General features: G+C 36.6%; 1 non-coding gene and 1 pseudogene across 1 annotated transcript; both read left to right on the top strand.

The window, feature by feature from the left end:
- Nucleotides 1–34,354: 34,354 nt before the first annotated feature.
- On the top strand, nucleotides 34,355–97,707 carry LOC114098707 (peptidyl-prolyl cis-trans isomerase D-like; annotated as a pseudogene).
- A 20,727-nt stretch (nucleotides 97,708–118,434) lies between these two features.
- Nucleotides 118,435–118,540, top strand: LOC114098742 (U6 spliceosomal RNA). Its single transcript, XR_003583778.2, has one exon. It is a non-coding gene; the product is annotated as a U6 spliceosomal RNA (small nuclear RNA).
- Nucleotides 118,541–144,179: the final 25,639 nt, after the last annotated feature.

Raw genomic sequence — 144,179 nt, 5'->3', positions numbered from 1 at the left:
GTGCTTGTGATTTTTTTTACTCTTAAATTGTAAAATTGAAAAATATTTTAACAAAGACGCATAGAATATTAAAAAGATGGTGGAATGAGATGGACATCATTACCCTAGGTACACATATGATGCACATATGGTGCAATGCTACACCATGTACAACCAGAGAAATGAAAATTGTGCTGCAATTGTGTACAATGAATCAAAATGCATTCTGCTGTCATATGTACCTAGTTAAAATAAATTAATAAAAAAGAATATTAACAAGCTGAAATGGTTAAAATACATAAGTTAGAATGATTCTGTTAAGTGGCACCTTGAGTGAATAGATCTGTTACACATGAAAGAATTCAGGATTTAAAAAGCTAAAGTAGAGATTGTTACGTGCATCACAAAAATTGATAATTGCCTCATTTTCTGGCATATTAAAAAACAAAAAACCAAAGTGTTTGTTCTAGGCCTTCCTTTAAGTGTGACTTAGTGAGTAAGCTATACCTTGCATAGTATGTGCAGAATGATGTATTTGACTCTGAGGGTTGCCCCATTAAATACATCCTATGTAGGCTCCTGTATTATTTAAAAAATATATTTTTAAAAATGTTTCCCCTTTCCCTTCAGAATACTGGAATCTAAACAAATTCCAAAGTTTCCTGGACATTGCTTTTTAAAGACAACAAATTCTCTGCATGAATCCATGAATGACCACTCATGAGATATGTATCATTAACCTAATATTATTTGAGGAAGAAAGAATATGATTTTATAGCTAAATCACGACACAGATATGGTTCATTTTGTTAATATAGACAGAATAAACTTAAACAATATAGAAATTACTGGTATTAAGAAGAAAAATTTAATTTCATGAATTTTGAAATTCAATTAAATCCTAATAGAAAACTGAAAATTAAAACATTTCCTAAAATTGAAACAAACAGGATATTGTTGCCAATAATAAAGTCACAGAAATATTTCTTAATATTTGTATATGAAAATTATAGATCGAAGTGATGCTTATAATGTTCATAAAATTTTACAATATTTTTGTGAATTTTTTTATATTTCATGGAAGATGATCATTATACCACCAGGTTTATAGTTAGTATTCATTAAATAGTAGCTTAATAAGAATGTGAATCATTTTTTACAGTCCTTTCAAGGAAGTGTTGATAATAATTTGTTATAACTAATAAAAAAGAATATATAAAATGTTTTGTTAATTTAACAAAGATGCATAATGATACTATGTTACACTACCTTAAATCATAATGTCTTACAGAAAAGAATAAATGATTATTTAACAGCATATCTGAGAATAGAAGAAAATAGGAGAAAGGTCTAGAGACATATTATTCAACATTTGTATTTACCCAGAGGTAATACTTCTTTAAAGTAGTAAAGGATGACTGGGATTTAACTCTCAGATAATGTAAATTTGGGCGTTATCTCTGAATCCTAACTACTCATATCAAATCATCAGATATAATTGCGAATTTACTGAATTACAGGATAAAATATCATGACTTTCCTCACCTAAAACAAAGCATTACATTCATCTTCAAGCTGAACTTAACCATCATCTCTTCCAGCCTACACCTGTGTATTTACTCCCTGTCTCTGTTTATGTTCATCTTATGATATGGTTGTATTTAGTTGTAAATTGTTTTGCTGGGAATAAATATTGCAAAAGAAAAAGATCAGTTGATTTAAGAATATGATGCTGACTTTGAGCTGTAGTTTCTTATAAAAAAAGCTCTGGTAGCAGTCTAGCATTCCCTGTAGAATTCTGTAATGGCTAAGTGTCATGCAAAACATTTTGCCATTTATCATCATAATGTAATAGAGAGGTACCTTATGGGGATGAGGCTAGAAAAGGCTTTTATATGATTATATCATATGGTGATAGATGTTAACAATTTGTGCTTATTATGAGAACAGTTTTCTGAAGAGAATTCTTGATAAATTTTTGCAATTGCTCTTTTCTAGATGTATATAAATATAGCTAATATTATATCATAAATATAAATAACAAAGTTAGAAATAGGCAAGAGGGATTTAAAATTTGTCTGGATAGAACAAATTGGAATTTGTGCATATTTGCTCAGGTCTCATTTTGATTAAAGGATGACTGGGAAGAATGAAGAAATAAAAGAACGATTCTAAGAAAATATTTACTAGAATCACAATCATTGCCTTTGTGACCTTTGGACTAAATTATTAAAGGGCACACAAACAGAGATCAGGAAGAATAGTCCTCAGATATTTGAATTGGCATAATTTATAAATAACCTGAGATACACTGAAAACTATTAGGTATCTAGAGCTTACCACATCTGTATTCTTAAAGCTCAGGTTATAAGATAAATAATAAGTCCAATACTACCCATAGGAATTGATTTTTGGAGTTGATGATTTGTGAACATTAGAAATGAAGGCATTAAAGTTAACTTCTTTCTCTAGTAATTTTGGGGATTAATTTTACCCAGGAAGATCTCTAAGCCTGTGCTAGAAATTGCTTGTTTCAATATAGCTGGAGGGAGGCAAATAAAGTGTGTGTGTGTGTGTGTGTGTGTGTGTGTGTGTGCAAGCGCACATGTGCTTGCATGTGCCTGTACACATGTATATTTTTCTTGACTGTCTAGTAAGTCAATATCAGTAAACAAAAATTTAATGTATGCTTATGTGCACATTCTGAACAATGCCACAGGAGGTCAATGAGGCATAATACATGGCTCCTACTCACTAATTGCCACTACTCACTAATTGTGTGCATGTTGTATCTCAAGATTCAAAAAAAAAGTTCATCTAAAAGGTGAAAAAAAGTAGCAACAGCAGTCTTTTCAAAGAAACATCAGGTTTTCCGTCGTTAATCAGGTTTTCTGTCAGTCTACCACACTCCAAATCCTATACAGTGTATACACTGTAGCACTGGGGAGAGATTTTTTCTTATATTATTTTATTTAATATTTACCTTAAGTGTGCACAGAAGTTATTAATTATAATTAATGGCTAGTTTCTGGCTGGTCCAGAAACCTCAGCCATTTCAGCAGAAGGAACCACATTAGCAACGTAAGAAATGGAAAAGAATTTTACAAAATCAGAGGAACAAAACCATTAGTACTTTCTCTGGAAATTAACTATTCAGTCATCAAAATATTATCATTCTCATTTTACATATTAGGAAACAGAGGTCCAGAGGAGGTGGATAAGCTTCCTAAGTCTGTACTGCATCTGCAGAGCTGAACTCAGGCTACAGGTTGTTTTGGTGTCTCATTCTGTTCTCCTCTGGACTGAGGGTCTGAACCTGGCCTTAGCAGACAAGGTTTCTATGGGCACTCCCAGCTCTTGAGTTGTGATTGGAGAGATGCCCACCCTGACTCTAAACAAGGTCCACCTTACTTGGAGGACTTTGCTTATGTTAGGCACTTAATATAAATTATTTTTGTAGAATGAATGAGTAGTATCTGAATGACATCCTAATGCATGTTCTTAAATGATCTAATAATGCACATTATTAAATGCACATTCTTAAAAGTTCCTTAAGAGACTTTTGCATGAAACCCAAACATTTGATTTTTCAAAGGGAATACACTGATAATAAATGCATTATTATCCCAGTACTCTCCCTGCCCCCTACCCCAGCACTGGGGATCAAACCCAGGCTTCACACATGCTAGTTATGCACACTACCACTGAGCCATATTCCCAGCTCCAGTGTTCTTTTGACAAGAGGTTGGTGATCACTAATTTTAAAACTGTTAGAGATAAAGAAGAAAATCTCCATTTTCACTCTTCAGGTGGGCTAGGTACCTCATGCCATCTGCTTCTAGAGGATGTGGAAGCCATTGGCCAACAGTGAGCATCTTCATGTTGCATCCCCTTCATCATTTAGAAGGCCCATTCGTTCTTACCAGATGGTCTTTTATGAGCCAGAGTGGAGCTGTTTCTCTTTTTTGATAGCTTGCCTACATCCTTTTTAATTGTGATTCAACTCTGGAAGTACCAGGAAAATGAACTGCTTGCCATAATCATTAGTTTGAAAAGTTTAAATATCACCCATTGTGTGCATGTTGTATCTCAAGATTCAAAAAAAAAAAAAAGTTCATCTAAAAGGTGAAAAAAAGTAGCAACAGCAGTCTTTTCAAAGAAACATCAGGTTTTCCGTCGTTAATTAGTTAATACAGTACTTGTAAAGCACTTAGAAAATGAAAAGCACCATGTAATTAAGTGTCACCTTGCTGATCAGCACCAATAGACTTAATCACATTATAAGGTCATAGAAGATCCATTTTGCTACATTAGAGAAAGTTTTTTTCCTTTATATTTTAAGTATGTCTTTAGAGAAAATATAAAAAGAAATTATTTTCTCTGTTTCTTTCCGTGTTTCCTGCCTATAAACCCAATGAGGGTTTTGCAGTTTCTGTAGGCTTTGAAATCTATAGTCATGGGTACACAGTGCTAGGGGACTGTCCTGTCTGGCATGACACTGAAATATAAGCACACCTTCTAATCCAGATCTCATCATCTTCCAAGGACTCTACTTCTTGCTGTCTATAGCTGTTCTCATATATCTATTGATCCCCCCAAAACAAAACCTCTTCAGCCCTGCCTTTGTTCCTAACTCAGGACTGTAAATTAGTAGTTACATTTTCCCTGTCTTCTCATCTCTGTAGTCCAGCCAAACTTACTTGATTTTTCTCCTTCCTTCCAAGACTCCACCCATAGCTTTGGTTTAGGTCCTTCGGCCACTTGTCACATTTTTGTTTTATTTACATAAGCACATTCTTAACATCTAAAAGGGCCCTTAAAGCAACCCAGAAGATAGTATTTTTCTTTCAACTAGGAATAACATGTTTAAAATTATAAATATCCGATTGTATTACTTGTACAAATTAATGGGTTCCACTGTGACATTTCCATACATGCATATAATCATGTTTTAATTGTATTCATACTCCTCACCTTCTCTTTCCCTCCTCTTCCCCCATGCCCCCCTAACTCCCCACCTCCTCATCCCCCACATAGTTTTCCACTTCCCTAATAGTTCCTGTGTCTGGATTTTTTTTTTAACCTGATAACCTCCAGTTCTATCCATTTTCCTGCAAATGACATGAATTCATTTTTTTCTTTATGGTTGAATAACCATTGTGTATATGTACATTTTTTAATCCATTCATTGGTTGACAGACATCCAGGCTGATTCCATAACTCATTTAATTATTCAACTCATTTTGTTGTATGCTAACTTCCTTTGGATAAATACTCAGGACTGATGCTGGATCACATGATAATTCTATTTTTAGATTTTTGAGGAATCTCCATGCTAATTTCTCCATGCTAAATGGATGGTTGCCTTTAGGATGATATTTCTATTTTCAATGATTTTATTCTTAAAAGTTCTGAACTTTGTAAGATTTTTATCAGTAAAATTCAAACAGATAGACTTTAGCCACAGACATACCCACTTAATTCAGAGATAAACTTAATTTTTACTCTATTATTTTATAAAAGACAATATTAGAAATAGAGTTTTTAATAATAATAGTAGTTTAGGTACATTAAATAACAGTATAATATGTATTCATGTAGTAAATGCTGTTCCAGACAAGTGGAATAAACCAGATACAAAAGGACAAATAATACATAATTCCATTTATATGAATTTCCTACATTAGTCAAATTCATAGAGATAGAAAGTAGAATAGTGGTTTTCAGGGACTATGATCCCATATTTTCTTATTGTGGTAAAAACACACGAAATAAAATTTACTATATTAATCATTTCATGTTTTGTGGCATTAAATACACTCACCTAATATGTGCAAACATCATTATCCTCCATCTCCAGAATTTTCCATCTTCCCCACCTGAAATCTATGCCCATCAGACACTAACTCTCCATCACCATCTTCCCATAGTTCCTGGCAGCCACCATTCTACCATCAACGGATGCTTGAATTGTTTCCACTTTTTGGCTACTGTGGAACATTCTTCTGTGAACACCAGTATACAGATATCTATTTGAGAACCTGCTTTCAATACTTTTGTGTGTATATCCAGAAGTGGAATGCTAGATAATATTCTATGGGAATTCTGTTTTTTTTTCTTGATGAATTGCCATATTGTTTTCCATGGCAGCTGTACCATTTTGTATTCCCACCAGCAATGTGCAAGGATTCCCGTTTCTTCCTGTATGACAGTCTTATGGCACAGAAATCCTTCCTCTAGTGGATATTTACTCATTATTCATCACTGTGGATACTTTGTGCACATCAACCAGATATGAATCCACGCAGCTCTCTTCTCATGCAGCCCAAATTTCAGCATTTTAGCTACATGCTCATTTTGGTGAAGAAGATGTCTGAAGTGAAGATATATAAATCAGACAGCATCCTTTCAGCATAAGACTGCATTCTTAAGTATTATATTTTGCCCTCATTTTCTCTTTATTTTTATGTTTAATTAAGATATTTTTCATTTATTTTCCCCCAAACTTCTTCTTTATTTATTCTTATTGCTTTGCTCTGTTATGACTTTGAGACATTCTGAATGGAACACATAATTGCAGATATGCTGAAACATAGATACATACCCAAAGGATATGATTACTTATTAATCATCTGGATGTGAACCATGCAAGCTTAATGCTAAAGAGGCAGGGCTCTTAGCAATTAAATGTTAGCTTTTCAGAGAAACTAAAACCAAGTATTATTTTTATTTTCAAACTATTGATCTATAGAAGTGGAGAAATGGTTTGATTTAATTTTCTCCTATTGAGATATAACTTGTGGGATTTTAGCCTATGGGTGAAATAATAAGAAATGATCAGAGGCAAAGAGATGGCAGGATGTTAGAAATTCTAAATGGGTTTTAACAAAATCTTATGATCTATCATATCAAGTGCTGTGAAACAGTTGCAGACAGAAAAATAAAAAAAGATGAATAAAGACAAACAGAGGAGTATTGCTTAATAATGAAAGATGAGTTTGGCAAATGGCAGCTTCCACCCTGCTCCCAAGCAGGGAGAGGATAAAGTAGACTTTCTTTTGTAGAGAAAATAGCATTTTCCCCTCTTTGTTATAGACCTGCAGATCTGAGTATATCCTCAAACTTTGATAGATATCACAGTCCTGAAATGGAGACTGTTAGAGATGTATTGGCAGAGGCTCCTTCTTCATACTTTGAATAATCATCCTGATAAATCAATTCTGAATTGCCACCCTAGAATTCTGACAAGATCACTTGCAATGAGTTGTCAATATCAAAGAAATTAAGGGGATGTATAAGGAGGTCATGCCAGTTAGACTACAGAGTTGTAATTCTTTTAGGTGATAAGGGGGCAATTATTTAACATTTCGGAGGTGGAAATGAACTTCATGTTATTTAGTTGAACCCCCTTATTTTTGGAATGAAATTGTATATTGCCTTGGAATAGGATTTTTAACTTAGAAGATAACTTGGATAATAATAAAGCTTTATGTGCCAAGGTAAAACATTTAGTAAATAGCATTTACAAATTCCATTAAGATAATAATAATAAAAGTGACCTTTATTGAGTGCCATAACCATCCTAAACACTTTTTACATATATTAACTGATTTATATGTAAATGTAATTTTCACTTCTCATTTTACATATGGAGAAACAGAAGCATAAGGAAGGTAGAGTAATTTGCTTAAGAACTAAAATATAATAGAGCACTGGGTCTGAATCCTAGAAATTTAACTGTGGAGCTAATGTCACTGAGACACAATGCTGTCCTGCCTCTTGGGATTGTAGAGAGATACAGAAACACAAATATGAAATGTAAACTGTTTGCTGAAAGTTGCTGAATTAGTGGGATAGGTAATCAAGGATGCTATGTTGGTGGAAGTTGATAAATTGATAGCATAAAAATGCTGAAGCTGTCGAACATAAGTATTTTCTCCTATAGAGTTGTATTTGTTGTGTATTAAAAATGTTTCTGGTTTTGGTCCTAGGCTACTAGCACAGACCCTCTAAAGTCTTCGAAACTTTCCAAGTGATAAAAGTATCTCAGCTATTCCTGAGTCCCTTGAATCACATCTGAGTTTATCTTAATGAGGTAACTCATGGCGGGCTCCTAGATAGCTTCAGGATGGGTGCTGGTCACCAGGAATACCACCCATCTGATTAGAGGCTTGGATCACTGAGGCAGCTCAACCTCTGAGGAGGGATGTGTTGTAAAGTTTGAGTTCCATCACATGGCCAATTACTTAATCAATTATCGTTATGTAATGAAATTCCAAGAAAAACTGAATATCGAAACTCAGTGTTGCTTTGTGGCTGATGGACACATTGATGTGATGAGGAGGGTGATATGCCTTCAATCCATGAAGACAGGGCATAGAAGCTCTGTATCGAAGACCCTGCCAGACTTCACCTTGTGTCTCTTCATTTGGTTATTCCTGAGTAGCATCCTTCATTTAAAAAATCCTATTACAGATGTAATGCTATCCTGAGTTTCCCATCTTGAGTTTTGTGAGTCATTCTAGTAAATTATCATTCATTAGTGGGATTGTGAGAACCTTTCGGATTTGTAGCCAGGTGGTATGAATTGAGGACTGTCTTGTTGTGGATCATGTCCTTCAACTTGTGGGCTCTGTACCCTATGCCAGAATTGGGTTGCAATACACTGGTTGGGGTTTAAAACAGAATAAGGGTGAATAAAGGTAAGCATAAATGGTTACCTCCTCAAATTTAGTAACAAAGCTAGGACTTCAGGTTATTAAAATACTTTAATCACATTTAATGTGTTAAAATGATTTTATGTCCTTAAAGTACTTTAATAACATTGAAATACTACATAAGGATGTGGAGGAGTATAGAAGATGACCTTGGTCTTGATTTCCTCCAGAAGGACGTTTAATTATGTATAAGTACATGTTATGAGTATGTTTATAAAGTTGAGACGTTTTGAACTATGGAAGTGATAATAAGCTTTGATTAGAGAGGGAAAACTATTCTGAAGGAAGCAGAAACTTGAAGAATTTTATTGACTTAGAAAATTCCTTTTCATGGTAAATTTATAAACACAAAGGAAGGAGCTGATAATATCACTGAATTTAATCTCTTTATTTTACCAAATGAGACATGGAAGTCCATAGATTCGGATTTGATAATCCATCAAGTGACATGTTTGGTTAGGGTAGGGGTAGGACTGGTTTCCAGATAGCTCTACATCCTGCCTGCAATCTAGCCTCTGTGATTTCCAGCCTTCTGCTCCAGATTCCACTCAAGAAGTGGTTGTGCATACATATTTATCCATTTATTTACTTGTTCTTCTTATGTAAGTTGGCAAGTAATATAGAAATGTGTTTGAAAATTTTAACAACCCAGAATTACCCAGAATAAACATCAAACTTCCACCCCCTCACCCCAATCATAATTTTCTCCTAGAGGAAGCCATTTTTACAGTTGGGTGTAAAACATTCTTCCAAATGTTTCCCTGGGCATTTATAAATACATATTAATATATCAGTTTTGTTAAAAGTGTTTTTTTTGGTAAGAGAATTCATGAATACATATTGTTCTTCAGCTTCTTCTTCACATTTAATGATTTCTATTTCATCATTATAACTCTAGTCCATTCTTCTAACTATTGCATATTCAACTGTATCTTAAAAAAAAAAAGACAACATTCATATCATTTGAGAGAAAACCAAAGGAGTTTTGTTTTTATTTTGTGGATTTCCAGAGCTTTCCTTTTATTGTCATTTGCTTCTTTTGCTCTACTTGTAAAATTAATGCTTGTTTTTTCAAAACATCTTTCATCTCTTTTTCTTTGCTAAAAGAAATACATGGACAACAGTTGCCTTTGTAGCATATTCCCATTTCAGCTTACTTAAATACTTCATCATGTGATTAACTGTAAATCTAAGTCTGTAGCTACTCTTATTAGAAGGGGATTTATCATCATTAGAATCAGAAATTATTCATGAGTTGCAAATAGAAGAAACAGAAGTAAATGCTGATTACTTCACTGATGTGCATTCAATCGAAATGTTTTTCCATGTCCTTGAGCTGACATAGAGCATCAGACCATCAATGTAATATTTATTAACTGTTCTTAGAACACACTTAAAATATTAAGTGGTTGCTCTACCTACAAAGATTAGAAACTAAGCATGGGCTCAGTAGCTGAAATGTGTTTACACCATTTCTTCCTGTTTTAATCCTACTTAAATTTTTTTTTGACTGAATGAATCCTCTAATTCTTGTTTTCCATGCTTGTGCAATTCTGATGAACAATTGCAGAGAGCCCAAAAAGGTTAAAAAATGAAAGCTTTCTTTTCTTATCAATTATAATAGATATTGTATGAAAGCTCATATAATAGAATGCATTAGTTTTTTTTGGTTTGGAGTTAAAATACATTTCAGATGGTTTATGAATAGGTTCACATGGAAGCAGCATTTTCAATATATACAAAATAAGAATACAAAATAGGAATAATAAGATACAAAACAAGAATAATTAGAGTAGAAAAGCAAATATATGTACACAGAGATGATCTAATTAGAATAATTTTATTGTGATTGTTTTTGCTAGGTAGGTCCTTTAGTTTACCAATGACTAAAAAAAGGAGATGTGTATTACTGAAGAAAAGTTTTTTTTATTTTTTAAATTTTTAATTTTTTTATTTGTTCTAATCAGTTATACATGACAGCAGAAAGCTCTTCAATTCATTGTACACAAATGGAGCACAATTTTTCACATCTCTGGTTGTACATGAAGTAGGGCCACACCATTTATGCAATCAAACATGTACCTAGGGTAATGAGTCCATCTCATTCTACCATCTTTCTTACCCCCATTCCCCCTCCCTCCCTCACCTTTGCCCCATCCGAAATTTCTCCACTCATCCCATGCCCCATCCCCCATTATGGATTAGCATCCATTTACAGAGAAAACATTGGGCCCCTGGTTTTTTGGGATTGGCTTATTTCACTTAGCATGATATTCTCCAACTCCATCCATTTATCTGCAAATGCCATAATTTTATTCTCTTTTAATGCCGAATAATACTCCATTGTGTATATATACCACAATTTCTTTATCCATTCATCTATTGAAGGGCATCTAGGTTTGTTCCACAGTTTAGCTATTGTGAATTGTGCTGCTATAAACATTGATGTGCTTGCCTCACTGTAGTATGCTGATTTTAAGTACTTTGGGTATAGACTAAGGAATGGGATAGTTGGGCCAAATGGTGGTTCCATTCCAAGTTTTCTAAGGGATCCCCATACTGCTTTCCAGATTGATTGCACCAATTTGCAGTCCCACCAGCAATGTATGATTGCCTTTCCCCTACATCTTCGCTAATACTTGTTGCTTGTATTGTTGGTTACTGCCATTCTGACTGATGTGAGATGAAATCTTAGAGTATTTTTGTTGTTGTTGTTTATATTCTTTTATTTATTTATTTATATATATATGACAACAGAATGCATTGCAATTCTTATTAGATATATAGAACACAATTTTTCATATCTCTGATTGTATACATAGTATATTCACACCAATTTGTGTCTTCTTACCTGCACTTTGGATAATAATTATCACCACATTCCACCATCATTAATTACCACATGCCCCCTTCCTTCCCCTACAACCCCTCTGCCCTATCTAGAGTTTGTTCCTCCCACACTTCCTCTCCCTATTCCACTATGAATCAGCCTCCTTATATCAAAGAAAACATTTGGCATTTGGGTTTTTGGGATAGGCTAACTTCACTTAGTATTATCTTCGCTAACTCCATCCATTTACCTGCAAATGCCATGATTTTATTCTCTTTTACTGCTGAGTAAAATTCCATTGTGTATATATGCCACATTAAAAAAAAAATCCATTTATCTATTGAAGGGCATCTAGATTGGCTCCACAGTTTAGCTATTGTGAATTGTGCTGCTATAAACATTGATGTGGCTGTGTCCCTATAGTATGCTGTTTTTAGGTCCTTTGGGTATAGACCAAGAAGAGGGATAGCTGGGTCAAATAGTGGTTCCATTCCCAATTTTTCAAGAAATCTCCATACTGCTTTCCATATTGGCTACACCAATTTGCAGTCCCACCAGCAGTGTATGAGTGTACCTTTTTCCCAGCATCCTCGCCAACACTTATCGTTGTTTGTATGCATAATAGCTGCCATTCTGACTGGAGTGAGATTAAATCTTAGAGTGGTTTTGATTTGCATTTCTCTAATTACTAGAGATGTTGAACATTTTTCATATATTTGTTAATGATTTGTATATCTTCTTTTGAGAAGTGTCTGTACAGTTCTTTAGTCCATTTATTGATTGTTTTTTGGTTGTTAAGTTTTTTAAGTTCTTTATATATCCTGGAGATTAATGTTCCATCTGATGTGCGTGTGGTAAAAATTTGCTCCCAATACATCATAGGCTATCTCTTCACCTCATTGATTGTTTCTTTTCCTGAGAAGAAGCTTTTTAGTTTGAATCCATTTTATTTATTGATCCTTGATTTCATTTCTTGTGCTTTAGGAGTCGTTAAGGAAGTCAGGTCCTAATCCAACATGATAAAGATTTGGGCCTACTTTTTCTTCTATTAGGCTTAGAGTCTCTGGTCCAATTCCTAGACCCTTGATCAACTTTGAATTCAGTTTGGTGCATGATGAGAGGAGTTTAATTTCATTTTGCTGAATATGGATTTCCAGTTTCCCCAGCACTATTGTTGGAGAGGCTATCTGAAGAACATTTTTGTTTTAAAAATTTCGGTTGGACACAATACCTTTATTTTATTTATTTATTTTTATTTGGTGCTGAAGATCAAACTCAGCATCTTGATGTGCTAGGTGAATGCTCTACCGCTGAGCCACAACCCTAACCACTAAAGAAAAGTTTTTGATGTATACAAATCTTGACCATATTTATTCCTTTCTTCTTCTTGGTCTATTTCAATACATTAAAATAATGTTGTTTTTACCACAGCCCAAGTGTGAAATGGGTCTGTCGTGCCTGGTAATACAAAAGTATAATAAAAAAATTAATCAAATTAACTAATGAGGAAATACAAATTTCTCCCTCTAAAAATCTCAAGTTTCCTCTGAAATCAGTAACTTATGGCAGAAAATAATGAAAAAGAATATGGTTTATGTGGAATATTAGTAGATTTGTGACACAGATGAGAAATAAAAAAAAATGAGTTCTTTATAAAGAATACTAACATTGAAAAGGCTTGTATTTTTTTGGCTTTATGATCACTTTATATAACATGATTTTGTTTTATGTGTGACACAGTGATGCAGTCCAGCTATATTCAAATTCTGATTTTGGTATAGAATCATGCCATCTCTGAGACTTTATGCTATTTAGTAAAACTCTCTAAGCTTTAATTTCCTCATTTATAAGATTGGATAATGACAACTACAGGATTGTTTTGAAGATTCAATTAGCATGTACAATGTGCTTAGCACTATAATATCTATATTCTTGTACGTGGTAGTCACTGTGTTTTGGGGGGTTTAAGTGGGGCATTACCTAGGAAATCTCATGATTCTGTGTAAGTGTGGAATCTATCTTTAGGTCTGATTTCAACTAGAAAACTGAAACTTCTACACATGCATTTACCAAATATTTATTTGTTAGTATATTTATTTGTTATTTAAAATATTTGTTGTTTAAAATATTTATTTGTTATTAACAAATATACTAAACTATGCACTGTTTCAATTAGGATAGCAAATGAAGCATTAAAAATGGTGCTAGGCAATTCACAATAGCCAAACTATGAAAGCAGCCTAGGTGTCCATCAACAGATGAATGAATAAAGAAAATGTGGTATACAAAGACAATGGAGTTTTATTCGCTCATAAAGAAAAATGAGCCAGACTTGGGGCACATAACTGTAATCTCAGGAGCTTGGGAGGCGGAGATAGGAAGATCGCAAGTTCAAAGTCAGCCTTAGCAACTTAGTGAGGCCCTAAAGCAACTTAGTGAGATCCTGTCTCTAAATAAAACACTAGATAGGTCTGGGGATGGTCTCAGTGGTAAAGCATCCTTGGGTTTAATCCCTGGTTAAAAAAAAAAAAAAGATGTCATCTGCAGGAAAATGGATAGAACTAAAGATTATTATGTTAAGTGAAATAAGTGAAACTGAGAAGGGCAAGGTGTCAAATGTTTTCTCATATGTAAAAGTTATTTAGAGGAGGAAATAGGAAACAAAGATCAGAGGGCCAGGGATTTCATAAAAATTAAAGGGAGATCAGAGTAGTGAAAAAGGGACTAGGGGGTGGGAGGAGGAGAGGGAAAGGGGAAATACTGAGGAATGATATTGAACAAATTATATTGTTTATTATGTGCATGTAAGAATCTGTAGCAACAAATCATACCATTATTTACCAATAAAAAGTAATGTACCAATAAAAAATATGGAAAAAATGGTGCTAGGGTTAGGATTGTTGCTTAGTTGTGTTTGCCTAGCGCGACCTAGGGTTCAATCCCCAATGCCTTGGGTTCAATCCTCACTTCACACACAATCACAAAAGTACTTTCACAAGATACATGAATAATATCTACATTAGGGTAGATGGTGATGAACACTAAAGAGGAAGTAAGAGAAGGAGACAGACAATGTTTGGGGGAAATTGAAATTTTAGATAGTGTAGCCAGAGAAATCTTCACTAGGAAGGTAATTTATGAGCAAAGATGGAAAAGAAATAATAGACCCATAAGGACATTTGAGGGAGAAATTCCTGCAAGACTTTAGGTGACAGTAAAGCTGGTGTGTTTGGGGAACAAGAAGGCACTGGTGGGTTAAATAAGATGGGGTTGAGATCAGAGAGAGAGAGATGGGACCAGATTGCGTAGAGCCTTGAAATGATTGTAAGGACTTTGGCTTTGATTTGGGATGGGGTGGGAAGCTGTGGAGGATTTCAGGCAGAGCAACGTGATGTGAGTTAAAATTGATGGCGTTAGTGTGGTTAGCAGAGTCAAGGGGTGAGGCAGGGAGGCCAGTTAGGAGGCCCTTCTAATAATAATATGGGAAAGAGGATGATTTCTTAAACTAGAGTGATGGAGGCAGAGAAGGTAAGAAGTGGTTGAGTCTGGATATAGATTGAAGGTAGCGTAGACTGGATTTGCTAATGGAGCAAATTCAGAGTGTAAGATAAAGAGAAGAATCGAGATAATCCTTAAAGCAAGGATGACTCTTAAATCAAGGAATTTGATTTAAGCAACTGAAGTGTAGAATTGCTATTTACTATGGTTGGGAAGCTTTTAGGAAGAGCAATTTGAAAAAAAAATCAAGAACTCATTCTTGGATATGTTAAGTTTGCCTGTTAGATATCAAAATAGAGCCAGTTTTGGGGCTGGGGATGTGGCTCAAGCGGTAGCCCGCTCGCCTGGCATGCGTGCGGCTCGGGTTCCATCCTCAGCACCACATACAAACAAAGATGTTGTGTCTGCCGAAAAACTAAAAAATAAATATTAAAATTCTCTCTCACTCTCTCTTAAAAAAAAAAATAGAGCCAGTTTAAGGAAGAGTGTAGGCTGGAGTTGTACCTTTTGGAATCATTACAGCCTAGGTGCTTTTTTTTAAAGCCAGGAGACTGGGTAAGATTACTATCTTTGTCTATTTTGTGCTGTTATGACAGACTGATAATTTACAATCAACAGAAATTAATTCACACATGGTTTTGGAGGCTGGGAAGTTCAAGGTTGCCAGGATCCTATTATTTTTTGTTCCCCTTTTCTGCCTTTTAGAAATAAATCAATTGTTTACTTATTTTTTTTGCCTTGTTGGCTTTTTATATATACCTGTTTGTTGAATCAGTTGTTACTCTCAGAATTGCAGAATGCATCTTTAATGTCTCACAATCTATTTTAATATTGAAACATTTTACAAACAATGCAGGAAGTTTATACAAGTATACACCATTGAGCTCACTCTCATCATTTGTGCTCTGAATATCATATATATTCTTCTATGTTGTTAGAAGTTGTACAATACATTGTTGACTTTTTTTGCCTTAGTCAATTTTCCATAAAGATGTTAAATACAGAGGCTGGGGATGTAGCTCAATAGTAGAGAACCTGCCCAGCACTCAGGAGGCCCTTGTGTTCTGTCCCCAGCACCACACATGCCCACAAAAAAGTGTTCAACAGGAACTTAAAAAAAGTTACATGTAGTCTTTTATAATTATCCACATAGAAACCACTTCTGCAAATCTGTTTTCATCTAGAATCATTATTTTGCAGTTTGAAGAATTTCTTTTAGTAATTTTTTTTCTGTATGTGGGATTGAACCTAGGGGGCACTTAAACACAAGCCACATCCTTAGCCCTTTTATATATTTTATTTTGAGACAGGATCTTACTAAATTTGTCCCTTGCTAAACTGTTGAGGCTGGCTTTGAACTTGAGATCCTCCTGCCTCAGCCTCTGGAGCTCCTGGGATTAGAAACATGCGCCATTGCACCTGGCTCCTTTAGTAATTTTTGAGGTGAGGAACTGATGATGATGATGATTCTTTTTTTTTTTTTTTGTCTGAAAAATATCTTTCTTTCTTCTTTATTTCTGTAGGATATAAGATTATAGGTTGATTTTTTTTTTTCTTTCAGTCTTTTGAACATGTTATTCTGGCTTCCATTGTTTCTGGTGAGAAGTTTCTGCTATTCTCATATTGCTGTTGATTTTCTCTATGTATGTCTCTCTTTATCTGGCTGCCTTTAGGCTTTTCAATTTATATTTTCAAATTTTATATACATATAATTATAAATATATATTATAAATAATAAATATAAATTATATATAAAATTTAAATATAAATTATAAATGTATTTTTATATATTTGAAAGCAAATTATATATAGAATTATATATATTTCTACTTTGTAAACAATTTATATATATTGTTTCCATAGCTTAATTATAAGTCCTTGGTGTAGTATTATTTATATTTGTTCGGACTGATATTTGTTAAGCCTATGAATCTTTGGGTTGATGATTTTCATAAATTAAAAAATTTTCTATAATCTTTTCATATTTCTTCTCTCATATTCTGTTTTCTTCCAATTCTGCATGTGTTTTCTTTCGTAAGTCTCTGGTACCTTGGTATTATTTGTTTCTAATTATTTTATCTCCTTGTTCTTCAGACCTGGTGTTTTTCATGGTGATTGAACTTGTCTACAAGTTCGCTGATCCATTATTCTACTATGTCCTCTCTGTTTTTAAGCCCATATGATGAATTCTTTATTTCAGTTTTTTAATTTCTATAATTTCCAGTTTGTTTTCTTCAGAGCTTCCATCTCTTCACTAAAATCTTTATCTGATTATTCATTTTGTTCATGTTTTTTTTCTATTTTTAAAAAAACTTGTAATAGCTATTTCAAAGTCCAAGTCTGGGAAAAAAATGATTTAAGTCAACATCTTAGCCAACTGCAGGTCTGCACCTATTGCCTTTTGCCTACATTTGTGTGGGCGTGTATGTGGTACCAAGGATTGAACCCACGGGTGTTCCACCACTGAGCATCATCCCTGGCACTTTTTAATTGTTTATTTTGAGATAGGGTCTCACTAAGTGGCTGAGGCTGGCTTTGAACTTGTGATCCTTCTGCCTCAGCCTCCTGAGCAGCTAGGATTATGGGCTTGCACCACCATGCCTAGTTTTCCCCTACATTTTTGAGCCTTAGCCTATGTCTCAACTTTTTTGATTACATACTTATTATTACTTTAAAAAAGAATAAAGCCTGAATTAGACTTTTTTAAAAAAATATTTTTGTTAGTTGTTGATGGATATTTATTTATTTATATGTGTTGCTGCGAATCGAACCCAGTGCCCCTCCTACCCCCACCCCCTATCCTAGGCAAGCACTCTACCACTGAGGCACAACCCCAGCCCTTGAACTAGACTTTAAAAACAAAAAACCCAACTTTCTTAGTTGTACATAGACATAATACTTTTATTTTATTTATTTATTTTTATGTGGTGCTGAGAATCAAACCCAGTGCCTCACATGTGCTAGGAAAGTGCTCTACCACTGAGCCACAACCCCAGCACCTAGACTTTTTTTTTTCTCCATAGTAGAGATGTCTTTTCCTTGGTCAGGAAAGTAGGTAAAGGGTTGGTATTTTTTATTTTATTAGAGTTGAGTTGGGTTAGTAATTCCAGATCACTTCTGCTTTTAAATTTCTTAAGGATAAGCTCACTTCCACCCTTAAGCAGGAATATGTGACTCAGGAACTAGAAGCTATGATCTCAGTTCAAATTATTTACTCAGCAAGAATTGGGAACAACTGTGGGATCAGTAAGACTGGTATTTTATTTGGGGTCCCTCTAGATTTTATATCACTTCTCCAGTCCATACAATCATACACTTTTGTTGGTTTTCTTCTTGTCTCAACAAAGAACTGCTTATAGCAGATCAGCTCCTCTCCTATCTCCTCTAATATCCACAGGTAAGACCCCGGGTGGGAAAGCTATCATTAGGCTGTTGCTAATCTTTACTTACCTGGAAAAGAAACACTCCCTTTTGCTTGTGTCCATGATGCTTTGATGACTTTAAAGCAAAGCATGCTTTTTAGCTTATTTTCTGTTTTCTTCTTAAGGCAGGGACAATATTCTTTTCTTTTTTTGCATTGGGGATTGAAGCCAGGGGTGCTCCTCCACTGTGCTACATGCTCAGACTTTTAAATTTTTGAGGCAGGATCTCATTAAGTCTTTTAGGCTTATGAAGGCTTGAGTCTCTAAGTCTCTTGAACTTGCGATTCTCCTGCCTCAGCCTTCTGAATCGAGGAGAATCGACCGGTGAAGGCCATCATGCTCAGCCAGAGCAATATTCTTTTACATTTTTCTACATGCTAACTAGAAGGTTGATAAGCATCTTTCACTAAAGGTACTTTGACAATATTTATGCCCAAGATAATATTTGAAATATTTAACATTCAGTGTAGTAGAAGACCCATTAAAACAGACATTGGGCAGTACAGCTTCTAGTAAGAAGATTGAATGTTTAAAACTAGTACCATTATGACAAAGAACATCAGTATATAAATAGGTGGATTATAAACGATTATAGTTTCATGAACGAGTGAATGAGATGAACATTTTAAACTTGGCATTTCAAATGCAAGTTTAACCAAACACAACTGTTTTTTTCTGAATGGCATTTGTGATATCAGGTTCAAAGTAACAATGTCTTTTTTTCCCCTGTACCTATTATTTGTCTAAGATCTCCTACCATGAACCTGTATTTCTTGTTGTTCTTATCTTTTAAATAGTAATAATCCAAAGCTGTTTGAGAAACCTTCTTGTTTTACCCACTGAAGTGCTGCTCTTGAAAATTTTGTAAGTTGACACTGTACAATGAGTGCCCTGGTGGGAAAATAGGGGCTTAGCTTCCTTTATAGATCTCCTTCCCAGTGGGAGGCAGGGGCTGTGAGCCCTGTCCTGCTGGCAGTGCACTGATATAAATCAGGCTCTTTCACTCAGTCAGCCTCACCTCCAGTGAGCGAATCCTGGTCCTTAAATAACAAGAGGCTGGGCTGTGATTTTATTGCTCTGATAGAACGTGATCTAAGCTGTCGGTTCCTAATTCAAGGAAAGATCCAAAAAGCATGGACAAAACAACAGTGAAGCATTTTATTTATTTTGGGAAGAAGGTAGGATGTAAAAACCCCAGTAAATAGATGAATGAATAAAATAACTATATTCAGGGGTTGATTTTAGAGTCCTTGCGAATCTGGCCCTATTTAGAATCCTTGCGGTCCCATAGATTTTAATGCCTTTACCCTAAGTTTCAAAACATTCATCAGGAGACTCCAGTGCCTTTAAAAATATGCTTTATATTCATAGTGTAGGACACAACTTGGATCCTAACCTCATGCATATCCTAATTCACTCACATTTAAGAGTGCTTTTCTGAATCCCTGCCTTGAAAAAAAATGCTGTATTAAAAAAAAATAATAAAAGCAATGACCACCTCTTACCATTTTCCCCAGTGTTACTTGTGTATTTTGTTGCTGTAGTGCTCTGTATTTAACATGTAAAGTGGTTCTAGAAAATGCTAGATGGAAATCTAATCCCTTTGGATTTATGGTGACAAATGGACCTATAAGACAAGAAAAAAATTTTGTATTGTTGGTAAGTAGTGGAAAGAGCAAAAAAAATGATACTTTTCAGATTGAAATAGTACTTTTTGTGGAAATGTCTAGTTAATTAGATAAAAAGAGCTGATGAGCCGGTGCGGTGGAGCTCGCCTTTAATCCCAGCACCTCAGGAGGCTGAGATAGGAGGATCATGAGTTAGTTCAAAGTAAGCCTCAGCAAAAAGGGAGGTGCTAAGCAACTCAGTGAGACCCTGTCTCTAAATAAAATACAAAATAGGGCTGAGGATGTGGCTCAGTGGTCGAGTGCCCCTAAGTTCAATCCCTGGTACCCTCTTCCCCCCAAAAAAGGGGCTGATGAAGTCCAAGTCCACAGATAGATTTTAAATCTCCAAAAGAAGATGAAAACCAAAGGTCCTCATGTGTGCTTGCATGACTGTGTATGTCATACAAATCATAAAACCAACCCTGAATCCTAAATAATTTCTAAGAAATTCTAAATATTTTCTGGTATAATTCTTAAAATATTCATTTACTATTTCCCAGGACATTTCACTTTGCACTTTCTGTGGCTTGCTACTCCAGTGTTCTCTTAGATTATCTGCTGACATGTTGACATGGGACCTGGGGCTGGTGGATAGCTGCATACCTAGAAATTTAATGTATACTTAGGAAAAAATTCTCCTCCACAAGAAGGAGGAGTTGAAAACCATTTTAGACACTAAATAGATGAAAGTAGTCTTTTCTGGATAGAGAAACTCAGATGAGTAACTGTAAGCTGGTATCTTCTGCTCCAGACCCACGGTCCACCTTTTCCCACTGTTTCTGCCTGGGGCGGCTGACCTGCACGTCCTACAACAATGGGCTTCCTTCCATGCCTTCTGTCTTCAGATGGGTTTGACCAATAGAAAGCCCTGGTAAGAGACCAGAGGGAAGGAGGAAGTGTTGACTCTTTGCCTGTTTTTATTTTTAGTTATGGTGGAGTTGACTCCGTCATTAACAGAAGGCCTCTTGTCACCTCAAGGGACCTTTCTTTACTTAACTGTCTCTCCAGATTCTGGAAATCACTGCCTTCCTTCCTTCATTCTGGGATATGGATGGTGGCAATCAGGCAACCAGCCCTGGGTGACTCTTCTATGTCTTGTGAGTTCCCCAAGCAATGCCTTTATCATTAATCTCCACAAATAAACTTTGTTCAAGTTAGCCTGTTGTGAGTTGACCATCTGTTACCTATTGGGACCTTGACTGATAAAAACTCTATTAATCTGTAAGAAAACAAAGTTATTAAGGATTCGTATATTAAGTACTATTACATTTACGTGGGATCAAATCTGATATTACCTTTACACTTAACCTCACAAAAAAACAAGAGAATGATATTATTTCCTATTACCAAGAAGAATCTTAAGACTGATGGCATTTCACAGACCTTGTGGTCATCATGCCTTATGAACTTGTTCTAAAGGAAAATAAAGCTTTCTGTCTGTAGGTAACAGCTTGGTACTTGAAAACAAGCTTTGACTTTTTCTTCGTGGGAGATAGGTCTGATTTCCAATTTTTATTTGATTCCTGTGAAGGCACAACTTAAAAAACTAACATTTAGTGCTGGGGTTGTGGCTAAGTAGGAGAGTGCTTGTCTAACACGTGCAAAGTCCTGGGTTTGATCCTCAGCAACACATAAAAATAAATAAACAAAACAAAAGTTAAGAAAAATCCTATCATTTATTTTATGAAATGCAATTTTGGTTTATTCATTTTTCTTTTTTACATGTGTATTTTATTACAGAAATTTTTATTACAGTAAACTTTATTTAATATGTATGTGTATACATAAAATGGATCTAGCAGTATATAGGCCTATATACTATAAGTAGCTACTATGTTCTTGAGCATGTGCCTAGTATTAGAGGTGGGATAAACACCACAGTTTATCCAGGACCTCTTGCAGATTATAAGGTAAAGACAAATAAAATTCGAGGAGATGGAAATACTAGTTACCCTGATTTGATCATTACATGTTATATACATGTATTCATTTATAATGCTGTACCTCATAAATAAGTACAAATATTGTATTTCAATTTAAAACTCACAAAACTCCTCAATATGGCATTTTCAGTGTATATGTTAATCACCTGAGAGTTGTCCTTGAATTGTTAGTTTTTTCCTACCTTCTTTCCAAGGTAGGAAAAAGTAGTCTCTACTTTTGTATCTTTTGCCTGTTCTCAGTTCCTCATCCTTAGGACTGTTTCCCTAAGTGAAGTTCCTATCATTTTTTCTCCTGGTGTCTTGTGTCTATCCCTACTTCTAGTCTTGCCCCTCAAATCCATCTTTTGCATTGTCCTCCGAGAGTTTTAGCTATGAAACAAAATTGCCCATTTTATACCCTGCAAAAAAAAATTACTCAATGCCTTTCCAATCCACAAAAGATAAACTCCTACTCCTCATCATGATGTATAAGGGTCCTAGTGACCTGTTCTTAGCTGTACTTTCAGTTGTGTTCCTTCCCTCAAAGGGCAGACACTAGTATTGAATGGATGAACTTAAACCATTTAAAGTTGTCTCATTTACCAGAGATGAACACAGAAAATATTTTATAGCCACACATAAACATAGTGAGGGATTCTGTGTTACTTAAGATTTTTTTCCTTTTTCTTTTCTCAGGAAGTAACTTACTCATTCAGTATTGATTTAATAATGCATTTGTTAGGCTCCGAAGGGATATCCTAGAGACCTCCCTTGATATGAAAGTTTACAGTTTTTCTGAGCCGATGTCATTCAATTAGGTATCAGTGCAAGACTGATTTAAATAAAGACCAACATTAGCAATTTGAAAGCCCCTGCTGTAGAAACTCCTAGAAGGAGAAAGTCTCTTGTGGGTCAGAAGGTTGAGCTGAACTAGGTGTGTAAGTGAGTTCTGTCCTGAGGGTAGCTCTGCTTTTTGGAGAATTTGCCCTGTTATTCTTGGAAGCTAGGGACTTTTCTAGCAGAACATTAACACCCTCACTGTGTAGTGTTCAGACTTCTCACTGCAGAAGTCTGCAGTGAGAGGTTAAGGAAAATTTTTGAACACTTGGGGACAGAACTAAGTCTGCATTGTGGTCTGGCACTTGAAAATGTTGTGAATCAAAATCTTCCCTCTGCTTCAACTCTGGAATTGTGCTATAAGACGTTCTTCTTGTGCAAAGAAAAAGCTACCCAGTGGCTTTTCTTTGTCTCCTACTTCTGTGAAAGGGATCTGCAACGTCTCTGAAAGTGTCTTTTCCCTTGGTCCCTTCTCTGCATTTGTGATGCATTCTTAAAGCATGGAGGAAAGCATCAATCCATATAAAGTTTTGTGTTGTTAAATCCAAATCCAAATGCAGGTATGTTTATTATATAAAAAGACTATTGTTGGAATCTTTGTGTCATTGACATTCATCGTTTGGCCAAAATATTATTGTTAATAACTGCATACTTTATTGCTACTTTTTAAAAAAAATCAAAATATGCTTTTAACAGGGTGATATAAAAAGGTATGCATTTGGGGGCTGGAGTTGTGGCTCAGTGGTAGGGCACTTGCCTAGAATGTGTGAGGCACTGGGTTTGATTCTCAGCACCGCATATAAATAAATGAATAAAATAAAGGTCCATCAATATCTAAAAAAATAATTTTTAAAAAAGGTATGCTTCTGGCTCTGAATAGAATAACCTACTTGGAAAATAGTGAAAACTCACTTTCTCTTACTCTTAATTTCTGGTCTGAAAGGACGGGACCTTTGTACAATTTCTTTGTGATTTCAACAAAATTAAAATTCCTAGGTGGCTGAAAGATTGCCATTAATGAATTAAAATCAGGATTTCATAAGAAACACACCACTGAGAACCCAACTTTTCTAAACTGTCTCATTAAGCCTCTTTCATAAGCCTTTTAAAGTGTCACAAATCTTTGATGAGAGTGATAAATGGAATGTGGTTGCTTTTTAAACCTTTCCTTCATCCTAGACCCTATGTCTTAGTTCTAATTTTTAATTATTTTCCCATTGGGATTATAAATGTTCCAACTATCTGATTTGCTTTATATCTTCATTGAAGAAGAAGGCTATGGATTTTTACAATATCTATCTATCTATCTATCTATCTATCTATCTATCTATCTATCTATCTATCTATCATCATAGTTTGGATGTGAGGTATCCCCCCAAATGCTCATGTGTGAGACAATGCAAGATGGTTTGGAGGAGAAATGATTGGGTTATAGCCTTAACTTAATCAGTGAATTAATCCTTGGTGGGATTAACTGAGTGGTAACTGGAGGCAGGTGGGTGGCTAGAGGAAGTGGTTCATTGAGGGCATGGCTATGAGGTATATATTTTGTATCTGGAGAGTGGAGTGCCTCTCTGTCAGCTTTCTGATCATCATGTGAGCTGCTTCTCTCTGTCACGCTCTTCAGAATGATGTCCACCTCACCTTGAGCCCCAAGGAATGGAGCCAGCCTCTATGGACAAAGACCTCTGAAATAGTGAGCCCTCAAATAAACTTTTCCTCTCCAATATTGTTCTTGTTGGTGTTGTAGTCACAAGGGGAAAAAGGCTGACTAAAACACTATCTATACACATACACTTAAATTTCTGTTTTAGGGTCAAACTACTTCAATAATAAAAGCTAATACTTGCTCAATACTTACTTACTCAAGTACCATGGTAAGTACTTTATGTTCTGTCCTCAAAAAAAGTTTATGAAGTAGATACCATTACCACTTATTTCCTGGTTCAGGAAATCAAGGCACAGAGAGTTTATTTAGCTTGTCTAAATACTTATGACAGTACATGGTATTTCTGAAGTTTGGACCCAGACAATCTGACTTCAGAATCAGTGCTTCAAAGTCACATTGTGCTGCTCTTCCATAGAAAATTTAAAGGATGTACCACGGTAGAACGAGCAGGTAGTTTGAAAGGTCACATGTAATCTTTTTTGTTGTTGTTGTTGTAGTTGGACACAATACCTTTATTTATTTATTTATTTTTTATGTGGTGCTGAGGATTGAACCTAGGGGCCTTGCATGTGCTAGGCAAGTGCTCTGCCGCTGAGCCACAACCCCAGCCCCCTCACATATAATCTTAAATCCAATGAAAAAGCTTAAGGTTTTCATCTTGCACTCTTGTTATGACATAATTTTGAATCTTTTATCATTTGAAATGAATTTATCAAACCCTGAGAACCTACTCTGTGTGTGTGTGTGTGTGTGTGTGTGTGTAAAATTTAAGAGAAATTCAAGAGGAGAGAACAAAATGTTCTTGCTTTTTCAGAGTACTGGATGTGCTGGGTAGTGGTTAAGTCTCTCTGAGATACTGTAAGAAATTGCAAAGGACGGTAGGCAATGTAGGGGAAGAATAGGAAAGACATCACATTGGATGGATAATTTACATAGTATGATGCTTTGGTCATGAGTTTGGTTCATTGCTTGTGCCATGGCCACATCATGCCATGCAAAAGATCCAGCCAGCTTCACAATTATCAGGGTAAGATAGTGCTGGTAAGGAGTGAATGATTTGTAGGTGTTGGTATTTGAGAGTGATTGTTTAAAAAGCTGTTCGTAGAGTGGATTGCCATTGGAGATATAAGGCAGTGGTCCAGTTAAGAAGCTGTTGTCATGTGCAGATGGAAACTCAAGACTGGTGTTGGATATAAAGCAAAGCAAAAGTTCTAGAAATGCTGCAGAGATATATAAAATGATAAAGTGATAAAATTCAAAGCTGGTTTGTAGTAGAAGAATGAGGGGAATCCAAAATTAAATTTGGGGATTGAAATATTTCACATATCACCAGCATATCCAAATAGAGATGTCCAATGGGCATCTGGACACAGGGAGAAGACTGACTAAAGATTTGATGGTGAGAGAATGAATGAGGCATCTTCTGCTCAGATCAGTGCATGGCCCCCTCTCACCCTCTCCTGTCATCCTCCACACAATAGCCAAAGTGATCTTTTAGAAAAGTAAAGAAGGCACTGCTCTCTACTTAAAATTCTTTAATATACTGATTTTAAATGAGGGAGAAATAGATACTTGGAAGGCATTTTTGAGATGAAAAGAGGTGTTCTGAGTTGTCAAAGTGAGGGTGGGGGCTATGCCTATGTAGAGGGTAGGAGTCAGGAATTATGCAGAACCTGAGCATTTAAATGTTGCAGTTCATCTCATCTTACTATGAATTAGTATTTTTCCTTTATTGTATGGTCAGGATATTATATTGCTTTTTTTTTAAAAAAAGATTACATATGTATTGCTTTCATTTTAGGGTAAGACAGGACTTTACAAAGTATTTCTCATAAAATTTCACTTTCTAATTCAGTTTATCACTGAAGGAAAATAAAGAATAAATAATAAGCATTAGTTCAAAAGAATATATTGAGATTGGAAAGACTATAAATGTAGATTAGTCTAAATTTAAACACAATTATTTTTAAGCCTTGAGTTCATCTTATTATCACTAAGAAGAATGAATACAGTGTTAGATGCCATCCTGAAATAAATTTGAGTTAGGAACCCATGAGCTGTCATCCTGGGTGGGGCCTGGGTCTTACAACCTGGAACACTATCTCAATAATGGCACAGAGGGACGGATTGGAAACAGGCTAAATGACTAATCTGACATCTACTTCTAGTTTCTTTCAGTAGCTGATAAATATGCCCTTCATAAATTTCATTCTGAGGTCTTTCTAAATCTGTATTTTTTTTCTCTACCAAATTTTGGATGAGTGAATTCCTTAAGTTTACTACTAACTTGTCTTACATGGTGATCTTAAGCTATGAAAGCTATTCCCTAGGACAATTTTCCAGAATTTGGGGAGTTACAAGGATCCATAAAGACCCTGCAGAGCATTCATAGTGCACTATTCTATTCAGGTACTTTATAAAATGAGTTCTATGGTGAACTTTACTTGGAATACATTTACTATATAGCCCTTATTAGGAAAAGCATGGTGTGCATTATTAGCACATTGAAGATGTGCTAGGAAATGTGATCACAAAACCTATGTGCAACCTCATGCAGGACTAGTGTTCCACAGGAAAAAACTGTTCTAGCAGTTTAGAACAAACTGTTAAAGTGTTTTTTATATCCATGTATTTATTGCTGCAGTTTGGATTTTTAAATATCACCCAAAGGCCCATGAATTAAAGTTTTGGTATCCAGGTGGAAATTGTAAGAGATAGTGCCCAGTGGGAGGTTTTAGCTATTGGGAATATGTCCTCAAAGGGGATTGTGGGACTCCAATCTCTTCATATTTCTTTTGTTTACTGGCTATAAGGTGAACAGAGTTGCTCCATCATTATGGGTCCCCTACCCCACACCAGAGGTTGAAAAATGATAGGCCCACCAGATCATGGATTGGAAACTGTGAACCCAAATAAACCTTTTCCCTTAGAAGTCCATTATCTCAGGTATTTGTTATAGTGACAGAAAGCTGATTAACACATTGCTCTAGTTTGGACCTGGCATGTCTCCCAAAGGCTCATAAGTTGAAGACTTGGTCCCCAGTGTAGGAATGTTCAGGGATGGGGCTTCTTGGGAAGTGATTGGATCATGAGGGCTCTGACCTCATCAATGGACTAATACATAGCTGAATGGATTACTGGGAAATTATGGAAACTTAATTGGAAGAGTGGGTTCTTGGAGGCATGTAGTCTCAAGGGGCGACTGTACCTTGTACCTGAGCACCCCTGCCACTTCCTGGATGCAAGGACATGAGCAACTTTCCTCAGCCACACCCTTCTGCCATGAGGCTCAGAGACAATTGAATCAGCCAATCATGGACTGAAACCTTTGAAAATATGAGCCAAAATAAATCTTTGATCCTTTAACTTACTTTATTCAGTTATTTTGCCACAATGACTAACATACACACTAAGGGAGAGTTGGCAAATAGAGCATTTTTCCATTCTGTTAACCTATTTAATTATTTATTTTTAAGATGTACAACTTAATGTTATAAAATTTTAAATTGACATATAATCATTATACTTTATTTATGGGGTATAATGTGATTGATGTTTTATTACATGTATACGTAGGGTAATGAGAGCTAACCAGGATAAGTAGCATAACTATTATCTCATCCTTTTATAATTTCTTTATGACAAGTGCATTCAAAAACCTCTCTTCAAGCTATTATGAAAATATATATATATATTTTTTATTTTTTAATTTTTTATTGTGGGTTGTTCAAAACATTACAAATTTCTTGACATATCATATTCCACACTTTGATTCAAGTGGGTTATGAACTCCCACCTTCACCTCATACACAGATTGCAGAATCACATCAGTTACACATCCATTGATTTACAAATTGCCATACTATTGTCTTTTGTGCTCCACTGCCTTTCCCATCCTCCCCCCTCCCCCCTCCCCACCTCTACCCTCCCCTCCCCTCCTCTCTCTCTACCCCCTCCACTGTATAACCCTGAGGGTGTCCTTCCATTACCATGCAATTTCCCTTTTCTCTCCCTTTCCCTCCCACCTCTCATCCCTGTTAAATGTTAATCTTCTTCTCCTGCTCTTCGTCCCTACTCTGTTCTTAGTTACTCTCCTTATATCAAAGAAGACATTTGGCATTTGTTTTTTAGGGATTGGCTAGCTTCACTTAGCATAATCTGCTCTAATGCCATCCATTTCCCTGTAAATTCTATGATTTTGTCATTTTTTAATGCAGAGTAATACTCCATTGTGTATAAATGCCACATTTTTTTTTATCCATTCGTCTATTGAAGGGCATCTAGGTTGGTTCCACAGTCTTGCTATTGTGAACTGTGCTGCTATGAACATCGATGTAGCAGTGTCCCTGTAGCATGCTCTTTTTAGGTCTTTAGGGAATAGACCAAGAAGGGGAATAGCTGGGTCAAATGGTGGCTCCATTCCCAGCTTTCCAAGAAATCTCCATACTGCTTTCCAAATTGGCTGCACCAATCTGCAGTCCCACCAGCAATGTACAAGTGTACCCTTTTCCCCACATCCTCGCCAGCACTTGTTGTTGTTTGACTTCCTAATGGCTGCCAATCTTACTGGAGTGAGATGCTATCTTAGGGTGGTTTTGATTTGCATTTCTCTGACAGCTAGAGATGTTGAGCATTTTTTCATGTACTTGTTGATTGATTGTATGTCCTCCTCTGAGAAGTGTCTGTTCAGGTCCTTGGCCCATTTGTTGATTGGGTTGTTTGTTCTCTTATTGTCTAATTTTTTGAGTTCTTTGTATACTCTGGATATTAGGGCTCTATCTGAAGTGTGAGGAGTAAAGATTTGTTCCCAGGGTGTAGGCTCCCTATTTACCTCTTTTATTGTTTCTTTTGCTGAAAAAAAACTTTTTAGTTTGAGTAAGTCCCATTTGTTGATTCTAGTTATTAACTTTTGTGCTATGGGTGTCCTATTGAGGAATTTGGAGCCCGACCCCACCGACTGTAGATCGTAGCCAACTTTTTCTTCTATCAGACGGCGCGTCTCTGATTTGATATCAAGCTCCTTGATCCATTTTGAATTAACTTTTGTGCATGGTGAGAGAAAGGGATTCAGTTTCATTTTGTTGCATATGGATTTCCAGTTTTCCCAGCACCATTTGTTGAAGATGCTATCCTTCCTCCATTGCATGCTTTTAGCCCCTTTATCAAATATAAGATAGTTGTAGTTTTGTGGATTGGTTTCTGTGTCCTCTATTCTGTACCATTGGTCCACCCGCCTGTTTTGGTACCAGTACCATGCTGTTTTTGTTACTATTGCTCTGTAGTATAGTTTGAAGTCTGGTATTGCTATACCGCCTGATTCACACTTCCTGCTTAGCATTGTTTTTGCTATTCTGGGTCTTTTATTTTTCCATATGAATTTCATGATTGCTTTCTCTATTTCTACAAGAAATGCTGTTGGGATTTTGATTGGCATTGCATTAAACCTATAGAGAACTTTTGGTAATATCGCCATTTTGATGATGTTAGTTCTGCCTATCCATGAACAGGGTATATTTTTCCATCTTCTAAGATCTTCTATTTCTCTCTTTAGGGTTCTGTAGTTTTCATTGTATAAGTCTTTCACCTCTTTTGTTAGGTTGATTCCCAAGTATTTTATTTTTTTTGAAGATATTTTGAATGGAGTGGTTGTCCTCATTTCCATTTCAGAGGATTTGTCGCTGATATACAGGAATGCCTTTGGTTTATTCGTGTTGATTTTATATCCTGCTACTTTGCTGAATTCATTTATTAGCTCTAATAGTTTCTTTGTAGAGCCTTTTGGGTCTGCTAGGTATAGAATCATATCATCTGCAAATAGTGATAATTTAAGTTCTTCTTTTCCTATTTTGATGCCTTTAATTTCTTTCGTCTGTCTAATTGCTCTGGCCAGTGTTTCGAGAACTATGTTGAACAGAAGTGGAGAGAGAGGGCATCCCTGTCTTGTTCCAGATTTTAGAGGGAATGCCCTCAGTTTTTCTCCAGTCAGAATGATGCTAGCCTGAGGCTTAGCATAGATTGCTTTTACAATATTGAGGTATGTTCCTGTTATCCCTAGTTTTTCTAGAGTTTTGAACATAAAGGGATGCTGTACTTTGTCGAATGCTTTTTCCGTATCTATCGAGATGATCATATGGTTCTTATTTTTAAGTCTATTGATGTGGTGAATAACATTTATTGATTTCCGTATATTGAACCAGCCTTGCATCCCAGGGATGAATCCTACTTGATCATGGTGTACAATTTTTTTGATATGTTTTTGTATCCGATTCACCAGAATTTTATTGAGGATTTTTGCATCTAGGTTCATTAGAGATATTGGTCTGTAGTTTTCTTTCTTTGAAGTGTCTTTGTCTGGTTTAGGTATCAGGGTGATGTTGGCCTCATAGAATGAATTTGGAAGTTCTCCCTCCTTTTCTATTTCCTGAAGTAGCTTGAAAAGTATTGGTATTAGTTCTTCTTTAAAGGTTTTGTAAAATTCTGCTGTAAACCCATCTGGACCTGGGCTTTTCTTAGTTGGTAGTCTTTTTATGGTTTCTTCTATTTCCTCAATTGATATTGGTCTGTTTAGGTTTTCTATATCCTCCTGACTCAATCTGGGCAGATCATATGACTTAAGAAATTTGTCTATGCCTTCACTATCTTCTAATTTATTGGAGTATAAGGATTCAAAATAGTTTTTGATTATCTTCTGTATTTCTGAAGTGTCTGTTGTGATATTGCCTTTTTCATCCCGTATGCTGGTAATTTGAGTTCTCTCTCTTCTTCTCTTCGCTAGCATCGCTAAGGGTCTGTCGATTTTGTTTATTTTTTCAAAGAACCAACTTTTAGTTTTGTCAATTTTTTCAATCGTTTCTTTTGTTTCGATTTCATTAATTTCAGCTCTGATTTTAATTATTTCTTGCCTTCTACTTCTTTTGCTGTTGTTTTGCTCTTCTTTTTCAACGATTTTGAGATGAAGTATGAGAACATTTATTTGTTGGTTTTTTCTTTTTTTAAGGAATGAACTCCAAGCAATGAATTTTCCTCTTAGAACTGCTTTCAATGTGTCCCATAGATTCCGATATGTTGTGTCTGTGTTTTCATTTATCTCTAAGAATTTTTTAATTTCCTTCTTGATGTCTTCTATAACCCATTGATCATTCAGTAACCTATTGTTCATTCTCCAAGTGATGTATGCTTTTTCCTTCCTTCTTTTATCGTTGATTTTCAGTTTCATTCCATTGTGATCAGATAAGATGCATGGTATTATCTCTAATCCTTTATATTGTCTAAGAGTTGCCCTGTGACATAATATATGATCTATTTTTGAGAAGGATCCATGTGCTGCTGAGAAAAAAGTGTAACTGCTTGATGTTGGGTGGTATACTCTATATATGTCAATTAGGTCTAGGTTATTAATAGTGTTATTGAGTTCTATAGTTTCCTTATTCAACTTTTGTTTGGAAGATCTGTCCAGTGGCGAGAGAGGTGTGTTGAAGTCTCCCATGATTATGGTATGGTGGTCTATTAGACTCTTGAACTTGAGAAGAGTTTGTTTGACGAACATAGCTGCACCATTGTTTGGGGCATAAATATTTATGATTGTTATGTCTTGTTGGTGTATGGTTCCCTTAAGCAGTATGTAGTGTCCCTCTTTATCTCTTTTGATTAACTTTGGCTTGAAATCTATTTTATTTGATATGAGTATGGACACTCCTGCTTGTTTCCGAAGTCCATATGAGTGATATGATTTTTCCCAACCTTTCACCTTCAGCCTATGTATGTCTTTTCCTATCAAGTGCGTCTCCTGTAGGCAGCATATTGTTGGGTCTTGTTTTGTGATCCATTCTACTAGCCTGTGTCTCTTAATTGGTGAGTTTAAGCCATTAACATTTAGGGTTTTTATTGAGATATGGTTTGTTCTTCCAGCCATTTTTGTTTATTTTTGTTACTAAACATGGTTTGTTTTCCTCTTTGATTATTCCCCCCGCCCTTTACTGTCCTACCTCCCACTGTTGGTTTTCATTGTTATTTTCCATTTCCTCTTCCTGTAATGCTTTGGCGAGGATGTTTTGAAGAGATGGTTTTCTAGCTGCGAATTCTTTAAACTTTTGTTTATCGTGGAAGGTTTTAATTTCATCCTCCATCCTGAAGCTTAATTTCGCTGGATACACAATTCTTGGTTGGAACCCATTTTCTTTCAGTGTTTGAAATATGTTATTCCAGGATCTTCTAGCTTTCAGAGTCTGTGTTGACAGATCAGCTGTTATCCTGATTGGCTTACCCCTAAATGTAATCTGCTTCCTTTCTCTTGTAGCTTTTAAAATTCTCTCCTTATTCTGTATGTTGGGCATCTTCATTATAATGTGTCTAGGTGTGGATCTCTTATGATTTTGCACATTCGGCGTCCTGTAGGCTTCTAGGATTTGGGATTCTGTCTCATTCTTCAAGTCTGGGAAGTTTTCTTGTATTATTTCATTGAATAGACTGCTCATTCCTTTGGTTTGGAGCTCTGTACCTTCCTGTATCCCAATGACTCTTAAGTTTGGTCTCTTAATGTTATCCCATATTTCTTGGATGTTCTGCTCATGGTTTCTTAACAGTCTTGCTGAGCTGTCTATGTTCTTTTCCAGTTGAAATACTTTGTCTTCATTGTCTGATGTTCTATCTTCTAAGTGTTCTACTCTGCTGGTAGTATTCTCCATTGAGTTTTTAAGTTGGTTTATTGCTTCCTGCATTTCTAGGATTTCTGATTGTTTTTTATAACCTCTATCTCCCTGTATAGTTGATCCTTTGCTTCCTGGATTTGTTTGCGTAATTCATTGTCGAAGTGATCTTTCATTGTCTGATTTTGCTGTTTAATGTCTTCCTTGATACTCCAGATCATCTGAAGCATGTATATCCTGAATTCTTTATCTGACATTGCATCTGCTGCAGCTGTTACCTCTTCTAAAGTTGCGTTGACCTGCATTGCTTGTGGTCCTTTCTTTCCTTGTCTTTTCATACTGCTTGCGTATCTTTCCTGCAGGTGCGGGTGGCGGCTCTGCTCTCTCCTTATTCCACGCCGGCAGGTCACTGGGCCTGTTCTGGGAGCTGGCGGCGGCTCTGTTCTGCCCCTACTCCAATTGGGGTGACGAGTGTACCACGCCGGCAGGCCACCGGGCCTGATCCGCCGGTCGGTTGCAGGTTTGCCTACCCTGCAGGCGCGGGCGGCGGCTCTACTCTGCCCCTACTCCAAATGGGGTGACGTGTCTGTCGTACCGGCAGGCCACTGGGCCTGTCCCGCTGGTCGGTCGCAGATCTGCCCACCTTTCGGGCACGGGTGGAGGCTCTGCTCTGCCCCTACTCCAATTGGGGTGTCGTGACTACATCGCCTGCAGGACGCTGGGCCTGTTCCTGGCACGGGTGTCGACTCTGCTCTGCCACTACTCCAATTAGGGTGGTGTTTGTACCCCGCCGGCAGGCTCCTGGGCCTGATCCGCAGGTCTGTTGTAGGTCTGCCTACCTTGGAGGCGCGGGTGGCGGATCTGCCCTGCCCCTCCTACCACGTCTGCGGACCCCTGGGCCTGATCTGCAGGTTGATCACTGGTCTGCTCACCCTGCGGGTACGGGTGGCGGTTCCGCTCCGCCCCCACTCCAATTGGGGTCACGTGACCACCACACCGGCAGGGCCTGATCCGGGCGTGGCAGAAGGATCTGCTCTGCCCCTACTCCAGTTGGGGTGACGTGTGTACCACACTGGCAGGCCACTGGGCCTGACCCGCCAGGCTGTCACAGGTCTGTTTACCTTGCAAGCGCGAACGGCGGCTCTGCCCTGCCCCTCCTACCACGCCCATGTACCACTGGGTCGCGGGTCTGCCTAGCTTGCTGGTGCGGGTGGCGGCTCCGCTCCGCCCCCTCTCCAATTGGGGTCACGCGGTCACCACGCTGGTGAGCCGCTGGGCCTGCTCCGGGCGCTGGCGGTGGCCCGGCTCCTCCCCTCTGGCTCGACGACAAATTGAGGAGACTCGGGTGACTGTGCCTCACCCCCGCTACCAGGAGACCAACTGCTTATGTCACCGCTGGTATTGATGAAGTTCTCTCCTCCGCCGCTTTCTGCAGACATCAGATCTCTGCCATGTTGGTATCCTATGCGAATGGCAGCATTTTGTTCCCCTTGCCGGGCAACCAAAGCAACGGGTGAGACCTGACCGGCCCTCAGCAGGACCCGGACCGAGAAGCAGTTTCCGCGGGCTCCTAGCCCTGGGCCAGGGAAGTTCCGGGAGCCGGAACTCGGCCGCTCCGTGCTCGGTGTAAGCTCCTATAAGTGTAAGCTCCAAGAAGCAGTCCCCGCGGGCTCAGTTCCGGGAGCCGGAATTCGGCTGCTTAGTGCTTGGTGTGCTCTGATAGGAGCAGGGTCCAAGAAGCAGCCTCCGCAGGCTCCGCAGCCCTGGGCCAGGGCGGTTCCGGGAGGGTTCCGGGAGCCTGAACTCGGCCGCCCCGCGCTCGGTGTTCACTCCAATAAGATCAGGTTCTAAGAAGCACCCAGGCGCTGAGCCCTAGCAATCTGTCTGCAAGCCGCAGGCGAATTGCAGCCTGAAATTACCTGTTCTATGGCTGAATGAGCTGCGGTCAGTCGAAAACAGGGGTGGTGACGTCAGTTTACCAACATGGTGGCTGCTGGCCTCCTCTGTGGTCTGACCGGTGTGGAGAACCGAGATGGACCGCTTCCTTCCCCCGTCTCGAACCCAGAATTCAGCCCTGAGTATGGTGCTTGCGCGGCTGGCAGAAACTGCAGCGCTGTAACCCTGCGTCTCTATCCCAGCGCGCGCTGCAAACTCTAGCCGCGGGGCGATTTGCTGAATAAGCAGTGTTACCCTCCGTGAGACAAACCTCTCGCGTTTGAGTCCCCGTAGCCGATCCTCGTGCGATGGAAATCCTTCCTCCAGGTTCCGGAGCACCCCACTATTGCTGGAAATTCCTAACAAGATATCCTTTAGCCATCCTGACTTGTCATACTCCCACACAGTGAGGCAGCACACGGGGGCAATGCACTCCCCTCGCCGCCATCTTCCTTCCCCGTCGAAAATATATATTTTTAATTAAGAACATTTTATTTTGCAGCATCAGGGTCAAACTCAAGGCCTTGTGCATACTAGGCAAGTACTCTACCCCCTGAGCGACATCCCTAGCACCATTACTGTTAACTATAGTCACATACTGTGCAATAGAACACCAGAACTTATTTTCCCAGTCTACCTGTGATGTTTTTCCTGTAGGCTGACTTCTCCCCAATCTTCCTCCATCCTGCCCTCCCCAGTCTCTTATAACTACCATTCTACTCCAGACTTCTCCTAACTCATTTCTCATACAGATGGTTGACGGTGAGTGGGGAGACAGTGGGTCATCACCAATATCTGGGCAGCCCTAAAACAAGGACAAGCAACTCACTGAAAGAAGATGGGATTTAGATTTTAAAACCTTGGTTGTGTCTCTTGCTCTGTGATGCCTAGCAGCTGTGTGCTGTAGAGAGGGTCGCTTGGTTCTCTGCATTTCCTCATGTGTACTGAAATGGGAATAATATAGACTCTACTTATTACTAGGATTATTTTATAAAAATATATTTGCTAGTATGTGTGGAAATTTTGCAAAATGTATTGGGTTTTTAAAATGTGCTTTAAGTATTCATCAATTTCTAAATGGGAATGAGTCCTGGTGTTCTAATTAGTGAATTGAATTATTAAATATGTAGTCTAAGCTTTCTATTTAAGGCTAAAATTAGTTTTTGTGTATAAATGTATAAAGAAAACAAAAATCCAAATCTTCCTCCGTGAAGAAGAAGAAGGAGGAGGAGAAGGAGGAGAAGAAGTAATCTTGAGGTTTATAACTGCACTCTTTCTGGGTCAGGTCTAAACATCAGCCCATTAGACTAGTTAGGCATCTAGTTCAATTTAATGCTCAGTACCTGTTTTTTATTTTTGGTATTGGACATTGAACCCAGAGGTGCTCAAGCACTGAGCTACATCCACAGCCCTTTTTATTTTTCCTTTTGAGACAGGGTCTCACTAAGTCGCTAAGGCCTAGCCTCGCTAAAGTGCTGAGGCTGGCTTTGAACTGCCTCAGCCTCCCAAGTCACTGTCAGCACCTATTTTTCATCTCTGTTCTGCTGGAATTGTCAGCATGAAGAAAATTGGGTTTTAATAGCTTTATAAGATAATATTCCCAGGAGCTTAGGTCTTCAAGCTCTTCATTTTCATTTATAGCAAACTTGATTTCATTTGGGCTTTCATAAAAATATCTTCCAAAAAAAGATTACAAACAAAAAAACAGATTTTTTCCCCCCAATACAAAACGATGTCAAAACCATAGTGCCATTGATAGTATATAAGGGTCAGAAATAGTTGAAGAAATATGTTAGTTTTTTGATACAGAAAATTGTTTGATGATGTGCAATTAAGAAAGAGTTCGAAATTATTTTGGTCAGATTATATTGTTATATTATGTGCATGTGTGAATATGTAACAACGAATCCCCCCACTATGTACAATTATAATGCTGTAATGAAAATATGGGGAAAAAGAGAATGAGCTCAAATGGCAATGCTTCTCAACAGAGGCTTTGCCACTTCAAAACGAAAAAAACGATTTGAATTCGTCTCACTAGAACACATGCATATGCATGGGCCACGGTTCAGAGAGAAAGGGTACAATATCAAGTGACAGGCACTGGAGCTTTGGAGGATGGGTCCCTCCTGTTATAGGACATAATTAGGGTAGAGCTCTGTGCTTCTAGGCAAAACCAAGTTGGTCCCCAAGTTGTGGAAGTTGGATTTAAATTAGATTTGAATTGAAAAGTTATTTAACACCCTAAAGCCTCATTTTTCTCCTCTCTGAAATGTAGATAATAGTATTTATCTCTTGGGATCATTGCAAGGACATTGAGATAATGTATCTGCAAGGTGTTTAACAGAATGACTGGCACCTGGTAAGTACATATTACCCATGTACACATACACACACAGACACACACACACATAAATGCAAACATACAAATGACCATTTCTTCCTTCAAATATCCATCTGGAGAAACTAGACACTTTTATAACAATGTCTTTATAACAATGTCTTATAACAATGTCTTTTTTTTTTTTACTTCACTAACACTCATCATAATGTCTTTGACAATAAATACCTTAACCTTATTTCTGGATCACCCCATTCCAAAGTGCCATAAGAGCCCGTGGCGTATTCTTTCAGATGTAATTGAGGCAGCAAATCTTTTCTTTCAGAGAGTGGGAGGGAATTTGGGTTTTGAAAACTATCATAAGTCCTTTGAAATAAAGACTGAAAAACAAATAATGAGTTTGGGTCATACAACTTTGAACAAAAACAAGCTAATAAAATGGAACAAGATTCTAGGCATAAAGGGAGGCTCAGAGTGCAGGTAGAGAGTGGATCGTAATTATTTTATTGGGCTTCTAGCTCCCTGGTATTCTTGTTGTACAGCTTCTTGTTTAAATGTTGGAGAACTCTGGGGCTCAGTACCCGAGCCTCTTCTCTCTCTAGGGAATCTTGCCCCTTCCCATGGCTTTACAGACCTTCTATTTGCCTAACTCTTAATTCTCTATCTTTGGCTAGCATCTTTTCTCTGGATTCCACACTTGCTTATTTAACCATCCAGTTCATGCCTTTTCATGGAGGTCCAACGAGCTCCTCACATGCATGTTCAGAGTGGAGCTCCCACTCTTTTTCCAGACTACCATCTCCATCTCCAGACTACCATCTCCATCTCCAGACTACCATTATTCTTTCTCCTCTCAACAAATGAAAACCATCCTTCTGGTTGTTCCTTGCAAAGCCTTTGGCCTCACCCTTGACATCTCTTTCTCTCATACTTTGCATCTTGTTGGTCAACACATTCCGTCCACTCTACCATGGACCACCCCAGTTCTACCCCTCTGGCCAAAACCACTATATCTATTCCTTGGGTTATGATAACCTCTTGCTCCTCCTGTCCTTGTCTTCTTCACTTCACTGTTAAGATGGAATCTAGTTATGTTATTCCTCTGAGGCTTCCTATCTTACTCACTTGCAGTCCTTACCATGAACTACAAAGCCCTCTGTAAACTTGTCTTCTGTCAAACATTTTTTTTTTACTTCACTAACACTCATCATTAACTCACACCTGCCTCACAGTCTTCCTGCTATTCCTTGAACATTTCAGGAATTACTATCCTAGGACCTTTGCACTTGCTCTTCTGTCTGTCTGGAATGCTCATTCCCCATGTCTTTGCATGACTAAGTGTTTCACTTCTTTCAGGTCTTTTCTTGAAATGAATCTTCCCTGACTTCCCTATTTAGACATTTTATTTCCTTTCTTCCTTGCTTTATTAATTTATTTTCTTTAGAAATTCCTTTATTTTTTGGTCTTTCCTTTCAGAAAATATACTCCACGAAGGCAAGAGATTTGTATGTTGTTCTTATTATTACATTTCTGGCAACTTAAATATGTCTGGCCTATAGTAAACATTTAATAATTATTTGTTGATTACATGAATAAACCAATTAGTTACTCATTCAGTTATCTATTTCAAAGTTGATACAGGAACTATGGGAGGTCCAGGAAATGAACGTAGAGGAGAAAACACTAAGCAGTAGTCTGGGCACTTGGATTCTACTTCTAGCTGTGTCTCTAACAAGTCATGTAGTTCTAGGCCTGTTGCTTTACTTCCATGAGACTTGATTTCCTCTTCTGCAAAATGAGACAGTTATAAGAGATAAACAGATGGTGCCGGAATCTCTTATAACAACAAAGACACAGTCACTCTTTCAGACCTTATTAGAACTTTCTGTGATAGCCAGATAGGGTACATTTGTGTGTCTATTTTAAGGTTTGCTCTAGTAGTTTTTGTCTTTGAGAGGGAGGACCAAAGTCAGACAGGGAGTAGAAGAAGAGGTAATTTCTTAGTGTTGCTCCACAGTGTTTCATTTACCCTGTGTCTCAACACATCCTCTCACTAAGTTGGAAACTCATTTTGTACTATTGCAGTAATGCCGATGCTGTTACATTATGTTATATGTTTTTTTTTTTTTAAGTATTTCTATGTGCACTGATCAGCATCCCAACATCACCATGAGGAAGGTGGGTCAGGTTTTATTAGCTTCTCCATTTACAGAAGTCAGAAGCAGCGATTCAGAGGGTAATTCATTGGCAATGTCACAGAGAAAGTTTGAAGCAGTTCAAGGCCAGACTTCATAAAAAAGAAGTGTTCTTTTCTAGTACTAGAACTTACCGTTAAGATGCTAAAGAACTGGTACCATTCTTACCCAAGCCTCTAAGTCTGGAGTGGTGGATTGTTTAGCAACACTTAAATAGATATTTCTGCAACTCATGAAGTGCCAGGAATGTCACAAAATTTTGTTGGAAGTTTGAAGATTTTCAGTGTTGTATAGAGTTTGATCTCTTGACTTTGGGTTTTGGGAGATAAGTACCTCTTCCTTCTCTCCATTAGACTATGTGATGGTCCTACCTAGACATTTTACCAGAATAGCAATACAACTCTGTCCCCTGAATATCTGGTCAGAAAAGATAGATATGTGGAGCAAACTGTACTTCATTATTAAGCAACCTGATCTGTTTCTCAATTGAACAATGACAGATATAACTTTTTAGATAATTATTAATCAATGCAGAATTTTAAAGACAAGAATCCCAAATCAAACTGGATAACCAGGAAATTTGTCCAGGTATAAAAAACATATAAAATACAAAGACTTATATCTGCAAGCTTAGTACTTAGGATATAGTTGAATTCATGACCTGTTATCTTAGTGGGATTGATTAGAATTAAGACTATTCTGAGTTGATTTGGCCTCTGGTATAATAGGGATTAGAGGCATGAGGCATACTGCCAAGGATCCCAAGATTAGGTGTGTTGAACCATGTCTCTTCTCCTGGAAAAGCCGGAGAATGGTGTCTAAAAGCTGGATTCTTTAGTGATTCATTTAAAATTCCATAATTTTTGTTAGTAAGGTCAAATATGTCACACTGAGCAGATAGTTGAGAAAACTGAGGGCAGTAAGTATAAAATATGCAGTATTACCTTTGAGTTTTCTGCCCCAGAGACAGAATGCTTAAGGCAGGAAGTGTGAGAGGTATATGCCTTGTAGGTCTGTTTATAGCTGGAGCCCTAATACCTTGGACACTCTTCCTGGCAAAGGAGCAGAATAAACCTTCCTCCAAGCCCCAGCACCCCAGAGAGAATGCAGCTGTCACAGCAGAGTCTCCTGCACATAAAGTTCATGTTAGAGCTGCCTGGACCAGCAGGCAGATAATAGCTATTCCAAGAGTTAGGGAGCAGAGCAGGCTGCAAGCTTTGTTCAAAGTATATTAGGACAAAGCAAAGTGTCAGTATGAATCAACAGGTTAAGAAGAAATTTGAATAGTTCTATATGCTAGATGGTCACACTGTAAGGTAATATAAGAGAGATTCAGCACCCAGGGGCCACCCAGGAAAATGGTCCTAGAAGAATCCCAACTGAGCCTGTGTTCTATCAGTCACATTAGCTATGTGTGTTTGCCAGTGTATTCAGTCGACTTGAGCAACAGTTTCAGTAACTCGTTATTTATGTTAACATATTTTTTGGTCTGAGTGTAGGTTGAGTCCTTCCCAATGAGTACTTTTATTTTATTTTTTTAATGTGGGGCTGCTGAGGATTGAACCTTGTGCCTCACATGCGCTAGGCAAGCGCTCTACTACTGAGCTACAGCCCCAGCCCCCCAGTGAGTACTTTTAAGCCTCCTCATGGTCCCTGGCTAAGAAAACTCCTCTAGGGATTGTTATATTTAGACCTTGGACCAGGCAGACATTGAATGTTATTAATATTGTGAAGATTTTATCATTGAATGAATTCTCTATTAGCAGGGTCAATTTCGGTGTCAGTAGCAATTTATAGCTTACTATTCTCTGAGGTCCTGGTTGAGGTCCTTCCTTCCATGTATTGTTTCTGGAATCATATGCTCTCGGAATTATCATACAGCCATAGGTGTCATTGTAATCTTTGCTGCATAACCCAGTTGAACATGGACATTATTACAAGTCTTACAGGTATCGCTATAGAAACTATAATATACAGATTAACCTGTCCCTCCATTGTATGCACCTGTGCACGTACACAGAGGAAAGGAATGGAACTAATTTTTGGAAATGACATTGTAGTAAAACTCAACCTTGTGTGCCAGAATCTATCTGCAAATCTCCCTTCCTTTTTGTCAAGATCTAAGTAAAACTATTATTGAATTCTTCTACCCAAGTAACTTATTGACCAGAAGGTAACACAAATCTAACTGTGTTACTTATTTGCACCAAACCTTCAAAGACTCATCAGCTATGAGACAAAACTCAAAGTCTATGGTGGGCCATACGAGACTTCATGCTCTGCCTACCCTGCCACACATTTTATGCATTAGAGATAGCACATTGCTTCTTCTTTTTTTCCCTTCAATGTGTGTGTGTGTGTGTGTGTGTGTGTATGTGTGTGTGTGCATGCACATGTGCACACACACACACACACACACACACACACACACACACTGGTTATTGTCTTCTTTACTTGGTTTATGCTCTTCCCTCTTCAGTATCTTCTGTTCCCATTTCCTTTCATGCTGCAGCTTAGATCAAGTGTCACCCCTTCTTCTTGCTTCCCTCAGCCCTTCTGTTTTCAGGTGCCCCTCTGAGTTCCCATTGGACCCAATACAAATCACTACGAAGCACATTTCATTTGTCTGTCTTCTGCAGTAGACTCCAAGTTTCTTTAAGACAGAGCTGTGTATTTCTTATGAATCTTCAGGTTTTTCTTTGTCTAGCTCAGTGTTTGGTATACAGCAGCTGAAAAAAAATAGTATTTATTTAAGAGAAATGATATTAGCATTCAAAAACATCAATCAGTCTCAAGAAGCACAGTAGAACTTGTGAAAGGACAGGCATTCTAATCCAACTTTAAAGTCTAGTGAAAATAGCTCAGATATGGCTTAGTTTCTATTCACCAGAGTTTACTACTGAATTGGCAAACAAGATGTTCAAGAAAAGCAAGAAATGAAGAGTCTGGGGAACTAATGGATCAAAGTTCTTACTATTTTCTCACTCTTTAAGGAAATATGCTCAGATTTCAGTGGTCAGGGGTAGGGAGGGGAGAGTTAATGGGCTCCTGCCTTTGATAGCAAGAGGTTGAAGGAGAGGCCATGTCAGCACACTGGGGTCTATCCATCAATACTAATGGAAATTCTTGCTTTGCCATTGATGCACACTTTGGGATTCTATTTGTCAATGTGTTATCAGGCCAAGAGCTGGCCTGGCCAAGGCCTTACCATCATCATATTTTTTTCCGGTTAATAGCAAAAGATTGCTTTAGTATGTCATCCAATCCCAGAACAAATCATATCTGAAAAACAATGATTATGTCCAAAGTCTTTTGTGGCTGGGGGTTTGCCATAAACTATACATATTTTTATTAAAGATTTTCCATAATATTATCCATGGGATTTACCGTGTATCATTGGGCACGATCACGTTCATGTCACAAAAATCTAGAATCAAAATTACTTCCTAGACTCTAGCAACTCAGAGGACAGCATGTATGAAAATAAAAGTCCCAAGAATATAATAGAAGGTTACAGACAATTTTGTTAATAAAAGCCATAGAAATATGAAGTGTTGATAGATGGAATTTTCCATATGCCATGAAAAAAGAAACAGTTTGCATCATCACATTCCCCCTCTCATCCTACCTGTTTTATTTCTTCTTCCTCCTCAGCCAGTTCCCTCTGCTTTGCCAGACTGTTTCTTATTTCCCCCCATTGTCACAGGACTCGCTGTTCTCCTTTGTATCTGGGTTCCTTTGCTTATGTTCTTTGCCTAGAATTGGGTAGTTCTTTCCCTTTCTGCTTTATGCAGTTAAGTCTGGGCATTCTTCAGGCTGCAGCTCATTTATTAACTCCTTTATCAATTTTTGATTTCTCAAACACATTCATTTCTCTCAAACTGTTAGAACAATAGTCTTTTGTTTATTTGGTGTGGCCCAATTACATTGCTAATGGTTGCAGGAGTATGTATTGACCTTGACAAATCTCTGTAGTAACTTCCATCCTTGAGATTCTGACTCTAGATTGTCTCCTAACCAAGCAGTGAGCTCTATAAAGGGTGAAATTCATTTTGTCTGGAACACCTTACAATGTCTAGAACAGTGCAAAGCGTATTGGTGCCTAATAAGTATAGTATGAGTAGCCTGAAAAGAATTAAAATTGAGACTTAAAAAAATCTAATAATATATGTTTCCGATGGAGAATATAGATAGGTGCTCAGAATGAAACAATTTGTACTGAATTAATAAAGTTGATATCGCTATTTAAACTTTTTTGCTAATATACTTAAATGTCAATGTGCATAGGATAAGAAAAGGTCCTAATGTATTCATGAATAGAATTCTTGTCAGCAGCCTATATGGAGCACCTGAATTTTAAAAGTACCATTTGCATTAAATTGTACAGGCATAAAGCTAAAAATCCTAGTTAGACTAGTTATCATTCTGTATTTGACTTTGATATCTCCTCTTCTGAAGGAACTTCTCCAGGAAAGAATAAAGAATTCTCGAGGGCAAGACACAATGAAGAGTGAGGACTACCTGTCTCAGAAAATGAAACGAGTCAGCTATTCATTTCTACCACTGAAAGCCGACTCTGACATTTCTGACAGATTCACAGTAAATGGGTTTATGGGTTCTGAACCACATGCTTTGTAAAACCCACTGCCCCAAGGTGGGCTGAGATTTCTTGTTGGAGAAATATAGCCAACTCATTAGTATAGGGCTTAGATTGAACAACGTGGACCTTTCCAAGAACTACCAGGCTATAGGTTGGCTTCCATAATGTAAATAATACACATATAATCTTTCAATGGAAAATATAATCTCATCAGTTTGCTTTTTCACTTCCAGATCGGTTTCCCTCAGTGGTACCCTGTCTGGGCTGTTCCAACACTTTGACCTGACTTTGTTGCCTTCTGTTTGTACCTGATGCATTGAATGTGCCTGTTCACAGTCCTTTGGCTTGGTCTGCCCCAGCAATTGGAGCTGCTTCCTCTTCCTCCCTGGCAGGTAGCTCTGTGCAAAACCACCAGCCACATCTGCCTGTGCAGGGGCTACCCAGGAGCTTGGTGGTGCAAGTTGATGGGCAGAGCATTCCTGGGGTCAGCGTTAACCAATGGGAAGGAAATAGAGGACAAGAGAGGGAACATCTTCTCTTTCTTTCTGTGGACTTTGGTTTCTGTGCAGATTCTGTCAGGAAACATCTAAGTAGTTGAGCAAGTGCCCTGCCAGTGAGGGGCTGTGTTTCTTCTGGGTTCATTGTGAAGCAGTTGCCAGCCTTTGTATTGCTTTCCACCCTCCCAACTTTACTAACAGCTTTCTTAGTCTTGCTGCTCTGGAATTGTATGCCCCAAATAAATCTCCAGAGCTTTATCCTGCCTCAGGCTATTTTTTCTAGGGAAACTTGGATACATTGACATAATAATGCCTTGTTTACATGCTTGTTTCTTTTGGGAGACAGTAAAACCCTTGAAAGCAGGAACTATGTCATATTTTTTTTGTTATACTTCCTCCAGTACCCTACATAAAGAAGGCTAAAAACTTAGTCCCTGTCACAGACTTCTTCATGAAACTAGGGAGAAGCATAGAATAAAAATATTCTCTGTAAAGTGCCCTTCAAATATGATTATCATACTGTCTTTGATCTTACTGGAAAGTATTTAAAAATCATCCTCTGTATATTAAAGATAATACACTATTCGAATCATGGATAAAGCCAGAAAAAGAAAGTTTTGAATAAGCAGATAGTTAAAAGCCCTAGGGGTATTTTTGCCATTTTGTTATCACTACCGGTAATATAATTTTGATTAAAAATGAACTCGGGTAATCTGTACAATCTATTTAAATGTCTTAGGCTTTGGCTGTTCTGGAAGGTAAAGAATAAATAAATATCAACAAATAAGCATCTAAGAACTTTGATAGGAACTAAAGGTGGAAAGCCCATTACGTTCATAAAAAGAAGTTCAAATAAAGCCAAATTGGGAAAAAAGCAGATCTCAGCACCTTCTGTCGAATTTGCAATAAACCCCAGAGGCTGAACATTCATCTTACTTAACTCTTAGTCCAGTGCTTAGTTCAAATAGAGTACTATAAGTATTTCCCAAATTGTATTAATGGTGGTGAAAAAGATCACAGGTGAGAGGATGATGGGAAGATTGTCAACTCAGGGTAATTTGCAGTGGAGGATATATCTTGATCATGAATGCTTGGTGTCTGAAGCAGTCTGATCTGGTGTGAGCACCATGTGCTACATTCAATGTATGTGTTTTAGGAATATATATCTGGACCTAAATATTAAGCCTACTCTTTTACCTTTCATTTCTAGTTTTATTTCAAAGTATTTTTTTTTAATGCAGATCGAAGGAGGATTCCAGATCAATAGCCAAAACAATTTTGCGTCTAAAAAAAATAGAGTTTAGAGAATGTGTGTGGAGAGTGTGCCAAATTTGAGAGTATCAAGGTTGAGCATTTTAGAAACTCTTACTTTTGAAATAAGAATAGAGATCAGAGAGGTACAGATGGGAACTAGGAGAAAAGGAAGGATCACTATTATTGAGCTAGAAGCTTTGTTGGTGTTGTCTCACTAATTTTTATAAAAATCAATCTTCCGGGGCACCTACAATAATTCCCATGCATGGCTTGAGGAAACTGAGGCTCCTACAGCTTTATTGGAGTGAAAGCCCTGTTCTGCTGTCTGGTTATCAGTACTGTTGGCAGAAATGAAGGCTCTCTCTCTCTTTTTTTTTTTTTTTTTTTAAATCAGATGCCCTATTCTTATCTATGAGGCATTAGTAACATTGTCAGTCTTTTACTTTCTGTTACAGGATCTTGGTTTTAGTGTTAACTGAAATGGCTTGGAGTACTGGTCCAAAGGGTGGAGGCCAGGACTTGGATACTGTATTTATTAGTCAGGGTTCCCAAGAGGAACAGAAAAGAAAGAATATCACAGATGCTGTAATCTTTGCCATCTCAAGAAGTTGGTTATTAAACCATGAACATCTTCAAGATGTTCTTGAGTTTAGTAATAAAACCAATTTCAAGGTGCACCGCCTGTAATTCCAGCTACTCATGAGGCCGAGGCAGGAGGATCACAAGTTCAAGGCCAGCCTGGCCAACTTAGTGAGACCCTGTCTCCAAGTAGAATAAAAAGGACTGAAGGTGTAGCTCAGTGGTAAAGCACCTGGTGAGAAGTGTGGTGTTCAATCCCTAGTACCACAAACAAATGAACAAATTGGGAAAAAAACGTAGTTCCAGCCTAAAATGATGATACTTGAAATTATGCCTTTAAATTCTGCTTCTTGACTTTGCCTTTAGTTATAGATTTAGTGCCAATATTTATGTGGTTTTTATTTTTGATATAGTGTAATGGAAAAGCTGTAGACGATTTTGCCTGGAAAATCTTTTATTTTGCTTTCTTTATGCTTGTCTTATAAACTATTGTCATCAAAATATTCTCTACCAATGGAATGCCCATTCACCACTCCTAAATAGAGTGCTTTGTTTACTAGGATGGGAGATTTCTCAAATATTGGAAACTGGTCTGTGTCTTATAACATTTCACAAGAAAACACTGAGATGTTATTATTAAAAGTGTGTGTGGGGGGGTATATGTCTTTGACATTGAGTCAAAAATCAGGAAAATCTTTTTCCTTTTTAACTCAACATTCATTTTTTTTTCTTAGTAACTGCAAATATCATCATGCAGAAATTTTACTTCTTTGGTTTCCTGAGCTCATAGGTCACATTGCTTTTTTACTGGAATCTCTACCTGGCTCAGTAACCAAGGCAACAAATCCCCAGTTAATGACTCACTAGAAATTCACTGTGGAGGTGGCTTATTAGTTTTTTTTTTTTCCCCCAAGAGCTGGGATAAAAAGCATGTTCATGAATTTTTTTAAAATCTATTTCTCCTTTCTCTTTTACTTGCAGTCCTGATAACCTAAAGTAAATTTAATTAAAATCAATAGATTAAAAATATCCAGCACTTTAAAATACTATTTTGGGACTCATGGTATAGGCATATGAAAATATTGACAAGTTGAAGAATATTTTATTTCATGACTGTACTTCAGTTTGCATGTGGGTGAAAAACAAAAGAAATTTAAAATCATATCTTTTTTTTTTCATCAGGTAGAGCTCTAAGCTCTAGAGTATATAAAATCGTATCTTTAGGTTTAAAAATTATTCTAGTCCTTTGAAGAATTGTTTGGAGAAGGCATCTTTAAGAAGGTACTAAGCATGCCTTAAGGGAAAGAAGAAAGAACAAGTAAAAATCTGACATAACTTTAAATGGAAAAAAAAGTCAACTTTTAATTTTTTTTTATGAACAGAAGTAAATGTGAGAAGAAATTAATGAAAGAAAAAAAAACTCTCAAATTAAAAAAAAAAAAACAACAACAAAAAACCAAACCCAAAACAAGACGAAACAAAAATTCTGGGAACACTTTTTTTTTCCCTACCAAAATATTTAAAGAGAAGCAAGATGGAGAGAAAATGATAGAATGACATTTAACGTATTTCTCAAGTGTTTACAAGAGAGAAAAAGGCAGTAACACGGATGACCATGGTTACTTGGTTTGAAAGTGCTAAAAGGAAAAATCTTAAGAAAGGTGTCAAGGTACAAGGGAACATTAACAACAGACTTGTAACATGTTCCCCTTTGCCACACGGGCTTTAATGCCATCTTAAAAAGGATAAAAATAACTGAAAATTACATCAAGGAAATATTTCCAATTCCTCTTAAGAATGATGTTGGTATTTGCTACATTAATACATTTCTGATGTCTTGGCTTATAAACTTGCAAATATACTTTTGAGAACACTCATTCAATAAAAATTAATATTAACTAAAAATAAGAATTGGAGACAATTTGTGAAAAATATTAGTCTATAAAATTATTAGAAGGTATTTATCTATGGCTTCATAATAGTGAGAATGTAAAAAAATAATGAAAAAATTATGTGACTGTTCATTAGGAGTGGGAGAAGAAAATATTAAGGGTCAGTGGAAGTCTAAATATGCTGTTGTATGTCTGTCATTTTTATGTTACACAAACTTGGAAGTTATTTCTGGATGAACAAATCCGGATTTTGAGAGTGCTGTGGATGTGCTTGTCACTGGGGAAACATCATGCCAGCATCTCATGGAAGGCACAGAGGTCTTCTACTCTTCTGACCAAATTATTGCTAGGAAATATTGAAAACATTTTTGTTTTTTGAAATTTAAAAATATTGCTAGGAGAATTAGTAACAAATTACCTGAAAGTCATAAGTGGACTCAATCCCACAAGTGGCTGGTGGATTGGTTTTGTTTCTCCTTGTCCAAATTCCCTTTACCACAGTTTTGCCTAGAGACCCTTCTGCCTTTCCTCTGGCCAGCAAGCTTTGGTTTGGAGCTGTCTCTACCTCTGATCTCCAGAGCTAACGCCTTTACTTAGGTTATGCCATCAGCACCTGCCAATTTGGCTGATTTTAGTTAAGAAGCTCAGCTGGCTGGGTGCAGTGGTGCATACCTATAATCCCAGCCACTCGGGAGGCTGAGGCAGGAGGGTCGCAAGTTCAAGGACAGCCTGGGCAATTTAGAGAGCTTCTGTCTCAAAATAAAATAAATAAATAAAAGGACTGGGAAATAAAAAGGATCTACCTCTGTGGCAAAGTGCCTTTGGGTTCAATCCCTAGAACAGCAAAACAACAAACGAGAAGACTCAAAGACTTTGGTTTGAGCTTTCGTTGGACTCTCTCCCCTTAGCATTGGGCTGTGTGTGTTGGGATCTAAAAGTTGAAGGAATCTGTACAAGGAACCCAAGAATGTATGTAAAGAAAAGAGGTAATATTACCTAAGTATGGAATAAAACCATACTTGAAGCCACTGCTTGGTTTGGACTTTTCATTTAAATAAATAGTAAAGGCTTTTTTTTTTTTTAGCAGTTTGAGACTTTCTTTTTCTCACTTGGAGCTAACACATCTAAGAAAAACAGAGCTCTTTAACCTATTCACAGGTGCAGAATTTCCAGGGTAGAGCCAGTAGGGATTGAGTCATTCTGTAATGAAAACAAGTGTAAATCATGCAAGGGATCTTTTCTATTAATGACTAAGATATCAGAAAACAATGTAAAGGCTTGTACCATGACTTCAAGAAAGCTGTATCTTAATGAAGAATAAAAGGGTAATAGTAACAAAAATAAAGAACAATTAGGCACTGTGCCCTGCTTTTGTTTTTTAGTAAATGCACAAAGAATGTATAGGATTAGTGATTGGTTATAAGAAGGCTTTGAGAAGGAGACAGGCAACAGAATAAATGAGTTAATAGCTGGATTAAATGCCTACATTATGCATGGACCAAAATTTAAGTAATTATTAAGGCAGAAAGCTTGGAAATTTAAAAAATGTCTTACAGTTTATTCCATTGAGATTAGCCATTCTTGGTTATTATTGTAGTAGAGCATAATCCAGTCAATCCAGCATACAAACAGATACTTAAAATAATGTTTTAGCTTTTGGAATGTAATTTGGGTATCAGGGTACCAACCTGAGAAAATATTTTAAATGATTTTACAGCGTATATGAACAACATTTTTCATTAATAATGTGATTCTCCTTAAAAGAATGAATGTTCTGGTTTTGGCTGTGCAAGTGACCTTTTTACCCCTTATAAGATTGTACAGTGGATCTACTGCTGTGTTATAAGAAATGTTTAATTTTTAACTACTGGTGAAAGGTAACAACAAAGTAAAGTTGAAGGTCTGTCAGAAATGATACGTTCTGATATTTTCTTGCATATGTTGAGGTCAAACGCTTCGTTCTTTTAAATCAAATAGGAAACTTGATGGGTTGTAAGCAAGTTAATCGGGGATCACAAGTCTTCTGCAATATTGAGAGTATAAAGAATCTTAACATTGTCATTGACTTGTGGTGAAAGATAAGTGAATTTTTTTTTTTTAGGGATGGTAATAAAAAATAAATGAAACACACTGAGAGGCTATTGAAGACTTAGAGGAAAATGTGTAACTATAGAGTACAAGTCTGAAAGATGAATCTGAAATGAAAAAGGATGCAATGAATTTGTATATTAAAGGAATTGAGGGTAGCAAATGGAAAATATACCGAGCAGAGTAGCAATTTTGTCAAGAATGTTAATTTATTGTGTGCCTGTTTTATACATTTCTCTGTTAAAAAAAGAATTCAAAGTATCTTGGATATTTTGAGTTTTTTATAATAGAGCAGATGAGTCTATGAATCAAGTCTGTGTGTGAACTTGCACTTAAGGTAAATGAAAATATGACTTGAGAGAAGAATCATCATGCAGGATGAGCCTTCGTGCAGGAAGTCTGATTTTTACAGTTGTCAAAAGTATCTAAATGATGAAATATCTCCTCTTTTCCAATGTGATCACTTATTCTCAGGAAATAAAAGAAATTGATAACAGTCTAGTGGTTTGTGTTATAAAGCATAACACAGTGGTTCTTTTAGATAAGATATGTCACAAATAAAGCACAAAAATATGAATTTCATGATTGCTTTTTCTATTTCTATGAGGAATGCCATTGGGATTTTGATTGGAATTGCATTAAATCTTTAAAGTGCTTTTGGTAGTATGGTCATTTTGATAATATTGATTCTGCCTATCCAAGAGCAAGGTAGATCTTTCTATCTTCTAAGGTCTTCTTTGATTTCTCTCTTTAGAATTCTGTAGTTTTCACTGTATAGATCCTTCACCTCTTTTGTTAAGTTGATTCCCAAGTATCTTTTTTTTTTTGAGGATATTGTGAATGGGGTAGTTTTCCTCATTTCCTTCTCAGAGGCTTTGTCACTGATATACAGAAATGCCTTTGATTTATGGGTGTTGATTTTGTATCCTGCTACTTTGCTGAATTCATTTACTAGTTCTAGAAGTTTTCTGGTGGAGCTTTTTTGGGTCTTCTAGGTATAGAATCATATCATCAGCAAGAGTGCTAATTTAAGTTCTTCTTTTCCTATACATATCCCTTTGATTTCTTTCGTCTGTCTAATTGCTCTGGCCAGTGTTTCAAGAACTATGTTGAATAGAAGTGGTGAAAAAGGGCATCCCTATCTTGTTCCACTTTTTAGAGGGAATGCCTTTAATTTTTCTCCATTTAGAATAATGTTAGCTTGAGGCTTAGCATAGATAGCCTTTACGATGTTATCCCTAGTTTTTCTAGTGTTTTGAACATGAAGAAGTGCTGTATTTTGTCAAATGCTTTTTCTGCATCTATTGAGATGATCATATGATTCTTATCTTTAAGTCTATTGATGTGATGAATTACTATCCCTGTCCTCGGTCTATACCAAAAGACTTAAAATTAGCATACTACAGGGACACAGCCACATCAATGTTTATAGCAGCACAATTCACAATAGCTAAACTGTGGAGCCAACCTAGATGCCCTTCAGTAGATGAATGGATAAAAAAGACAAAAAACCTCTGGCATGTAAACACAATGGAATATTACTCAACAGTAAAAGAGAATTAAATCATGGCATTTGCAGGTAAATGGATGGCGTTGGAGAAGATAATGCTAAGTGAAGTTAGCCAATCCCCAAAAAACAAATGCCGAATGTTTTCTCTGATGTAAGGAGGCTGACTCATAGTGGGGTAGGGAGGGGGATCATGGGAGGAATAGATGAATTCCAGATAGGGCAGAGGGGTGGGAGGGAAAAGGAGGGGGCAGGGGATTAGCAAGGTTGGTGGAATGTGATAGACATTATTATCCAAAGTACATTTATGAAGACACGAATTGGTGACAACTTACTTTATATACAACCAGAGATATGAAAAATTGTGCTGTATATGTGAAATAAGAATTGTAATGCATTCCACTGTTATTTATTTTTTTAAAAAAGCAATAAAAAAGGCACAAAAATAACATATTGCTCAGTTGCAGGGCAACATATACCTTAGGGCCTGAGGTGGAAACAAACGGTCACCAAGGCTTCTATCAAGCAGCATGGCAACTCCCAATCTAAGACATAGACTAGAGCCAGCCTGGCTTTTTCCATCATTAGTGTTATTACCCATTTCTGATGATTGAACCTATATGGTTAAACACCCACTGGTTGACAAATGTTGTTATAAAAATAAGAGGAGAATCTTTTCATGGGTGTAGGAGGTAAAACACATTTTGGAGAGTTTTAAGATAACTTGAAAACCCTGGGGTAATAAAAATAAGATGGAGTGTGTTAATTACTTGAGGTACTTGTTTGTTTGCATACAAGCAATCTGTATTTATCTTTGATTGACCTCCTACAAGGACTCCTTGTTTTTACAGTGTGTTCCTTCAATGCATTTTTCATGTTGCAGACTAGGTGATCTTTACAAATGAAGTTCTGCAATATTCCCTTCCCCCTTCCCAGTACCCAATGGGTTGTCTAATTAAAACCCAGACATGAGATTTTTTCTTCAACTGGGATTTCTGGAAAACACCTGCCCACTCTCCTGAGTCAGGCTTACTGTTTTATGCATTATTAGGACCAAGAACTCTGTTTCATAGGACTACCATAATTGATAGTCTGTATACATTGGATGAATATTAAACTTAATGATGTCATCTGGAATGAACATTAAGTATTGTAAGGATAAAATATGTCTTATAAAAATTTCTTGCCTTTATTTCCTCGCTTCCAATAAATATTAACTCAATAAATACCTGTTGAATGAATTCGATCATGTGTCCCCAAAAGCCTAAAAGAACATTCGCTAATCTGAAACATTTCTTAGTATCATCTTACATATCAAATACTAATATTCTCCTCTAGACCTCTGCCTCTTACATTTTTGTTAATTGGTAAAGTACCAGAGTAATAAAAATTTCCCCAGAATTCACATTAAGGTGGAATTAGTTTAATGCATATGAAAAAAAATATTCTTTGCACTTGTTCTTTTCAATTTTTTAGTTTCAAAGTTAATATGCACACAGTTGATTAATATTTACACAAAACTTATAATTAAAACAACATTCCCCTGTAACTCTGCTTTCTCATTTCTGATTTTAATGATCTGGGTTTTCTCTCCTTTTTTTTTCTTTGTCAAGCTAAAGTCTTGTAATTTTTGTTGATCTTTTTTTCAGAGAGCTAGTTTTCAGTTTCATTGATTTGCCTCTAGTGGTTCCTTATTCCAATCTTTATTATTTTCTTCATTCTACTGGCTTTGGGTTTAGTTTCTCCTCCTCCTCCTCCTCCTCCTCCTCCTCCTCCTCCTCCTCCTCCTCCTCCTCCTCCCCTTCCTGCTCCTCCTTCTCTTTTTTTAAGCTCCATCAATTGTAAGGTTACATTGTTGATTTGAGATATTTCTTGTTTTTTAATGTAACCATTAATAGCTATAAATTTCTACCTTAGTAGTGCTTTGGCTATGTCTCATAAGTTTTGATATGTTGTATATTCAGTTTCATTTATGTCTAAGTAGTTTCTAATTTCCGTTGTGATTTCTTCCATTGTTCCTTGTTTAAGAGGGTGTTATTGAGGCTGGGGTTGTGGCTCAGTGCTGGAATGCTTGCCTAGCATGTGTGAGACACTGAATTTGATCCTCAGCACCACATAAAATATGAATAAATAAAATAAAGTTTTTATGTTGATCTACAACTTATATATATATGTATCTATATATAATATGTATCTATATATCTATATAAGATTTTTTTTTTAAAAAAGAGTGTGATTTATATTAGTATCCTGTCTTTTGCTTAACACTCCGCGTACTTTCACTTTTAACCTATTTATATTTTCAGACCTAAAGTGAGTCTCCTAGACAGCATATGATTGGATTATGGGTATTTTTTTTTAAGTCCACTCTGTCGATCTCTCTCTTTTGATTGGAGAGTTTAATTCATTTGTTTAATGTAACTACCAGTAAAAAAGGACCAACTTCTGTCATTTTGCTATTTGTTTTCTGTTTGTTTTACATTTTTTAAAAATTTCCTGCATTACTGTCTTTTTTTTTTTGGTGTTTAATTGATTTTTTTTTTGGTAGCAAAACATTTTAATTTCTGTATCACTTCCTTTTGTGTATGTTCTATAGCTATTTTCTTCATGGTTACCATCGGGATTGCATTTAACATCTTAAATTATAACTAACATGAGCTTGTTCCATCTTCATTTCAATAGCACATAGAGACTCTGCTCCTTTATGGGTCTGTTCCTGCTGTTTTGATAATTGTTATTACAAAATTACACCTTTATACATTATGTGCTCAAAATCACAAACTAGTAGTTGTCTATTTTTTAGTGCATTTAGTTTCTTAAATTATGTAGAAGGGAAAATGTGGAGTTCCAAACCAAGGTGACAATAATACTAGCTTTTATAATTACCCATTTCTTTACCTTTACTGCAATCTTTATGTCTTCATACAGCTTGGAGTTACTCATCTTTATCAAACATTCATTCTGTTGGGTCTTTCATTTCTATCATCATTCAAAACATTTCTCAAAGCCCCTTTTTCCTCTCTGAAAGTTTCTCCTCTGTAGAATTATGTCCAACATTTATTGAGACAGAACTCTTTTCTGAGAATACTAATAATACATTAAAAACATTCTTTTTTTTAGTAGTCTCTATTTCTTTTAAGTTTCCTTTTTCTCTTTGCCTTTTCTTTCCCCTAAAACCTAGAATCCTTCTTCCAGTGTCTTCTGATTCTTGTCTGTGAATTAGCATTCCATTGTGGTGCACTAAGAAACTTATCACACATGCAGAAATTGCTGACATTGGACTTCACCATCCACTGGGCTGATGAGCAATTCTTTGGGGATATACACAAATATCATTATATTTAATGATATTTGGTTAGATTGTTGGTCAGATTGTTCCAGTATCCTGGAAGCTTAGGCAGGGAAGAGGGTTGGGGTTTCAACATTTAGTCTGACTTTCAATCCTCCTTCAGTCTGATAGCCCTGACTTCAACTGTGCTTGGTGTCCTGGTCCAAGGTTCACCTGCTTTACTTTTCCCTGGGGTGAAGAAATGGCAGTGCCTAAGAGTAGCAAAGCAGTGGAACTTATTTGGGGGGATTTCTAATCAAATTTTGAAACTTTTCCATTTTTTTCACTTCCAAACCCAGAATTTTTCTGGAGTTGCTGATTTTTGAGACTTTTGAAGGTTCTAGTTGGAAAATTAGGTTTATGCTCAGTTTTTTTGGGCGATGACTTAAGATTCAGTTTTTTTCCCCCCAGTCTTGCAAAGTAAATAATCATTCATCCATCCACTTTGTATCTTTTAAAATGTTGCCTTTTTTTTAAAGAAAATATATTTTATTTCTTAAAGTGGGTTAAGTTCATAGCAACATTGAGTAGAATGTACACTGATTTCCCTATATATTCTCTGCCCCCTCACATGTCTTTCCCATTATCAACATCCCCTACCAAAGTGGTACATTTGTTATAATTGATGAGCCTACATTGAGACATCATTATCATGCGAAATCTATAGTGACATTATTATTTACTCTTAGAGTGGTATATTCTGTGGGTTTGGATAAATGTATAATGCCATGTATCTGCTCTTACAGTATCATACAGAGTAGTTGTCACTGTCCTGAAAATCTGTGCACAACCTATTCATCCCTTATACCCACCTAACTTGTGCCATTGCTTCCAAGTCTCTTTGTCCTTATAAGTTCATGATTTAAAAAATAAATCCCATTGATGGTTCTTTTAGTGGGACTTTGCAAGAGAGAAAAGGCATATATGTGTGTTCAATCTGCCACATATCAGTATGAAAAAAACAAAAACTTATTAAAAAACAGAGCAATGTACATTTTATTTGGTCTCATAATTCTTATGATATAAAAATAACAAATCAACATGCCATAGTTAATAGTCAGATTTCAGGACTTTTAATTTTTTGCTTTGTATAAGACAGTGAATATACATTTATGTATATTCAATTGACTTGAAAAACAAGTATTAAAAGTTTTGTATTCAAGCAAAATCAATACAGTGTGTAGAACATGTCACCTTTCCCCCTCAATACCACAAATAAGCCCCAACACTTATAAATTATAGAACTGAAGCGATCATTTTGTTCAAATCTTTAATTCTTATGAAATTGAGGCCCAAGGACTGGGTGGCATCTTGAAACTATACCTTCTAGAAGAACTGAGTCCAGAGCCTAGTTCGTTTGAGGAAGAAAAGAGTGAACCACGAAAGAGTGAAAAACGATAGGAGGTGATAAGTTAGGAAATAAAAATCAATAAAAAGCCTGAGGGAAAATTGTCTCTTAATTGGATTATGACTGCTTTTGGTGTCTTTATGTTCTTTTAAACTCCTTCATCAGGGATCTAATGCTTTTTACATGTGTGATTTTCTTCAGGAGAAGGATGGCGGTTCTTATTACACCCCCTACTCCCACTTTGTTTACATGTATAACTTCTAGCCACTGTCTATATTTTCAGAGAGGATAGTGAAGAAGTATTCTTACATTACTATAATGATAAAATGTTAACATGTGACTTTAGGGTCACATATAGGGTAGGGTGAGTATTTTGCAACAATTGTTCTTTTTAGGTGTGTTAGTTAGCTTTTTGTTACTGTGACAAATAGCTGAGAAAAGCAACTTAGAGGAGCAAAGATTTATTTTGGCTCACAGTTTCAGAGGATTCAGTTCATGGTCACTTGGCTCCATTGCTTTGGAGGCAGAACATCATAGTGGAAAGGAGTGGTGGAATAAAGCTGCTTAGTTCATGGTAGCCAAGAAGCAGAGAGAGTAAAGGGTTGAGGAGGAAGGGACCAGGGACAAGATATAGCCCATAAGGCTATGCCTCCAGTGACCTGATTGCTCCAACTAGGTCTCATATCCCAATAATCCATTCAGCCATCAATGAATTAGTTCACTGATGATGTCAGAGCCCTCATGATCCAATCACTTCTCAAAAGACCCACTTGGGAACACACCAGATTTCAGTGGACATTCCAGATCCAAAGCATAACACTAACAATAATTATTTATAAAAATATCTCAATATGTGATTCCCTTCATAATAAAAATATATTGCTGGTCTTGGTGGTATACACCTATAATCCCAGCTAGGCAGAAGGATCACCCCCAACCTGGGCAATTTAATGAGACCCTGTCTCAAAGTTAAAAAAAAAAAAAGGCTGGTAATGTAGTTCAGTGGTAGAGCACCCTTAGGTTCAATCTGCAGTGCTACACATGCATACACACATACATACACACACACAAACATGAAGTAGAGTACATAATCTTTGTTATATTCAATTGAGATGGAATTAAATTCACACATAAACTTGGGAAGAATATATATATATATATATATATATATCTGTAGAAAGGATGAACATTAGAATGATATTAATTTTTTAGAATATCATATATATATAAAATATAAATTCTAATTAAAGTGGGGCACATTCATTTTCCTGAATTTTACATGGAAGAATGAACTGGTAAGATATGCAAGGAAGTTTTAAAAAGAAGAATTATATATAGTTACTTAAAATAATTGACAGTGAGGATTTGACTGATATCTTGGTAGCGTATATTAGAAGCTTACACAATTTAGTCACATGTAATAAGAACTTTAACAAATAAGCCCTCTGATATAATAATATGGCCTAAGGGAATCCAGCCTAAAGATAGAACCTAAAATATAGTTCAAAAAAATCAATGCTTGAATGCTTTATAATGGCAAAATTATATAAATACCTCTAAATAGAAGAAAAACATTAAAACTGTATTATATCTGTATAATAAATATCATAAAACAAAGCCATTTACATAGTATTTCTAATAGCATGAGAAAATATCTATGTTATAGTCTTGAGGGTTATGAGTCAAATATAAATTTTAAGTGATAGTTTTACAACTGTATAAATGATTTTAAAATACAGAAGGAAATGCATTAGACTATTCATTACATCTGGCTATGGCTTTGGGGGTTATGAATATTTTTTTCTTCAATGCATTTTCTACTTTTTAATTTTTTTAATAAAGGGCATGTGGTATCATTGAAATAGGGAAAAAATAAACCAAAAAACACATTTTTTTTCAAATTAAATTTAGTTTTGTACATTTTAGTTTCTCTTTGACTTAGTAACATTCTCCATTTATTTTCTCCTCTTTAATAAGTCATTTAAAATATTTTACTTTCTCATTTCTTTATTAATTGCAGTTTTATTTCTCTCTTAGTCATCTACCCTCCCTCCCTTTCTTTTTTTCTTGGCTGAGGATCAGACCCAGGGTTTGTATAAACTGAGTAAGTGCTTTACCACTGACATATGCCTCCAGCTGTTACCCAGTTTTTAAAATCTGTTTTTAAATTCTGTGTCTTCCTATCTTCTCTGTTATATTCTGTCTGGTCCTTTGTTTCCTTTCTTTATTCAGATTGTCTCTTCTGGAAGATTCCAAATTTAATTGGCTGAAAATGGTTTTTGTCACATTAAAAGGTCTTTTTTGGTAACTCATCTCTATAAAGGCTTCATGTTATAGGAATAATAAAAGAAAGCCTAGTGCAATGATCAATGCCTCTGTGTAATCTATCTTCTCGAAACTTAAAAAAATTCACAATAATATTTTCCAACTATTGTCCTAACTGGGTCAGGACATAATTTAATTAATATATTATGAGCAGCAGTATCAAGCATAATTCTTTCCTCGTATTGTTACATAATAGCATAAGCTTGTGGAGGGAGATAAGCAAACATTAAATATTAGCCAACAAGAACTCAGGGTATACATTTCCTTTCTGCTTTAGTGATTCTTGAAGGGCATTTATTAGATTCTTTGAAGAGGTGATAGATACATTTTTTTTTCTTTTAGACAGCCTCTTTCTTCTTTTTCCATGTCTACCTCATTTCTAATAATTTTGTCTTTGATTATTTCCTCTATCCAACCTTACTCTGGGAGGTCAGGCTCTGATGGTTGAGAAAACAAAATGAGATTTTTAATGTTGCAACTTTCCCCTTTGTGTTCTTTATATTTTGTCTCCCAAAGGAACTATGAAGCAGCTCTAAGTAACCTAAGTAAGTCAGGCTGTCAGGACTTCTGGGGAAGAAGACAGGTTTTAGGCTTGTCAGTTTGAGCACAGTGGCAAAGGCTAGTGATGTGAAAGCATGTGTCAGCCTGAGGAGTGCAGGGGGCTGCCGAGAATGGAGCCGTCCAAGGATCCTGGGCCACTTGCCTTCTTCATTCTTCATCCTAAATGTGGAAACCTACTCTGATAGTTGCTTCAAAAGCCCTTCTGGGCAGGTCCCTGGGACCTTGTGAGGTTAAGTGTCTTTTTCTCTGTGTTTGTTGAGACTGATAAATCAATAGAACATTTTCCAGCTTGGCTTTACAGACATCTCCCTGTATCTGCAGTTTCCTTTTCCTTGGTTTAAGTTACCTGTGATTAACTATGATCCAAAGATATTAAATGCTAAATTCCAGAATAGACCATTCATAAGTTTTAAGTGGAATACCATTTTGAGTAGCATGAAGAAATGTTGTGCCACCCTGGTGTATTCTGCTTGGAATGTGAGCCCTCTGGTGTATCCATGCTGTATATGCTATCCACCCAGGAGTCACTTAGTAGTTGTCTTGCTTATCAGATACACTATCACAGTGTTCCAATGTTTGTGTTCAAGCAACCATTATTTTAATTCATAATGGTTCCAGAATGCAAGAGAAGGGATGCTGGCAATTCATACATTCCAAAAAGAAACTATGAAGAGTTTTCTTTAAGTATCATCTCACACCATTACATTAAGGTTGAATCCAATACAATAAGATATTTTGAGAGAGACCATATTCACATAACTATTATTTTAGTTTATTGTTATAATATTCTTTTTTATTATTAGTTATTATTGCTAATACATTACAATGACTAATTTATAAACTAAACTTTATCATAGATATGTATGAATAGGAAATAAAACACAGTATGTCTAGGATTTGATACAGGAAAAAAACACACAGTATATATAGGATTTCATACTATCTACAGTTTCAGTCATCCACTGGGAGTTTTGGAATGTATTCTCCACAAATAATGGAGACTACTGTACTGAAAAACAGGCTATTTTCCTTAGAAAAATATAGGTTGGGGGAAAAATATAGGTTAGGGAAAAAACATATAGGTTAGGGGAAAAAATCTGAATTGTATTTATTTTGCTCCACATCTCCCAGTTTATAACTACTGCTGTGAGAGAAGGCTTGGATAGACAATAGCCAGGGAAATTCCTATACCTTTAGGCCGAGGTCCCAGCTGGTCTCTTGGGGGACAGCTGTTAAATAAGTCCTTATATGGGGGTGGGGAGGAGATGGTACTTCCCTGTCACATAAAATATTAATTTAGAAGTTGATCAAGGAGGGTTCAGTTACAAACCTGCTTCTTGTTTCCTGAAATATATGCCCTGGCTGCCAAGGTTTTATTTATTTTTTTATTTTATTCCCAGAGCACTACTGATGGATACTGACAGAAATCCTTTGTGTTTATATTCAGTGAATGTCAGGCTTTTAAAGATCCGATCCGATCCTTCCTTCTATCATCCATTTTCTCTCATGTATACAATGCCACAAAATTAAATTAAAAAAAAAGGAGTAGAACACTGAGAATAATCTGTAACCACACAGCTTTAGCATGGACAATAACGCTGTCGTTGCTACAGCCATTCCAGAGCACCCTTCATTATTGGAACCCCTCCTGTAGGTGACACGGGCTGGTGGGGAAATATCTGTTTCCCCAAACCTTCCAGCTCTGATCCTATGGGAGAGATCATCTCTAAGAAGGAAAATGGTCTTTGGCTTTCTGCCATGCATTTTCTTTCCTCTTTTTCTTTGTCCTCTTATATATCTCTGTTCTATGCTCACACAGACACGTCACATATAACAATAAACAGATTTAGATTTTTGCTGAATAGTAATAGCTTTTACTCTGATACATGGTTGTGGCATCAATACCTTACTTATCAATATTTTCTATCAGCTGAGATCCACTGAAATTTAGACTTTGCTATTTTTTTTTCTGGACTTCTCTCATTTTGCCTGGACTGCCCTTTCCTTATTGGGCTATTGTAATTAATTACAAGATGAGATTAAACAGGAACAGTTGTATGGGGATATGGAAAGAATGAGAGAGAAAGGCTGGGGTATGTGTGGAAACTCCTTATTTTGCAATAACCAATGCCCAGAAGTCAGGGTTCTAATAAGTGAACTTACTAACTCTTTCCAGTATAATCCAGTATAGAAAAATGTGTGCTCAACTTGAAACTTGACTGCAAGACGTGAGATATGTGGAATATAAGACCATCTGTGACATTGAAACTGAGCACTAGCTGATTGTCAAAATATTAATAAAAGAGGATTATCTCACTTAAAACATTATTGCTCTGGTCAAGGGAAATTAAAGAGGAATACTGAGGGCTGGGGTTGTAGCTCAGTGGTAGAGCACTTGCCTAGCATTTGTGAGCCTCTGGGTACAAGTCTTAGCACCACATAAAATAAGCAAAAAGGTATTGTTTCATCTAAAAATATTTTTTTTTAAAAAAGAAATCCTCAGAAATGAATGTGTTAATGGCAGTTTATAATAGGGGATGATTGAAAAATAAAACTCTTCTAATAATCATAATTATAGATTCCTAAACTACAGGAAAAGGGAATAATGAAGTGTATGTTTAAGATAGGTATAAATATTATCAGAGGAGAAAAACAGCTTGTGAAATTGAATATAAACCTTGAAGAGCAAGAACTTACTTGGGATCATTTTTGATTTATGTAAATAAAAACAAATTCAATTTGGAGCTAGATTTGGATACTTTAAGATGTATACAAATCTTAAAGTCCTTCACTGAGCTTTTAAGTATTCTGACCTTTCATATTCTGAGCTGGGGATAATAGTACTGGTGTTGGAGTGATCATTTCTTTTTAATTGAATGTTGGTGGAATGAAAGATGGTTTTTAATGGAAATCAGGAAGATTTGCCTAAAATTTATTTAAAAACAGGAAGGAATTCTTTAATATAAGATCCTCAAAGAAACATAGATAATTCTCTATAGGAAATACTGGATATTTAAAAAATTATTGGGGTTTTTGTTTTATTTTTACAGATTATAAATGTACAGTTTTCTAAACTTAAAAACATATTCCAGAATTCTTTTATATTTTCTCTCTGTCTGAAATACTACAGACAGACCTTGGTTGCTGACTTTGGTTGCCAATCTACAAAAATTTATATAATTCACCAAATAGAATAGTGATTATCATTCAAATTATAGTGTTGAGATTCCTCTATCTGATCACTGTGGCTTCAGAGAGAAAGAAACATTGAACAATTAGAGGTTCAGGGTTCTAACTGTGACCTTCAATGAGCTGGGTTTCATTTAGCTTCGGTGTATAGAGTCTTTCACTTGTGAAATTTAGATAGATTTGAAAATAAAGCTCAAAAAGTTTTTATTGTGGAGTAATTGAAAACCATTTTTTTAAAATTATTAATACAGAAAGCTCTTAAAGTCATGCAATGTAAAAGCCATGAAGAAAATGCTTATTCTACATTGAACAGGTTCGTCTAAATGAGCACAAAGAAAGAAATCGTTCTTTGTTGTTGTATTCTTTTGTTGATATAACTATGAAATGCTCAAGCTCTATGTTTAGTACTTTGGTACCTATTGACTCAATGCTAGATTGCAAGAAGCATATATAAAAATGATGACAAATTTTTGTTGCATGATGGCCAAATCAGCCCTTGCAAAACCCAGACAATAGCCACCCCCAACCATTTCTTGTGGAGTGTTCTTTCAAATAAAGTTGAAGGAAAAAGAGAAAACAATTCTCTGAAAAGACTCTTACTGATTGAAAAGATGTTTGGGAATTGCGGAGAAGTGTAGTTGGGTGTTTCTCATAATTTGAACTGACATTACTGCAAAAGTATACAAAGCAGTTGGCATAGAGGTAGGTATTCATGAAAAGTTAGGAGACTGTATCCAAGTCCTTCACTGAGCTTTTGAGAATATTTAAGTATTCTAACCTTTCATGTTCTGAGCTGGGGATGATAGTACTGGTGTTGAAGTGAGGATGATTTAGCTGTGACATTTAATGCTTCATTGATCACTACAGTTTATTTGGAAGACATAATGACTTGGTTCCTGTTCACAGTTTATTATGTGTAAGTCCTTCAGAATAGGGTTACTAGAAAAAAAAATATATAGTCTCTTTAAAAAGAGAGTGCATCAGCCAGAGTCAACTAGGTTATGATGCTCTGGTAGCAAACAATCCCTGAATCTCAAATCTCAGCATCCTAAATGGCTCTAACACTAGTACTTGGATTGAGAATGATGAACTCTTAAGTTTAGATGGGTGGGATCATACCAATTAACCAGTGGCAGCAGAACTCAAAGCAGCAGGCGGTAATGGGTACACTTTTCTCCTGGTGCCACTGGAATGACATTTTGCTTCACTCTGGTACTCATCAATGAGGTAAAAGAAATAATCCAAAGTTTCACTGTCACTGACCTAAAAGATGTTAGTGAGGCAATGGATATATAATGCAATGACTTGAGAAACTTGTTTATGTCTATCATATGTTTCTGTGATTTTTGAAGTTACTATAAACACAAGATGTATTACATTATCTGTCTTTTAGGAATTGGGTTTCTCTACCATGAAATGAATGAGATTTCTTAGTAATTTTGAGGTCCTAGTCAGTGATAAATGATTTTCATCTAAAGGACCTAGGGAAAGCCGATTTTTAATTCTGGCCCTTTCCCCCTTTATTATACTAACTCCCTTTGTGTTCCATGCAAACTAAATGCAGATGACAGAGACCTCGGACTGTCAAGAAGGTCAAGTAATTCAGGTTTTTAGCAGACTACCTGATGTATATAGCCCCAAATTAGTTTATGACACATGCAAAGAATAGGTCAATTTGAATTTTCTTGCATTATTTATTTAAACACACTGCTAACTTTCTAGCAAGTTCCTCCACTTCCTTGTATTTAGCATCATAGATGGTATTTATACTGATCTAAGGTTTGCAATACAGCAGTTGAACATGCTTGTAAAAGCCTGCATCCCATGCTTTCTTACTTAACTAACATCTTTGTGCAGTCGTTGCCCATTCCCCTGCTTTGCAATTCTGGAAGAGAAGTAAATATGAAGCATGAACTATCAGTCCCTGGACACCCAGCACATATTGGGCAATTTAAGCACATTCAAGAATTTTCATTTTCCAGTTGGTAGGAAATGACATTTCTATACTTTTGTTGATTAGGATCAGGAGTTGCTGTCTGATATGAAGATAAAATATTTGAGTTGAATTAATTTGATTTTGACGGCCTTGAAATATAAGGTGAAATATTTCCCATACAAAGCTAGCAATATGTAAATAATTTCTATTGCTATTCCTTGTGTTTTCTGTTGTTTTAAACCATCTCTTAAACTCAACAACTTGTTTAACTGTAGTTCATTTGAATTGTATGAAAAACTTAAAAAATATACAGTCTATTTCAGCAAAAGAAAATGATATAAGCATGCCATTTTAATGATTGAATATGCCAGTAAATCCAATTTATTATTTGGATGTGTGGTGTCCCCCAAAAGCTCATGTGTGAGACAATGCAAGAGGGTTCAGAGGGGAAACAATTGAGTTGTGAGAGCCTTAAACTAATCAGTGAGTTAATCACCTGATGGGATTAACTGAGTGGTAACTGGAAGCAGCTGGGGTGTGGCTAGAGGAGGTGGGTCACTGGGGGCGTGGCTTTGGGGTATATATTTATATTTGGCAAGCAAGATCAATCTCTCTGCTGTCTGAGCATCATGTAAGCCAATTCTCTTTTCTAGTCTCCTGCTGTGATGTTCTGACTCACCTTGAGCACCAAGGAATGGAGCCTGCGGTCTATGGACTGAGACCTCTGAAACTCTGAGCCCCTAAATAAACTTTTCCTCCTCTAAAATTGTGCTGGTCAGGTCTTTTAGTCCCAGCAGCAAAAAAGCTGACTAAAAATACCAGATGAGTTCTTACAGAAGAAAAATAAGTGAAACTATATAACTGCCAACATTTTTCTAGGTAACTTGTAAGTTATATATTTGGTTAATAATGATTTTCAAGAAATATTGAATTTATTTTGTACTTATATTAAATTTATAGAAGAAGTTTTCTTCTTCCTTCTCACTATAGATTTTTTTCAATTGAAAAGTATTTTTAAAAGTAGCTCTATTGAGGTATATTTTCTGACCTGTATGACTCAATCATAGAAAACATCCAATTCAAATTCAAAGTCGGTTTTAGGATAAAAAGTTCCCTTGTTTCCATTTGTAATCAATCACTGCTCCCATCCCCACACCAGTCAACTTCTTATGGGCTCTAAGTCTCAGTTTTTTTTAAAAAATAAAATTTCTAAATTTATGATTTAAATAGAATCATATAATAGGTTGTCTTCAGGATCTTTCAAGGTTTATTCTTCTAACAGGACATTTCAGTAAGTTGTTATTTTTTATTACTTAGTATTACAATTTATTTATCCATTCAGAAATGGATACATTTGCATTGCTTCCAGTTTGTGGTTATTATGTGTAGTTAGGCTATGAGTATTCATGTAAAAGTCTTTGTGAAGACCGATATTCTTATTGCTCTTGGGTAGATACCTAGGAGTTGAATTGTTGGGTTAGATGGCACATTTGTGCATTAAACTTTTATAAGAAACTATTGATGGCTGGGGTTGTAGCTCAGTGGTAGAGCACTTGCCTAGCATGTGTGAGGCACTGGGTTAGATTCTCAGCACTGCATATAAATAAATAAATAAATAAAAATAAAGTTCCATCAACAACTAAAAAAGAAAAAAAAAATCGAACTGTTTTCTAAAGAGACTATAGCATTTTTCATTCTCACCAGCAAATTATTAGGGTTCAAATTTCTCAACATCATTGCCAACAGTTGATATTGCCAGACTTTCTGATAATAGGTATTCTAATGTTTATGTATAGTGGTATATCGTTGTTACTTTAATATGCATTTTTTAAATGCAATTGCTAATGATGTTAAGAGTCTCTTCATTTGTTTATTACCTATCCATATGTCTTCTTTGGTGAAATGTCATTCATCTATTTTCCTCATTTATTTGTTATTGTTATTTCTTATTTAGTTGCAAGAGTTTTTTTTCTTAAATATTCTGTTAGACATATGATTTGCAATTATTTTTCCCATTCTGTAATTTGTTTCTTTATTTTCTTCCTGAAGTTTTATTTTTTCTCCATATTTTCAAGTATTTTAAAATTTGAGGAGGTATAATTTGTTTCTAATTTTTTCTGTCATGGGTCATGCTTTTGGTATCACATCTAAGATATCTTTGCTTAACTACTCTTGTGTTCTTTCACAACATTTATGGTTTAGTTCTTACAACTAAATTTATGATTTGAGTTAATTTGGTCTACGGTATGTGGGGAAAAAAGGATATAGTGTGAGGTAACATTTTGATTCATTTATTTTGCATGAGAATATCCATTGTTTTTTGAGAAATGTCATTATAACAATGTTAAGTCTTCTAATCCATGAATATGGAACATTTCTCCTTTTATTGAGATCTTTAAGTTCTCTCAATGAAACCATAAAAACATGTTTTATAGTTTTCAGGGATTAGTTTTAAACTTCTTGTGTTTATTTTATTCCTAAATCATTTTTTGATGCTTTGGCTAATTGCTTTCTTATTTGTATGATCATGCTTTCATAAAGGTATTTAACTTATTTTTGTGAATTAATATTGCATTCTATGATCTTCTAGATTTGCTTATTATTTCCAGCAAATTTTTTTTTTGTTTGTTTTTTTGAGTACCAGGGATTGAACTCAGGGGCACTTGACCACTGAGGCACATCTCTAGTCCTATTTTGTATTTTTAAATTTAGAGATAGGGTCTCCTTGAGTTGCTTAGTGCCTCGGTTTTGCTGAGAATGGCTTTGAACTTGTAATCCTCCTGCCTCAGCCTCCCAGCCCCTGGGATTACAAGTGTGCCCCCCTGTGCCTGGCTATTTCCAGCAATTTAATTTTTTTTTTTTTAGTTGTTGATAGACTTTTATTTTACTTATTTATATGCGGTGCTGAGAATAGAATCTAGTGCCTCACACATGCCAGGCAAGTGCGCTACCACTGAGCCGCAACTCCAGCCCCATCAGCAATTTTTAAATCTATAGATTCCTTAGGATTACCTACCTATACAACACATTATCTCCAACCTGATGAGGCAGACAATATTCCCTTGTTCCCAAACTTCAAGGGATTGCATTCAGTTTTTTACCATTAATATAATATTAGCTCTATGTTTTCCATGTCTCTTTTGTCATGTTGAGGATTTTTTCTTATAAATTTACTGAAATCTCTTATCTTGAAAAGATGTTGATTTTTTAAAAGGTATTTTTTTTACATCAACTGAGAAGAGTGCTTGTTTAAAAAAATATTTCTTAATATGGTATACCACATTAATTGCTTTTCAAGTGTCGAGTCAACCTTGCATTCCTGGGAAAATCCCTACTTGGTCAAGGTGTATATTCCTTTTCATGTATTCCTGGATTTGGTGTGCTGATATTTCATAAAGGATTTTGGCGTCAATAAATATTCTTCCTTTATTTCTTTTGGCAGTTTTAGTCTTCTCTTTCTCTTTTTTTTTCTCCTTTTAGTTAAAGTTTATAAATTCTTTTGAACTTCTTAAAGAGCCATTTTTAATCTGATTTTCTCCATTACTTTTCTATTTTGTATTTTACTTTTTTCACTCTGATTTTTTTTTTTTTTTTTTTGCTTTCTATTCACTTTGTATATAACTTGGTCTTTTAGCTTCTCAAAGAAGAAATAGATTTTTAATTTTAGGTATGCTTCCTTTCTAACCAAAGCATTTAAATTTATAAATCTCTAAGTACCCTATCTAGTCAATTTGGTATGTGTTTTTACTTTTATTTATTTTACATTTTTAAATTTTATTTTTTATATTTTCTTAACCTATTGGGTTTTTTTTCATTTTCCATATATTTTTGGGATTTCCCATTTATACTCTCTTTCTTTGATTTCTAACTTAAATTCATTGGTTTCTGAAGACATTCACTTCAAAAGTCTTTAAATTATGGCCTAATAGATGGTTGGTAATTTTTCTAAGAGTATGGATATTCTTCTATTTGGGGGTTAAATATTCTGTATATTTCAGTAAAGTGAAATAGCTGGTAATCTACATTTTTACTGACTTTGATTTGATCTTTCAACTAATGAGAAATAAGTATAACAACAACCATAATTGTGAAATTATCTCTTTTTTTAGTTGTCTCATTTTTTGCTTTATAAATTTTGAGGATCTGACAAGTACACATGTATTTTTACTAATATCTAATACTAATGTATTAAATTTACACTAATGTCAATACAATACCCTTTCATGTTACAAAAGATCTCTTCTATCTCTTCAAGTTGGTCCTATTGTATCTTTGAAAGGTGTTTTTATAGATAGTATATAGTTGGATCTTAATTTTTTTTCTAATTAGGTTTGTCAGTCTCTGCCTGTTCATTTAGAGTATTCACATTTAATAAAATTTCAACTTAATACATTTACTATAGGCTTATATTACACATATCATTTTGTTGTTTATTTTCTGTATGGTTTATGTCTTTTTTTTCATCAACTGTTACTCCTCAACTGTCTTGTCTGTGTTAAATAAAAATATTTGGTATTCCATTATATTTTCTCAATTAATTTTAATTGCATATTTTTTTCTTTGTTGGAGGGCTACCAGGGATTGAACTCAGGGGCATTCAACCACTGAGCCACATCCCCAGCCCTATTTTGTATTTTATTTAGAAACAGGGTTTCACTGAGTTGCTTAGGGCCTTGCTAAGTTGCTGAGGCTGGCTTTGAACTTGCGATTCTCCTGCCTCAGCCTCCTGAGCTGCTGGGATTACAGGTGTGTGCTACTGTGCCCGGCTTAATTGCGTATTTTCAATTAAAAGTTTTTCTCTAGTGTTGAAAGTGTGCATTTTTATTGTTTACAATTTCCGAATGAGGTAGACACTGATTTCAGTAAAAGATATTAACCTTTCTTTGAGCTACTATTTTCATATGCATTATGTTGATATATGGTATAAATCTAAGAATATTGGGTTATAACTTTGGCTTTAAGCACTTTTGTGCATACTAAAGAAATCCAAATAATTAAAGTCACAACCACTATTTTATATTTATCCAAAGATACAAGGAAATATTTCTCTTCTCCATTCAAGTTACTAATAATATTTTCTTTTAGATGGAAGGAATTTCTTAAGAATTTATTATAACTATTACATGTTTTATCAACAAATTATCTCAATTTTTCTTCCCTTAGGGAATCCTTTAATTTCTTTTTTGTTGTTTTTAAGGATAAGTTTTCTGTAAATAGAATTCTTGGTGGGCAGATGAGGCTTTTAAATGTAAACTAATTTGTTTTTAAAATTAATTAATTTATTTTAATTAAGTATATATGACACAGAATACATTTTGATTCATTGTGCACAATTGCAGCACAACTTTTCATTTCTCTTGTTTTACATGATGTAGCATCACATCATATGTGTCATCATACATGTACCTAGGGTAATGATGTCCATGAACACCATCTTTCCTGCCCCCATCCCCCCCACCCCTAATTAATTTGTTTTTTTACCCCTGCTTCATGGTTTCTATTTTTTTTTGGGGGGGGGGGGTACTGAGTATCTAATCCAGGTCACTCTACCATGGAACCACATCCCCACCCTTTTTATTTTTTATTTTGAGACAGTGTCTCAGTAAGTTGCTGAGGCTATCTCAAACTTGAGATTCTTCTGTCTCAGCCTCCCAATTGGATTACAGGCATGTGCCACTGTGTCCAGCTGCTTTTTAAGTTTTAATTGCTCAATTTTTAATTAATTTAAAATTTTTATCCTGATGTCATTGGGGTTGCCCTAGAAAGTCTAAGTCTGTATAGATTAGAAATTAGCCAATAATATTGGAAAATATTATGTTCAAATATTCCTAGCCAGTATAGTCTCATCCTTTGTCAAGCAATCTCTTTCTGTGTTTGGGAGCATATTCTAAATTTGTCTAGTTTGGCTTTTAATTTCTGCCTACATTGCTTAGGTCTTTCATATGCATGTGGCAGTTCCCAAGTCAGAAAGAGATTGGGAAAGGGGTGCAACTTTTCTTTCTTTCTTTCTTTTTTTTTGGTACTGGGGATTGAACTCAGGGGCACTCAACCACCGAGCCACATCCCCAGCCCTATTTTGTATTTTATTTAGAGACAGGGTCTCATTGAGTTGCTTAGTGCTTCACCATTGCTGAGGCTGGCTTTGAACTTGGGATACTCCTGCCTCAGCCTCCTGGGATTACAGGTGTGTGCTGCTGTGCCTGGCTAGGGGTGCTGGGGAAGAAGGCCACTGACTCTTATTGTTCTTGTCCAAAGTTTAGTAGTTCTGCAGGAAGGAAATCTCAACTTGTCTCATTAGCTTTTCATTGCTGAGACCAAAATACTCAACAAGAACAGAAGAACCATATGATTGAGCAATCCCATTATGTGTATTCAAAGGAAGTAAAATAAGGATGTTGAAGAGATATCTGCAGTCCCATGTTCATTGCAATCCTATTCATGATAACCAAGAAATAGAAACAACCTTAAGTGTCAATCAACTGATGAATGGATAATAAAATGTGGTACATTTGCACAGTGGAATATTATTGAGCCATAAAAAAATGAAATTATGTTATTGGCAACAGCATGGATGGGCCTGGAGATCATTATGTTAGGTGAAATCAGCCAGCACAGAAAGACAAGTACGGAATGATCTCACCTAAAAATGTTGACCTCATAGACATTGAGATCACAGATAGAATGGTGGTTACCAGAGGCTGGAAAAACTATGGCCCTACTGTAAAATAGGAGTAATAAATTCTGGTATGTTGATCCACAGTAGAATGACTATAGATAATGATAATGTACTTTACATTTCAAAAAGTTAGAAGGACTTTGAAAGTTTTGCCTTGAAGAAATGATAAATGTTTGAGGAAACAAGTTTAGTCTGATTTTTTTTTTGGTAGTGGGATTGAACCCAGGGATGCTTAACCACTGAGCCAATTCCCAGCCCTTTTAAGAAAAAATATATATTTTATTTAGAGACAGGATCTTGCTGAGTTGATTAGTGCCTTGCTAAATTGCTAAAGCTGACTTTGAACTCTTGATTCTCCTGCCTCAGGCTTGTGAGCCGCTGGGATTACAGGCATGAGCCACCATGCCCTGCAGGTTTAACCTAACTTAAACATTATGTAATACATGTATAAAAACTTTATATGGTACTCCATTAATAGGTACAATTTTTATGTATCAGTTAAAAATCAACATAAAGGATAAAAAAGTTAGATCATTGAATAAAAGAGATTTTTGTAAAGATAAAATATCTGTATTAGAGAACATGCCACAGTACCCTGGGGTTCCATATACTGTGTTTATGAGGACTAGACGTCACACAATTTTAGAGTTCAAAATCTTGGCTGAGCATGTGACTCAGTGGTACAGCATTTGCCTGGCATGGGTGTTGCCCTGGGTTGGATCCCTGGCAATGCAACAACAATAACAACAACAAAAGAGTCCCAAATCAGTAAAGATCAGAAGAAAATTTAATAAAGCAAGTCTTTTCTCAGCTTTTACAGAATACTTGTTATTCAAAATGAAACGGATGTATCAAAATATGAATTATATTCATACACATTCAATTTAAGCCTAATTTTGCCAAACTAGGCTACATGTTCCATTGGTCAGTATTCAAAAGGCAAAACCCTGGTGAAAATGAACCATACAATAAAAAATCTAGTCATTTAGAAATGGGTAAATAAATATGGATCTTATTTAGTCACTATAGAAACAGGGTTCAAGGAACATAAATTAGTAATAGAAATGAAATTGTCCTGAATTATTACTTTTATTGTAGTAGTGGAGAGTTAGCCCTGGGGTGCTCTACCACTAAACTACATGCATATATTCTTAGCCCTTTTTGTATCTCTGTTTTGAGACAGGGTCTTGCTAAGTTGCTGAGACTGTCTTCAAAACGCATGATCCTCCTGCCTCAGCCTCCCAAGTCATTGGGATTACAGACAGGTGTGTGCCATGATGTCCAACTATAAATTATATTTATATAAGGATGTGTGTGTGTGTGTGTGTGTGTGTGATTGAAGTAAGAAATATAAGTAACATTTCTAATACTCAAATCATCTTGGCAGAGAATTTTTCCTTTTAATAGGGTACTAATTTTCAAATGGGTTGATGGGAGGAAACTTTACACTACTTTCCAATATTTACTTTAGAATTATTGTCTTCACAAGAACTTATTACTCAACTCCCTTTACATTTGGAATAACCTTTTTATATGGTCTTATCAATTGAATCCTTCTGTCAATATTCTGTGTTCACTGGAAGGTGTTTAAATATACTTGCTGAATAATTGATGAGTACATATGACTTTATTATGAGAAATGCCAATTTTATAAAGTCCAACCTAGAACACATTAATGACGAGAAAGTGACAATCTTACTTGGGTCTTTGAGCTTTTCCCTTGGCCTCATTCAAAGTTTATAGTATCCTTCATTAATCCTGTTTCTTTTTCCTTTTCTCTTTCTCTCATACTTCTATCTTTTTTTTTTTTTTTTTGAGGTGTGGGGAGGAACGGGGATTGAACTCAGGGGCACTCAACCACTGAGCCACATCCCCAGCCCTATTTTGTATTTTATTTAGAGACAGGTCTCACTGAGTTGCTTAGTGCTTTGCTTTTGCTGAGGTTGGCTTTGAACTTGCGAGCTACTGCCTCATCCTCTTGAGCCGATGGGATTACAGGTGTGCACCACTGCACCCAGCTCAAACTCCTATCTGTAACATGCATCATGTCTTAGACCTGCTGCTAATACCCTTTGCTTCTTTCAACCTAAATGGCTATAAATGGAATAGTTTATTTACAATCTCAAAATATGAAAAAATCAAAGCTTTATGTGAACATAGTATGAATGTTCACAATATATGAATGCTAATAACCCGTGTGCATTTGCAAAACATCTTCTCTACTGAATTCCTCTGATTCATACATTTAAATCAACATGATCTCTTAGATTTCACATTCCTTCAGTAAAAGATCTTCCAGCAACTCAGTGTGCACAAACTAACACAATTAGCCAAGATCTTCAAGTGCCTCCTCAAGAGTTCACCCGGGGAGCAAAGCTGACAGAGGCAGCTTAGTGGGAACAGAGGTGGGAGATATAATCCTAAATCCATGGAGTTTAAAATTTGTGTTGTCTAGTTGAGACAAAACATACACACTTGTAATAATAAGAGGATATACACCCATAAAACGTCTTTTGGGATGAAAACCATTTTTAGAATCTCTCAAGGGCTCCATATACAAAAGATACTGTATGAGTTTATTGGAAAGTACAGAAGAGAAGTCAGTGTTTCTTTTGTGAAAAGGAAGCGCCTGTTGTCTGGTAAACTCACTGGCCACCATCTGGCTCTGTTCATTAAAAGAGTAATCCAAGCAGGAGAACCTGCTGGTTGTAGCAAAGGTTGTAGCCCAGTTGGTTTCAAGTGCTTAGCAGGAGGTAAGCAGTCTCAATTCATGTTCCCAGACACTGGAGGTCAAAGAGGGACGTGTTTTGTCCATATGCTCTGGAAGATGCCCTGAGCCATGGAGTCAGATGAATGCCCTTGGGAGGTTTTGGTTGTCTTAAACAAAACCAAAATTTAAAAGAAGTTTGTGAAAGCTCAGCCTTGACTGTGAAAGGCAAGAGATCAATATGAAGCTTGATCTGATTTGAAGAATTTATGTTATTCTCATTTTTGAGAATAACATAAACTTTATTCTGTTTCTTGCTAGGAGAAATTTATGTATGTGCGTGTGCGTGTGTGTGTGTGTGTGTGTGTGTGTGTGTGTGTGTGTAGTGTACTGGAAATGAAATTCTGAGTTGGATGATGAGTTTGAATTCTATTTCATTTCTTTGTAACTCTGCATTTTAGATGTCAATAAATGTCTAAACTTTCTCTTTCTCACACCTGTGAAAGGACTTATTTCATGGAGATGAGCAAGATCAAATGAGATATTTTATGTAAAGCATTGTGTGAGCAATGAGAGATACACATGTTAGTCAACTTTAATATGATCTAGATATTTTTTACTAGGTGTTCATAGAAAGGAGATTCAGTTATCTGTCACAGTGGCAATATTTTTCAGTTATGCTACTGTAATTCTTGGTATTATGGGAAAGAAAATTTAGTTATGGTAGCTCTGTTTAAATGGTTCAGACTTTGATACTTGCCACTTTCCCTGACAATTCCCACTGGAAAATAATAGTGATAGGAAAAGACATTTTCTTATTGGTAATTGGAACAGCATTTAACATTAGTTTGGTTGAAATCAACATTATTTTGTTTCTAATATAATACCACAAGTTATACCATCAGTGTGTTAGCACTTTGAATCAAGACTGTGCATTGAAGAGTTCATTATTAAAATTCAAATAATGCAACTTTAGAAGGAATAGCTAAATAACCTGTGATCCATAGATAATTAACACTTCATGGAAAAGAAATAACACTCGGGATGGTACCATCCATATAGCTTTGAAGCATGTTTACCATCCTATTCCATGCCTATTAACCAAAACCCAAACATTGCATTTTAGATTCATGAAAGTAGAATGACAATTTGATATTGTTCTAATGTGATCACCTTGGTTGCCAAAGAATAATGCATATTAGAGTAAAATAAGTTCATCTTCAGGGGTATTAGAGAAAAATTGGCCAATAGCAGCATCATCTAGAGGAGATTTCACTAATTATAAAGAAAGAGAGAAAGTTTCATTAAAGTTTCTTCAAACCAAAGGTCTAATTCGTAAACATTCTGTGTGCTTTTCTCATATATTCCCTTAAAGTAAGTAATAAAATTTTATAAGATCAGCAAGCCTCAGAGCAATAATAATTAAGAATCTGAGAGTGTTAGGAAAACAACCAAAATTAAATTTAGTATGATATTGACTGAACATGATAAACTAAATTTTTGTCAACAAACTCAATGGAATATCACAAGAAGAGAACTTCCACTTAAAACTTCCTTGCCTGCAAGTCTTCTGTTAGCTCTTCTTTCTTTATGGAAAAAACACTTGAAAAATCACTCATACCCGTTTCTATCCTCATCTTCCATTTTTTTCTTCCGCCTGCCGTAGTCTGGTTACTAGTCTCATTACACTTACATTCATATTCACTGGGCACTGGGCTAACCAAGTATGTCTATTATTATTTTATTCCTCATAGTATCTAAGGATAGATGTTGGAAATTCCATTTTTCTTATACTGAAGTTGCTCCAGAAGAAGTAATTTCATTAATCTGAACTGTTTAGTGATAATACGGGAAACAAACTTGAACTGTCTTAAGTAAATACGGTCATGGGTCATGAATCTGAAAAATACAGGATTTACGTTTGTTTCAGGCAGGTCTAGATTTCCCCCCTTTCCCTCTCTTGCCTGCTCTTAATGTGTGTCTTCCTTCTCAAACAGGAGCTCTCCATAAAGGAGCAAAGATGGCCAGTATTAAATCCAAACTTGCATTTTACCAATTTCAATGAAAAGAGAGTGCCTGGATCCCAGACAAGGGCCCAGGTCTGACTTTAATTGGCCAGTCTTGGATCATGTACCTAGCTGTGGCCACATAAGTGAAATGCTTTGTGACATTGAGCTAATTCAAATTTCTTTAATAATATAACCAAAACATGACCCACAAGGGCAAAAATGGACTAATTGGAGATTTTGCTCTTTATTCTTCCTACATTCATGTGGCATTTGATATTGATGATAAAACCTACTTTGCTGGAACTTTTCCCTTTTATCTTAATATTCAATTAAGGACAGTCTCTGGGGGGTGTGCCAGACACTGAATCAGATGCTGGGTAGGCAGTAAGTAGAATTATGTCCCATTATGTAAGTAGAGTTATGTCCCATTCCCACTAACATTCTGATTGCCACTTAAAAAATTTTAACCATCTGAATAGTAAATGCTAGAGAGGATGTGGAGAAAAAAAAATCCCACTTTTACACTGTTAGTGGAATTGTAAATTAGTAAAATCACTATGGAAATCAGTATACCAGAATCATTATGGAAATCAGTGCAGAGTTTCCTCAAAAGAATAGGTAGGAATGGGACCACCATATAACACTCCTCAGTATTTATCCTAAGGAATTAGAATCATCATACTTTAGCAATACATGCAACCCATGTTTATAGCAGCACAATTCACAACAGCTATGGAAACATGCTAAGTGTCCATCAATGCATGAATGGACCAACAAAATGGAATTTTATTCAGCCATAAAGAAAAAAAATGAAATTATCTAATTTTCAGGAAAACAGATAGAACTTGAGAACATTATGTTAAACGAGGTAAGCCAAATTCAGATAGTCAAGGATTGTATGTTTTTTTCTAATATGTGGAAACTGACGAAGAAAAGAAAAAGGTAGGGGTGGTGTGTGTGGGGGGGGGAGATCATGAACATCAAAGGGAGATCAATAGAGTAGAGGAAATGGACCAGGGGAAAGAGGAGGGAAGAGAAAGGGGAAATACTGGGGAATGACACTGGCCAATATTGTTTTACTCTGTGCATAGAAATATGTAACAACAAATCCCATCATTATATACAATTATAATGTACTAATTAAAATATATGTAAAAATTTAGCTGCTGCAACATTGACTAAATCAGTCAGGGCCACTCCAGGTGAATTGGGTTGGCACAAAATAATCATACAAAGACAAAGAAAATACCTTTTTCTTGGTCAGTGACGACTCCTCAGCCCCAGCTCCCACAAGGGAAGCAAGAGAGGCAGACACAAGAGAGGGAGGAGCAGGTTCTGAAGTCCTATTTATTGAGGGGAGCCATTCAATAGAACATTCCATCCCAAAAGGTAAGGGGTAGTATTACAGAGGAACAAGAAGGCAGCCCACTCCTAAGGTCTTACTCCCCTGCTGAGCTGCATTGGGGATTCACCAGCTCCTGTGCACAGTGGAAACCAGTCTCCGCATTTCCATCTATCAAAGCTAGGGGGCGCTCAGCTTCTATGTGGCAGCTCCCAACAATTAGCCATTCTGATAGATGTGCAGTAATTTCCCATTGTGATCTTAATTTATCTTTCCCTAGTGACTAATGATATTGAGCACCTTTTCCTATGTTTGACATTCATATATCTTCTTTGGTGACATATGTATTCAAATCTTTTTCTTATTGAAAAATATGATTATTTGTTTTCTCATTGAGTTTTGAGAGTTGTTTATATATATTCTAGATATAACTTATTTATCAGATATGTGATTTGTGGATTTATTCTTCCTGCCTGTTACTTATCTTGTTATTAATAGTGCCTTTGCAAGTTTTATATTTTTAAGTCTTACATTTAGGTAATTAAGGTTAAATAAGATCATAAGGAGGTAATTAAGGTTAAATAAGATCATAAGGGTGGGGCCTAATCTGATAGGACCAGTGTCCTTAGAAGAAGAAAGCAATTGATCTAAGAAAAAATGGAAAATTGGGTTGCAGTGGGAATGTGAGGAAGAGTTGACTTTGGAAAAAAGGATTTGGGGAAGTTCCAAAAATTTGACAGCAATAGTTCACGGACCTTCTCTCTGGAGTGCTTGCCACAGAGGATGCTCAGTTATAGCAATTCCCAGGCTCTTCCTCTCTGGGTTCCTAAGTTAAAATTACAGGTGACAGAATGTGATTGACTACTGTGGTCAGAATTCTATCCTGAAGCAATCACCTGCAGCTCAGAAACAGAACTACACAGGACAGATGTGCATCCTGGTGACCTTTTTCTGGAAATCTGCTCCTCAAAAGGGAGCTCACTGCAAGCCACACAGCCATGCCCCAAGTTGTCTGTCAGAGCAGACTTGAAGAAGATAATAACTGGCCCAAGGTTACACTGCTCCTTCTACCCTGGATGTGTGAACTTGGCCAAAACACTTAGCCTCCTCTGGGATGATCAGTCACCTCCCAGGGTAGGGCCTGAGCTGTCTGCTTGTTGTCTTAGAACATTTTATCACAGTTTCAAAACACTTCATGTTGTGTATTAACATGCAACTAACAAAGTTCTGTTTTATTCTCTTTATTATTCAATTTTGATAAAATTCTGAGGTACATATTTTACTCCTTAGTTCTTTTTTAATCATGAGAAAACTGAGATTCTGAGAAATCACAGAGTTAGTGAACAGCAGAATCTGATTAACCTGATGCCTTGTTCTGAGCTTGGAAGTGCAAGTCAAGCATGTAAAGGGAAGAACAAGGGCCATAAGATGGATTTTTTTGGTGAATTTCAGTGGACATATAATAAGGAGCAGTGCCTATTCAGACAAGTCTCTCCTTATTACTAATGAGAAGAGCCAGAGCCGGCATAGTGGTGCATGCCTGTAATCCCAGTGTCTGGGCAAGCTGAGGCAGAAGGATTGAGAGTTCAAAGCCAGCCTCAGCAAAAGCAAGGTGAGACCCTGTCTCTAAATAAAATACAAAATAGGGCTGGGGATGTGGCTTAATGGTCGAGTACCCATGAGTTCAATCCCCCGTACCAAACGAGAGAGAAAAGCCATAGTTTTTCTTTGTCCCTTAACCTGTTATAGAAGGGAATATTGAAACGACCATTTTTTGATAATGGATACTTGCTTTTCTGAAGGCAAAGTATAGATCCATAAAATACCTTAAGCTGTCTTCTGGCTCGATTTCTATGTTTTAAATGTAGCAAAAAGTGTTGAAAGTCCGTATAAATAAAACAAGAGATGGATGCTTAAGGGCTGGTTGTAGGAAAGAAGAAAAAAAAAAAAAAAAGGAAACTTGAGCTTCATAGAACTGTCTATACTTTTAAGCCTGTATTTCAGGATTTATTTTGTAATATTATAAATTTCCAGTGGGGTTTGATGCAAGTTCAGCCCAAGGTTCCTACAGGTCTGTTTTATCTCTATGGTTAGGAGACAAAAAAAGTTAACAATGATGACAAGCGAACCAGGTCCCATAGAAGAATCAGGGATGTTTCAGGAGAGAATGACCCAGAAATCAGGAAAAATATTCTTCCAAGGAAGTGTCTTTATTTTGCTCCATCCTAAAAACTCAGTATTCAGAATAGGAGAGATGATCTGTGAGCCTGAAAAAAATTTCTCTGATTTGTATCTTTTGTACAGGTCTGACCTTGAAAGGTAATATTAAAGAATAACTTCTGGTGGAATAAATATGAAATCTTTCAGTTATAATACCTCCCACACAAAGGCTCTTATATCCTCCTTTATCCTGTTTTTTTTTTTTTTTGTGTGTGTATTTTAGTTGTAGTTGAACACAATACCTTTATTTTATTTATTTTTCTATGTGGGGCTGAGGGTTGAACCTAGTGCCTCGCACATGCTAGGCGAGCACTCTACCACTGAGACATAACCCCAGCCCCCTGTTGTGTTTTTATTCTTCATTTCTCATTAGAGTGGATATTTGGAATCTCTCTTTGTAATTTTTACTAATGATATGTTAATTTAGAATTCCCTTTGGGTGCATACCGGTGAACATAAGGATCTTACAGTACTTTCTGATTCTTGATTCTTGAGGAAGCAGAGAAAGCTGACTTCAGCCTAAAATTCAAGGGAGTCTCTGAAAATTTGTTTCTATGAAGACGTGCTGGAGGGAGTAGCAATGTACTTGCTACTCCCACTCAGAGTTGTCATCTAGAATTTCTATAGCCTCATTCGCCATGAGGATGTTTTTCTTTTTCTTTTGTTACTGTGTTTCAGTTATACACAATAGTGGGTTTGTTTTGATAAAATCATACATGCATGGTCTTTGATTTCAGTCCCCGGTGGCTCCACCTTTACCTCCCCTCGTGCCTTTCCCTAGTCTCCTTTCTCTACTCTACTAATGGTCTTTGCATGCATTTGTTTATTTTTGATTGTGCTTTATAGATACACATAACGGTGTATTTATACATGCACATGGTGTGATTTTGTTAAATCCAGTCCTCACTTCCTCCCCTTTCCAGTCCCTCCTTCCTCCTTCTCCATCTCCTCCTACTGCACTGACCTCCTCTATGTCTATAATATCTGACCTCCTCCACCCTTTCCCCTTATTTTGCTCTAGCTTCTCCCATGAGGAGGTTTTAAGGCAGTTAAGTCAGGAAACTGCCACCTTCTTCCACCATCCTCCTCCATCTCTATCAAGTTAGTGACAGGCAAGATAACATTAATTTAGTTTTGGTATTGAGGATTGAACCCAGGAGCGCTTAACCACTGAGCCACATCCCCAGTCTTTTAAAATATTTTATTTAGAGATAGGGTCTCACTGAGTTGCTTAGGGCATCACTAAGTTGCCGAGGCTGGCTTTGAACTTGCCATCCTCCTGCCTCAGCCTCCCAAATTGCTGGGATTACAATGTGCACACTATGCCCAGCAAGGGAACATTGCATTAGATGTTGCTTTTCACTGCCCTTTCTCTGATTGTTTTAAAATTCTCTCTCTCTCTCTCTCTTTCTCTCTGTTTACATTATGATACTCTGTAAGGATTCTTAAAAGAAGCAAACGTTTAGGACTATACATTCCACAATTGCCTCTGTTATTCTATGTTATATTAAATATTTTTGACTTTTGAATAAGTTGTATGTGATTTAAATTGATCATTTAAGTTGTTACTATAGGTGTGAATTTCATTCTTTAAGATATTTCCAAGGCATAGACACGAATTACCTAGCTTCAAATTTGGGGTAGAGACTTTATCTCTTAAAATAAGATCAGTCTTTCAGTTTTAAAACAAAGCCTTATCAGAAATGTCATCTTTGGACATAAGCTGTATGTAGAAGGAAGTAGAGAGTAACATCCAGGAAGTGAACTAGAAAACTCAGTGACAGAAGAAAATACAGTTAAGCTGAAGGCTCCTGTTAAGCAACAGCAATGGAAGTAACTCCTCTGGTGGTCAGTTTTATACTAAGGGTCATGGATCTCTGTGGAAAACGTGGGTCACAGTTACTCAACGTCCATGAACTCTTGTTACAGAATAAACAGAAACAAAAAATAAGCAAACACCAAAAGCCAAAAACAAAAGAAAAAGAAAACAGAAAAACAAAAACAAATCAAAACCCCCCAAAGCCAAAAGCATTTGGAAAATTCTGTAGCAATTTGACATTGCCATGACTTTTGGCTTGAGATGGATTGCCTTGTCCCATTGATTAGGTATAGATCAGTTTGTGTGTTATCGACTGTGTACTGGACATACATAGTAGAACCACATCTTGATCTGTGATAGACTTGAAACAATAATAAAATAATATAAACACTGATCTGTCCCCACTAGGAGTTGGAGAGCGGTGATGAATATGACATTGTCTCTGTTTTGCAGGATAGACCAAAGCTTCACAAACTTTCAGGAACCCACATAGCAAGTTAGTGGTTTGTACAATATCTCCAAAGGAAGATGTCCACAAGTTTTGTTGATAAATCAGTATGCAGATAGAGTAAACTGATACTCACTGAATTTCTAGAAAAGAGGAAATGAGGAAATCTGATTCTGCCTTCTGTCATCTGAAAGTGACAATAACCCGAAGGAGAAGAATCACAAAAATTTCACCCTAACTATGAAATTCATTTTTTATTTTATTTATTTATTTTGCTACTAGAGATTGAACCCAGGGTACTTAACCACTGAGCCACATCCCCAGCCCTTTTTATTTTTTATTTTGAGATAGGGTCTCACTAAGTTGCTTAGGGCCTTGCTTAGTTATTGAGGCTGGCCTCAAACTTGTGATCCTCTTGCATCAGCCTCCTGAGCCTTGGAATTATAGGAATGTGCCATTGCTCCCTGCTAACTATGACATTTTGTGAATGTTATTTAGTTACTTTCAGAAAGTGCCATACATAATGAAATCCAAGGCCTTGAAGCTGGAGAGGCATCAACAGAGTATTGGTCTGGCTTTCTCTCTCCAGAGCTAGCTACCAGAAGAGGGCAATCTAGGGTAATAGGTTGATACCAAGTCTTGAGGTAGAGATAAATGTTTTTTTCTTGTTTTCTGAACTGTTCAGCATCCCCTAACTAACAAAACGTACTCTGTGGAGATCTTATAAATTGTCTGAAGAAGTTGTTTATGGTTGAGGCTTCATTTAGTGACCTTGAAACCAAGCATCTTTCTCTGAAAAAATGACATAGGAGAAAGCATCACACTGAAAAATGATTAAAACACAGTTTTAATACTCTTATTAACTAAACTGAAACAATGCAGTACAACCATCTCTGTGTATTTGAGGAATTGGTTCCAGGATCTCCTGGTAGATACCAAAATGCTAAGTAAATAATTGTTACACTATATTGCTTAGGATGTATTTTTTTTCTGAATATTAAAAAAAAATTTGGTTGTGGATGGACACAATACCTTTGTTTTATTTATTTCTTTTTATGTGGTGGTGAGGATCGAACCCAGTGCCTCACACATGCTAGGCAAGCACTGTACCACTGAGCCACAATCACAGCCCTCTGAATATTTTTGATTCATAGTTGGTTGATTCACGTGGTTGTGGGACTTGCAACTATGGAAGGCCAACTATAATTGCCTCTTGCAAACCAAGAGAAAACTTGTACTTCTTCAGATCTTGCTTAATCACCTCATACCAGATGAACGTATACTGGTTACAAATCTTGAAAGTTGTTATCTATATTTTCTTTCTAATATTTCTGTTACTCAGCACTATAATGTGCTCCTCATGGACAAAAGTTGTATATTTTACCTTTTTCATAATTATCAATGCATATTCATTGGAAAAGTTGTCACTGTGACATTTCCATTTGTACATAATTGTGCTTTGATCATGTCTACCATCCATTCTACTCTCTCTTGCCCTTCCAACTCTCCTCCTTCCCTTTACCTAAGAGTCTCCCTTCTATTTTGAATCTTTTTTTCCCCTTTAGTTTTCATACTTGAGAGATAACATGCAATACTTGTCTTTTTGCTTCTTTTTATTTACCTAACTTGATTGATGTCCTCTAGTTCTGTCCATCCATTTTCCTGCAAATGGCATGATTTCATTCTTGCATATATCTGAATAATACTCCATGTGTCCATATACCACATTTTCTTTATTTACTCATCTGTTGATGGGTACCTGGACTGATTCCATGTTCTGGCTATTATGAATAGTACTGCAATAAGCATTGGTGTACAGGTTTCTCTCTCTTTCTCCATCTCTCTCCTCCCTTAATTTCCTTGGGATAAATACCCAGGAGTTGTATAGTTGGAGCATATGGTCGTTCTATTTTTAATTTTTTGAGGAACCTTTATACTGTTTTCCATAATGGCTGTACTAATTTACATTCACTCCAACACTATATAAAGGTTCCCTTTTCTTTGCATCCTTGCCAGCATTTGTTATTTATTTTATTTCACTTTTTAAAATAATAGCCATTCTGGTGGGGTGCTGAGGATTGAATCCAGTGCTTCACACATGCTAGGCAAGCGTGTGTGGTGAGGTGGAATATATGAATTGCGTATATATACACCACGGTTTCTTTGTTCATCTCTTGAAGGGCACCTAGGTTAGTACCATAGCTTGGTTGCTGTGAATTGTGCTGCTGTAAACATTGATGTGTCGACATCATTATAGTATGATGATTTGAAATCTTTTGGATAAATACTGCAGAGTGAAATAGCTGGATCATATGGTGGTTCCATTCCTAGTTTTTCTTGAGGAATCTCCATACTGCTTTCCAGAGTGATTTGCCATCCTACCAACAATGTATGAGCGATGTTTTTCCCCACATCCTTGCAAACATTTATTATTATGTTAGTTTAGCTAAAGGTTTACTAATCTTGTTTACTTTTTCTAAGAGCCCACTCTTTGCTTCCTCTGGTCTTTGCATTATTCTTTTAACCTCTACTTTATTTATTTCTGCTCTACTTCATTTATTATTATTTTCCTTCTGCTGATTTTGGGTTTAATTTCTTCTTGTTTTTCTAAAACTGTGAGATGCATTATTAGGCCATTCATTTGAGATCTGCTTTTCTAATGTAGGCACTTATAGTTATGAACTTCCCTCTTATAATTGCCTTTGTTCTGTCCCTCAGGTTCTGGTAAATTGTGCTTTAATTTTCATTTGAATCTTTCCTGACTTCATCAATCATCCCACTATTCATCTAAAACTATATTTTTTCAATTATCATAAATTTGTGTAATTTATGTAGTTTCTGTTGCTGTTGATTCTATTATGCTCTCATAAGATGCAAGAAACTATTTCAATTTTTTTAAAACTATGGCCTATTATAGGATCTATTTTGGAAAAAGATCACATGTGAGACAATGCAAGAAGGTTTGCAGGAGAAATAACTCGGTTATAGCCTTAACCTGATCAGTGAATTGAGCCCTGATGGGATTAACTGGAGGCAGGTTGGGGTGTGGCTGGAGGAAGTGGTTCATTGGGGCCATGGCTACAGGGTATATATTTGTATCTGGAAAATGGAGTCTCTCTCATTTTGGATCATCATGTGAGCTGCTTCACTTCACTATACTCTTCCGCCATGATGTTCAACTTCACCTGGAGCCCTGAGGCATGGTGCTGGCCTTCTGTGGACTGAGATCTCTGAAGGCATGAGCCCTCCAATAAACTTTTCCTTCTCTACCATTGTTCTGGTTGGGTCTTTCCGTCACAGCAGCAGAAAAAGCTGATTAAAGCAAATCTATCTATTGAGTTTCTCATTCAGATTTTGCATTGTTTTCCTTGATTCACTCAATTGTTTTTCTTTTTTCTCTTGGAATTCATTAATATTTAAAAAATATGTCTTGTATTTTCATCCTCTCTGATATCTTTGGGATCTGTTACTATAGAATTATGAACTTTAGGAGGTATCATATTGCCTTTTTTCACATTTCTTGTGTTTCTGTGCTGAGATTTGTGCACAAATATGTTGGGGCAGATATCTCTTTCCCTTTTCCTTTTTCTTAACAAGTGGCCTTCTCTTGCTGATTCATCTTGGGGTATCAGTTTGTGGTATAGTATTGAGTTTAATCCTAATTTGGCTTCATAGTGTAATCTCCCTAATGATGGGTTTTCTGATGCCCAGAGCAATTTAGTCCCTAACAATAAGACCCTTCTCACGCTGGCTACCAGCTATCCCTGAGGGTCTTTTGAGAGAAGGAGTAAACCTCTTCCTTCCCTGAAGCTCACTTGTTACCTCTAGTCACCTATGTATTTAAGCTTTCTGTCTCCAAGGCACAGCCTTGTGCACCACAATGATTTCTTTAGGTGTGGTTCATGGGTTTTCACACAATGTTTAAAATATCAGAGCTTGATGGGAGGCTTGCTTTCTCTGTAGGTCTCACAAGAGTGAGGACCCTCTGATCATTTATACTGGTGTGATAGACCACCGAGCCATTGGGGGTTTACCTTCTGTGGTTACTCCTTAACGGGAGTGGAAGTCCCCATTAAGTTGTTTACACTGTTGAAATTGGCTCTGTTACTTGAAATTGATTCTGATATTGGCTGTTCCAATCATGGTAAAGGGACTCAAAATGGCTGGGAGCTTATGTTTCCCTTTTCTTTAAGTAGAAGTGTCTTTGAGGGTTCTTCTGGGATTGGCTTTTGGAGGGAGCTGAGTTTCCTTCTTCTCATCTGAGTTATAATTGGAGCTCAGAGGCAGAACACCTGCCCTATGTGAGTGAAGCCCTGGACTTGATCCCTAGCACCAGAAAAAGGGAGAGGGAGAGAGAGAGATAATAAAGAAGAATAAAAATAAAGTAAAATAAAAGGAGAACAAAGAGGGAGAAATTATATATATGTAAAAGGAGGCAAAGGGGAAACAAATCAGAAAAGAGAGAAGAGGAAAAAACTCCTATTTAAAGAGAGAAGAGAGAGAGAGAGAATTTTTATAAAATATTTATTTCTCAGTTTTCGGTGGACACAACATTTTTATTTTATGTGTGCTGAGGATCAAACCTAGCGACCCGCATATGCCAAGCGAGCACGTTACCGCTTGAGCCACATCCCCAGCCCTTCCCACGAAGGTTTTAGATGGTGTGCCAGGGGTGTGCTGAATGTCAGAGCCATAGTGAGCCCTTATTACCTACTGAATTTTGTCTGAGTGTGGACTGCTCCAGAAGTTTTTAGATTGTGTACCCAGGAGTGTGGCAAATGTCCAAGACATGGTAGATTCCCAGAATGCCTCCAAGTGTGGCAAGAACAGTTGAATCATTGAATTTTGGCAGGAATCAAGTGATTTCCTATCCTCAATCCTGGGGCCCTTAGACCTGGCCTCCATGGAGAACAGTAGAAGACTGGTCACTTCTTGGCCCAGATGGAAGGGTTGCTGAGTCACTGTCCATTCTACTCCCTTCCCTGTTGCAGCCTGTGTACCTGGCAGCACACGTACCTCTTAGAGGGCTTGTGTTGGAGATGCTCCCTTGAGTCCCAGCTGTCTTGTGTAGCTGCTGCCTGTCAAGTCAGTGCAGAAGGTGTCCTTGAGGACCCTGGGGTGTGATTATGCTGAGTTTTCTGATGCCCAGAGCAATTTAAACCCTAACCATAAGACCCTTCTCACACTGGCTCCTAGCTATAGCATCATGAAGTCTTTTGAGAGAAGCAGTGAATCTCTTCCCTGAAGCTCACCTGTTATCTAGAGTCACCTATGTATTTAAGCTCTCTGTCTTCAAGGTGCAGCCTTCTGCACCACACTGTTACTCTCTCTCACCTTTACCCTTTTGGAGGAGAGAATCCTCTTCCCCAATCCAGGTGCCAGGGGTCTGAAGCTGGAGTATCCACTCTTTTCGTTTTTTGTATTCTCTGGAATCCATCAAATTTCATGTTATGTGCCATTGATTTCCAGTGCATACTCATAGCCCCTCACCTGCATGAGCAGTTGCACACCTGTTGCTTTGTTTCCCCCCAGGGAGGAGCAAATTAGTGAGGAGTTCTCTGTTCTACCATCTTGAGAATGTGTATTTTACTTCTTGCATTTCATGCTTTAAAAAAATCACACTACTTATTATTTATTAGGCACTGAGTAATTGCAGGTGTAGGAAATGTGACTTTGGTAGTACTTAATCTTTTCTGAACTTTGATTTTTCTCACTTATAGTGATATAATAATCCCTCTTTAACAAAGGATTGAATCACTGTCTTAAGTTAAATTACTTGATATTAAAATGGGTTTACATTATAGAATATTATGAATATCAAGGAATAAATGTATGGGCAGAAAATTCATAATTTCTATTGCCCCATCTGAAACAATTAAGCCAAACCATTGAATTTTAAGTGAACTAGAACTAACATTTGAGTGTAACTGATAAAAGCAAATGCAAACCAAAAACCAAAACAGCAATGATTTATATAACCTTTGCTAAACTCTTTAGTTTAGGACTAAATTATTTTAGGATTTTTTTTTATAATAGAGATTCTATAGCAGAATGCTAGACATTCTGATTTGAAGATATATATTGTAAAACCTTTCAGCATACACATAACATATACATAATGAGAAGACCTCTCATCTTGAGTCATGGTGGAAGTAAGTGCAATGAACACGTCAATAGGAAAGCACTGAAATGGAGAGGAATAAACATATACACATGCATATTTTGGACAGACTGGAATAAAATTCTTTGTAGTGAAAATAGAGCCCCTATCTCAAAAGAGAGCTGTGAGATAAACCTCAGAGTTGATGAACTACTCTGAGTTCCTCTAGAAAGAGGTACTTTGTTTACAAAGACTGTAATGATAATACATAACTTTTTGTAGAGTAATTTTGTCTAAAAATTTGGTATAGCTTTGGTGTAGCTTACATAGGAATACAGAAGAAATCATCAAAGTGACATTTTTAAAATTCCTATTTCTATTTCTAATCTTGTAAAAACTTTGGCACTTCAAGGTAAGACAGATATTTTCATGTACTTTACATATGGTATTATTAATCAAATAGAAAAGCAGAAGTTTACATTTCACTAAGGAACATGCAGAAATTCTTTCAAATGTAACTTTTTATTTTGATGTCTAAAGATAAGGAAATGTGGCTTCTGTGAAAATAAGATGATTTGTATTTTAAAAAATGGAAACCCATGAAAAGCAGTATAATAAAAATTGTGCAGCAGACAATAGGATCATTATAGGAAATTGTAGTTACCTTTTATTTCTATTGCTTTCTATAACACTAAAATGAGCTCATTTTGAACATGTTCTTATTTTAGTATCCATAGTCCTGGGAAATGATGGAGTCTTTCCTACAACAAAATTCTAGCTCTTAAAAAACTTAAGTAACATCCCACTTCAAGTGGAACACAGGAGCAACATTATTCCTTGAACTTGGGAATGGGGTGTTCTTAGTAGTAGACATTTTTGGTTCAGTAAATTCATAATTTTGGGCAAAGAAGAAAAAAAGATGGAGAAAGGAAGCAAAGATGGAGAAAGACCTAACACTTAGCATGATGAGAAACTTCCAGCAGCTTCTGTTTGATTCTTTGGCTTATCTTCAAACAGATCCAAGTTCAGATCATATTACAAAGCTTTGCTTCTCCATTTATCCTTGTCTTGTTGCTCTAGTAGGCCACAATTCCCCTTTATTTAATAACCAAGAATATATGGACGTGTGGATCAGATGAGAAATGTGTAATAGAACCTGGTAGAACATCCTGGTGCCATAGAGAACTTAGAGGAATATTTATTAATGGATTTATTTAAAAGTGTCATCAGGTTGGCAATGTGGCTCTGTGGTAGAGCACTTGCCTCACATGCCTGAGGCCCTGGGTGTTTGATCACCAGCACTGAAAAAAAAAGCCATCACGTTTTAATTTTCAGTTCTATTTTTGAGTATCATTGAACCACTTCATTAAACAAAATAGTACCCAACACACACCAATTTCTTCCTTCAGTGATGTAATAAGATGATAAAAATTTGAACTTCAGTGAGATAGAACAACCATTAGGTCATGTAAACTAAAATAATTTCAAAAGTCCAAAGTAAATCCCTAAGTCAAACAAACAACAAAAACAAAGTTAAACTTTTTTTTTTTTTTTTTTTTATCTTTTAGCCCAATACACTCAGAACTCATGGGCAATGAAAACAATTATTAAAAAAATATCTTTGAAGCTTAATGAAGGTAAGAGAACAGTATATAAGCAAGCGATAACACAGTAGGGGAGGATTTAGAGGTATCTTAGAATAATCTCTTGAGGTCTCATTAGTGCTTAAAGAGGCTGAAATTCTTCTTAGTCTAAAGAAATATGTAATGGACTGTGAAACAGTACAACTGAATCTAAAATATTTTTGTAGAAAAGTATTGAATATTGTATGCATTTACTTAGACCCAAAGGAGCCATTGCTACCTAATTGGTCTTATTTGTATGAAAAATGACCCAAAGAAAGAGTTTATGTGTCATGATTTCAAAATCATTTCATATCACAAATATCCTTCTGCATGGTAAATATCATTATCTTTGTTACAAGAAGGGATCACCATGGCATATGTAGGTGTATTGAGAAAGGCAGGTAAGAATTCACCTGTGGAATGGAGGTGGGAATCCCTCAGTGCCTGGGGTGGGAAATCTCAGGCTATGAGAAAAGAGGCTTCTTTGGGTATGTGTCTATCAGCAGAAATCCTTGAATTGGGAGGGGTGATATTTTGAAACTCAACAGGTGCATGTCTGAAACAGTACATTTTTTTTTTTGCTAATGCTTTCCTGTTATTTCTCCTTATCAAATTGTGCTGGACCATGAAATCCTTGTTGGGAGAATTCTTTTTGCAAATGTATGATTTTGGGTATAAGCCAAGAATATTTCCAGACTTTCTGACAGTCAGGATGCAAAGATGAAAACTGGTTTCTTCTGACAAGCCTTGAGAAGATAGCTAAACTATTAAATCTGAATCCTTGAAACTAATTTCTATCTGAAGGGTTGAATAAGAGAAATGCATACTTTTTCTTCTTAGTGTTTCTCTATCATCTGATGTTACCTTCAGAATCATGATATATTGATTTATAAAAAAAATTTGGTATAGCACTAAACGCTATATTTTTGGTAAAAAATTCTTGTTTAAACTTTATAAAATTGTAGACTAGCAGAAATAAAAGTAGCATTGTATATTTTTGAGCATGTCTGTTTCATTTTTTAAGTTTTGTGATAGTACACACTCTAAAAGTTTTCAATTTTTATTAGTTCCGATCTCAAGGCTTCTTATGTAGTTTATGTTGGCTGAAAAGTGGAAACAGGAACATTGTTTCCTTTTTTTTTTTTTTGGAGGCAGAAACATATTTATTTTGTAACTTTCTTACAATGACATGACAATCAGTCACTTATTTGTTCAATATTGTCATAAATCTGCTATGAAATGTTTGATGATTCAAATGTCTTAATAGTTTGTACAGTCAAGAAAAGAATAATACACACGCTACCTGGTGCTATCCCCCACCCAACTTTTTGCTTTTCAATTTGATGTTTGCCTTCCTCCACTTCTGATTCAATTTCCTTTAGTGTTTTGTAGCCTTTTGTAGGAAATTGCTTTAAGTGTTTCTATGTGGGAATAAAATACTTATAAAACACTCATGTTCCAATTTAAAGGTGATCCATTCCCATAACTTTGAAAAAAACCAGAAAACTTTAAAGAAGAAAGTTATAAACATGCCAACCATGCCTCTTCCACTACCTAGAGATAATCCTTATTAGCATTTTGCTTCTAGTCTTTTTAATGTCCCAAACAGTGCAGTGTAACAGCTATTTACAGAGCATTTACATTGTATTAAGTATTATAAGCAATGTACAAATGATTTAAATTATATGAGAGGATTAAATAGGTTATATACAAAATCTTGACAATTATGTGTGTGTGTGTGTGTGTGTGTGTGTGTGTGTGTGAGAGAGAGAGAGAGAGAGAGAGAGAGAGAGAGAGAGAGAGAAAATTTTTTTCTTTTGGTACTGGGGACTGAACCCAGGGGTGCTTTATCATTGACCTATATCCCAATCCTTTTTATTTTTTAGATTTGAGACAGGGAATTTCTAAGTGGCTTAGGGCCTTGCTAAATTGCTGAGGCTGGTCTCAAGCTCGTGGTCCTCCTGCCTCAGCGTCCCAGGGAGCTGGGATTATAGGTGTGCGCCACCATGCCTGGATTTGGCAATTTTATAAGTGATTTGAGCAACTGCAGATTTTATTATCTGGAGGGTTCTTGGAACCAACCCACCCCCCCCCCCCCCCCGCCCATGGATACTGAGGGATAACTGTATGTTTTATTCTATTCATAAAAAATATAAAATGCATATGATTATATATATAGATATGTATATATACATATGTAAAATATACATACATATATATATATATATATATATATTCCTTTGATGTTCACTTAATTTTTTCGTGCTGTGATGGATTGAATTGGTCATAGACTCTGCCAATCCTCCCACTGAGTGATGCAATCTGTTTCCCCATTCCTTTAAACCAGGCTGCCCATAGGATTTGTTCTTCTCAATAAAACAGCAGCAGAAGTGATGCTGTAACTTCTGAGGCTAGGCTTCAAGAAATCTGTAACTTGAACTTTTGCTTCTTGAAGCATTTTTTCTTGGATTCCTATTACCATTCTCTGAGGATGTCTAAGTAACCCTATAGACAGGCTCCTGCGGAGAACACAGGGCCAGGCAGATGAGGGAGTCCATTTGGACCTGTCATTTATTTCAGAAACCTCACCAAATATTTGTTAATCTAGAGAACTGCAGTCAACCCATAGAACTAACCTTTGGGCTATATTATAATGGGAAATAACATTTGATTGCCTAAGGACAATATATAGCAACCCGATTGAAACAATCATAAAAATTTTATGCCATTAAAATCTTTATAGTTGTGATTTCAATGACTTCAAAATATTGCATTAGATATACACAATATATTTTACTATTTCCCTCTTGTTAGACATTAAAGTAGTTCTGTTATAAATAATTCTACAAAATAATATTTTATGCATAAATATGAGGATGAAATTATGACTGTTTCCTTGGTCTGGCTATTTCCTCTGGTCAACCTTTGTAAAACCATTGTAAAAGGCTTCTAAATTGCTTCCATAATGGTTGGGCAAATTAACAGTGTCTTAACAGATTGCTAGAGTATGTCTTTCACTGAAACCTTATTAGCACTGAAAAAGAGCATCAAAGAAGCAAGACAATAAACCTAAAGCACAATATTTTGTTTTAGATTGTGCTTCTTTCTTAGTCATGCTGAACTATTTAAATATTTATTTAGCCCCTTTTATTTCATCATTATTGAACTGTATATTACTATCATTTGCCATTAAAATAGTAGTAGTAGTATTTTTCTCAAAGGTTTAAGAGAGATCTTTGTTTTTGAGGATGTTAATATTTGAATGTTTCTGGAAAACATTTTTAAGAGTTTGTTGTTTACCATTTAATTTTGTCTGCTGAGTTTTTGATTTATGTAAGTTTAATTATATCCATCAAATTGCTTTTATGATGATTTTCCTCGCCTTTAAATGGTCTTTTTTTTTTTTGCCACAGCATTTTAAATCACTTAAGAAAGCATAATTTACATTCCAAGTACAAATTAATGTTTTGAAACTTCTCTTAGTTCTCTCTTTTTCCTTTTTCTGTCTTTTTTTGTTTTTGTATTTCCTTCAGGAACTTGTTCTGTGTTATTTGTGCTTTGGGCAGTAAGTTGTTTTCTTTGTGGCCTAGTCAGGATCCATTTTTGTAAACGTTTGACTTATGAAAGTGTTTTCTATTTCTGGGGTTACAAAGTTCAGTATACATTAATGTAACCTTGTTATGTAGTTCAATTCTTCTATGCCCTTCTTTATTTTTTATTGCCTTGATATGTCAAAGATTGATAGTGGTATGTTAAAATAGCTCATGATTTCATAACTGCCATTTCTACTTTCATTTGTAATGGTTTTTACTTTCTACAGTTTGATGTCATATTATTTAGTGCAAAAAGATTTATGACTTCCTTTTGTTTGTTTGTTCATTCATTTAACATGGAAAGAAGGTAGAAAGACATGGTTATTCCTTTCAAAGAACTCCCAGAGTTGTAGGTAAACCCACCAGGAGAGATGATAACCCCATTAGGAAGGGTTGCAAGAGAGGTGAGGGGCTTGAGGAGAAACAATTCAGACTGGATGGAGTGGGATCCATAATCCTTGTGGAGATACTGCCTTTTTATGAATTGCATCATTTGGTTAAAGTTATTCTCTGACTTATGTAACAATTGCATCCTGAATTCTACTTCATTTCATAGTTTGCCATTACTACATTTCCATTATTTTCTAAGCTGCATATATTGAAATTTTCTTTTTCTTTTTAAAATATTTTTTGTTGTTGCTGTCAATAGAACTTTATTTATTTATATTTATATGTGGTGCTAAGGATTAAACCCAGTGCCTCACACATGCTAGGGCAAGCACTCACTCTGCCACTGAGCCACAACCACAGCCCTGGGATTTTCTTTTTAAGTTCAATATGAAGGTCTAACTTTTAATTAAATAAATACTGAGTTCATTTAACAAACATGTGCTGAGCTCCTACTATATGTCAGGCACTGGGCTAAGCCTAGGGATAAAATGGTAGACAGTCCTTAAGGAAGTTTAGGTTCACTGCAGGAGTGTCAAATAAATAAACTGATAAAGCATAAAAGGACCCCAAGGGAGGGATTCCCAGTGTAGTTCTGAACCCTTAATGTTGGATAGGAGTTTCCTATTAGAAGAAGGCAGAGCTGGGAGTTTCAGAATAGACACAGCATGTCCAATAGCCAAGAACTGAGAGAGCACGGTCCATGCTAGGAACTGTACATAGTTTAGTGTGGTGGACCATGGGACTCTGGGGTAATGGGCATGGGTATAAGAGTTGTGAGACAGAGGTAGAGTTGGGGCAGATCATGATGGATCCCACAGAAGGTTAAACTTTATTCAGAAGATTCTTAAGAGCCATTTTAAGTGAGTGATGTGACTGTATTTACTCTTAAGTGGTTCTTTTCATAATGGCGTCCTCCTTTCTACTCTCAGTTCTGATTACACCTACTAGCACTGATTACTGCTGCTAGATACTGATCCTATGAGAGTGGTAGTTTCTGCTTACTCTTAATTTTGACTTGGCTTCAGTGTAGCCTCTCCATTCAGATTGTCTTCACTAGAACACATTCCTTTTGTATTCACTAGGATATCTCATAGGGCACTGGATATTCTCACACATGCATGGCTTATTGTGTTCTGGCTCTTAGTTTCTAAACCCTTGTAAAAGCTGCTACTGGATGCTCACTTCTGTGTTCATGACCCCTGTAGGGAATAAATACAGAGAAAAAAAACATTCGGGTATATGGGATCTCAGGGGATATTACTGAAAAATGTGTAAAGGTGAATGATAATATATAAATAGGTTATACTCAAATGTAAGCCTAAGGAAATTTTAAAAAATTATGTTTCCATATCTGTCTATCTATCATGGGATAATCTCATCTCATGCTCTACTAACCACTCTGTCAAATCTGTAAATCACATTTCACACACAAAACAACATAGTCATTGACAAAACAGATAAGAGGCGAGGACTCTGAGGTTTGCTTTTTCAGAATTCACACACACACACACACACTCTACCATCATTACATAATCATTATTTCACCAATTTGAGCCGAGCCATTAAATTCATGGTATCACCAATTATTCTAAACTACTGAACTACCCAGTTTCAACCATAACATATTACTCCTTATCTTCTATATTGAAGAGCTCCAAAAATGTGCATTTTATGTATCAAATAAGATCAAGATAAGTCATTGTCAAGAGGTCCTCAAAAACACTAAAAGGAAAAATACAAAATCAAGTAATAGATATTATAGGGCACAAAGCTAGAAAAAAATCATTAGAAAAATTAAAGAAGATTTCAATTAGTGGAATGGCATTCTCTGTTCTTGAATTAGTAGATTAAATATTAGATGTAAATACTACCCAAACCATCTGTAGATTAAAGAAATCTTCATAAATTCCACTAAGATTTTTTTTTAAATATAGGGGAAAATCCATCCTAAAGTTCATATGGAATTTCAAGAGACCTAGATAAGAAATAAAAATCTTGGAGAAGAAGAAAGTTGGGATTCTCATACTTCATGATTTTAAAACGTACTACAAACTAATGTAATCAAATCAGTTTTACTAGCATAAAAATAGACAGATAGACCCTTGAAATATAGAACAAAAAAGCTCAGAAATAAACATTTGTATGTGTGGTAACTTATTTTCAGCAGGGGTAACAAAAATTATTTACAAGGGAAAAGGTAGTCTTTGTAAAAAATGGTATCGGATCTAACAAATCCACTTCTGGACATATATATTAAAAAATTGAAAGGATACATTTGAAGAGATATTTGTACATCCATGTTAATAGCAGCTATTTGTAATAGTCAAACAATTGATTTACCGTTGACAATTTTTTTTTTTTGTACCAGGGATTGAAACCAGCTATGCTTTACTACTACGCTACATCCCCAGCCCTTTTTATTTTGAAACAGGGTCTCGATAATTTGCTTAGGGCCTCCTTGAGTTGCACAGACAGTAACATAATCTGCTGCGGGCAAATCACATGTTCTGCTAAGGTCTATTCCTTGGCTGGATATATGACCTTAAAAAGGGGGGCCATATATATCAGGAATCAAGACAGGTGTGCAATCGAGAGTAAGGTTTTTACTTGGAGGGAAGGAGTGGGAGCTTAAAAGATATATTTTGAAACAAGACATAGTCAGTCTAGATACATGAAAGTGTAGAAAAGTGAGCACAGTAATAAGAAAAATTCACCCTCACTCTTTCAGTGCACAGAAAGCCTTGGTTGTGTGCATCTGTTAAGGAATTTCCCCCTTATTTTTCATCTTTTTTAAATTAAAAATATCTTAGTTTATACTTTTAACTTTAAAAATACATAAATAATAGCCAGAGAAGTTCGAGCTGCAGGTGGTGCACCAGGTTTGTGGGTCCTGCTTCTAAACATGCCTGCCAATCAAGATGTTGTACCCATCCCCCCAAGCTAAAGGCTTCCAGTCCCAGGAACCCATCATGTGAACATCAGAGAGGAGCAAGTTGGTTGAATTGTCTTACAATTGTTTGTGGATATTGTACCCAAAACTGCAGAAAAATTTCGTGCATTGTGTACAGGAGAAAAAGGCATTGGACCCATCACTGGGAAACCTCTCTATTTCAAAGTATGTCCTTTTCATTGAATTATTAAGGAATTTATGGTTCAGAGTGGAGACTTCTCAAATCAGAATGGGACAGGTGGAGAAAGTATTTATGGTAAAAAACTTGAAGATAAAAATTTCTACTATCAGCATGCTCAGGAAGGTTTACTGAACATGGCAAATACAGATAGCTATACAAATGGTTCTCAGTTCTTTATCACCGCAGGTCTAACCCCTCATTTGGATGTGAAATGTGTGTTGGGCCAAGTACTTAAAAGAGTAGGTATGGCAAAGATACTGGAAAATATAGAAGTGAAAGGCGAAAAACCCTCCGAATTATGTGTTATTGCAGAATGTGGAGAACTGAAAAGGGCGCAGTTTAGGGAATATTCCTAAAAGAGGCTCTGGCAATAGACATCCAGATTTCCCTAAGAATGCAGATATAGACTTAAAAGATGTAGATAAAATTTTATTAATAATAGAACACTTAAAAAACATTGGATATACTTTTCTTTTTTCAAATCCCAACACTGGGATATGACCATTAAAAAATTAGCAAAGGTTTAAACATATGTGGATAGTTCAAAGGCTGTTATTGAGAAAGCAGGTAGATCCAGGCTGCAATCTATAACCTTAAGCTGTGTACTGAATATTGGTGCTTGTAAAGTGAAAATTGCTTCCAGGGAGCAATTGACAGTTGTTTAGAGGCTCTTAAAATGGGCCCATCAAATACCAAAGCACTGTATCACAGTGCTCAAGGACAGCAGGGATTAAAAGAATATAATCAGGCATGAGCTGATCTTAAGAAAGCTCTGGAGATAGCACCAGAAGATAAAGCCATCCAGGCAGAATTGCTGAAAGTCAAACAGAAGATAAAGGCAGAGAAAGATAAAGAGAAGGCAGTATATACAAAAATGTTTGCTTAGTAAGGACTCAGTTTTGCTGAAATATCTGCATTTATTGTATGGAGGCAAAAGGACAATGTAAGAGTTATTGTCTGTATATGATCATTAATGTGATTCCTTTGGCATTTCAGTTCTTCATTGTTTACAGTTTAGAAATTCCAATATAGTTTCTCTCTTAATAAAAGGTGTTACAAAATACAAAAAATTAATAGAATTTGATTATCTTTCCAGGTTAGAGGAAAAACAATTCTTTTACATCACTATAATTGGTTTGTAGAATGTCTCATGACAAGGACGTACACAATTTATTTAATCAATTTGCCATTTTCAGACCTCTAATTTACCTAATGTTTCTCTAGTAGCATGATCTGCTTTGCACCATAGAAAGATTATGCCAAACCGGCTTGTGGTTGGATTTAACTCCTGTGCTTCCTAGTTCAGTTACCTTGAACAAATCATTTACCTTTCCCCAGTTTCATTTTCATTTATTGTAAAACAATAACAATGTTAACTGTAAAGCTAATATGTATTGAAAGCTTACTATGCAGTAGGTACATTGTATTATTTAAACTTCAAACACATGAAGTAGTGCCTACTACTATTATTACCATGCTACAGATAGTGACCCTGTTTTAATGTCTTGCCCAAGGTCGTACATCTACCACATAATACAGCCAGAGTCTCCGTGAAGATAAAAGGGGAAAATACATGCCAATGCACTTCTAAGAAAATTTGTTCTTTTTAGTTATACATGACAGTAGGATGTATTTTGACATATCATACATACATGGAGTCTAACTTCCCATTCTTGTGGTTGTACATGATGTAGTTACACTGGTTGGGTATTCACATATGAACATAGAAAAGTTATATCTGATTCACTTGACAATCTTTTCTATTCCCATCTCTCCTCCCTTCCCCCATTCTTCCCTGTCCAATCTGGTGAACCCCTCCACCCTGGCCTATTGTGAGTCAGTATCTGCATATCAGAGAGAACATTCCGCCTTTGGATTTTTGGGATTGGCTTATTTCACTTAGCACAATAGTCTCCAGTTCCATCAATTTACCAGCAAATGCTATAATTTCATTTTTCTTTGTGTACATGTACTACATTTTTTTTTATCCATTCATCTGTTGAAGGGCACCTAGGTTGGTTCCATAGCTTAGCTATTATGAATTGAGCTGCTATGAACATTGATGTGGCCCTGTCACTATAATATGCTGATTTTAAGTCTTTTGGGTATATGCTGAAGAGTGGGATAACTGTGTCAAATGGTGGTTTCATTACAAGTTTTCTGAGGAATCTCCATATTGTTTTCCAGATTGGTTGCACCAATTTGCAGTCCCACAAGCAGTGTATGAGTGTGCCTTTTCCCCCACATCCTCATCAACATTTATTTTTACTTGTATTCTTGATAATCATGCAAATGTACTTTAAAAAGTGATTATTCTATAAAGCCCTGCAAGGACTCTTGCAATTCTTACTGGGGAGGTAGTGGTTGGAGGTTGGGTTTTTTCCTTCCTTCCTTCCTTCCTTCCTTCCTTCCTTCCTTCTTTCTTTTTTCTCTTCCTCTTCCTCCTCCTCCTCTTCCTCCATAGAATAAGAACCAAATTCTTCAGCACAGTTCACATCACTGCTTTGCTTAAATAGTAATTGGTAGCTCCTTGGAGTTGAGAAAAACCTCCATAGAATTCGTAGAATACCACTGAATGTATCTGATCCTACTCCCTCCTCATCCATTCTTTATGTCTTGGCCAAAACCAATTCTCTACACTTTTTCTGAGTATACCAATCTTTCCTTCCTCATTGTCTTTGCATGTGCTTTTCCTTGTGTCTGGCCTAACCTTCTCTACTGATCTCTCTCTTTATTTGTACTCTTCAATGTTACTTCAAGTGCCACATTTGTCATGAAAGTATTTCTGATATTTTCAAATGAACATAAATTTGCACTTTGTTGGTCTAAATGGACTCTCTCCATGTTGTGCTTTTTATTGTGAATATTTGTATGTAGGGTTCTGAAGTCAGGTTTAATGTACCACCCAGGTTTTGCATCTGTCTCAGAACCTGAGATGTAAAGATTAGAAGAAGGCCAATATGTAGCAGTGTGTTTGTGTGTACAAGTGGGAGTGCTTCAGGAAGGAATGTGTCACTTAGTTAATTCCTTGAGAAAAGATGTCAGATGTAAGGACTCTAATGTTTGATGTTTTGGAAGTCTCACGTATATATTTTTTTTCTGCCAGTATTATCTCACCAATTTTGGCTCTTAGATTTATGATGTCACCAACTACTCCAGATTACATAGGACTTATCACTTTATCAGACAGGGTCAAACTAATTGATAGTCAAGTGGGCCTCAAAACTATAGAGGAAAAAATAGCAAAATCTGGTAAAAGATATTAGAAGATACCAAGCTAGAAAAAAATAAAAGCAAATCATTAGAGAAATTAAAGAAGTTTTCAATATTCCAACCAGTATCCAAACAAATTGTTAGATAGTCCATCTTGTGAATTTTGAGAATATTATTTTTCTTCACTAGAGAAATAGAAACCAGAAAACACAAAGTCAAATTGGGATGAGAAAGGTCACTGTCACTTAGATGTAATTAAATTCTAGCCCAGTTCAGCACGTCCAACCAACACAGCCTAGTCAGGCAATCTGACTTCATTTTTCCTGATTATCTTATAATTTGTAACAAAAAGGACCTTGTAATGAGAGAATGGTCTTTCAAGTTTATGTCTGTTATCAGGTTTTGAATGGATGGGTACAGGATGGACTCATTGTTAGTGCCACATGCAGTAACAAATTTCCTGCTCACTGACTGAAGATGCATAAAGCTCCTCCTCTTCAAGTCTGTAATTTTGCTGAGATAACTCCCTTCACCCCCACTCCTACATGTTCTGACCTTTCTTTCTCATACCTGCTTATCTCAGAAATCCCTTCTGCAGGGAAAATTTCTTTTTGAATTTTCATAGTGTGAATATATATATATATATATATATATATATATATATATATATAAGCCTGAGGAGATCATCATAAAATAGTTTTACAGCTTTGAGGTGTGAACAAAAATGAAGATATTTAAAAAAAGAATGTCAAAAATTTCTGAAAATGCACAGAATCAGAAAGAATAATATTAAGTGAAATATTTTAGTCTTGGCCACTTCTTCTTCCTTATTTGGATCTATGGAGATATATCTCTATCTCTATCTATCTATCTATCTACCTATCTATCTACACACACACACACACACACACACACACACACACACACAGTAGTCTTACCCACAGTTTCACTTTGTGTGGTTTTAGTTACCTGTGTCAATTGTGGTCCAAACAATATTAAATAGAAAATTCCAGAAATAGCAATTCATAAATTTTAACTTGTGTGCTGTGTGAGTAGCATGATGAAATCTGGAAATGTCCTGCTCAACCCCACCTGGGATGTGGATTATCCTTTTCCCAGTGTATCCTCACTCTATATGGTACCTGCCTGTTACTCATCTAGTAGCCATCTCAGTTACCAGATTGTGGGTTGGTATTCAAGTAACCCCTATTTTACCTAATAATGGCCCCCAAGTCACAAGAACAGTTTTTCTGGAAGTTTGGAAATGCTAAAGAGAAGCTGGAAAATGCTTCCTTTAAGCAAAGAGATAAAAGTCCTCAATGAGTAAAGAAAAAAAATCATATGCTGAGGTTACTAAAATATGGGGTAATATAAAAATTTCTATCCATGAAATTATAAAGTAAGAAATAAATTCTGCTAGTTTTGTTATCACTCTTCAAATTGCAAGTTACTACTGAAGTTTATGATAAGTGCTTAGTTAACATGGAAAAGACATTATATTTATGTGTGTTTGTATAGAAAAAAGCATAATATTTATAGAGTTTGGTACTATCCACAATCCCAGGCATCCATGAAGGGTCTTAAACTACTACATTTGGTATATACTTATACTAAAAATTATATGTAGTTTTCTGAAATTTAAGTTTATCTGTCATCCTATGCCTGATGCCCGAGTCCTTGTAACATGGCAGCTAGCTTCCCTCCCAAAGTGAGTGATCTGAGGGGAGAGAGTACCCAGAACAGGAGCCACAGTCTTTTTATAACCCAATACCAGAAGCAACATCACATCATTCTTCCATATTCTATTCATCAGAAGTGAGTCACTAAATATAGCATCACCCAAGGGGAAAAGATTAAATTCTTTCTTTTGAGAGGAGGCATATCAAAGAATATGTAGATGTGATTTAAAAGGCAATGGGAGAGCACACAGAAGGGAACATAACCGTAGTGCTTCATTGCAGGAGACATAGTGACTGAACTGTTGTGAGCACATGACATACATCCTACATTTGGAGTACTTCTCGGGGGCTAACATATAAACATTAAAAAGGAGAATATCTTTTTCTGTTGGTTTGGTTAATGCTATGGTTTGATTCTGGAATGTGCCCCAAAGGGCCATGTGTTAAAAGTTTGGTTTCTGGGGCTGTAATAATGGGAGATAATAATAAAAATAATGAGATAACTGTATTTATGTGATTTTGTCTCTGTGTCTTCTATTCTACACCATTGGTCTACATATCTGTTTTGGTGCCAATACCATGCTGTTACTACAGCACTGTAGTATAATTTAAGGTGTGGTATTGTGTTGCCTCCTCCTTTACTCTTCTTGCTGAAGATTGCTTTGGCTACTCTGGATCTCTTAGTTTTTCAAATGAATTTCATGATTGCTTTTTCTATTTCTATGAAGAATGTTTTTGGGATTTTAATAGGAATTGCATTAAATCTGTATAGTGCTTTTTGATAGTATGACCTTTTGGACAACATTAATTCTACCTATCCAGGAGCACGGGAGGTCTTTCCATCTTCTAAGGTCTTCTTCAATTTCTTTCTTTAGTGTTCTGTAGTTTTCATTGTTGTGGTCTTTCACCTATTTTTTTAGATTGAATCTCAAATATGTTATTATTTTTTTTGAGGCTACTGTGAATGGGATGATTTTCCTAATTTCTCTTTTAGTAGATTACTCACTGATGTATAGGATTGCATTTAATTTATGGGTACTAATTTTATATCCTGTTGCTTTGCTGAATTCACTTATTAGTTCTAGAATTTTTCTGGTGGAATTTTTGGATCTTCTAAATATTGAATCATGTCATCGGCAAATAGAGATAGTTTGAGTTCTGCTTTTTTTTTTTTTTTAAATTCGTATCCCTTTAATTTCTTTCTTCTAATTGCTCTGGTTAGAGTTTCAAGGGCAATGTTAAATAAAAGTAGTGAAAGAGGGCATCCTTGCCTTGTTCCAGTTCTCAGAAGGAACGCCTTCAATTTTTCTCCATTTAGAATGATGTTGGCCCTGGGTTTGGTATATATAGATTTTACAATATTGAGGTATGTTACTATTACCGTAGTTTTTTTTTTTTTTTTAGTGTTTTGAATATTGAAGAGGTGCTGTATTCTGTCAAATGCTTTTTCTGCATCTATTGAATTGATTATCTAATTCTTATCTTTAAATCTATTGATGTAATGAATTACATTTATTGATTTCCATATATTGAACCAACCCTGCATCCCTGGATGAACCCCACTTGATCAAGGCCCACTATCTTTTCAACATGTATTTGTATGTGATTTGCCAGATTTTATTGAGAAGTTTTGCATTTATGTTCATTATGGATATTGGTTTGAAGCTTTCTTTCCTTGATGTGTCTTTGTTTGGTTTTGGTGTCAGGGTGATACTAGCTTCATAGAATTAATTTGGAAGGGTTTTCTCTTTTTCTACTTCATGGAATAATTTGAGAAGTATTGGTATTAAATTCTTCTTTGAGGGTTTTGTAGAAGTTGGCTGAGAATCTGTCTGGTCTTGAGCTTTTCTGCTAAGAATTCAGCTGAGATCCAAATTGATTTTCCCCTATATGTAATCTGTTATGTTTCTCTTGCAGTCTTTAAAATTCTATCTTTTCTGTATGTTAGTCATTCTCATTATAATGTGTGTCTGTTGTAATTTTTTTGCATTTTGGGGTCCTATATTTCTTTTATTTGATTTTCTATTTCATTCTTTAGATTTGGGAAATTTTCTGATATAATTTCTTTGAAAATATTGTGCATTCCTTTGATTTACATCTTCATCTATCCTGATAAATCTTAAATTTGATCTTTTCATGTTATCCCATAATTCTTGGAAGTCCTGTTCATGGTTTCTTAACATCTTCTCTCTGTGGTCAACTCTATAATTCTTTTTTCAAGATTCTATATTTTGTCTTCAAACATAGAATTAGAATTGCTTGAGGTTCTGCCTTCCAAATGGTCTAGTCTATTGGTGATGCTTTCTATTGTATTTTTAATTGGTTAATTGTTTCCTTCATTTTGAGACTCTCTGCATTTTTTCCCACCAGAATCTCTGCTCTTGTGTTGAAGTGATCTTTCACTTCCTGTATTTTCTCTCTGATTTCATTCCTTATACTGTCTTTTATTTTGTAGATCAGTTTAACTATCTACATTGTAAACATGTTCTCTGACATTTCTTCCACTGTGGTGTTGATGGATTCTGTTATTGGAGTGTCTTGGTTTGTTTGGGGTGATTTATTCCCTTACTTTTTCATGTTGTTTGTGTGTTATCCATTTAACATTATGGATCTGAGGCAGGTGGAGTTTCTACCCTGTGGACTTAGTAGTGTTCCTGAAGGTTTCCAGTACTTCACTGTTTAGGGAGAGACAAATAATAACAACCACCAATGCAAATAATATACAGCTTTAAACCAAATAGTTCTACTATGATATCTAACAATGTTAATTATCATAATAAACAGAAATGATATGATCAGCTATTGCCTACAGTAAATTCAGCAAGTTTGCAAAGGGGTTTACAACTTCAAATGATGGACAGGGAGAGAAAAAAATGATATAGGATGTGATGATTATGAGGGAGAAGGAGAGAAGACAGAAATAAAAGATTAAAGTAAGAGTAAAAGAGAGGGGCTGGGGTGGGTTGTGGCTTAGCAGTAGAGTGCTCACCTAGCACATGCGAGGCCCTGTGTTCGATACTCAGCACCACATAAAAATCAATAAATAAAATAAAGATATAAAAATTATTTTTTTTAAAAAAAGAGTGAAAGAGAACAATTGAGATTGGCTGTGAGGGAAAGTAAAGAGAGAATCAAGGGAAACATAGGAGAAAAAATATAAAGCAATTTTTTTTAAAATTAAAAAGAATATAAAACCAAACTAAAATATACTAATCAAGCATCCTAGTTCACAAAAAAAAACTAATCCATGAAAAATACCTTGCTTCAAAAATACTAATGTGAGAAAAAAACCAAATATGCAAATATGTACCATCAAGGTCATAATTAAACAGAGAAAAAGAATTAAAAAAAGAAAGAAAGAAACAAACAAAAAAGTCTTGAAGAAAAGTTAAAGAATTCCTTCTATTGGAGTTCAAAATATTCTCAGCTTCTCTTCTCAGCAGCTTTAGGTAGGGGTCTTCTGGAGTGTGATGCTCTACCCTCTGGATTGCTGGAGCGAGAGAGCTAATCCTGTAGGCAGAGTTCCTGGAGGCAGAGTTTAGGTTTAGGTGGGCTCCAAGCTGTTCACTGAATGCAAATTGGTCTGGAGATTTTAAATCAGTGTACCTCCAGCAACCAGTACTTGCTGGCTCGCAGTGGAGGACTTTACGCCAGGGATCACCCCTAGATTCTACTCATGTGGTTGGGGAGCCAATTCTTAGTTCCCTACATCACCTACAGACCCCACATTTCCTGGTCTTGGGTTCAGTCTCCAAACAATCTCTTCCACCCATGCCCTTCTGAGTTTCTGGCCAGATGTGTCTCTCCAGCAGGTCCTGCAAGCCATCGGATTGAAAGGGGAGGCATAGAGCCGGATGGGTTTCTATGATTAGTTGTCCCTGTGTAAACCTGTCTTCATGTTTGATTTTCTCTTGGTCACTTAAGGACACCCTATATCATGCAGCGTGTGTTTACTAGGCCTGTATTTCTGGCCAAACTCAGGTCTGCCAGGAATTGGCTCCCTCAGCTGCGGGCCCCACCCTGCAGCTATAATATGGTTCCTTCCTTTGTCCTCTGCACTTGGCCTGGAGAAATGGCAGCTTCTTTTCCCACCCATGGATATTGTGCAGTGTGTCATTCAGGTTTGTTGGGCAATGTCCTTGGTTTCTAGACACTCCTATGCCTTGGGCCTCCCCCAGATGGAAGTTCCTTTACTTCTCTTATTCTTCTACTCTACTCATGGAGGGATGGCTCCAGCCGGAGCTTCCAACCTAGCTATGGCAGGGGCTTTGCTGCTGGGTATTTTTTCCGTATTTTATTATATCCAACCTCCTGTGACCCTGGTCTTCTTTGAATGTCCGATTTTAAATTTCAGTAAAGCCCTCCTCCTTTTTTTTGTTTACCTAACTTGTGGGGAAGCTGCCTACTTTCTGGGTTTTATGCCAAGGAGCAGCCAGGGGCACAATCTCCTCTATTGTGCCATCTTGAAGGACATGTTATATATATATATATATTTTCAATATGCATTTTATATATCATTTTTTTAATACCAGTGATTAAACCCAGGGGTGCTTAACCACTGAGCCACAACCCTGGCCCGTTTTTAAAGTTTTTACTTGAGGCAGGGTCTTGCTAAGCTATTAGGTCCTTCCTAAGTTGCTGAGACTGGCCTTGAACTTGTGATCCTCCTGCCTTATCCTCCTGAGCAGCTGGGATTAAATATGTGCACCACCACATGCAGCTTAATCATTGTATATTTTAAATTAAGTAACTGACACCAATTTGGAAAAGACTTTGGAATAGCCCTGTTTGATTCTTGTGCTTATCAGAAGAATTGAGAGAAGGTTATCTCTGATTTCTCACTTTTGTTTTTTGGTGCAATGAGCAAAATGAGACCTCTATACATGGTTATTTCAGAGTTGCAATGAATGGCATGTAAATAATACATTTATAACTCATTGATAAAATAGCTAAGGCACTGAAAATGGAAAGACAATTAGGGCAATATGCATAAAAAAATAGAAAGTTTTTGATTATTAGACTCCTCCCTTGGTTTTGCCAGATCAATATATCTACTGAGTTGTCATGTAAAATAAATAAATATTTTAAATTAATTTCTTCTGTTTGAGTCAATAAATAATTCATATATTACTGGCAAAAATGTATATTCATATCCTTTCCCATTAAAAAAAATAAAAATACATTGTTATTTTAATAGACAAAGAAAAATACTATAATGCTTAGATTTCTGGAAGAAGAAAGGGATAAGGTAATTTTTAAAAGAATAATATGGTCTGACATGGGAACATAAGAAATTAGTAATGGCTTACTCAACCGGTATAACTTGGACAATCCCGCAGGGGGACTCATAATCCTAGGTGGCTTATGTTTAGCTGATGTCTGCAGTATTAAATAGACTAAAATTTTCTACTTGATTGGATTGATGAAAAACTATTTGGTATTTTAGTATCCAAATTGAAGAATATATAAAAAATATATAAATATAAATATATATAAGCAATATATATATAAAAGCATAAAATAGTTACAATTGATATTAATAGCCAAATTGTTTATATAAATATGAACTTTAAATAAAGTACTATTCTAGAAATACAGGAAAAAATGGAGAAATTTGATAACTTTAAGGTGAGACATACAATGATAATTTGAATTCAGAAAATGCGCATTCATATCTCCTGGGATCATCATTCAACACATATGACCTTTGCCTTAATTTTTTTGTTCCTTCGGATAATTAAAGTCAATAGGTACTTTAAATTAAATATTGAATATATTATTAAAATAATATTCTACATGTTCTTGATTGTTTGTAAAAGTGTTATACCCTTAAAAACCAATAATTGAAGGAAAATTAAATAAAGGAAAGCAAATACTCATAATTTTATTATCATAATAGGTATTGTTAGAATGTAGAGCATGAGGAATCAGATATTTTTTATTTAAAAAATTGATTAGTCTGTACATCTAAATAGTTTAGAGATGGCAAATAGCTTACATACTCTTTGAAAACTTCTCTAACTTATGATCATGATGCACATCCCAAATTGAACACGGGATTCTTATCACTGAACCTGTACTGGGATTCATGCTTCTTCCCAGAACTCAAGGCATCATTACCAATCAACTGGATTTGGCACTTGAGAAGAAACTTCATTGTCATCCCTGAAATGGACAATCCTTCCCTTTTAGAAAAGGGAATTGAAAGATAGAGTACAGGACTTGGCCCAAATAGCATCACAACTCTGTGACTTCATCTGAGAGTGATACCTGTCAGACTGAGTCCTTTACTTCCCAGTTTATATCCCTTTACTATATATTGAATTCTTTAGGGAGTTTGGTATGGAATTCTACACTTAGTATTCATTTAAAAAATATTTTTGAATGACAGCCTCAATGCTAAGCATAAAATCATTTTTATTAGAAACTAAATAAACCATGATGACTATTGTAGAGATCATTATATCATCTTTCTCTTATATTCTTTTCAAGTGCAGATTCTGAGATGCTGCTTGCTCTGGGAAAATGGAGTACTTTAGAGATGGAAAGGAGTACTTTAGGTTGCTGAATGTAACTTTTTTTTTTTTAAAAAAGATACACATGACAGCAGAGTGTATTTTGACTTCTTATACATATATGGAAAATAACTTCCCATTCTTATGGTGGTACATGATGTGGAGTTGCACTGGTAATATATTCATATGTCATTGGTTGTTGAATTTTGAGTGTTAATCTTTTACTTTTAGAGAGAGTGGAACTGTACAAATCTGGAAAGGTTTTCTGTGATGGCAAGGATGTTCAAAATGAAAAGTCAAGGTAATGAACTTATAGTCATGTATTCAACTGTAGATCTATGAAGAAAGGTAGGTATTCATTCCCATTGAATAGAAATAAAATGGAAGGAAGAAAATAACTCTGGGGTAGGGGGAAAAGCTGTTAAGTTACACAGCAGATCAATATTTGTTGTGTGGACAATGTATTGACGAAGGAATGCAAAGTAGGTTAGTGATTGGGTGGGGTTAGGAAAATTTGTACTTTTTTGTTTTTTTAAGCTCTGTGGTGATTGTCTTGTTAGTTTTCAGATATCAAACCAGCCTTGAATCTTTGTGATAAGTTCCACTTGGTCATGGTGTACAATTCTTTCCATATGCTACTGTATTTTTTTTCGTTTAGCATTATGTTGAAGGTTTTGCATCCAGATTTATGGCTTTCTCCCTTTCTCTGGATGTCTTGGTCTGGTTTGGGTATCAGAGAAATAATTGCTTCACACAATGAGTTGAGAAGTGTTTCCTCTTCTATTTTTGAAAAGCTCATGAAAAATTGGTATTCAATCTTTAAATGTTTAATATAATACAAAAATGAAGCCATCTGGGGCTTGGCTTTTCTTTGTGGGTAATCTTTTTTTGTTACTAATTCAATCTTTCACTCATTATAACTTGATTCAGATTGCTTATTTCTTCTTGAGTTCATCTTATTAGTTTGTGTCTTTCTAGGGATTTTGTTTATTCCTTCTGAGTTATCTAATTTGTTTCCAGCCATCATTACTTTGAGTAAATTTCCTGTTCATTTCTCTCCCTCCTTTCCTCCTGGTAATCCCATTAAGTGTATATTGATGCATTCAATGGTGTCCTACATCCCAGAGGCTCTGTTAATTAAAAAAAATTTCCCTCTGATTTTTGGCTTGTGAGGTCTCATTAATCTACCTTCAAGTTTCTTAATTCTTTGTTCTTCTTATTTCAATCTGATAAAGAGCCTTCTAGTAATGTTTAAATTTCAGTTATGTCACTTTTGCTATTCAGAATTCAGTTTGCTTTTTTCTTATATTTTCTATGTTTATTAATAGTCTCTATTGAATGCAACATTGTCATCATACTTTCTTTGGTCTCTTTAATCCTGGTTGCTTTTACTTTTGTGAATCTGTTTATAATCATTATTTTGAAGTCATTTTCTAATCAACCTAACATCTGGTTCTCTTATGGGCAATTTCTGTTAACTGCTATTTTTTTTCTCATGTGTAAAGAATACTTTCAAGTCTCTTTGCACACCTCCTACTTTTATTTTGTTAGAAATTGGACACTTTTCATAACATATGACAGCATTTTGGTACTCGTCTCTCTGTCTCCATGGCATCCTTTTTTATTGGTTTAATGACTGGCCAGATTATTGTAGTGATGTCTGTTAAATTCCTGATGTTGTTCTGTACATAGGTGAAATTGAGTAGTCCCATAGTCACCATGGCATGATAGTGGGTGGGTTCACTTCCTCTTTTTCTCTGACTATGCCCAAATATTAAATGTCACCATTTATTTGTAAGCAGATTGTCGCAGTCTGGCTGGGCACAAAATCACGAGCCACTTAAGCAGGAACAAAGTTTATTTTTTGAAACTGCCGCCAATGTCCGGTACCGCCCGGGAAGATTTTTTCCACCCACGCGGCCTCCTCCCGGACCCGCCGAGAGAGCTCCTCCCCCGGAACTCCCTCCTACTGTACTTCCCCAACCAATGGGAACTCTCCAGGAGTCCCGTAGCCGGCCTAGGTGAACAGCAGGAGTCCAATATCCATATGAATGCAAATCTTAACATAATCATATCATCTCAATGGCTAGCTGGCGTCACCTTTCGACCAAAAATGCCATGCATCATATACTTGGCTCTTAGCATCTCCCCCTTTCTGTTTAAGTAACAAGCAATCTGGCTAGGGACCGTGCCTGTTAGGTTTGTCCAATTCAACATATGGTTCTTACCCGTCATCGGAAAACTGACTTTTAGGCGTCAGCCTCCTGTCTTAGGTTTATACCACTGCAATTGGATCATACCCGTCACTGACTACCGGTCTAGCATATAGCCATACTTGTGGATAGGCCTATGTACCAGTGGGGGGGTGAGGTTTTTTGCCTCACCTCTGTTGGCCCCCAAAATTGGCCTTGGTGCTGGTGGGGGGGTGAGGTTCTTTACCTCACCTCTGTTGGCCCCCAAAATTAGACCATCACTAGTAGAAGGGAGGAGGATACAGAAATGTCATGACACCAAGTCAATTAACGGCTCCTAGGAAAAATTACATCACTGGTGACACATCAGCAAAGATACGCTAGCACTACCATAATTCGCTGCATCAACAAATAGATCACAAAGCATACAAGTGATACATAGTCCAGGCAAGTTCTGTAAGCAGTTCAAAGTAGAAGAATCTATCAATATGTCCATATCCTCCCAAAATAAAGCATACAAGTGATACATAGTCCAGGCAAGTTCTGTAAGCAGTTCAAAGCAGAGGAATCTATCAATATGTCCATATCCTTCCAAAATAAATCGACTCATTGAGCATTACTTGTTGAGTTATAAATCATTGATGTATCAGCTTACACGGTTTGTTGTGATAACTCTCGAAGAAGTTGTAGTTTGGTTTTATCTTTGTCTTCACCGGCACTGGGATGAAAATAGGAATTTTGACAATGATGCTAAAAAAAAAATATGTAACATTTTAACAGGTACTAAGAAAACAATATTTAGAACAATTTACATTATCCTGAACAGAATTATTAAATATAATGAAAAGGAAAGGTGAAAGTAAACAAACAGATTTGTTAACCTTTTATTTGTTCATATATTAGAACAATCCTCAACAGCTGTTTACCCAAATTAAACTAAACTATTAAAATCACGTGAATAATAAAAAAAAAATTTTTTTTGGATCCATGTGCATGAGCGCCCCTCATATGTGAAATATGGACATACGCACATACAGACATACAACACAAAACAGAAGTGTGCACACGTAACATATAACACATGAGACAATAGTAAAGGCCTTGTAGCTTTACCTAGGTGAAATCTCCATTGCAATGTTCAAAAACTCCACAGTCAAAAAAACTGATCAGAAAAAACATTAACCTAGGTCTGTATGAGCTCAAAAATAAAATAGAACTTTATGATGTGGGAAAAAGCAATAATAAAATAGATATTGAAAAAAAACATCCTGGTTAATCACTGTCACAGATGTAAGAATAGCCAAGCTGGAGATCTGGATATCAGCTGTTATGGATTTGAGTGGAATCATCTTCCTTTTGTTCTGTAGGAGCTGTTTTAGTTAGTCTTTCTGGAATCCAAATCGGCTGCTGTTCTTCCTGTGGAAAAACACAAACAGAGCCCCGACTCCAGACTATCACTGGGTCAGGACCTTTCCATTGTCCTGTTAGAATATCTTTCCAAAGTACCTTAGGCTTATGTACATTTTTTGGATACAAATGTCTTTCCGCAGCACTAAGCCCTGATGAATCCAAATTTAAAAAGTTTAGAGTAAAAAGGGTTATTTTAAGTTTATCTTTGGGGGATATATACCCCTTTCCAATTCCCTCCTTTTGTTTTAATAAGTACATTTTAATAGTTTGATGAGCTCTTTCAACTATGCCTTGTCCTTGTGGATTGTATGGAATTTCTGTTATGTGAGTAATGCCAAATGATGAGCAAAATTGTTTAAAAGAGGTGGACGTATAACCAGGACCATTATCGGTTTTTAACTGTTTTGGAACGCCCACAGTGGCAAAATTTTGTAAGCAATGAGCTATAACATCTTTAGTTTTTTCTCCAGCATGAAGGGAGCCCATCAGAAATCCGGAAGAAGTATCAACTGTAACATGTAAATATTTTAATTTTCCAAATTTTGGCAAGTGTGTGACGTCCATCTGTCAAATATGGTTAGGTATCAGTCCTCTAGGATTGACTCCAAGATTAACTTGTGGTAAAAATGTCACACAATTTTGACATTGTTTTATTATATGTCGGGCTTGTTCTTTAGTTATTTTAAAACGCTTTTGTAAAGTATTAGCATTGACATGGAACCTTTTATGAAAATTTATAGCTTCTTCTATTGTGGAGAAAATATGTATGTCATGTGTAGTTTTATCTGCTAACTCATTGCCCAAACTAAGGGCTCCAGGCAATCCTGTATGTGCCCTGATATGTCCTATAAAGAATGGATCTTTTCTGTCCCAGATTAGACTTTGTATAGTAGAAAACAAAGAGAAAACAGTAGAAGAAGGGGAAATCCTACCAGCATCTTCAAGGGATACTATAGCATTAACTACATACTGACTATCAGAAAATAAATTAAATACAGAATTTTTAAACATCATAAAAGCTTGTAATACTGCATTAAGCTCTACCTTTTGAGCTGACTGTTTGGGTACTAAAAATGTAAAAGTTTGATCAGGGGTAACTACTGCTGCTGTACCATTATTTGACCCATCAGTGAATATATTTGGAGCATTCATGATAGGGGTTTTTTTGGTCATCTTTGGAAAAACTACAGGATGTTTAGACCAAAAAGACAACAAAGGATTAGACGGTAAGTGATTATCAAATGAAACATTAGATTTACACATGATTATTGCCCAAGTATTTAACTCATTAGCTAACTCATCAATTTGATCTATAGTATATGGAGTAATAATTTTATTGGGAGAAATCCCAAACACTCCCTTGGCTGCTTTTATTCCTTTGAGTATTAATTGTCCTACAGCCTCAGGATACCTAGTAAGAATAGTATTAGGAGAATAAGATAAATGTATCCACAATAATGGACCTTCTTGCCAGAATACTCCTGTAGGAATATTTTTTGTTGGCAGTACAATAAATAATAAAGGCAAACTTATATCAATTCTATCCAAATGCATATTTTCCATGTATGTTTCAATGATTTTTAATGCCTTTCTTGCTTCAGGCGTCAACATGCGGGGTGAATTTGGATCTGATGGACCTTTTAGAATATCAAATAAAGGTCCCAACTCTCCTGTTGGTATGCCTAGATAAGGCCTTATCCAATTTATGTCTCCTAATAACTTTTGAAAGTCGTTAAGTGATTTGAGTTGATCTACTCGTATTTGAATTTTGGGTGGACGGACCATGGTTGAGGATAATAAAACCCCTAAATAATTAATTGGAAGATTTAATTGTACTTTATCTATTGCTATCTCTAGATTATAATTTTTTAATAAATTTGTAAGTGTGGCATAACATTTTAGCAATGTGTTTTTATCTTTATGTGCCAATAACACATCATCCATATAGTGAAATATTTGTAGTTCAGGATTTTGATTTCTAAGTGGCTGGATTGCTTTGTTAACATAAATTTGACACATAGTTGGACTATTAGCCATCCCTTGAGGGAGTACTTTCTATTCATATCTCTGATCAGGACCTTCATGATTTAGTGCAGGGATAGTAAATGCAAAATGTGGACTATCCTCGGGATGAATTGGAATTGAAAAAAAACAATCTTTAATATCTATAGCTAAAACATACCAGGTTTTTGGTAAAGCAGACAATTGGGGAATCCCTGATTGAGCAGGTCCCATAATAACCATCTCATTATTAATGGCTCTTAAATCTTGCAATAATCTCCATTTACCAGATTTCTTTCTAATGACAAAAATGGGAGTATTATGGGGAGATACGGAAGGTTGTATATGTCCCTCCGCTAATTGTTGTTTGACTAGGTCATGGGCTATTTGTATCTTTTCTTTAGTCAGGGGCCACTGAGGAACCCACACTGGTCTTTCTGATTTCCAAGTAATTTTGATTGTCTCAGTGGCCCTTTCTGAAAACCCAATCCATGTCTATTTGTTTCTTGATTTATTTGAATTGGTGCTGTCATACCTTGTTCTTGTTCTTTTAATCTTTTTTCTTTTCTAAAGCCTTGTCTAGCCCTAGTAGTGGGCACATTAGGATTGATGTTATTTGTTAATGTCAAACCTAATTGATCTAGGACATCTCGTCCCCATAAATTTATAGGAAGATGATCCAATACATAGGGCTGTATAGTTCCTTCACATCCTTCAGGATCCTTCCAATCTAATACCATTGCACTTCTATGGGGATTAGTTGCCACTCCTAGGCCTCGAAGCGTTTGAGTGGCTTGTTGTAATGGCCAGTGTTTTGGCCATTCTTGACGAGATATTATGCTAAGGTCTGCACCTGTATCAAGTAGCCCATTAAAGTCATGTCCTTGAATATTTAGTTTTAGCATTGGGCGAGAATCTAGATTTAAAGACAGCATAGCCCAATCTACACCTGTGGAGCCTAATCCCCTGGAACCTCTTTCTACAGTACGACTGGAAAATTTATCATGTAGGCTGGGTATTATTAATAACTGTGCTATTCTATCTCCTGGTGAAATTACTGATATACCTCTTGGAGAACTAGCTATAATTTTTATTTCACCTTCATAATTGGGATCAATTACCCCAGGACTTATCATAAGCCCTTTTAGTGTTGAAGAACTGCGTCCCAATAATAAGCCTACTGTTCCTTGGGGAAGAGGTCCTTTTACTCCTGTGGGAATGATCTGAACTCCCATCTCTGGAGTTAGTACTGCTCTGGCAGAGGCGCAGATGTCCAACCCTGCGCTCCCTCTAGTTTGTCTGATGAGGGATTTAATGGATAATGCGTCCTGGGCACTACCTTGATGGTGTTGCTGGGTTCCTCCACTGCCCCGTATATTTGTGGTTTTGGGCCCCGGAGCATTGGGCCCTCCAGTCCGTTTTTTGGCAATGGAGCCTGATGTCTTTCTCCACGATATCGTGGGTAAACACTTGGTCCTTGTCTGTTTTTTGATAACGGAATACCTTCTATGGTGGTTTGAGAACGGCATTCATTAGCCCAATGTTTCCCTCTACGGCATCGTGGGCAAATACCCGGTATTCTATTCCTTTGATACCTAGCCTTGTTAAACCCTCCTCCTATGGGGCAACTCCTTTTAAAATGTCCTGTTTGATCACAATTATAGCATGTTTTTGGCCTGGCATCTAAAGCCTGTTGTACTGCTGCTAAGACTTGCCCTTGTTCATTAATGTCTCTACATAATTTAATATATGTGTTTAAATCTTCATGTTTCCATGGTCTGATGACCTCTCTGCAGCAACGATTTGTTTGGTCATAAGCCAGTTGTTTTATAAATGGCATTGCCTGTTCTGTATCTCCAAATACTCTAGATGCTGTCTGAATAAGCCTATCTACAAATTCAGCGTAAGGTTCATTAGCTCCTTGTATTACCTTAGATAATTGTCCTTGTAAATCTCCATGCCCCTGTAAAGTTTTCCATGCCCTAACTGCGTCTGCAGCAATTTGTGCGTATACGCCAGGATCATATTTAATTTGTTGCCGTTGACCCTCATAAGGTCCTTTTCCTAATAACATCTCTAGATTTCTTTGAGGGTAACCGGCTGTTGCATTTCGCCTAGCTGTCTCCATGCAAAATTCCTCATTGGCAACCTTCCATAACAAATATTGTCCTCCATTTAGCACAGATCGACACATGTTAGCCCAATCTGCTGGCGTCATGTCTAAGTTGGTAATGGATTCGACCATGCTCACAGTGAAGGGTGCTTGCGGCCCGTAGGTTGTTACAGCCTCTTTTAATTGCTTCACTGTTTTGAAATCTAAAGCACGGTGAATTCGTTGCCCTCCTGCCTGCTCAAGTACAGGGCATGCTAATCTTTGGGGTCCTGCCTCAGGATTCCGTCCATCAACTACGGGAGTTGAGGGCCGCTCAGCTGTAGATGGAGCTGTTGGTTGAATTACGCCCTCTGGTGATAGAACGGGGATAGTAGCAGCCTCCTGTTGTAATTCCCCGCCTGATGGTTGTTTTTCCTCTAAGCTTTCTTTCTTCAAATCTTCCTCTGTCTGACTAGCTTGAGAGACCTTCTCTTTCGCTTGACCTAACATGTTTTCTACCATAGTCTGGACCTCTAACAATTTACTTAACAGTCTTTCGGTTTGTTTTTTACTAGTTTTTAATCTACTATAAAGGTAACGCAACCCAATAAGATAGCATAAAACAAAACCGAAACAGAATGAAACAAAAACCGAACAAAGAATAGTTGTATCAATTTTCTCTTTCTCAGGGCTGAACAACTTCAAACCTTGAGCCAACCAATTTTCCCAGTTTGCCTGAGAAAATTCTAGGGATAGGCAGCTTGAAACAAAAACAAGATAAATCAAAACGAGAACACATTGTTTTTTGAAATGGTCACCCATTTTGTTGCCTTCCCTCAGGGGCGAGCAATTTTACTCACCTCCAAACTTCAGGCGTTCCCCGTGCGGGCCACCAGTTGTCGCAGTCTGGCTGGACACAAAATCACGAGCCACTTAAACAGGAACAAAGTTTATTTTTTGAAACTGCCGCCAATGTCCGGTACCGCCCGGGAAGATTTTTTCCACCCACGCGGCCTCCTCCCGGACCCGCCGAGAGAGCTCCTCCCCCGGAACTCCCTCCTACTGTACTTCCCCAACCAATGGGAACTCTCCAGGAGTCCCGTAGCCGGCCTAGGTGAACAGCAGGAGTCCAATATCCATATGAATGCAAATCTTAACATAATCATATCATCTCAATGGCTAGCTGGCGTCACCTTTCGACCAAAAATGCCATGCATCATATACTTGGCTCTTAGCAGCAGATTGCTCTAATGTTTTCAACAATGTCCCAGCATATGAGCGGCTCTAAAAACAATCAAATCAAATTCTATCGCCTTTGAGAGAACAGTTTGTGAAGTCTCTGCTTCATATTTATTCTGACTGCGGGAGCATTCCCTACAGTTGTCTTATTCTTGATTTTCTCCTGAAAATTCCTGGCCAACAATCCTAGCTGCATCTTTGTTAAATTCATAAGTCTGGCCCATTTGCCTTTTACCAGGACCCCCACTGCTCTTGCAAGTACTCTTAGGCATGACTTTATCCAAGTTCTGTTGAAAATAAAGTCAGTTCCTTTAGGAAAAGATTAGCAGCTCTCTGTTTTAGAGCTTGATTCTTCCCCCAACAAACTCTGAACCAGAGCTGTGAGTATATCTGTGGCAAGATTCTCTTTCATGACTTCCCTGCTAAAGGAGCTGAGGGGTTGGTGGAGGAGGTGGGAAGTGGCCTGATGTCCTCTCAGTTTGTCTCTCTGGAGTGCAACCCATGAGTCAGGTAACAGTTATCACAGTGCTGTGCCTAAGACGAATACTTCGTTCTATGAATTGGTTATTGTTTTTCAATACATTTGGGAAGTTTCCAGCCATTATTTCTTTGGTTATTTTTTTCTGCTCATTTATTTCTCTGCTGTCCTCTTGGTAATCCTGCTGTGTGTGTTGATGGTTAATAATGCTCTACCTCAGGAAGAAGGGAGCTGCCATTTTTCAGTTATGCTTTCCTGGGCTTTCTCTCAACAATAGGTATCTGGTGGCAGGATGAGGAACACTGATGTTCTGTTACTGCTGGGAGAAAAGCCCCCCAACTGGGACCTGGAAGGGAGTGGAGAGCTCATAAAAATTGCAAATATGCAGAAAACATAAGGAGATTTAACATGTATTAATGTTTTGCCATATTCAGAATTATTTTTCATAAAGAAATAAAATGTCACACAGAAAGTTAAAGATTTCTTTGCATTTATAGAGGATACATATAAAGTATGTGTGACACCAAGGAGGGGATATAATACCAGAGATTTTCTAGCATCTGGGCTTACTGTAGTTCAAGTCACAAATTAATCCAGTTTTTAAAATCAATTAACAACACCAACAATTAGAACCACTTCCAACTGCTCTAGCTAATTTGCTGAATCCAGGATCTTCATTAAGTTCACCTCTATCAGTAAGTGTGGCTCTATCTAAAATTATTTTTTATCCCTCTTGTTTATCCATACTCTCCCTCTGTTTACTGAGAAACCAACAGTCTGTCAACCATCTTTGAGTGCTCACTTTGACAGCACAGATAGTAAAATTGGAACAATATAGAGAAGATTAGCATGGCCTCTGCAAAAAAGTTATGCAAATTCACGGAGCATCTATGTTTTTTTGATACGTGTGTACCTATGACAGCGTGATTTATAATGGCCAAATTATGGAACCAAACTATGTGTCCATCAGCAGATGACTAGATAAAGAAAATGGGGTATTTACACACAATGGAGTTTTATTCAGGCTTAAAGAAGAATGGAACTATGTCATTTGCAGGAAAATGAATGGACTGGAGACATTATGCTAAGATTAGCCAGATCCAGAAAGTCAATGTTTTCTCTCATATCTGGAAACTAAGAAAAAAAAATGGAAAGAAAAGGGACCTCAAGAAAATAAAAGAGAGACCAGTAGACTAGAGGAAGGAGAATTGAAGAGAGGAGAGGAAAAGTGAAAGGGGCTGTATAATAGAATAAAACAGACCAAATTATGCATTGCATACGTATGACTATATCACGATGAATGCCATTATTATGTAAAACTACAATGCACTAATACAAACCAAAACAAGGCCTGTGAAGAGGTGCTCCTGCATCTTTGAAAATCATTGGAGTACTTCTCCATAGAGCAAGAAGACTTGGAAGAAGTGCGACAGTTGAAATGAGTTCCTTGATTTCAGTTGGATATGGAATGTCAGGGCAGCAGAGGTCAAGCATGTAAGAGCACTTTAGTAACCTCGTGTAGTTATTTGTGTTATCCAGCTTTCTGTTACTATAACAAGTAACTGTGATAACTAGAGTATACAAGGAGGGAGGCCTAATGGACTCCATTGCTTTTATTTTATTTATTTATTTATTTATGGTGCTCAGAATCAAACCCAGTGCCTCATGCATGCTAGGCAAGCACTCTACCACTGAGACACATCCCTAGCCTCCATTGCTTTTAGACTTGTGGATAAGCAGCACATCACGGAAGGAGCACTTGGCTCACTTTGTGGCCAGGAAGAGAGAGAGAGAGAGAGAGAAGATGGGGTACCAAAATTCCCTTTGAGGGCACACCCCCAGTGACCTTAAGACCTCCCACTAGGGCCTACCTCTTGAAATTTTCACTACCTCTCAATAGCATCATCCTTGGGATCAAGTCTTTAATACATGGACCTTTGGGGGATATTTAAGATCCAACATATACATCATCAAAATAGGCATCAGAGGTAACCAGAATGTTCGGACCTGCATTAATCTTTATGGGTATCTGAGCAAAGGACAAAAGAAGTAGGCCTCCCACTTAGGTTCTATGAAATCTTTATTTAAAAAAAAAAAATCAGTCTGGAGTATAGAAACCGTACTTGGTGAACAGTGATAGAAATGTTCAGAGTTGGGTCAATTGACATACATGGAGCTCCTGAAGAAAGGATTGGTCCTACACCTTGAGGAAGTATCTTACCTTATTAACAGAAGTTTCTTCTTAGCCCTTTCCCAAAAATGTTCATAGCCATTTCTGGGAAAATGAAACTATCTGGACTGAAATGAAGAGTTTATAGAATTGAACATATCCCCCAAGAAAGCAGAATTTTATGGAACACTGATCAGTTGGTGTCTAGTAGGATCAGGTAACAGATGAAATCTCAAAAGGAGTCTAGAGAAAATTGAAATTTACCTTGTTGTTATCCTCTTGGCTTGTGAGACTATAAATGGAATATACGCTGGAAAAATCTCCAGACTTTCCTCATGACTCATCCACCAGGGGCTGTTAATATAGAAAGTTAAATGGAAGTCTCTGGAGCTCTGTATCTCCCCAAATAGTAACCACTAGCAATGCTATAATATTCAGGGGACTTTCAGTCGTATATACTGTTATCAATGAATTAAAAAGAGACTCATTACATTTCCTCTTTTGGCTTGTTGGAAAGATAGATAGGTTTTGGAGGAAAAAAGTGGCTTATCCTAACCTTCATCAAATACTCCAATGGCAGTTCTTGTTCTAGAGTTTTGTTTTGCTTTTTCCTTGACGAAATCAGCATTTGATTCTTGGGCCCTGATACAAATCTACGGATCTCTCAAATGGAATTCTATGTCACAAGCTAGAACAACATGAATTGTTTCTTTTTTCTTTTGGGAGAGCAGGCAGAATGCCTCTACTAGTTCATGTCAGGGATTACATCAATGCTATGATTCTGTGTCACAATTTAGTTCTTGAGAACCTTAATAATCTCACTTTTCTAATAAAGCTTCATACAGGCTCACTACATTGATGCCATCATATTTGTAGTACCTGTTCTAGTCAGCTTTCATGTTGCTGTGAGCAAATATCTGACAAGAACAGCTTAAAGGAGGAAAAGTTTATTCGGGGCTCATGGTTTCAGAGGTCTCAGTTCATAGATGTCTGACTCCTTGGCTCTGGGCCTGATGGGGAGTCCACACATCGTGGGGGAAGTGCTTGTAGGGGTCAGGAAGCAGAGAGAGAGGGAGGGGGAAGGGGCCACAGAGAAGACACACCCTTCTGGGCCACCTGTCAGTGACCCACTTCCTGTAGCCACATTCCATCTGCCTAAAGTTACCACACACTCAGTCCATTCAAACTAGGATGGACTTGTTAGGTTACAGGTCTCATAATCTAGTCATTTTACTCTAAATATTCCTGCATTGACAGGAGCTTTTGGGGAACACTTCATATCCCAACCATTATAGTACCTGAAAAATAGGAAACAAAGTTATCTTACTTTCAAGACATATTTCTGCCAGAAAATAAAAGATAATTTCCACTAACCAGGTGGGCTGCCCCATCGGTGAAATTTCTGGAATTGCATTCTTCTTTTGGATTTTCTTCCAAAGGTCCCTACAGAGTTAAGACATGGGCCTCTGTAGATTTATGCGTCTATAATCAATCAATCAATCAATCATCATCTCACATTTAGTTTTACTAATTTAACACACTTAATTGATGACCTAAAGAGCTGCCAACTTTGAGTAGTCAGAGGCCAGAGCTGGGAAGGTACTCCAGTGTATCTAGGCTACATTCCAAACATCTTTGCCACTTTACTTTTATGAATTAGCTGATTTAATGGTGCTGAAAATATCCATGTAAGATTTGGATACTAAATGGAGCCAGTTTCCAGACCTAATACACAGATTACAGTGAAGGTCACAGGATTTTTATGGAAAGCTATGTCTTATTTGGTAAGTAACTATTCTTCATTTGAAAAGATGCTTTTTCTTGCTATTGGACCATTTAGATAATAGCACTCCATATATGGTACATGTTTTAGTCAGCCTTTTTGCTGTTGTGACTAAAAAGATCTGACAAGAACAATTTTATAGCAATAAAAGTTTATTTAATGGCTCATGGTTTCAGAGGTCTCAGTTCATAGATGGCTGGCTCCATTCTCTGGGGCTTGAGATGAAGCAGTACATCATGGCAGAAGAGTGTGGCAAAGTGAAGTGGCCCAGGACATCACATCAGGAAGCACAGAGAGAATAAGCTTAGCTCACTAAATATATATCCCAAAGGTACGCCCCCAATGACCCACCTTTTGTAACCACACCCTACCAGCCTTCAGTTACCATTCAGTTAATCCCTGTCAGGGGATTAATTCACTCATTGGCTTAAGGGTCTCATTACCTAGTCATTTCACCTCTGAACTTTCTTTCATTGTCCCACAAATGAGGTTTTGTGGAACACTTAATATCTAAATCTTAACAGCACATCAACTGATTGCATGGCTTACTCCACCTACCATGCACTATTGCTTGATTCATAAGCATACCTAATTGAACTTCACCGCCAAAGACATGTGTTGTATTCGGTATCAGAGTAGAGAAAGCCCTTAATGCACCAATTCCAGGGACAGGCAGCTTACATTGCCAGCACTATCAATGCTTCCTTAACCCAAATGAAAGTTGTTTTAGAGTATTTTAATATGGAAGAAATAAATAAAGCCCTGTTTAAAGGTGACTCTATATGATACCATGGTATTATGTAGAAGTAAACTTCTGTAACCTTATTGTGTCACCTGTGGATCATTTTAAGATGAAGTAGAGGAAGAAAATATAACCAGCGGGTACAATTTTGACTGAAACATTTCATTGTTCACTGTTTTTTTGAATGAATGATATGCGGAAGTGAGAATATGCATTGATTCATGGCGGTGGCTGGTGATTTGTCAAAATGGTCATAGTAAAAGAGGAAAGATTAGAGAATTGTTTGGGGGAGGGAAGTTTGGGGAAGGGTCATATATTTAGAGTTCTTGGAATAGGTGTACAGTGTTAGAATATCTGAGACCATTTCTTCTCTGCATCACCCACTGAGTAGGATAAAAATGACTGGTCCTTTGAATGTCAGTTGTCTATTTTCCATTTAGACACTTGATCAATATGTTATTGAACAAAGGCCTATAGTGGCAGGGTTGGTAATTACAATGAAAACAATAAAATGGACCATGGCTTATCAGGTTAATATCATGCTGATTATCCAATTTTTAAAAATCAGTCAACACTGAGAACCCAATGTTATCATACCCAGGGAATGTTCATTATACTGGATTCTTTACATAATTGGAGGTAATTTTTTTCCTCCTGGTTGTAGACACGTATTTTGAACCTGAGTTTACTTTAGCCTACCATCTCCTGACACATCAGCATGAGTGGACATACTAAATCAAGACTATGGTTTGGATGTTGGGTGTCCCCTCAGTTACATGGGTTGGAAGCTTAGTGCTTCAGTGTGACAGGTGGTACAGATCTGAAAGGGGAGGGGTTTCATGGGTGGTCTTTAGGTCATTGAGAGCACTGCCCTGGGAAGGGAACAAGGGTCTCCTGGAGTGAGTTCTCATGAGAGTGGCTTGTTATAAAAGCCCAAGTCCAACCCCTGAATCTCATTGTGACTTCCTGTATCAGGATGTGACCCTTTCTCCAGTACCTGTTTCTGCCACCTGCCACAGGGCCCTTGCCAGAGCTTGCAAACTGAGCTAAATAAACCTCTTTTCCTTCATAGTCTCCCTCCGGCACTTTATTATAACAATGCAGAATGGGCTGGTACAACGAAGCTATCCCACAAAGCACTGCTTTTGACCAATGGGCTCACTTTACAAAAAAGAAACAGTGCCAGAGACTAATTCTTACGGCATTCTCTAACTTTACCATATATGCCATCAGATATTTAGCCGATTATGAGAAACTGAGTATTCTGAACTAGCAACAGATAATGCTGTTTCCTTTTATAGTTAGAATATGTAGATTTAGGAATTAAGGGTTAAAAATGAAGTGATATGTCATAGCATCATATGTCATGATTCACTCACATAATTTTTAAAGTTCCCTACAACTCCAAGCTTTGCAGGTCTATGGTTTTAGAATCCAAGAGAATGCTTTCAACTGTTCATATGTGAAACAATTTCAATGAACTGGAATCTACTCTTGCCCCCCAATCACTTTGGAAAAATAGGTAAAACACAATTTTATACTGTTAGTTGGGATAATTGACTACATTTATTATGGGGAAAAAGAATTTCTAGTATACAATGAGAAAAAGGGTGGTAAACAATGTAATCTAAGGTGTTTGGAATGCTTCCTGATATCCCTGTGATCAATTGTCATAGCTGCATAATCAGCTTCACACAGGAAGGGCAGTGAAAGACTCAGAAGTCTCAAAATGAAGGCTTGATTCATCCCATTGCATCTAGTTGAGGGGCTGATAAGGGTAAAGGGAAAATGTAATAGGTGGTGGAAAGAAAAAAAAATCACAAATACCAACTCTAGTCTCATGACTAGTTGCAGAAACAAGGACTCAGAATGCACACTACTTTTGTGTGAGGCATATGTACACATATGCATGTACACATGTGCATATGTATTTGCATATTTAAATTTGCTTCCTCTCCCACATCATGACTGGTTGTTGTCATTGTCATTTAATTACAGGTTTAAGAATATGAAAATTAATAATTATAGACCTAATGGAGAAAAGATACCCAGAGATCCTGGATAAAACCGGATATAAGTCCAATAATATTAGCCTTTCTGTTAATGTTATGAGGAATGACTTTAGTGTTTTAGGTAAAACCATTGTTATTGTGTGAATTTCAGTATCAAGGAAGGGTGTGTTTTTTGGCAGCCTCAATGAATGAGATACAGTGGATATTTGTAAAATTTCCCCTGGCTTCCAAGTAGTTTTGAACTTTGTGAAAGTAAGCATTTTCTGTGTAACAAACTACCTCATGACTTAATAGCATAAAACAGCTGCTTATTTGTTCACAATTCTGTAAGATATTTGTATTGGGTTCAGTTTGGATGGCTCATCTTCCGTTCTGAGTTATATCAGTTTGTCTCATTCATGCATTTGTGATTGATTGGGCGGCCTTACATGTCTGGAAGTTGACTGATTGTCAGCAAAAACAATGTTGGTAACTCACTTCTATTAAACTTACTATCCAGCAGGCTGCTTTGGATTATTCACCTGGTAGCGGCTGGAAAGTTTCCGAAAACTGCAAGAGAGGGCAAGCTGTAATGCATAAACTTCTTTCAAGCACCTGCTTGCACCATATTTGCTAATGTCCCACTATTGGCCAAAGCAAATCACATGACTGATCCGAAACTTGGATACAGAAGTGGACTCCACCACTTAATTGTAGGAATTTTAAATCATGATACAAAATAATGGGGATAATCTTGCAGCCATTTTTGCTATCTAACACAACACCTTGCTGTGCCTGGGAAATTTGTCTATTCCTAGCCCAGTAGTCAGACACTTTCTAGCCTCCCCTGTACACTGCCTGTGCCAATCAGGTGCACCCTCAGATGGTTTTTAGTTAGACTTTGAAGGTAGTGGCTCAAAGCACCAAGTGCCACATTAAATCTGTTATGCAAGGTACAGGTGCCTTATAGTTTCCAGAGCAGAATAGTCCAAGGTTCTAGCAATGGCATTAAAAGTCCAGCTCTCCTGGTGGTAGTGGTTTAAGTTTTGCCGTCTCCTTTGCAGATAGCTGCAGGAATGTTGCCTTGACTGAACTAGCTTTAGGTTATAGTTGGGGACTTTTTTGGTTTTGTTTTGCTTGCAGTGTTTAAGCCTGGTTCTTGAGTCTTTGCAGAGACTTTCATCAACTCTCCAAAATAATTAGTCCTTTTTCTAAACATACAAATTTAGATAGAATTGATATCTGTTTTTTTTCCCCTAATTAAAAAATCTTAACTCATACAGTATCCCTGCACATCCCATTTCCCATTTTTCTTCCCAGGCATATGACTAACCTGAAGGGGGATATATATTTATAGATTTATTATATAAATATGCATACATAAAATATATAGACACATTTAGTGTATTTAAAAATCTTACCTAATTTGTAAGACACTATGTATACATTCATTAACTTTCTCTTTTATTCAACATTATGGTTTAAATAATTTTTTGATACATATGGTGGGTGTGGTATCTCATTAAAGTTTTAATTTGAATTTCTCTGATTGTTAGGGAGGTTAGACACCTTTGTTTATAAATCACTTACAGTTTTTTATTAAGTGGATTTTTTAAAGCTAGTTATTTTTATTGAGTTGAGTTGGGCTACCTGCCCAGATTTTCTCTTCTCCTAAGTTTTGGTTCACATTTCCTCACTATTTTGTTCTTTCTTTTAAGAAAAGTCTTCAAGAAGATACCCTTTAAAAATTTCAATAAACTTCATGGTTTTCCTCAGAAAATATTCAATTCATTTGAAATAGTGGGTTGTTTGGTCGTTACTGGAAATGGATGTCATTTACTTAATTTATTTGTTTTTTGATATTTATTTTCCCCTGTTTTTTAGTACTGCCAAGAATCCTTTTTTACCTTTTGACTTTATTGATCATTGAAGTTTCTTCTGTGAATTTTCCTATTTACATTATTTACACACACACACACACACACACACACACACACACACACACACATATATATATATATATATATATATACATATACATATACATATATATATATTGGGTTGGGCTGATTGTCCATTTCTAATTGATTTATATTTTCTGAATAGTAATTTCTTGTGAACCACACACATATATTTCTCTCTTGCATTTTGTGTGTATACAGCATATTTGGCCTTTTGAAATCTTCTGTAATATGGTTGTATTTCTAAATATTCTTTTAATGGTTTGTATTATTCGTTGTTCTGTTAAAGAAATCCCTCTCTTATCCCAGTATCACAAAGATGTTATTGAATATTTTCTTCTTAAAATGTTAAGGGCTTCCTTTTTTATATTTGAGTCTTTATATGGAATTCATTTTTTTGTGTGACATCTTATTATATTTTTCCCACCTGTATGTCTAGTTTACTCTGAAACATCACATAATACCTTATTTTTCTGATATACTTTAGTTTATAAAGCTCTTTCATGAAGGTGTATTTCCGATCTACTCCTTCCTGAGCACATGAGCAGCCTCCCCATTTGTTGATATCCCCCCACCAGGATGGTACATTTGTTACTACCGGTAGCCTGTGCTGACACATTATTGTCCTCGAAGTCCACAACTGCCACTGGTGTTCACTCTTGCTGTTGTACATTCTGAGTTTGGACAAATGTATAGTGGCATGTATCCATCATGATAGTATAATGCAGGATGGTTTTGTTGTCTTCAAACTCCTCTTTGCACCACCTATCAATTCATTCCTTGTCCTCAAAACCTTGCAGTGGTTATTGTCTCCATAGTTTTCCCATTTCTAGAACATCATATAGTTGGAATCATACAGTATGTAGTCTTTTCAGATTCACTTCTTTGACAGTAATATGCATTTAAGGTTCCTCCATGTCTTTTCAAGGTTTAATGGTCCATTTCTTTTCAATGCAAAATGCTATTACATCATGTGGATATGTCATAGTCAATCGATCCATTCACCTACTAGAGGAGGGCATCTTGATTGCTTCCAAGCATGAGTAAAGCTGCTGTGCCAGGTGCAGTGGCACATGCCTCTAATCGCAGCAACTCTAGAGGCTGATGCAGGAGGACTGTAAGTTGGAGGCCAGCTTGGGCAACTTAGTAAAATTCTGTTTAAAATTTTAAAAAGTTAGAAGGGCTGAGGATGTCACTCATTGGTAAATTGCCCCTGTGTTCAATCCCTAATTCCCCAGTACAAACAAAAACCCCCAAAACCAAAAAGCAAACTACTGTGAACATCTGTGTACAGATGTTTTTTTTTTTGAGTGTGTGTGTGTGTGTGTGAACAAAGCTTTCAAGTCATTTGGGTAAATTTCAAGGAACATGATTTCTGGATTATGTGGTAAGAGTAGATTTTTTTTTAGAATTAATTAATTTTACAGTAGAATGCATTTTGACATATCATACACAAATGGAGCACAACTTCTCATTCCTTGTCTGTCTCTGGGGCAGAGTCACTCCAGTAGTGTAGTCATACATGTATATCAGGTAATAGTGTCTGTCTCATTCTACCATCCTTCTCATCCTAAAAAACAAAAAGTCGAATGTTTTCTCTGATAAGTGGATGCTGATCCATAGTGGGGTCAGGGGATAGGGAAGAATGAAGGAACTTTGGTTTGTATTGATTTTGTTCTGTAATAAAACTTACAAAGGGTCTTCCAAAATGACTACCATTTTGCATTCACATCATCCATGAAGAGATGCTCATGTAGTTAGTTCTATATCCTCACCAGCATTTGGTGTTGTCATTGTTTTGTATTGGGGCTATTTTAATGGGTGTGTGGTTGTAGCACATTTTAATTTGCATTTCCCTGATGACATATAATGTGGAACACTTTTTTCATATACATTTTTTGCTACCTATGTATGTTCATAAGTGAAGCTTCTCTTCAGATCTTTTGTCTGTTTTTTAAGTTGGGTTGTTCTTTTTCTTATTGCTGAGTTTTAAGAGTTCCTTGTATATATGTTATCAAGACATAACAAGACAGTTATGTCTTGTTCAAATATCTTCTAGTCTGTGCCTTGTCTTTTAATTCTCTTGACAGCATCTTTCCAAAAGCATCTGTGCTTTTAACGGTCCTGGGGATTGAACCACCAAGCTGCATCTCCAGTTCTTTTAATTTTTTTTTTTCATTGAAATAGGGACTTGCTAAGTTGCAGAGGCTGGCCTTGAACTTGCCGTCTCTTACTTAGTCTCCTGAATTGCTGGAATTATAAATATGTACTACTGTGTCTGGTAGCCTGTGTTTTAATAATCAGAGTTCTACTTTACGGCAACTGCAAAATGAGTTCTCTGCACAGTTAGCACCCCAATTATCAGTATTCAATATAAGAGAATAAGAGTTTAACTAGGTGCCATGGCTCATGCCTGTAATCCCAGTGGCTTTGGAGGCTGAGACAGGAGGATTGGGAGTTCAAAGCCGGCTTCAGCAAAAGCAAGGCTCTAGGCAACTGAGTGAGACCCTGCCTCTAAATAAAATACAAAACAGGGCTGGGAGTGTGGCTCAGTGGTGGTGTGTTCCTGAGTTCCATCCCTTTACCCCTCCCCCATGGGAGGAAAAACAGAATATATCTAAAGGTCTCCTCTAAGGAAAAGTTAAGGAAAGAGAGCAAAGTAAGCAATGTGGACTTTTACCTTTATCTCATGCAAGTGACTTGCTTGTCAAGCATATAGTGGACCCTCAGATACTGAGGGACAACAGCAGAGATGGGAACAGTCATCAGGACAAGGCACCCAGCCCCTTAGTGTAGTTAGTCAAACCCACTGCTCACAGTAAGACTTTGGCAAGTCAGTATTTCTTTTGGAGCCATGATTTCTTTATCTCTGATGCAAGTGTTATATTGCCTATGTTTCAGGTTGCTGTGAGGATTAGGTGACATGGTGTATGAGGGTACCTAGTCCTGTGCCTGATCTGTGATGTGTGCTCCTGCGTTAGTCACTCTTCTCTATCCTTCTTCCCTCAGTTCTCACCTTTGTGGAGGGATTTGAGTCTTAAGGAAAATATAGACATATAAAAAGCTTTGAGAGTGATCCAATACCAATTTTAAACATACATAGTGACTGTTGGTGCCCGTGCATATTACACACTTGGGTGTCTTTATAAAAGAAAAATTCTACCATATGTCATTTCTGTTAAATAAAGTGTAGGCCAAAAGGGCCATGTGAAAAGAACCAGGGAGAATGCAGAAATTAGTTTTCATAAAACAAGATTGTGGATGACTAGAAGGTGAAAACCAAACTAATAGTTCCAAAGGTCATGATAAATGAATTAGGAAAGCAATCAAAACGGCTTAGCGAAGCAATGCTGTCATTCCTCAACTTAATGAATCTCTTAAAGAGTAAATAAAAGGAGAAAGATGAAAGTAATTATTGACTGTCTACCTAGTTATTGGAGTTGCTGGGATCTCTAAGGAATACAGTTCATAAAGCTGAGGCTGTAGGTGAATATACATATATATCATGTTGCTGCCTGAGAGCGGGTGCTATAGATCTTGTTTGCATAGGGGGTATATAAATATTTAATTTAGTGAATGTGGTAAGTAGTACTCTAGCTCCATCACACCCTGCTGAATTTATAGAGTGCTTCTTGGATGTTAGAAGGGCTACAGAGAACACAGCAGTAAGTATCAGAGGCTCAAATAGGCTCCCATATCTATGATTTCTTGCTGAATATAGAGGACATTAAATTTTCTTGCTTACCATCAAACAGCAAAAGATATAGAGGAGACAAATAAGGGAAAAGATATTTTTTTTTGGCGGGGGGAAGAAGAGGAACGATCCACAATGTTATTATTTCTATGAAAAATGTAATAAATGCTCTTTCCATGACTATTGTATTAGAGGGTGCTTGCTAGTACAGATTTTATGAGAGTCAACCCAATCAACACTCTTAGAGCTGGGAATTCTTGTTCACTTTAATGATGAATAAAGAATGTGTGGATTAGCCTTTTTGTTTTGACTGGCACAGCAATTAAGTCATCTTGTTCAGTGAGCTGTAACATTGATTATATTATCATCACGTTACTTTACATGGTAGGAGGATATCAGAGCAGCGGAAGATCCCACAGTACTAGAGGCAGGCTCGTACAGTTCTGGTTAAAAGGTTATGATGCAGGATATCAGGCAGTAATGGAAAGCTCCAGAATAGGGAGAAGGGCCTATCAAGGGTAAATTTCTAGGGCTCCAGATTAACAAAATTCTATTCAGTTTTATAGCATTCACACACCTATGGATGTTGCGGATATTTGGGAGCTGGGGTTATAATTTCTTGGGAGCTCATGCTACAGACACTTGACTAATTTCTCACTTTACCTCCTGGAGAAAAAAAGGTGCTAAATATTCTTATAGATTTGGTTAGTATTGACACAAAGACTGAACATAATTACTTTTTCCCTGATGAAGTTCTTCAGAGCTCCATGTTGAATAGGACTCCGGGAGGCTGAGATTGACATACTCTCCATGTTAAGTTTGATAGAAATGACAGATGTGTGGCTCAAGGCTGCCTTTGAATTTGCAGATACAACTGGTATTTACAGAACTTCTTGCTGCCTGCCATTTAGGTTATGTCTAGACAGAAAAATATGCCTGAAGAACAGTCAACTCAAAACATAAGACATTTCAACTTGCAGAATTCAATCAACTGCAATCAAGTGGGGGATATTATGTCTAAATCAATCCTAAAATGACCCTTCCCTTAAAAAAAAAAGATAATCATTCTGAAAAAGGTCAATTCTGTTGTGCTGTGTGGTAAAGATGTGAAATATTCATCTCTTAAAATCTTTTCTCCAAAAGATTAGTTCTATAGGAATGGTTGCTAGAAAAATCTACCTTTTCCTGTTGCTTCCACAGGGGTCAGAATGATTAGTCTATGGTAACATGTAGCTCAGGACAGCAAAAGGTTATCCCATGATTTCTAAGAAACCTTTCAGATCATGTCCTCCTTAGCCCTCCAGGTCATGGTGAAAGCTGCTTCTAGTTCATTAGTCACTGGGAGAACCATATCATTTTTTTGATTCACTTAAAGTATGGCAAGAGAAAAAACATGAACTTTGTTAAACTTTGGTTACTGCTATTTAGTGGAAGGATTAATCAATATTTGTAATTTTTAATAGCTTCTGTTGAGTGTTCAGATAATTTGAACAGTTTCTATTGCCTCACAGGATGTGATATATGAAAAACTTAGATTTCTCTTCTCAAAACGATAGCTAAGAGAGCATATTAATGGGAAATATGCTACCTCTGGAGGGTGCCCTACCTCTGGGAGGTGTGACTCAGGCCAAGATTGTTGAGTTTATATGCCTACAAATTTTCCTACCCTCTTTTACTTGTAAAATCCTTAAGATGAGGACCAGAAGGCAGAAAGTAAATATTTTGATAGTCCATGTGACGTAACAATGTTTTATTGTTGTTAAAGAAATTAAATCCAGATATTTAAAAATAATTAGAATTGGGGGATGTTACAATATTTGGATGTAGAGTGTTAGTTTTCATGTCATAAATCAATATTGTTAAATTCATATATTTGCTATTTGAAGTGATTTAAATTTTAGATAGACATAATGGAATTATGATCATTTTCAGTGAACCCTGTATATTTTCATGTTCCTTGAGTACACATTGCACTCTGTGGTAAGAGTAAAGTTTGCTTTGGAGGAAAGAATGCTGGTTTTGACGTATGAACACCTAAGTTCAAATCCAGATACCTGTATTAACAGTGTAAACTTGCGTGGGTTATTTAATCTTTTTAGGTTTCGCTTTTCTCATCTGTGGAATGGGAATAATGGGGCTGGAATCTGAAAGCAACTTAGACAAGTGTTAATACGTGGAGGGTACTTTTTCTATGTTTCTTTCTTTTCTCATTTTCTAGAAATCTTTAAGCATAGATAGGGTGAATGCAGAGCTGGGGTGGGTGGATGGCTGTTATCAGGTGACCTTGAAAGTCTCATCCCACCTTAGTTTCTCTGGTCATTGGGTCACATGTGCCCCTTTGTCAACACCCTGTTTTTCATCCAAATCTTCTTTTATTTGGTATTCACTCTCTGGCAGGCACTCTGTCACATCCTTGGCGGGTACATAAATGGGACATGAGCATGGCATGTGTGGGGGATGAAGGATGTGTTTACCTTTTCTCTGCCTTGCTTCCTTGCCCTCAGCATGCTGTGACCTTCTGTCTCATCCAGAGCATGTCCCATGTCCATTGATTGTGTTTGTCTTCATTTATTTGTGACCTCCAAAGACCTGTTTTTTTCCTCATTAGGGTGCAATTCCCTATCATCTGAAGTAACACTTAGCTCAGAGCACTGTTGTGAGGGTAAAAAATTAATACATTGAATCTCTTAGAACAGTTTCCTGGTATTAAATAGTTGATATTTTAGTTATCATTTTATCTGCCCATTCACCCTGGGCTCGTGTTTATTCTACTAGGTCAATCACCTTCTGTTCAGGTCCTTTCCAGGCAAGAAGTTCCCTGGTTGTGAATAATACAAGAAAGATCAGAGCAAGGATAGTCTGTCTGGTATTTAGGTTAAAAACAACTTTGAAAATGACCTTTTCTAGATTAGAAATTACAATGTTATCTACAGGGCAAGCATGTTGTATACAATATGATGTTGATAAATATTATTTACTGTTTATCCCAGGTTCTATTTATTTTATTTATTTTGTCATATTGTCTTGCAATCAACTGATACTTATATGCATATGTACATATATGTATATATCTACATGTATATACATCTATATGTCAAAATCTGAAAAAAAAACTATAGAGAAAAAGCATTCATGCACAATTGCATTATCTTCCTCCTTCTCTCAACAACTCAGTTTACTTTTAACAAGAACATCAGAAAATTTCTTACTAAGGAAGAGTGACCTTTAAAAGGAAAGACCTGACAACCAGATAAACTACTCACCATTTACAGAGGGATTCAGTGGAATTTACTCCATCTATTTCCTAAGCCTCCAGAGGAAATTATTCATTCTGGAAGGGCACAGCTGATTGAGGAAGGAAGACACTTGGATTAAAAAAGACAATGCTTTGAACTGTTTATGGGAAAAAGTCTAGTCCTTTGCATTCTTATCTATAAGGGGAGATGGTTTGGACTAGATTACTTTAAAGGGGACTTCTAGGTCAAGCAAGGTGAGCTCTACTGTGCTAAACTACTGGATTTGTGCCCTTTGGGATGAAATTGTGAGCTTCCTACCTGTCTGCCAGCACTAGCATGATGCACATCCAGACACTTGAGCTCACTAGTTCTTGTAGAGGTACTGAGGAGTACCTCTTCCTGTACCTGACCAGTTTTCTCTGCTCAGCCTTTTGTACTGCAGAGAGACTGTTTTTATGTTTTACTTGCAGGAATATTATGAGGGGCAAGTAAGAGAATATATTTAGTAGTACTTAGAGATCTTCAAAGGCAAAGTAGGCCATCTTCATTAAACTGTGGAAAAATGAGTCTAAATGTGGGAGTAGTTTTACTTTTGTCTGTTAGATGGTGGGTTTTGCTTTATCCCAGGAAGATTTGAACAGAAATTGCATTTATTTGCCCTCTTTGATTAGTTCATATTCTTGTAGAATATTATTTGGAAGTAATGAACCAGGTCTTGATTTGGTAGAGGTAGTAATAAACCGGGGCCTCAGTTTTTAGTGAGTGTATTTAGCTACTCACATACCAATGTACCAATGCCTGTTTTCAGCCCAATTTCAGAAGTGTGAAAGTATTTAATTTTTATAGAGGCAATCTTTAAGTAAAATGCTTGAGGATGTCTTAATTTAGAGGGCCCAGAAGAGATTATACAAGCGTAGGAAGACACAAAAGAGCTGCTTGTGTTGATGTGATATGTCTTTAGGATGACCGAGTTTTCCAAATTTATGCACAGGTAATTAGCATCAGTGTTCATTATATACAAGGAGTCTTTGCAGTGGGGATGGTGTGAGTGACAAATGACAGCAGGGCAATTTTCAGGTGAGTGCTCAGAGAGATCAGATAGAAGACAAGAAAAATAAGAAGGATCAAGCAAGCTCTCACATATATTTTAAACTTCTTGCACATGCTCATTTTATAATATTTACAAGATACCAATAACCACAAAGAAAAAAGGAAAAACAATTCTGTAACCTATAATTCAGAGATAACAATCATTACATTTGATGTGTAGCATCCCTGGACTCTCTTTAATATAATTAAGTGCTATGTACAAACAAAAGTGAAATCTAACTGTTTTATAATAGTATTTTCTTTTCCCTCTTCCTTCTCCTCCCCTTCCTCCTCTTCCTCTCTCTCTCTCCCTCCCCCTCTTTCTTCTTTTTTGTATCAGTGATTGAACCCAGGGGTACTTAACCTCTGATCCTCATCCTCAGCCCTTTTTATGTTTTATTTTGAGATAGGGCCTTTCTAAGTTGCTTAGTGCCTTGATAAATTGCTGAGGCTGGCTTTGAACTTGTGATCCTTTTGTCTCAGCCTTCCTAGCAGCTGGGATTACAGGTGTGTGCCACCATGCCCAGCTAATAGTAGTGTCTATCTAGAGGACCATAAATATATTTTCAGGAATTTAAATATAGCACATTCTTTAAATCACATACTGAGAAGAGATTTCTTAGGATCACTGGAACAAAATACCACACATAAAAACTTGATGTAAAAAATAAACCCTTTAATTCCTATTAAGTTCTTACCTTGTATTCTGTCGTGTCCAAAAGACTTCACAATGATTATTTCATTGTAATGTAGTACTAGAAGATGATTTTTGAGGTAACAGTTTGGAAATTTGCTTGGCAGTTGTGATTTTGAACTTATATGCTGGTTCACAGGTATATTAACACTCCCAATCTTACAAATCTTCCCAAAAGCATTCCTTTTACCTTCTCACATTTATCAAGTCAAGGAGGATTAGAGATTTTGGAACTTTAGGATAATGTATTACATAAAGCAATTTAACAAAGTTAGCTTTTAGATTAATGCACATGTGTGTGTGTGTATCTCATATTGACTAGAGTACCTAACCTAGAAACTTCTTTAACATATCTCTTTTTTGCTTCAAGGTATTATGAATGAGCTGAACTTGCTCGATAAATACCCCCCAAATTTCCTATATGAAGGATGCTGTGATTGGATTAAGCCATTACATTTCATTGAAGGAATTAAATCTCAAAAAGAAAGAAGACAAACAGTATACCTTTAATTATAACACATGCCACAGGATTAATTACTTTCTTCTTTGAACTTGGAAAAATGTTAAAATAATGGCAGGAAATAATCATGTAAAGACTCAAAGAAACTTTTAATATAGTGGGCTCATTCATACATGTGTCCATTATTTATTTAAAAATATTCAGTACCTGGTATATATCAGGCTCAACTCAAGGATGAGTAACAAACACACTTTATAGGGAAATGAACTTTCAATTATGTAAGTTTCTAACTCTTGTTAGACTATTATGGTTATTGTATTGTATAGTGTATAGTGTGGTTGGAGAAAGAAGCAGCTGATTTCATCAGAGGGCTGAAATCTTTCATGGTATCAGCTACCTGAGATAGAAGGTGGTCTGAGCTGATCAGAGGAGAGTCTTTAATCTTGAAGAAGGTATCAAGATTTGTTTGGGGTGGGGTACACTGACTTTGGCAAAAGTCAGATCTGTCCATGATTCTGAAGACTCAAAAGAAGGTCTTTAGCTTTACCCACGTACGTTAACTGACTGTACTGGCAGCAATAAAATGAATTACCACTAAATAGCACAAACACAATTCCCCTACAAGATAAGGGTTATTTTATGTATTTTCACATGAGAAAAATGGATTTGAGAGAGAAAATCACTTGTGAGTGTTCAGTTGCATAGGACAGAAATCAATCTAGTTACTTTAAATGAAAAGGATTAATTCAAGAAATTGGGTGCTTATAATATTATGGAAAGAGCTGGAGCAGCAGTCAGTCCCTACCCTGAGCTTCAAGGAATAATTTCTATGTACCAACACAGAGCTATTCAGGCAGGGGAACCCGCAACCTCTGTGACATTAGCTTCATGATGCCAGTTGCTGTTCTAGAACCACACAGTCTTAGCTGTGATATGAGCTTTAGGGCCCACCATCAGACCTGTGTGCTCCGGAGCTAAGCTGAGCCTGCTTTGCCTATAGCAGAGAGATGGATAACCTGCTTCCTGCCTCTTAATACTACTAGGTTACTGTCCACTGTGACTTCTGCTAACGCTATTTCAGGAAAACTAAATCCCTATGACTGTATATATCCAGCAGAAATAGTAGAAACTTCATAGGTGGTTTCTGGACCCTGCTATTTTCTAAATCTCCCTTGAGTATTTCATGTTGGTAGATCCTAAAGCACATCCTAAATTTAGTGGCAAGGGAATCTAGGAGACATGGCTTTTAAGGCAAGACAGTAGAGAGGTGTTATGCCTCAAATGACTAGACCTATCACAACTGGGGAGCTGGTATCTGAACTCAGACTTGTGTAAGTTTAAAGCCCTGGACTCTTCCCACTATATCATGAATACTGGAGTCAACATGAAATTCTATTGATTTCACTGAGGTGGCCTTAGACATTATTTCTATTATTTTTTAGTACATAAGGGGAACCTTTTAATCAAGAAGGACTTGAGCCAGACCCCAGACCCCAAGAGAGCTATATTGTCTTCCTTGGAGTTGGGAGACTTTGGAATCCATGGCTGAGTTGGAATATATGAGAAACCATGACCACAGTCTGGCAGAATGAGAGAAAGCATAACAAGAAAAGATGGCGTGGAGGTTGTAGCTCAGTGATAGATGCTTGCCTAGCATGGGTGAGGCACTGGGTCTGATCCTCGCCACCACATTAAAAAAACAATAAATAAATAAAAAAATAAAGGTTAAATTCTTTAAAAGATGGCACAGTGTCTGCTTAGTCTTAGGGCAAACACTTTTGGAGCAGAGAGAATTTATAAATAGCTAAAGACATAGGCAAACCATTTACCATCTCTATAGAAAAAGAGAATTCTATTCATAGCGAAGACTCTCAAGGGATTTGGGAACAATTAGGGTTGGACTATAAAAGCTAGGGAAGTGCTCGAATCCTAGAGAATTAGGATATTTTATTTACCTCAGAGGTTCAATTTTGGCATTATAGGCATAACTGAAAGTATCCTAAATAAAAAGCATGGGCACAGATTTACATGGTAAAAGACAGAGATCATTTTAGTCTCCTAATCCACTCTAAGAACAGAAAGGCAAAGGTGAGGAGAAGCAATCTTTTGCTTCCCCAGTATATCTTATGATCAATTTCCAGCTACAAAAGGAACTCTACCAAGTTAAAGGAGATCTTGATTTTGGCTCACACCCTTCTTCTTGGAATACCCTTACTGATTCAAATTTCAGACCTTCAGATTGTAGCTCAAACTTATTGGATCGTGGATTCTATGCAGGAACATTGAGTTGATAAATTATGTATTTAGTGCCCAGCATAGTGTGGAACATTTAGTATTCATTTAGTACATTTCTTTCCTTCAAAAATTATGACAAAGTTGAGAAACAAAGCAAAGAGTAAATAAAAGAAGACAACTTTATTATAACTAGTGGATAAGTAGTAGGTCACAGCAAAGTGGGAAAAACATATGGCCTGCTCCTCTCATTTCCCAAAGAGAAACAGGCAGAGTTGAGCCAAGTTTGCCCATTTGTTCTTTGCAAATTAATTAATCAGATAATATGTCACTCCATGTTCTGGGAATAAAGTGAATAAAAGGGATCAAAGGGATTCTAAGAATGGAGAGTTTTGGCGTGGGTGAATAAATGCGTGTATGTATGAATGAATTTTGAATGTATGAATCATATCTCTTTCTAGATTCAAAAAGTCTCCATTGCCTGGGAAATAGCCAACCACTTCAGGTGGCTGGTGGTTCCTGGAGTCACTGTGGACTGGACTATATACTTCAGAACCTAACTCACTCTAAGTGTGGCTGGTGTGTTCAAATGACCATTTCTTCTTTTCTTTGGACCAACTCTGCCTTGAAACCTGGAACTTGACTCTGCATCTCAGTCCTTAGAGTGAAGAGCTTGACTTTTCACTTGGATTGTTCTGGCCTCTTCCTAGGAGCTGTTGTCCAGTTTATGGACACTGCAAATTTTCTTCAAGTTGCCAAGTTCACCTGATGCTAGAAACTAAAATACAGTGTTGCTTCTTTATTAATTTTTACTCTATGAACATGGATTTCTGTTAGGTTTCTTTTTTGGGGGGATGTGATATTTATGATATTGAACTTGCATATTGAACTCAGATCCTTTTCTTACCCTTTGGTTATAGCAGGACAATAAACTTTTGCTGTTGCTTTTGATCACTTCCTTTAGCTCTCCTAACCGTGATGCCCATCACAAACATTTTGGGGTTGCAACAATTGTGAGAGTTACTTTTAAATTATGCTGCAAGCTCTTAGAAAAGTAGGGAATCATGCTTTGGATCTTTGTAAACTCAGGCAATTAACTAATGCTTTTTGTGATACATAAAAAGCAATGTCTAAGGAATTCTGCTATGAGCTGCCCAGTAACAATAAATCCTTGAACAGTCTCCAAGTAATGCAGGACTGAAAAAGTCTTTGAGGGCAAGGCATGCTGAGCACAGCCAAGAACAGCCAAAGCTGTGACAGCTGTGGTACTGATCAATCACTGACAGAGAGATACACTCTCATTAATATGCAGAAGTTACTAATGTCATGTCTCATTGGTGCCAAAGCCAGGCATGAAGAGGGGATAAGAAGGAAAATGGTAATTTGGAAAGAGTGAAAGCATTCTACAGTGCTGAAGTACCTTTATTGTGCCATATATTATTTAATTTGATCCTTGTAATAACTCATTGAAATAGATATTGTGAGTTTTTTTTCATTTAATGACAAAGAAATTGAGGATTAGTGAGATTTCTTAATTTTCCAAGGTCATCCTTATATGGTTATAAGAATTGAGATTCCTAACTTCATCTGTTTGGCTCTATAGGAGCAGAACTTGCTATCACATTGCTAATTGACCCCTATATGAGGATGTCCATTGGTATTATGTTCCTGGATTGTCTATATTCTCACTCCTCTAGAAGTTCTCAGTTAATTCAGGAACTAAGACTTCAACCTTCTTCTCCTACTCCTCCTCTTTCCCCTGCTCCTCTTCCTCCTCCCCTTTCCTTCTTTCTTTCAACTAACTCCTACGGGAAGCAGACATCTGGGCTGCCCCTTTAGTACATATCTTTTATAACATCATGACCTGGGACACAGCCTGGTGATGGAGGGTAAGTCTACCAGATTCTTGGTTCAGTTTCAAGATATCAATGATGTTCATATTAAAAGTGATATTTGATTATTCATTTATCCATGTTTTTTTTTTTTTTAAAATCTCAGTTTGATTCAGAAGTAAGTTGGAGAAAAGAAGGATTTATGTTTTGACTCCAGTCTATGTTCCTTTCCCTATATAAAAACTAAAAAGGATTCTAAAAAGGACTGAAGATAAACAGAAGGCAGGAAATAGCAGGCATGAGGTTGAAAGAGAAAGAAAATAAATAAATAAAACAGCTCAACTGTTGGGAGAAATTCAGAGGGAGAATAATCAAGTCCATATATCACTATCCCAGAGTGAGCAGCATGGCACAATAATTAATGTTCCCAATAACAATTCTTGATCCATCAAGAAGCATTAAATTATGTTCAGTAGACTTTATTTTTTCTTTGCCTAAAATGTGTAGCACACTTTAGAAAGATTTATTCTTTTGATAAACATCATTTTACTTGTATTTGCTGGATTCCCAAAGGAATACCATTGTGAAAGTATTTAAGTATAGAAAAACTGAAGGAATTGTTGAGGATTCACTTCTTAAGAAAACAGATTTAAAAAAAAATTTTTTTGTTTGTCATTGAACCTTAATTTTATTTATTTCTATGCAGGGCTGAGAACCAAACCCATGCTAGGCAAGTGCTCTACCACTGAGCCACAACCTTAGCCTTAAGAAAATACATTTTTTTTTAAAGAGGCTACTACTCCATCTGCCCTTCTTTACTTTATTTCAATTTGCTTGGTCAGGATTAATCTTGTTAAAAAGTCACATTAATTGATTAAATCAGCTCTTGAAGTGTCTGTTTTTAAGATGATAAATCAGTTATAATTTGTTTGATACAAAATATGTAAATCATCCATTTGTATTTAAATTAAGTTGAATCTTAAGAATCAAACTCCTCAGACTTAAATTATAATTAACTAAACTCAGAATATCAGATAAACAACGTTTATTCATTCCAGTGCATGGATACTCTAGTTGACATTGTGGATAGGAAAAGGGAAATTTGTCAGTCTGGGTGCCCTCCGGAGAAGGTGTGAAGGTGTGAAGTTCTCACCAGGAGACATTATGTTGATGAATTTTGTAGATTCCAAGACCTGGCTTTGTCAGACTCCTGAAGATAAGCAGCATGAGAGAGGCTGGCCTTATGTGAATCACTTCCATAAAAGACTCAAATATGGGAAGCAGACTGCCAATTTATCAATTCACAATGGAGTCAAGGAAGATGAGGAGAAATATTCATAACATCATTCAAGGTACCTTTTTTTGTAGCATCATGATACCTGTGAGACCAAATTAATAATTGAGAGGTTGTTTGGTACGCAAGGAACAACAGCAAAGGGAGGCAGGCAACCTTAGAGATTTCAAATCATCCTCGATCCATGGTGGAGTTATAATAATATATGACAGTGTTAACTAATCATTACGGCAGGCACCTTATAAATACTTTTCTTCTCCTTTTTTATTGGAACTGGGATTAAACCCAGGGGTGCTCTACCTTTGAGCTACATCTCCAGTCATTTTTTAGTTTTTGAGACAGGGTCTCCATAAATTGCCCAGGCTGGCCTCCCACTTTCGATCGTCCACCTCAGCCTCCCAAGTAGCTGGGATTACAGGTGTGCACCACTTTGCCTGGCAAAGCTTTACTTTCATTCATTCAGAAATCCTGCCGGTAATCTCACGAAGCAGCTTCCTACAAAATGTCCTCTCCACTAAGTTGATGAGAAAATGGAAGAATCAGAGTGTAAGTGACTCTCCCAAGATTATAGGGCTGGTGAGTTATGGGGTTGGATTCAAACCCAGGCAGAGTCCAAAACTGCCTCTCTCAAGATCTATGGTCTTGGTTTCTCTGGGGGTAGTTTGTTTCCCTGGGTTTAGTGTTTTTCTCTTGGGAAAGTGCTGTATAAGCATTGCGGAATTCTCATTTCTTCCATTTCTAGGTTGCAAACTCTGCATGTGACTTTGCTAGAATCTTCCTGCAGATCAGTGACAACCAGATGAGCTGTTTCTGTTTATGAACATACAATGACTTTCAAGTCATTACTGTGACATTGCATCCTCCGGTCTGTTTGGATTGCGTCTTAGGTGTTTGTGAATTCTCTCATCATACAATTATACAATGTTTGCATTACTCTCAGTAGGATTGTCTTGAAGCTCTTTCCCATCTAATTGTTTTGAGTATTTTACTAGTGTTACTGCAACCTAATTTCTGTTATTTTTAACATCTTGGGGTATGCTTCTAATTATTTTCTTTGTATGCCACCAAGTTAATAAATAAAATATTGATGGAAAATAGTCTCAGAATGGATGATAAAACTATTTAACTTCTGAAAAGTGGATATATCTTTAAGAATTCCAAATAGCAGCGGAATCTCAAATCTTTTGCAGTTGTCTTTCTTGCTTCATTGGTGATTTTTAAAAACTGGGACTGGCCAAAACGTCCTTGCTTATTGTCTCAGTTTATTTATTTATTTTAAATCTACACTTAGAGATGGTCTAAGGATAGCATGAAAGGGAATTTTCTATTTATAGTTTCTGGTATGATCGATTTTCCATCATTAATAAAGTGAATCATGGCTGTGAAATGAGCTTACAATTTCCATCAATATATTTTATGTCTTCCTGCAAGTGAAGAGGTGACATTTGACTTGAATACTAATGTCAGGATATGTTTCAGACTGTGCTGAGCAGTTCCTTGAGATTTTTTGGAAGAAAAGTGCTTTATACGGCATTCTACAAAGTATTTGAGACAGCCACTTATGGATTACTATGAGCTGACGACTTTATCTGACTCTACCAAAAGACATGGGGTGGATTATGAATCAGATTGTGATTCAGATTGTGAAGACAACTCAGTTTTATAGACTGTCAATCACCTTCAAGATAGGCAAGGTCATTTAACAAATACTCTTCCTTGTTCAAAAATCCTAGGTGGATGTTTAGACTTTCTGAAAAGCTCTTGATGGGATTTTAATGCCTTGACAGTAAACTATGAAATGATCAGCAAGGTGAGTGTGTCTCTTGGCAGAGTGCTAGGACTGGCTGCTGCACTCATACCACCCAAAGAAGCAGAAGGGGATAGGATTTCCTACCCCCCTCCACCCCGTACAGATGTGAAATCTGGATTACACTGAGTGTTCCCTTCAGTGTTTGGAGGTGTTTCAACTCATAAATAATGAATGTGTATTGCTGTGCAGGTCATGAGGGAACAGTAGACGATAATTCCAAGATTGTTATTGGAGGAAATTAATCCTTTTGGGAGCAGGGGAGGTAGGATAAGGGACAAAGAGGGGAATTAGAAATGCATTTAGTCAAGAGGAGCTGAAGTGATGCGATGATGACAATTACAGTTTGGCAATGTCGGCAGCAGATGGGATCTGCCGTCACTTGCCAATCGTGGAGCGTTTTGGGTCCCCATAACAAATGCATGGCTCCCTTGGAGCAAAGAGTGATTTCACAAAACAATAGCATAAATATCTAAGGAATCTGAAGCTGTGGAACAGCTACTTAGCCATAAACCTACCCTATTGGGAGACATGTGAGGGAACAAGTTGCAACAAGGAGAATACAAGGGGGAGTCAGCTAGAGTTGAAGAATTGTGGGGGCTTTGTTTAAAACTTCATTTAGCCATGATCATAAAAAGTTGTTCTCTTACTATTTTCTTGGGCTGCCTATTTTTTGAATGAAACTGTCTGTCTTTGACATAATTAACTTGAGAAAGAGGTTGTTTTATTTAAGCTCATGGTTTTGGAGGTTTCAGTCGATGATTAATTGGCTCCATTGCTTTTGGGCTTGTGGTGATGTGGCATTTCATGGCGGAGTGCATGCGAGCAAAATGGCAAAACTGTTTAGCTTATGGACCAGGGTAGAAGGCAGGAAGGGAAGTAGGGAGAGAAAAGGGGGCCAAGGTCCCAAATCCCCTTCAGGGTTATACCCCTAATCACCTGAAGACCTCTCATAGGCTCCACTCTTAAGCGTTTTACCAACTCCCAGTAGTGCCACATTGGAGAACAATTCTAACACGTTTTGGGGAGTAATTCCAGATTCAAATTATGGCAATACTTTTTCATTTTTTAAAGGTAACTTTTATATTAATTTTTAATCTTTATTATATTTAAAAATCATATGTCTCCTGTCCTTTTAATTTGCTTATTTTTTTATTTTGGGGGTCCAGAGACACTTGGGATGTTTAGAGGAAGACAGCAGTGTAGAGGAAGTGGCATTCTAAGCTGCACCATGGTGTGAGACCAAAGCAGTGGGTATATAGATTCTCAGCAAGGTCACTGAAATTTAATATTTGGGACTCAGAAACTTAGGGACAATGGACTAAGCTTAGGGACAATGAACTAAGAAGAAAGCTCACCACAGGGGGCTGCTGGAGGGAATTTGTCACAGGCAAAGGGTAGAGGAAGTTGCATTCCAAGCTGCACCTTGGAGTGGCTTGGTGTGGAGAAACTGAGATCAAAAACCCTGCCTAGACTTATCTGACCCTGAGGCTGCACTATGCACTGGCACTTAAAAAGCATGCTCTGCCTCTCAGCTGGCCATGGAGAGCTGAG

This window comes from Marmota flaviventris, chromosome 16, assembly GCF_047511675.1.
Source record: "Marmota flaviventris isolate mMarFla1 chromosome 16, mMarFla1.hap1, whole genome shotgun sequence".
Taxonomy (NCBI): domain Eukaryota; kingdom Metazoa; phylum Chordata; class Mammalia; order Rodentia; family Sciuridae; genus Marmota; species Marmota flaviventris.
Note: the sequence above shows the minus strand (reverse complement) of the source record. Positions and strands in the feature narration are given on the sequence as shown.